This window comes from Ochotona curzoniae, unplaced genomic scaffold, assembly GCF_017591425.1.
Source record: "Ochotona curzoniae isolate NIBS_2020 unplaced genomic scaffold, NIBS_Ocur_1.0 contig_2210, whole genome shotgun sequence".
Taxonomy (NCBI): domain Eukaryota; kingdom Metazoa; phylum Chordata; class Mammalia; order Lagomorpha; family Ochotonidae; genus Ochotona; species Ochotona curzoniae.
The window spans coordinates 45,492,285-45,636,463 of NW_024465369.1; the positions used below are offsets into that span (position 1 = coordinate 45,492,285).

Sequence of the window (144,179 nt, forward strand, 5' to 3'; positions counted from 1 at the left end):
TACAAAAACAAAATAATTTAAAAAACATGTTCTCACTGTGCATGCACTGTGATCCCGTGTATGCACTGGTTCATATCCCAGCTGCTTCACTTCCATCCTAGCTCCCAGCTTATGATCTGGGAAAGCAGTTTGAGGTACCCTGTACCCAAGTGGGAGACCCAGAAGAAGATCTGGGCTCGTGGCTTCAGATTGGCTCAGTTCCGGCCATTGCAGCCACTTCGGGAGTGAACCAGAAGATGGAAGATCTTTCTCTCTTCTTCTCTCCATAAATCTGCCTTTCCAGTAAAAATAAATAAGCCCCCCCCCTTTTTTTTAAAGAAATAGTATCAATTCTTCTTATACTATTCAAGTTCAATTGAAAGAGAAGAAACCTTTTCAAAACTCGTTCTATGAAGCCAACACTACCTTAAGTCCAAAGAAAAAGACACAATAAAAGAGAACTGTAGTAGCAATCCAATATCCCTAATGAGCACAGATGCAAAACTACTCCAGAAAATCTAAAGATCATCCACCCCGACTAGGTGGAACTTATGCTAGAGATGTAGGGATGGTTCATTTGTAAATTGCTAAAAATTATACACCATGAAAATGAAAGGCAAAAGCAGTATGATTATCTCAATCAATACAGACAAGACACTCACTAGTTCTACTGTTATTCAACATGTCTCTGAATGTTTTATCCAGAAACTTCAACGACTTCTTGGATAAGGTCCTGAAAACATAAAGGAAATAACAGTAAAAATAGAAAATGGAATTTCATCAAGTATAGATCTTCTGTCCAAAAAAGAGACAATTAAAGTGAAGAGGTAGCCAATACCTTGGGTAAAATATTTGCAAAGCATGCTTGCAATGATGAATTCATATCCAGAGTAGTAAGGATCTTAAGAAATTCAATAACAAAATTAAATTCAATTAGTAACTGGGCAAAGATATGAACAAGTAATTTTCAAAGAAGAAAGTACAAATGACCAAGAGACACATGAAGGCATTGTCAGGATCGCTAGCCATCAGGGAAATGCGAATAATGAGGTGTCACTTCACCCTTGTTAGAATAGCTGTTATTGAAAAATCAAAAAGCAACAAATCCTGTGAAGATATAAATGAAAAGGTTCCCTAATATACTGTCTTTGGGAATGTAACCTGGCACAATTATTATGGAAGATGATATACAATCTTCAAAAAGCTAAAAGAGCTATCATATGATCCAGCTGTCTCACTCTTGGGAATACAATGAAAGGAAATGCATTCATTATATAAGTTATCTGCACTCCCATATTTAGAGCAGTTTAATCTACAATAGCTAAACTGTAGAATCAACCTAGATGTCAAACAACAGATGAATGGATAAAGAAAATATGAGATATGTATACAAAGGGACATTATTTAGCCATAAAACCAAAAGAAATCCTGGCATTTGCAAAAAGATGGATATAACTGGTGCTCATTAATGCTAAATGAAATAAGCAAGACCCAAAAGAAATATATTACATATTTTCCTCCTATTTGGGATAGCTAATGAAATATTAAAAATGTTGGATATCATATCATTTTGTATATAGTTGAATTTTAGTTATTTGCATGATCAGAGGACCAAAGATACATTTATCTTTAATAAATAAAATAATTTTATTTTAATAAAATTTTAGTTTAAAATCCAAAACATTTCCTTATAAAATCAGATGGAAAAATAAAATAATTAAACTTCAATTCCCAAAGAGTACTGCTCCATATATTTAATTGAGAGATCAAAGTACTGAAATACTTCTAACAACATAGTAGCTATTCTTTATCCTTTGCTTTTCCACATTCAATTATCTTGTGGTTTTCCTTTTTAATGTCTCTATATATAATAAATCATATATATAATTTATACCATATATAATTTATAATATAATTTCAATAATGTAATGTATAAGTTATATGTAATTTATATATTATAAAATATAGATTTTAAATAATATATATAACATATATAAATATATATCTATAAAAAGTGACAGAGAGACAGGGAGTAGCAGAGAAGTGGAGAGAGTGAGAAGGAATGAAGAACAGAGAGAAAAAGACAATCTTCTATTTGCTGGTTCACTATCCAGATGGCCACATTGGCCGGTGTTGAGCCATGCTAAAGCCAGTCTTCGGAAGGTTCTTGTAAGTCTCGGAAGCGGATGCAGAAGCTTAAATACCTTGGGCACTCTTTGCTACTTTCCCCAGGCCATTAACAGGAAGCTAGGTCAGAAGAGGAGTAACTGGAGCATATGGGATGCCAGCATAGCAGGCTGTAACTTCCTGCTTATGTCACAATGCCAGCTCCTCTTATGGCTTTCTTGTATTCTTGTCTCTGATATGTACAGTACTTTGTTTATAAGGAAAAGTGAGTGAGATAGTTATCGACCATTCACTGATTTATTCTAAAATACCTATGAAACCTAGGTTTGGCCAGGTAGAAACCCTAGAGCCAGAAACTCCATGCAGGGCTGCTTCATTGATTGTCTAATTTTCTCATCTTTTATGTACTGGTTTATTTCTCTGTGACTTTTCTTTTGATAGTTTAGGACTTTCCTTTCTATTACTCGAATTTGAAAGCAATCATTTCTTGAACTTTATATATACTATATTTGTTTCTTCATAAGCCTTTATTAGCTTATTTCTCTGTAAATACTAATATTAAATGCTACAATAAATTTAAATATATTTATCTTTTTAAAAATGATTTTTTGAAAAGCAGAGCAACAGAGAGAGATGGAAGAAAAGGTGCTGGGGAGAGGTTTGAGCCTTGCTAATACCAAGAATCAAGAGCTCCATCTAGCTTTTCCCCATGGGTGGCAGGACCCCAGAAGTTCAATTCTCTGCTGCTTTTTCGGACCTGTTAACAGGAAGCTAGATGGAAAGCAAAGGAGCCAGTCTTGACCTGGGCCTTTCAGATGGGATGCCAAGGTCACAAGTGGAGCTTAATCTGATGTATCATAATGCCAGCCTTATATATTTTTAATGTTCCTCAATAATATATTTGAATTTTTGTATAAAATTTTCCCCCGAAAGTTTAAAAAATAGTTTTTGTGGTATTTGCTGTTAGTTACACTAAGGATTTTCAAATTGTGGCTCTAATTCATACATTTTAGATGCTTTTGTTTTCAATCCAGTGCATAGAAATGTTTTAGTTTCCTGTGTTAACCTGCATGTGGAAATTTTGGGTTGCTTCTCCTTCTTGGTAGCCATGGCTTTGATTATATTTTGTCTTAAGCATCAGATTGGTAAAGCCATGAAAGTATAGAATTATCCATTATAATTCTCCAGGAAATGCTTCTGGATCTTTATGCTACTTGTATAAAGATCCCACTGAAATCTATGCTCTGTTCTGCAGCTGATGTAGGCAGTTTTTGGAACTGATCATTCAAAAAATGTAATTTCTCAGTCAGAACTGTGTAAACTGAACCGATTCATGTGTCTGTGGAGTTGGCAATTGTTTCTTCTTAAAGATGTGTTTGTTTATTTGAAAGGCAGGTGGCACAAAGGAGACAGGGGGTGTTATCTCTGTTTCTATCTCTCTGTTGATCTGTCTTCCAAGAAAAAAAGAATGGGAAAAAATGATAGTAGCACATCTTTTCTTTCTGAATGTAGATGCCACTTTCTTTGAAACACAACAATAAATATATTGTCCTCTCTGAATTGTACCCTGTGTATAATATACCCTTTTCCCTCATTTATGATCTTTGCAGTGACTCCTACATCTGTGAGGTTAGCATCCCTGCTTTCAAGAAAAATAGTTATGTATATGCTATTTTATATAATATTAATATATTAACAGTACATATTATTAATATTATACATATAATGTTATATGTATTATATATTAATATTGACTTTTCAAAAGGGTGTGAACAAATGTGCCAAATATCTTTTTAATTTAATAATTTGTTACTAAAATAATAAAGAACTAGCAAAATTGTAGATATCCTGATATTTTATTTTTATATCAGATTATCATGAAGCAAGTGTTGAATTTTGTTAAATTATAATCTATTAGGAAGAACACAGTCTGTAATTCTGTTATTGTTTTAATACAACAAGGATACATTCTATAATGCCTTTTTTTTTTTTTTACAAATTTTGATACTTTATCTTAGAATTTGCTGTTATTTCTTGATAAAATTGTACTAATTATGTTGGTTACTGAGTTTTTAAGAGTCCTTTTAAATTCTGTGCCTGAAGTAATTACCCCACTTACTTCTATCTTGTCTCTCCTCTTCCGGCGGAATTACAAGTGTTAGGTTCTGCTCTTATCAACAAGAAAACGTGTGCATCAAGCCTTGCCAGTCAAAAGGCTATAATTCTCTCAATATGATATTCAGTTTAAGGGTGGCTCTAAGACATTAAGGTCAGTGGGCATGCCTTTAGCTAAATTCTGAGAGACAAGAGGAGCCAAATTTTTCTCTAAAAATATGCCTAGAGAAAAAGGATCTTAAATTCTGGTAGTCTAATAATTCTATGAGATTTGAACACAAAGGCAAAATAATTATGAGTGGCTAAATCAAAAGTTGGCATTGAGTTTTGAAGGCCAAATATGCTGCACTGACTTCATGCTGAATTAAACTGGATCTTTTTTCATTTGTGATTCAAATATATCCTTGTTTAAATTCAGATATGGCTAGAAATTTCATCATGTCTGAGCAATTTGATGAGGAAATCATATTTATTATGCTAATACTATATTTTATTTACTTTGTTAGAGGGTTAAAACATCTTTTCCATCTTCAGAATCAATTGCCACAAACTATAACTATCTAAATTTTCTTTTTAGGAGTGCTCTGAGTTAGGGCTGGCATTCAGTACAGTGTTGGTTGCTCTTTGGGATGCCTAAATTCCATTCCTAGACTCATATACTAGCTAAATAACTTTTAACCTAAGCTTCCTCCTAATGTGTATCGTGGAAAACAATGCTGATGGCACATGTAGTTGGGTGCTTGTCAGCCATATGAGAAACTTGGGTTAAGTTTCTGATTCCTAGCTTTGGCTTGGCCGTTGGCCCAGTATAGGTTAGAAAAGACATTTGGGGAGTAAATTTTTTTGTTTTTGCCTGCCAAACAAAATCAAATGGATAAGAAATTACAGAAAGTAAGTAAAAATAGCCATCATCAAAATAGCAGCTATATATTTGTAGTAGTTCAGACTGGGTCTGTGAAACTCACAAGGGAAAGGGGTCCCATTCTGTATATTTGAAAACAGGAAAAACAATTAAGTTAAGGAAGTCTCTGAGAAAGAATCAATAAACTAGATTTAAATGTGAATTTCATAAACTCTAGAGAAGAGCAAGTATAGCTTATAAAGGTAAACATAGTTGCTGAAAACTGGATAGTTTTGTATTATTTTCTTTCTACTTTGAGGTGTAGATGACAGGCTAACTATAATAGTCAAGGTTGGGAGTTTTCATATAATGCATAATTACATTTAAAATGCATCTGCCCATATCTATACAATTATATATAAGGACATTCATGGGAATATTTCTGTAATGTGTAGTGGTATAAACACAGAATGATTTTTTGTTGTTATACTTTTTATCTTTGTGATAACTTAAAAGTATTAAATCTTGAGTATTTAATACTGAAAGAGTGAGACTTTATTATTCAAGTTAATATATTTTACTCCTTACAACATAAAAATAAAATCATTTCAGTAGTTTACAGCATGAAAATTTAATTTTGAATACAGAGAATGAACAAAGTAAGTAAATACATGTATATGCTACATAATAAAATGTATAAAATTCACAGTTAGATGTATTGATTATGCAGAATAAAATGCAAAATTATCAGAGATCTTCTTACTTAGAAACATAGCACCAATGGCATTGACACCCAATCGACATTGCATACCATCTTATTGGTTGAGTGAATATTGCTGGGGAACAAGATAAACTGACATAGTATTATTTATATGTAAGTACCACTTGACCTAACGGAATTTTCCAGCTGTTGAAATATACAGCTTTCGAAGGATACATGCAAGTGAACATATTTCATCAGAGCTTTTTTTCACAACAGAGATTAAGTATTCACACACTGAATTTTTGAAATTAAGTTGTAAGACTTTCCTCAAGTTGGATATTTTGAAACCATATTTAATTACATAATTTCTAGGCCACAGGATGGAAATGTTTCATAATTTCATGCTTTGACTTTTAATATCCCAAGTTAAAATGGAGTGATGCTTTTAAAGTGGACATGAGTCGGATCTTAACTTCAGATAGCATAAAAGGAGTCAGATTCTCAAATTGGAAAGCAGCATGAGTAAATAATAGAGGTTAAAAACAGAATCCATGAAGAGGAAATACTTTTATGAAATGGAAGAAGTCATGAAAAAGTATTGTAGATAGATTCAAAACTATAGCCATAATCAAAATTCAATTGTGGCAATATGGAATTGGGCTTATGGACCAACTAGCCACACTTCTTGGAAGATTTTATGTGGTAGAGAAATACATGAAATTTTTGAGGATTTGACAGAGACTAAAAACCCCAGAGCCTGGATGAACAAGCAAGATTTGGTGCCTAATTAGAAAGAATATATGAAGTGAAACAAGAAATTCAATGTGAGCTCAAACTTTCAGGAGTGAAAAACAAAAAGAATCAAAGTGACATTTCTATGAGAAGGCATGAAGCTAGAGTATGGGTGAGGTGGTTTGTTGTTTCTGGATGTCAAGTTCAGGTTCGTATGTGAGACAATGTGAGCCTTACAGAAACTGGAATGCCTGAAGGCTGTTGGAATATCTGGCTGTGCCTGCTTAACAGAAAACATAGCTCTGGACACAGCAATGCAACTAAAGAGAAATGTTTGCTAAAGCTAACTGAGAGAATGCTGAGCAAATTTGTATCCTTATATTTAATGTTATTTTCTTCAGAAATTGCTTTACTTTTTGAGTGCAAATTACTAATTACATTGTAAGTAAAGCCTAATGAAAGATCCATACACTTCGCGAGATGTTAAAGCATTTTATCAAATAACGTAAGTTTCCTTTTGACTTCCATTAAATACCTTTCTTTACCATAAAGTTTCTTCTTTTTCATGAACTGTGTTTAATACATAGTGATTCAACTATAATTAAACAAAGAGAAAAGCTTAGCTAACAAAAATCAGTGATGCATGTGCTCAGAATTGATTTGTGTTTGTTAAAACGACAAATTGGATTGAAGGAGGTTATAAATTTTGTTACCAGTTCTTTCCAAAAGCACAAATGAATTATTTTTTTTATCAGAAACGGCTATTCACTAGATTTTAGATGTGAAAACCCAACATTGCTTGCTCTTTAAAGCTGTATCTCTTAATGCGATGACATACTATAAAGAAGACCATCATACATACAGACATAATAAATATATAAATACAGATAGTCAAATAGATGGTCACCAGAAGGACAGATATGAAAATCTAGATTTGATGTGGTCAGCAGGAGGATAATTTTATTGTTAAACAGAAAGTAGAAAGGGGTCAATGAAAAAGTAAAATTACAGTATCCATTTAATTATAATCCTAAAATAGGAAATATGGCCAGATTATATAAGGAACTCTGATGTAAATAATATCAGTGAAATAAACCTAAAAAATTATTTCAGAATCATACTAATTAAAATATAGCAGATGAAAACATAGAAATCAGAGTGAAACATTCTTAAGAAAAGTGTAAATAGAATTTTCCAGTAAAACGGATCTATGTCTTGTTAATAAAAACTTCTTCATGAACTGTTTTTCTTGACTGCTTCTTTCTCTTCCTTTTGGTCTTAATTAACCCCCCTTTTGATAATCTTCGGATGAAACCTGCAAGGTAGAGAACAGAAAATTGCATATGTGATGAAGTAACAATAAAACTTTTATTTACAATCTTCTCAAGTTATCATTTAGCACTTAACCTCAAAATATGTGATAGGTTTATGTGAAAGGTTTATAAACTTTTGATTTGTCCATGTTTCTCTGTAGGACAATTTATTTGTAAAAAAATTACCTTAAGCATACAAATTATTAAAAACAAGTGTGCTGATTTGTTATGATTTTATCTTCTGTTACAAACCTGGGCTCTTTTATTTAAAAAGTGGAAATATTGCTAAACATAGATGATTATAGATGATTATTAATACAAGATTTCATGCCTTTTTTTCCTATTAGAAATAGGCAGAATTTTTATATTTAGGAGAAATTAATGAAAGTGTTAAAATTTTGTGTATTAAAGCTTAAAAGGACTTTGGAAGAATCCTTAAAAACAAATGTCTAATATTTAACAGACTTGGGGAATCATATGCAGTAATAAAACTCATTCAAAATTTCAATATAATTATCATCAGTGCTAGAAAATTAATGGGAAGAATATCTTTATACCTTTTTTACAATTTGTAAAACATGCTTTTTTAGAAGTGAAATTATTTTCATTTCCCCCACATCCACTGTACTTAAATGGGCGGCATCTCCCAGTGTTTGCGTTGTAGTAGAATCTGATCTCATTGGCTTGACACTGGCCTGGGTCTGCTGGAGAGAGACACCATGAAGGGCCATGAAATTCTGAAAAGATCAAGAAAACATGATAAGACAGAGAATCTGAAGCTTTCATGTTGTACTGTTTATTAATTATTCTGTGCCATATACGTAACAGCAATATGAATAAACAAAAGTTATACTTAATAAAATTAATATATTTCTATGTTACAAAAGAGTTTAAAGAATTTCAAGTGTCTCCCATACTGAGATTTTTTCTAATAAATAGCAAAACGTTTGCTAAGGGGAAATATAATTACTATTCATGTGAGCCAACTAAATGTACATAGTAACAAAATAACCACTATTCAACAATTTAGCTTCTGAAAATTTATATATATATATATATATAATTTGTGTATATTTGTATGTTATTAACTTTTCCAGAATATTTATTCATAAATATTGAACTTGGGGAAGAAAACATCATGGTGACCACAGTCCTTATTTGTTATGGGACACAAACACCAAAACCACAGAAATTTCTTCTTTTGAAATAAAAGTTCTGAATCATAATGGAATCTAGGTGCAGCACATTTTAACTCAAAGTTTCAGGAAAGGAGCCTAAGAGATGCTGCACTTACTAAGAGCAATTTTCTCATTAGTTGAAGCATCAGTTCTGGATTAATGTTTTTGCAAAGGAAGCAATATTGCTAAAGTTCATAAAACATAATATTGGCTCATATCAGACAGCCTGCTATGTCAATAGGGATTTTCAATAACACAGCACATAAATTGTATCCAGGGTAATAAAAGAAACACTAATTTCCTTAAGGCAAGCAACAAGAATTAGTTTCAGCGTAATGGTAGTTTTGAGCACCGGTGGGAATTTCTGCCGGTAACGGAATGCGGGCGGGTGTGCTTCAGTAACACACAGCTGCTCGGTGCCAGTGGACCAAGGCTGGGGGTACATGGTGGATAGTGAGGAGTCAATGCAAAAGAAAGCTTAGTAGCTTTGTCAGTGATGAGATATGACATGATACACACAGAGGAAGAGATTTGCTAAGTGTTCAAAATTTGCAAAAATGGAACTTCAAGGAATCAATAGCCAAGAAAGCAAAAAGGCTCCGTGGAAAGCAAGAAATCTTACTATGACTGAGAACAAGATAAATAGATAACAAAATAAATGAAATGAGGGCCAGTGTGATGTCTCAAATTGCTAATCCTCTGCCTGCATGCACCAGCATCCTACTTGGGCACAGGTTTGGGTCCTGGACACTCCACTTCCATCCAGCTCCCACTTTATGGCTTGGGAAGTAATGGGGGACAGCACAACGCCTTGGGACCCCGTACCCACATAGGAAACCTAGAAAAAGCACCTGGCTTCTGACTCCCGATTGGCTCAGCTCCAGCCCTTACAGCCATTTGAGGAGTAAACGTATATGGAAGATCTTTGTTTGTTTTACCTTCTCTCTGTAAATCTGCCTTCCCAATAAAAGTAAATCTTTAAAAAACGAATTAAAGTGAAGGTAAAATGAAAAAAGTGTTAGTTGAGAAAAATATTCTTACTACCTTGTGTCTTCTAGAGACTTAAACAGAGATTAGGATTTCTTCACCAGACATTATAGTGAAAAAAATTGCAGAAGCTATGAGACATAATGGATACTATTGGAAGAATACAAACTTCATTAAGATAATTTTCAGTCAAATTTAATTACATAAAGAATTTTAAGTTTTTGTTGGGCCTTTGTTTTCATATGTAAACAATTATATTAAAAAGAAACTCCTAGGATGTATAAAACTAAGCGATTTTCAAATTCATGCAGACCTTATGCATTACTTTCTCCTAAGGAATTATAATGCACAATTTTATAAAAGTAAATTTATTGTGTATACAATAAATACATGTAATAAAATTCTTACTTTAGTGAAGCATATTAAGGCATCTATCATTTCAGGTAGTTGGTATTAAAAAGTATAATTAAAATCATTTATGTAATAAAAATTTTCAACTATAATGATTAACTAGTTCTGTTATACATGAGATTTCTAGATTGATTTGTTTATCCCACATACTCACTGTTTTGTATCACTTGATGTGATATTTTTCCCTATCATAAGTCAGTTAACTTCCGTTAACATGCCTTTTGTGAGTTTGTGCCAAATTTTCTAGAAAATGTTCACATATCTCATCACCAAGAATGGTTTCTGTAATAGGAGTTTTCAGCAGTTTAAAGGACATATGTTATAGCTGAGCTCTATTATTATAAGTCTTTTCCAATCTATAATGTGTTTTCTCTTTCCAGTGTGCTAAAATAAATGATTTATGCATGAATTTTACATTAGCATTTTGTACACATTCATACCAGTCTTCAATAAGGTGAATATACTTATGTGAATGTACTTGTAATTGTACCCATCTTTACCAATGTTAGTTATCTATCTAAAAGTCCCTTATTCCAGGAGAAAAAGACTTTTCTATTGATGGGTAGCAAAGACTTTTTTTCACAATACACAAACTATAATAATCCTTGCTGTATAATGTAATCAGGGCCTATTTCCAAGGAGGCCAACCCATCCTCGTACATCTAGGGCTTAAAATGGATGTACAAAGAAGGGGTCTGTTAACAAGGACCAAGATCACAGAGAAAACCGAAATCACAGCAGTTGTCTCCGGGAGGCCGTGGGGGATGGGCAGAAACCACCGGGAGTATACAACACATGATGAGAGGGTTTACACACTCTCCTTTCGACTTTCTGGTTATTGAACAATGTCTGCTGAGGACCTACTCAGAAGCTAGGAGGATGGGAGGAGGGTTGTGTTTGGGGTCAAATGACTGAGAACACAGATGCCATTTGAGAAAGTTTACCACTCAAATTATCCAAGGTATCTGGCAAACCCTGTGGCTTGGGAACTAGAGGTTGCCAGGAATACTGCTTCTGACAGCCTGAGATCAGATACCTGCTCCTATTCGGTGTCTGTCAATCACTAACTAAATGGCACCTTTTTGACTCATTTTATCTTCTCAGGTTTCAGGCATTGCTTATGTTGATCATTGAAACAACACAGTTTTGACCCAGATCAATAGTGAGGCCCTAACATTAGAAAGGAGAATATTTTGCTAGTGGATTAACATTTGACTTCCATCACTAAGATATTATCCTACACATATATAAATAATTTTAGATACTTAGATAATGAAAAAAAAAATTATCAATCTTCAGAAGGCAGTTGCATTCCAGGATGTAAACTGTGTAGGTATGTAAACTAATTCGTGTCTGTTAAGCTCATTCAGTTCTAAGCAGTAAAACTATATCCGTGGGGGTACCGCAGCGTAAACCAGAGTAGAATGCAAAGTAATGAAGCCGACTTTAACTACAGGATTTTTTTAAGCTCTTGATTTTCTTCTATCATTGTGATGAATCATCAAAACTGAAGAAACTGAAATCTTTGCATCTAATGGGGAAATAATTGGCTTCGGTTGACAAGATTACTTTGGATACTGATAGGTACTTACCTATTTAAAATCCAAACTATGAAACCTAGAATGAAAGAAAATACACTGGAGTGTTTGGATTGACTCCAGCTTCCTGCTACCGTGCACCCTCAGGGGCAGCAGGTGCTAGCTCAAGGAGTTGAGTTTTTGCCATCAGTATGGAGACCTGGATTGGTTTCTGGTTTCTGACTAAAGCCTGATTGATATCAGGCCATTGTGGGCATTTGTTATGTAAACCAGCAGATGGAAGCTCTTTGTGTCTCTTTCTGATTCTCAAGTAAACAAAAATTTAAGAAGTACAGATTTTGAAATAATTACATTAATTATTTTTGGATATCTACTTTGATTGCAGTAATTTATATTAAAAAAAGACAGTAACCTGAGTTTTGTTCATTTTCTAAAGAAAGCTTAATAATCTAATGCATTGCATCCTGATCCTGCTCTTAATGGTGAGTTGAGAGGCTTCCTTTTAGAGGATTTGACCTCAAGAAGTCAGGATTCCCCCTGTTATTTTCTCCATCTCTTTCTTTTCTCTCAGGAACTGCCATAATTTTGTGACTGCTGGAGTGTGAAGTGGTGCAACAAAGTCTATTTTTGAAGTAAACATTTTTTTTTTGCAAATTTTATCTGAAATTTATTCAGTAAACTTGGATTCTTGCAATCACTCTGAATCATTACTATGGCACTTATTCCATTTTACATAGCTCTCCTGGCCCCCTAACACTGCAGCTTCTGAACTGATTAAGTATATTATTTTCTTCTTTGAAGAGATTTAGAGGAATTGAGTAGCAAATCATTACTTTTGTTTTCTTTTGCTGTAAATTTATAGTGAACATAGATACGATTTTAAATATCTTATTACCAATTATCTTTGTAAATCTTGAAAATAATATGAAAACGCAACACATGTAGAAGTTCTCCATCATTTGACCCACACCCTTTCAGCATTATGCATGCTTAGCAAATCTCTTTCCCAAAATTGTTTTTATATGCAAACATATGTAACTATACTGTTGTTTATTTTGAACTTCATTTATTTGAGGGATAGGTCTCTAAATTTTTATATAGTTATACCTCATTCACTTTAGTGTATGTACAATATCCATCTATTAATTAGCTTCAGTATATTTAGTCATTGTGTTGCTTATGGATATATAGACTATTTCTGTTTGTATTTTTCAGTGCCAGGCAATGCTCATAAATATCTTTGTATATAAGTTCATATGCTTCTTGAGGAACTAACTTTAACCTTAGGAATGTGCAAAACCTATATTTATCATTTGATCCATGTGGTTGTATTGTCCCATAAAGATTTAAATAAACTTTCATATGTTCATTTGCCCACAGTAATGTTTAAAAGTGCGTGAACACAAAACAAACAACTAGACCCAGAAGTTATTTTCTAGCCATTGCTATTTTCCCCTCCCACACCTCCAGATGAGAGTGCTATGAGGAATAAGGAATCGCTTATACCTTCGCAAATGTTCTGTAAAGGCATACTTATGAAGAATATAAGATGCCATGATTTTAACATACAAATGTTTTACTCATAAAGAAGAGCAACTAATTACACTTTAACAAACTATCAGTTACAAGCTTCAAAAAACTAAGTTAAAATTAGAAAAATGCATCTTAAATTCTATGAGAAGTTTTTCCCAACATACCAAATTGATATGCACACATAGCACTTCATACAAATAAGAATGAAAATAATATACACTATCACCCAAAAAAGCTGAAAAAATGTTCAACCAATGGAAAGAGAATTACTATGGAAAATGTAAGCAGATAGAAGGCTCAGAGGCTTTCAAAGTTACAATTCCACAAAATATACCAATTTCTGCTAACCTTATGTTTCTGTGTGGGTCTCCTCCAATAATGACTTGTACAGTATTTACTTGAGGATATATTGATAAGCAATGATTCAATGAGATGAAGTATTTCATAACATGAACAGTAATTATCTTTTGCAATGTAAATGGGGTAATTTTTTTCTCTCTTTGGTTTTGTTTTTTTTCAAATTGTCTACAATTATAATTCTGAATTTTACATGTCAAATTATTTTACAATGAATCTAGTGATTTATGCTTATAAATAAATTAGTGGAGAATAAATGCTTCTAATTAGGAATGGGTAGTAAACTTGTCACGTTCTCTGCATGACAGAAAATGTTTATCTGCAATTAGTTACGAGCGGGAGGCAGTCTTAAAAGGGCAGAAGTTACAATTTCAGACACAAGAGCAAAGAAGTGAAAAACAAAGCCACAAAAGTAATTTTTAAAATTCCATGTGCAGTAGGAACACTTAGCTGAGGGTGTGATGTAAAATAGGGGCTGTCAAAGGCTTTGAAACTGAAAGGTCACGGGAAGTGGACTGTCAGAGATCTTGCCAAGTCAGGAAAGCCTGCACAGATTTTAAAAAAGGGTTACAGATATTTGTACGGTTGAGGATTTTTAGCCTACATATTGCCTAAGTCATGGAAAGAGTCAGAAATTTATCTTAACCTGGAGATTTTTTTCTTAAACAGATCTCAATGAAAATCATCATAAAATTACAAAATCATGAAATTTCAATGAGTATAATCTTTTAAAATAATCATGAGTTAAAATACATCAGAAAACGTTTGGTCATAGCATATGCACAAAAAATTAAAAAACAATCTAAAATCTTAGTAAAGGTAAAAGTTTGTCAATCATCTTTCAAAGAAAAAAATGGGATTCATTTATTTAAAATTTTTATTTATTCACATTTAGTTGAGAGGCAGAGCAAAACAAACAGAATATTCCTTCTGCTGGTACACTCCCCAAAGGACCACAACAGCCCATACTGGACCAGGAGAAAACCAAAGCCGGAAGCCAAGCATGGACTCTTGAGTCTCTCAGGTGCAAATACTTGAGGCATCAACTCCTGCTTCCCCAAGGTTTTCACTATCAGGAAATAGGAGTCAGAAATGAAGCAGGGATCAAACCCAGACATTTCCATAAAGGATTCCCTCATGAAATCCAAGAGGCGTCTTAACTATGGGGCCAAAATTCAGATCCTAGCAAGAGTCTGCATGTGCATGATGGGCAGCTAAGAATGTAAAAGTTGGAATATTTCTGGTACTTTGCCCACTCCAAGTTGTTTGAAAAGCAAGCTATGTAGAAGAGCACAGTGAAATAGGTGGCTGGAAAAGTTGATGTAGGCAAAATTCAGGTTTCTGGACACTAAGCTACTTGGACTTTTTAATATAGACATTTGTGCACCACTGGCAGCATTAAAATGTAAACTAAGCAATTCTGATTTTCCTTGACAGCTGGAACTAACAGTCAAACACATGTAGGCTGAATCCAATGACATTAGAGATGATAAAAAATGAATTTAGGACATTCTGTGAGAATGTTTAAAATTAGACTTATTGTGGGCAGAAGAATTTGAGAAAGAATAAGTCTAGTATTCCTAGAATGATTAGTCTAGGAGGTCGAATATATTTTCTGTATATTACGAAATATTATAGAATTAAGTACAATCGGAATAGTTCATGATTTGCCATTTTATTTCAATTTTGTTTTATTGTGCTCTTACATAGAAAAAATACCTAAATGAAGATGTAATTGTAAACTGTAACCACAGATTAATCAGTGGTTATATACGTAGATTCAGCAGAAGTCAGAAGATTGAACCTAGGTTTAAAGAAGACAGAGAATTTCATATTGCTCAATGACTGTATGTATTTTTGTGCAAAATGCTTGTGCAAATCTTTGTCTGAACATGTAGGTTACACAATGAAGTCACCTGGAAATCTAAATCCATACCTATTTATAGGCATATCTGAGAAGGGTATAACCACCATCATATTTATTATTCTAATGAGATGGATCCTTGATAGTTATCATTATTTAAGAATATCTTAATATTGGTTGAATTGAACTGAAATTAAGAAGTACACAGATGTTTATTTCTTAGATCGAAATAAAAAGTTTTAAATATGGCTTAACAAGTCCTCTGACTAAAAATAAGATCCAGAGATATAAAATTGGTTAGTGTATTACTTACATTTTAGCTGCATTCAAATTATAGATTATAATAAATATGTAAATAATACCCTCCAATGGTTTTCTATTATATAGCAGGGGTAAAACTGGATCATTACAGACATAATCATCATAAAATACCAAACATTAATACTATAGGACTTTTATTGTGTGTTGAATACTTGGTTAAGAATTATATTCACAAAAACTATGAGATTTTACTCTCCACATATAACAAATGATGAATTTAGCCAAGAGAAGTTGTGTGATTTTTTTTCAAATCAACAAAGTCAGAAAATACCAGAACCAAAATTTAAATTCCCCTCTGTTTATAAAACCAATATTTCTACTACGACATGTTGTTCTGCAAGCTAGATAGAAATCTAAAAAAAAAAGGGTATTTTAATAATTTTTATCACATGGAGAAAGGTGTCACAGTTTCTCCTTTATATCGGATTTCCAAATTTCTTTGTAAGTCAGATTCAGAATATACTTTATATTTTACTCACACTTCCTGGCACAGAGTTGGAATTTATCAAGTTTGAATAGGAGAAAGATTCAATCACAACAAATTACCTAACAAGAAAGCTGGAATTAAGTCGTTTCTGGTTGTGGAGACAGTAATACTGAGCTGAATAGTGTTCAGAGAGCTCGAACTTTTCAGGCAAGAATTGTTAGGTTTTTATCCTCAAACCGAACTGCCTAAAAATGGCAGATCAAATGTCCAAGCCTCTAGACTCTGTTATCATATTTGCACTAATCAGGTTAATTTAATCTCATTAAATGTCATATGGAACTATCAACCTTCTGGCTATGTCCCTATCAAAGTTAAAATATTCTTAATCCATATGTATTATATCTATGCTTCTTACACTCATTTCTGCAAATATTGCCCAGTATACAAACTATCAAAAGGAAAGTAAGAGAATTACATACAACGTAGAATAGCACAAACCTTTCTAAACTTTCCCTACCCCTTTCCATTGTTATTCAGACTAGTCAATACTACACTAGAAATAATTTTTTCTTATCTAAGGAAAAATGTTTTATTCAACTATAAATATTAACTTGTTAGTTTGTATTTGGAGTGTATTATTCTGTAAATAAGCTTTAGTTTATATTTTTTGATGTTTATTTCATAGGATGTTTATTTCTACTACTTGATAGGTACTGAAAATTTAACTTAAAATAATTTTTTGGTTTACAAATTGAAACCCCACAGTTATCCATTTAAGGTATCTGTATAATGTTCAAGTTTGAGATCACTTCTCTGGAAAGTTCTTATGACTGGGGCAGAAAGCAAGTATTTTTATAAGGCTCCAGGTTGTCCAAGGAGAAAGAGATTAGACAAGTAGCAGTAGTCACCCATGGTGACTGGATGGCATAAATTTGGCCAAGATGAAGTGCCACATTTTTTTCTTCTCACCAAGAAAACTACCAGGAAGTAGAAGATCTGAGGAGCGCTCTCCAAAAGTTGTTTATTTTTAAAAGTCAAAATGTCAACATCAGCATATGAGTCTTCAATTATACTCTGCAAGCATATTTAGATTATAAAGAACATTTCCATGCTTCTCAGTCTGAGAACACATTCTGGGAAGCCCGATATTTATTTGGAACTATGGGAGTGGTTTGCACGTGAAATGGATTTCTTCAGAATTTTCCTAAGCAGTGTGATTAACTAGGTATACAAGTGTATGTGCCTTTATTTAGGGAGAAAGAGAGATATTTTGTTTGCAGAAAGTTTCCACAGTTGCAACTCTCCTCTACATTTCCAACATGAGGTCCAGTAGGTAACAACATTCTCTTGTACATTTGTAAGTTGACCTTAGCAACGATAGATTTTAGCTGTTAATTTTGTTCTTTGTATGGATAACACCTCTTCTGGGGGATCAATGATAACCAAAAATCTTTTAAAAATATACAGCTTGCTTGTTGCCAGTTTCATCCATAATTGTATGGAATCTGGGTGTTAAGTCATAAAACTGCATGTAACTGAGACATACATAGAGCTTGAAGTAACTAAATGGTTTTCATGATGACATCCGATCATTTTCCCTGAACCTGGAGGCTGGCAGGAAGCAGTGTGGAACTAGATAATGTGGTGCTTCTTTCAGTCAGAGAGCAAACGCCAGATTAAATTGGAAGTAATTTTTGAAGTTTATCCAAATGTTTGCTTCTCAAAATATCATAATGTGAATATAATCTCAAGACATATTTTTAGAGTTGATGCATGGTGGAAGATGGGGTTCTGAGCAAGAATAATAATTCACTAATTTCCAAGAATGGTCAGTTCTACTGAAAATACCCCAAATCAATATGAACACTTGAGAATATTTTCTTTACTACTTGTACAATGAGAGGTAGTGCAAGGAGTATATTAATTATACATATAAACACTAAAGTTTATTAATGCTATGCTCTCAAAGACATCACACATTCAGGAAATAACTCAAACACAAATATTAACAAAATCATAAAATGCTATCCAATCCTAAAAATAGCATGGATGCATGAATGAAGAAGACGATCAGAAAGACTTGGTAATTATGGTCAGCATTCTTCCAACCACCATTTGTTGTTTTCTGTGTAACTGTGGATCACAAAATTAATAAATTAAAAAATGTGAGTCACATGTCATGCTCTTCAAGCAGCCTACATGCTAGGGAGGGGCTAGTCTATAAAACCGTAATACACTGTATCTTACTTTCAAAACCTTGCAATCAAGTCAGCAAGACAGAGAACTAATACAAAAAGTTCTAGTGTTAAATGAGTCATGATGGGAATTCAGGGGGGAAAAAGAGGAATGCAATTTTCTGAGGAAGTTCATGATAGTTGAGAGATGAGGAGGGAAGGAAACATCAAACATCTGCATGGGAATGAAGAATTCAGGCAGAGTGATAAGGTTAATTTTAATGGACAGGTACATTTCATATATAAAGAACACTGAGGAAATCCAGAAAAGGTATTGGGATAACGGTTAATTTATACACGTTTAAACTAAGTAGATGAGGCCAACTTAGCACAGAGAAAAATGAATGTTTTTGCTTATTTTTAATTTTTCTATAAATGAGAGATATGTCTGTTTGATTAAAAATAGCCTGGTCCAGACATATAAATGTGAAGAGCAGTGGTGCAAGAAGGACACATCCATGCTCTCTGTCACATTCTCTGTGTCTTTCTGCCCCATTTCTTTTTTGATATATGTAATCTCTTGTAATGGACCTAAAGGACAGATCAAGTTATATGTACTATACAAATATTCTGTATATCTGAATTACATCTGAGGTCTGTGTTAGCTCTCATCTGTATACCTAGTTTGCCTTAACTGATATTAATTTATGCTTAATGTTTGGAGATAGAATCGAAAGCTGAAATACTTTTAAAATAAATTTGTTATAATCCCACCAAAATCACAATTTTTACAATTCAAATTTTCTTTCTTTTTATTCTATCGCTCAGTTTTAACCTCCATTTTGCATTCCTATGACTGTCATGGTTTGAATGAAATATTACTATTTTGTCAACCTAAGTCTGAAGAATTTATGATCTAAACAAAACAGAACTGAAAACGGAAGAGACAGAACCAGATAATTTATTATATAAATCCTCAGTATTAAAATAATGACTACAAGAAGAAAATTGATTGGGGAAATTACCAAGGTGCAAAATGGAATAATTAAAACAATAATTCTAAAAGTTCTGGATTTAGAACTATTATAAGAATAAAAAAATCGTGTAAATAAACTTCCCTTAACATCAAAGAAACATGCTATCTCTGCATAAAAATAATCTCAAATTGTTTTGGATCAGTACACTGAACTATTTGAGTTTTCATACACGCATTTAGTTAGTTCTAGTGTGAGTTATTGCTAAATTCTCATTGTGATTTTGTTGACTATATACTTTAATTGCTAATGCATTCATATGCTCAGACAGCTCGTAAGTGTTCAGAATAACAACTTCTCCTGCAAACAGGATCTTATAACAAGTTGTTTTACAGGGAGAGAAACTAAGATCTGGGTAGTTATGGCTTGCTCTAGATCACAGGTGTTATAGCAACAGTAGTACTATGTAGCTCCAACCAAGGGTCTAACATTATCCTAGGAGATTTAACTACATTGACTGAATTAATCTCTTAAGGAAATCTGTCAGGTTAACACTACAGCATGACCAACCTCCTTTGATAGTGGGAAGATAATGTTCAAAGAAGTTAAGAAAGAAGTTAAGCTGGGATCACACAGCTAGGTAAAAAAAGCTGGGATCTAAACCTATGTCTGCAGTCTCAGGGATGCTTACCTAGTCTACTACATTGCCAGTCAGGGAAAAAGAAGGAGAACCAATTGTGATGTTTTCTTCTGAAGATTATCCACAATACTACACACATTTAGAAACAATGCCTTACCATTATTTCTCTCAGATATGTGGGGCGAACAATTATTGCAACTTTCATTCATCTATCCATCCTGAAAATAATACTCTTTCATTGTTGGGGTTGTTTAAAAATTGCTTTTTAAAATCTTATTAAGGAAAAAAACTAAATCCCTGAGGTGCTCTGTGTAACTTGTTAATCTTGATCTATGGATATAAAAATAAATAAGCCTCTGTTGTGCTTAATATGTGTCTAAGTAGCTGTAGTCAAGAAAACTCATTGGAAAAAATATATTCTTAAATTCATTTATAATATTCTAATAACTGAGAATAAATACCAAGTTAGAAAAATAATTTATCACACCAAGCCATTTTCTACTAGCTAATAAACATTGAACATGACTTTTAAAATGCTTTTCTAATATTACCATCAACAAATACTAGCATTTATTTTATAAATATTTCACTCAATGAATAATACCTAATTTTACAATATTTAAATACTCTACATGGGGATTGATTCCTAATATAAAGAATTTTAAGAGTACTATTTTATGTTGTGGGACACATTATTATTCCTGTACATTGAACTGAAACCTTAATTATGTCATTTTATAAGACACTGATAAATGCAGAGACTTACATAATTAATATAATTCTCAAATATGAAGCTTTTACACACAGTTTAATCTTCTAAAATTGAAATATAGTCATAAAATTGCTAGCAAATATATAGGTGCAAATAGTGTTGAGCTGGGCAATTAAAGAGGTTTTTACGGCTCTCCGCAGACCTTTTGGATGGCGTGAGTAAGGATTATACAGGTTTTAGGCAGTACTGAGGGACCGATATCCTGTTCAGGGTGTATCAATAACCATGCAAGTTAGAAGAATGAAGGCATAGCTTCATTCCCAACCCCTATGTGTCAGAAAGTTATAAAAAATGAATATATTATAAAGTTAAGGAAGAAAAACTGTTATAGCATTAAAGATTTGGGGCCAGATATATAAAATTAAAAATTAAGATGGTTTCATGGGAAATGAAATTTTGCTCTAATTTTCAATTACACTTCTATGTAACATAATCTCTTTACTGCCTATTATTTAAATAAACACCATTAATATTTCCTTTTAAACTTATGTTATTGCTATTTCGTCTCTCTTAGTTAATTATTATATTTTTCAATATTCCTCTACCTAAAAAGCTAGAAAATTAATACATCAGAAAGTATTCAAGCTTCATTAATTCTATTTTCTCACAATTTCGCCGTTTCCCTCTATGTTGGTAATACCTTGCCAAAACTCATGAAACTTATCCATCAAAAACTTAGAGACAAAGTCATCCCTTTCCCTATTCTACTTATTTTAGTGACAACTGACCAAAGATCTCCCGTGAACTAATAAAATATTTCAAATAAAAATATTTTTAAAAACAATTGAAATATTTAAAAAAATACCAGGCATTAATGTTTAATTATTGTATTATGTATATCTACAATTGATTGGTATTCTAAATGTTTACATATTTTGTAGTAGTTAAGATTTATCATGCTTTTGAACATGTGGCATTTAGATGGATAAAGCAAAATGTCTTTGAAAGACATGGAGCTATGAAGACATAAAGTAAGAATGCAATGAAAACATTTAGTGTAACACATAAAAATAGATACAAAAAGACAATTGTTATTACAAGTGGTGTTTGAAAATTAGAGTTAAATTCATCTAGTATGGAAAAGAAGTTTACATTCTTCATATGGCATTTTAAGTGTGATTAATTCACTGAATACTACATTTTAGGACATTTACTAATTCCTTAAAGAACCATTACATTTTGAAGATCTCATAAAAATTTTAACAGGCAAATACGTGTACTTTAGTTTTCACTCCTTAATATTTGATGCTTAGACTGGGTAAAAGTGTGTGCAAGGTCTGGAGTAGGCAGGACTGAAGGGTGAGGAATGAATACAAGTAGTTCTCTTTCATATGGTAGTATTCCAAATCTAGAGCATACACAGTGCTCGCTTTTAGACTCCAAGTGTCCTAACATTGTGAAATCCTTTCATAAATATGTTTCAAATTCTCTTTGTGACTTCTTAAGCGGTGCAGCTCAGGATTGCAGCAAATATCACTGATGACTATGTCGCTGAAATATTAAGCTTGGGCATTCAAAGTCCTCATTCTATGTAAGGCATAGCCAACATTTTCAGAATTTTAGATCCATATGGACAGAATATTTGCTTGCTTGATAAATTGTTGTGAATCGGCAATGCATAAAAATATCTTGATTCCAAATACCACCTGATTCTGATACAAAACCAGTATGAAGAATTCCTACACCAAGCACCATTCTTTTTTAATCTTCAAAATTGCTATTTTTATAGTCATAGAACTCCTTGAACTCGCACAAAGTTTGCATGTGAAGCAGTCACATGAATTACTTCTGCACAAATCTCTCATTTTTGATTGAACACAGGGCAGGCCTCTTACTTAAATTTTGAGTTTCCAAATTTTTAATTGTTTCTAACTGCTCACTTATGTGTGGTTTCTGTGTATGCATCGTCATCATCAGTTTATTCCCAGATAGGCATTTTTTTGTGGGAATATTTCCTGAATGTTTATTTAGATGTAATAAATATGTTGACAAGGTAGAACCCAGAAACCCAAAAGAAAATCCAGCCACTGGGATTTCTAATGTGCCATGGCGCTGATACCAGAGAACTTGTCCAGTGCCAAGCCAGGTTTAAATGCATTTTGGATTGGCTGTGACATGCTTCTGCCAGGAAGATGATTTATCATCACACACTAAGCTGATAATTCCTAGTACTATTTTGTAAGATAAATTCGGCATGGAGTTAAATATCAAATGAAATTTTTCATGTGATACGTAATCAAAAGCCTACTTCAAAGCATACTTTAGAAGAGATTAAGAAATAGACCACTTTTATGACAACAATATTAGAGACTGTGAGTCTCTGTATACCAACATACCCACTATCAAATAGTAAAATGGGTTTACGGTATTTTACATGTACATTAAAATATTCCACTTCTATTATTATCATGATAATATTTTTCTGGAAACATTAATGACAATGAGATCCTTACCCCAAAGTCTGGAAGCCTTGGTTGGCTGGGGGGCCAATGTGTCATTCACAGCACTGATTTCATTTCTTTGAGCTGTGTTATCTTTTTCCACCAGGAAATCATTCATTGAAAACATAGAAAAAATTAAAATATGAAAACATTATTGAGTTCACATATTTGCACACGTGGAGGTATTGCAAAGAGTGCTGTTAAGCAAAATAAACATCTACTGAAGTTTTTCACATTGCTTTGCTAAATGAAAAAACAGTGAATTTTAAACATGTATTTTGAAATGAGATTTCCATTTGTAATTTGTAGCTCTTTATAAAAAAAAGTGTTAGTGTATAAATCAACCCCTTAATTTTATAGGCAGTTTAAATTGATTTTACATGGTAGGATCCAAGTAATTGTTAGCACTCAAATATTTGTAAGAAAAAGAGATCTCAGCTGTCATATATTTCAAAATTATACAACAAAAAGAGATAATACATCATATACATAACGTTAGATTTTTAAAAATAATTCCCATTATGGCTAAATTTCTAAATTCTGTATCCTTTACCCTAACATGGGGACAAATGACTTTAGATCCAATGAATAAAATAACATCTTAATTTGCACGATGAAAGCAAAACACGAGTTTATTTGAAATCCTCTGACATGCCTTAATTTTCAGAAGTTTATAAATGGACAAAGAAAAGATGGAAATACACTTACCTGGATCCTCACAGGTGCTCTTGCATTCTTCCAATGACTCAAAGTTGTTCAGATTGCCAAGGCACCCACCGTACTTGAAACGTTCACACTGTTTGGACTGATTGTTGTAAAAATACCTGGTAATATAACCCCGACAGATACCAGGATCTTCTTCCAAAAAGCAGAAATCTGGCTTTCCTAAAAATCATAAAAATGTCAGAAATCCATGTTATTTTTTGTAAATAATTTATTTTGTAACTTTACATGTAGCTATATATTTAACAGGAAACATGAAAATTTAAGGTTAAGAAAAACATGACTTCAAAGATGCTTAAAGAGCCTATCTGTGGTACTATTTAGAACTGGCATTCAAGTTTTAAATTTCTCATAGCAAGTAGGGAATCAGCTATTAATTTCATATTGACTGAAAATATAAAAGATGTAGTGTTATTATATCATGCACCATCCTTGATTTGTAGGTACACAGTATGACAAAAACTTGCTTTAATTATTTCTATTAAGGTTATGCACATTAACATTTAGGAAAGGCTTTTGAATATTTAATGCGATTGAGACATGGGAGTGTATTATGGGCAGCAGAATAAGTTAAACTTTTAAATTGGAAATGAGAAGTTTCCATGGCTATTCTCAGAAAATCCTTAAATCTTACACCAAAATTAATAAATGTAGAGGTATGGCATCCTTCCATGCTGTGCCTTTATTGTTGTTGTTGTTGCTGCTGCTGTTGTTGTTGCTGTTGTTGGAGTGGCTCCAACAGTGCAGAGGGAGAAAGGAAATACACACTGAGGGATGGAAGAGGCTTCTGTAAAAGTGTCATATCCTTTTTTGATGATGTTCCAGGCAGGCTTAAGGCAGCTGTCACAAACATTGACCACTGCGATCTCCATTACAAGCTTGTCCCTCTGAATACTATGAGAGCAGAACTAAACTGATTTTTTAAAAAACTTTATGATTTAAAGGCAAATCAGGTTTGATGTTGTGGAAACAAAGCTCCCAATGTCTCCATTTGTTTCCCCTGCAGTTATATTATCACAGTGTCAAAAGATGAACTATGATATTCTTAAAGCTGTTTTGCTCCAATATGTCAGAGAAATAATACCCATAAATGCTTTAGTACAAAAACAACATATAGGGGTGGACATTTGTATTGGCAGTTAAGACATATAAACATTCTTAGGTGCAATAGCTGCCCCTGGGCTTTTGACTAGAGTTTCCTGCTAAGGACAACCATGGTAGGCAGCCATAATGGTTCAAATAACGTGGGTTTTTGCCATTCACATGGTGGGAATGAAATACAGTTCCCAGGGGAGTTAGCCAAAGAGCGGGAGTTCTATCTATGACTCAAATAAATTTTAAAAATGTATTTAATAATATGCAGTGATTTTTCCCCGTTCTGTTGTTTTTCTCTCTCCAGAATTTTTTTAAACTCATACATACATCTTTAACAAGTTCATGGCACATGAATGTTATGCCAAACTCTGAACTATAAAATTATTTGTACAAAAATGCACTTATTTTTAGTTTCATTTTTCATGGATCTTTTTCCTTTTTCCTTTTTTTTTTAATTTTCATGATACTTTTCATAGGCACAAGAATTTCTCCTTTCTATCCTGCCCCCGCTACCATTTCCACATGCTTTTTAAAGTTCTCTTATGATTACGGAATTGCAAAATCTAACTAACTGTAGTAATCATTTTTATAATAAGAGAGTCTAACATTATCTCCTAGAATTTCTCAGTAAGTAAATGACTAGTAATTACAGACACCACGTTATATAGTAGTAGATCTCTTCAACTGATTCCTTCTAATTGTTTCACAATCATCTCCCTGGCCAATCCTCCCATACAATCTGATTCTCTGACAATCACTATTCTACCATTATTTTTTAAATGAAATTGATTTTTTTAAAGCTTGCAGATCAGAGCATGTCGTATTTGTTCTTTCGTGATTGGCTTATTTTATTTAACCAAATACCCCCCAGGTTCATTTGCATTGTAGTTAAAAAAGATCTCAATAATACGATGCTAGCATTTTCTGCCTTTGCCTGTGCCTACACTGCCATGGTGTGTGTAGCGTGCATCATGTTGAACTTGTAATTGCTGCTGGAGGACTGCACTCTTACAATAATATGGCAGTGGAATTATGTGAGGGGAAGATGGGGAAGAAGGAGGAAGCAAAGGGGAAATCCCTACACCTACAAAACAGTATCATGGAAAATAGTAAAAGTAATTTTAAAAAGAGTTTTATATTGTGGCTGAATGGTACTCTATTATACATACATATGTTTTCTTAATTTATCCTCTGATAAACACTCTGGTTGATCCCATCTCTTGATGTTGTGAATGCTGCTTCAATAAACGTGGAGTGTGGATTTTTTTTCATATATTGACTTCAGCTCCTTAATGCAGATACTCCATTGTGGGATTGCTGGGCCACATGGTACTTCTGTTTTAATTTTTTGAGTACCATCCATATTGGTTTTCATAATGGCTGTTCAAATGACGCTTCCACCAACAATTCTCCAGTGCTCTCTTAATACCAATTCCTCACCAGCATGAGTTGTATCTTACTGTTTAGGCAGTAAGAAACCTCACTTTAGTAAGGTAATTTCTAATTATTGTTTTGATTCGCTTTTCCTGTTTTTTTTTTTTAAGTGAATGTTACCCCTGGTGTATAATATATGGGAGAATTAAAAGATATTTTTTACAGTTGAACATTTACAAAATGTCATTTTGATTTTAGTCTTAGAAGGAATTTTTATGAAATTTAAGATATCAGCTTAACACATAGCATGTGAATTTTATGCTTTAACAATGAAAGAATAAAAATATTGTGTTGAAACAACAGAATATAATGACATGTAAGTAAGATTCTACAACTGAACTGATTTATATGAAGTCTTATTATAGGACTGAATAAAAAAATATAAACTTGCAGCATAATTCTTCCCAGGATCGTAACTAAAAGTATAGTTACAAATAAAGAAATAAACTTTTAATAAAATGATATTCTTTTGAGCTTTTAGATATAACCTATGCTGTCAATGAGTACTAAGTGGAAATTGAATGGACAAGTCATTGAATTCTGAATTATCAAATATGTATTTTATAGTATTATTTTGCAACAGGATTTTTTCCTACTTTCTTATTTCTGTTAAAAATGTCTTATTTATATATACTTTTGTAAAACTATCTTTTATTTGGTACACAAAAATCCCCTTTTACATTATGGTTTGCTTTTCAGTTGTGAATTTCTTTAAAGGCAATTCTATATCGTTTTGTCAAGGTTAATTCAATATTTACAGGAAGATTTATTAAAAATATAAATTAATATCTATACAAATGTCCACTTATGTTGTAGTATAAAACTCATTAGTAAATTTGTTTTATTAACTTTGCTTCAAAAGTCACTGGCCAATGAATAAATATGAAGATCATAAAAATTTTTAAATATTCAAAAATTTCAAAAATTTTCAGGTATTTTATACACAACTTAACATAGAGAAAATTAAAATTTACTTTGAATTTTGAACTCTTTTATATCTTAAATAACTGCTTTTTTTGTTTATTTTTTCCATTCAAATATGTGTCATCATGATCACTGTATTAAATACGCATTTAGACCTTTATTGAAAGGGTGTTGGTTTTCTTGACCTGTTGCTAACATTTTTCTTTGAACTGATAAGATAAGCTCACTAAAAATTACTTGCTTTAGTTAAAATAATAAGTGAAAAAACTGTCGCAGAGTTAAACCAGTGTGGGCAAATACTAAGTAATACACACATGCAGCTGTTCACTATTAAACACCTCCACTTTCTCTGGCTTATGGAACTAATGAGAATTCTAAGGTATACATCCGTTCAGGGGGATTTTGGATGAAATTTGCAAATGCTGTGCAATGTTGAGAATAAAGGATTAGGAGAACCAAAGTTACATTAGCATCATCTTAATTACCACCTAGAAGATTTAAAATATGTATGACACTGGAATCTGCATGATCTAAAACAATATTTCCCTGGAATAGAATGTGAACAAGTATAATGTTTAAGACCTTCCCATCAAAGCACAAGCATATTGTTTCTAATTTGGAAGATTGTATGAAGGTATGATCAACCTTGCTCTACAGAACCCCAAGATTTGACTGTCTTATATAAATGCTAACAGTTTACAAGTAATGATCACCTTTTTGCAATGTCAGTTTTGTAGTCATCTTTGAATGATCTGCAATAAAAACAATACTTTTGTTAGTCTTAGCAGTTCATAAAGCAGAGCTCTAAATCTCAATTTAACAAGTGAACTAAGACAATGTATTCATTTACCGTTAAAATTATTCTTATAAAAATGAGTAAATGAACTTTCCATAAAATTCTTCTGATTGTAACCACATAATCATGTAATAATAATGTAATAATGCTTCAAATGGTTTAAACGTTTTCTAACATTCTTGCATAAATGATAATTCACAATAATTAAGCTTGTTCAGAATATCTGAAATTAAAAGGGTTATTTAAAATAATGTGGACGAGGACACTCATTCTAACAGCCTACTTGAGATATAAAAGCAGATAATTTCCAGAGAGGCTTGGGAGTCTAGCTTTAGCTTCCTTCTGATCTCTTCCCTGACCTCATGGTCTCCATGCAATGACAAGTAGGTGCAGAGGAGAGATGAAGCAGAAAGCATCTGGGATGCAGTATTTGGCTCAAAATTATAGAATTAATGAAATTACTCCCCTCAAAAACTAGAATGCTAGTCATCTTTGTCCTATTATATTTCAAGTTGGAGCCTAATTTCTAATTTAAATGGTAATTAGTCTAGTTAAAATTGATTTAATAAATATGTGAAATTTCGGCTTCATCACATAAAAATTAGCAAAGTTTAATTGAATTATATTGTTCTGTCATGTAATCATTTGTTCTACATTAAAAAATTAATCAAGGGAGATTCAATTAATTGTATGACCATCAGAAAGACAAAAAAGGAGAGAGAAAGAGCAGGATTAAGGCAATATGCTTTATCAGCCACTGGCTCATCATTTCTCCTTAAGAACATCATACTATTTTTCTTTAAAAAGAAAATATCTAGGAAATGGGAGTTGGGAGTTGGATGAATTTTCTTGAATTGGAATGTGTCTATTTAGTAGTTTTTAAAAAATATGTATATTTTTCTGTATGTACATACATTTACACATATGCATAAATTCATCTATATGTATTTTTAGTAATCTTATATTTCAAATATTGAGAAACATATCTGCTTTTTTTTACTGTAACTGGTCAATCCCACATTAAGATCCCCTAACTCGGTAGTAAGTTTTCGCTATACTATTCCATTAAATTATAAATTTTGATATATAAAATATAAAAGATTTTGTCTTCAAAAATATTCTTCTCAAGCACTTTATCCTCATGTATTAAACATTAATTACTGGGAATGATGGTATAAGAAATATACATTTACTAAGTTTTTGTAATTATCTTAGATAATAATTTAACATGGGTTGCATTTTAATGTTATTAAACATTAAAGCATGGGGCCCGGCGCGGTGGCGCAAGTGGTTAAGTCCTCGCCTTGCACGCCCGGGATCCCATATGGGCGCCGGTTCTAATCCCGGCAGCCCCGCTTCCCTTCCAGCTCCCTGCCTGTGGCCTGGGAAAGCAGTTGAGGACGGCCCAAAGCTTTGGGACCCTGCACCCGCGTGGGAGACCCGGAAGAGGCTCCTGGCTTCGGATCGGCATAGTATCGGCCCGTTGCGGCTCACTTGGGGAGTGAATCATCGGATGGAAGATCTTCCTCTCTGTCTCTCCTCTCTGTATATCCGCCTTTCCAATAAAAAATAATAATAAAAATAAATCTTTAAAAAAAAACATTAAAGCATGAACAAATAGAAATTTTCAAAGAATTACTAAATTGGAAATTGTGTAACACACTTTCATTACGCATTAAAATCGTTAACAAATTGTATAATGTAGGACATTTTAGTAGTTTGAAGTAGTTTTATTATTTCAGACTTACTGGACAAACTCAGCCTAACACATTTTACATGATTGTACATGGATGGCATACAGGAATCTTGAGCGATTTTCCATCAGCTTGGGAGCACACAGCAAAGCATGTTACAGAATCACAGGGAAAAGTTATTTTTTCACCACACTGGGAGTTTCCCCACAAGACAAAAACGTGAGGCCAAGGCTGTTTAGTACAGCTCTTGTGGAAATTGAAAAGAAGGAGGGAGGAGGAGGGAGGAGAGGTGAAGAGAGAGGAGGAGAGAGAAAAGGGGGACAGGAGGGGAGGGAAAAAGGGAGACAAAAGAAGGAAAGAAAAGGAAGAAAGTTTTAAGAAAAAAAAAACAAGCCTTTGCGTGTAATTAGCTAAAGGTATCATCTCTACAACAATGCAGTTCAATTCAGACAGCTCGGGATCACATTGTGGGGGAATACTGGACTAGAAATAGGAACTAATTACCTGAGATGGTTAATGTCCCTTTTATCACTGCCGTTGCTACTGTCCATAAATACCGAAGATCTAGTTCTCACTGTACCTACATTAGGGCCTTGGGATACAAGAATGGACTCCACAGAATGACTGACTGTCTCCTACATTGTTGGGAGACACTCCAGCAGCAGCAAAAAGGACTTGGGAAGTTTTATGAAAGACATCCATTGTGAAACTGGAGGGAAGACAGAGGGGAGGGGAGGGAACTTAGGGGGAGAGGAAAGGAGACACCATGCCAACTAAAAAACAATACATAACAATAGTTACATAAATAAGTAAACAAGCAAATTAACCACGGGAAAAAAAGGAATATTCTCTTCACTAAAATAGCTCGCAATTCAGCAGAATAAACTGAAATAAACACATTTAAATTTTTATTAGTAATTGGAACTTATCCAAATGAGATGAGGTAAAGCCACAAACACTGTTGTAATTTTTCATTATTAGTAAAAATATTAAATTTTACTAACATCAAGAAGAATGCTTCTGATAAATTTAATCGTTTGGAAGATGGTTAGGATGTGCTTTTAAACCTGTTAGCTATAAATGGGAAAAGTTGGCTTCAGTAAAGTTTGCTTGTATCGGCAAGTATATTTCCTTTACTTGGTATTACTCCAAGATACCAATTAGAACAACCAGAATTTCATATATGTATTTCTACTCTCTGATGCAATACTAGTTTTTAATTAGGAGCTGTAAAACCTCAAAATGAAATCTCACATTCATCATCTTGGGAGAGGACATCAATGAGATCATGACACTCTAAAGGAGCAACCGAGTCCACGTGACTGACAATTGTTTTGCTGCCAATCCATAGCAACCCAGGGAAGCTGAATTCCATTCACCTCGTTACCAGTACAAACCTCCTGTCTGAACTGGAAAAGATTGACAATGAAAGGCTTCACTTCATGCTAAATTACAAAACAAAACAAAACAAAACTGCTGAAAAACAATTCTCAAACATGAAAGCTCCAGGTATGGAATGAGGAAGATTCCTTGGAAATATTAAAATATTAGGACATTATGGGTTTTTTTTTTAGTACATTATTTATCCTAAAGTAGTCAAATGTAAGATTAGACCCAATAGCCCTGAGTTCTCCTGGGTGAAATAAATTTGTAGATATCTACCTCTTACACAGTTTTCTTCGCATTCTTCCAGACTGACAAATCGATTCTCATTCCCTTCACATCCTCCATATATAAATTCTTCACACTGGTGAGTGAGAATATTGAAAAAGTATCTCTTTATGAATGCTCTGCAGGGGCCATCATCAACCTTCATTGCACAAAATGTCTGCACTGGCTTCAGTGGTGGCAATTTCATATCTACAAGATAAAAATAAAAACAGTGTAATTTTCTACTAAGAGCATAATGATGTTCTTTATACCATTTTAATTCCCTTTTAAATATGTCCTAATCTTAAGAGCAGTCCAACAGTAATTCAGACTCATTAGAAAAGGTAAAAAGCTAACATCAATAAATGAGACACATCTTGCCAACTAAGAAACTTCAGTAGGAATAATTAACTGTTAAGGTCAGCATGGATTCACTTACACCTTACTAAGTGGGACACAAAGCTTAGCTACTTCTCGCTGGGGTATTGAAGATTTCTCTGCACACCCCTCTCAAAACTGCTCTGCACTTAAACTGTTGACACATGTCTTGTTAGAGCTATAAGCCCGTTTAGACTACCCGAAAAACAGCCAGGTTCAGCAAAATTATGCTTCAACGCTATAAAATGCTAAATACTATAATGAAAATGGACATGATACAGCTGAATAGTAACCCAGAGCCATTTGAGGGTGTATAGAACCTGGTTGTATATAAACTAAAATTGAAATGTCAATGAAGAAGTCACAGGATGTGGTTAAGAACTTGCATTTTTTTTAACATATTGGTTACTTAATACTATGTCAATTAATTCCATAACATAAATTGTTGCTGATGTTATGTTGGGGCTTTTAGTTGATTGCCATGATACTCTGCCGGCTCTACCTTCAGACCAGAGATGGTCTCCCCAAGAAGCCATTGAACTTATCTGGACAATAAGATGCTGGACTCTATGCTTTGTATATGCTTGCAATGAAAGAATCTCAAATGAACTTGAACTGTGGTAATGCAAAAAGGTGGAGGAATCCACCTTGGGGGGAGGGGGGGAGGGGGGAGGGGAATCCCAGTGCCTATAAAACTGTGTCACATAATGCAATGTAATTAATAAAAAAAATTTTTAAAAATAAAATTTGGAAGCTAAAAAAAAGTAATAATTAACCATTAAAACAGATATGTCATATACTTAACTAGACTCTTAATGATTATTTTTTCAATCCATACTAGCTGATTGATTTGGAATGAAATTTTAGTGATAAGATAAACTCACTCAATTGGATAGGTTCATGTTTTAAACAAATAGAGTCCTCTTCATTTAATTTAGCTGGACTTAGATACAGACACTAAGGCAAATTGAGTTCTTCCTAAATCAAGTACATGTCACCTTTTAAAAGCAAATATATGCTCAGATTTACATTTAAGATATATATTCTACAGTAGCTATTTCTATAATTATTAAAACATAATTGTTTGATATTACACAAATATAGTACATAGTGCATTCTTTTATTTTTCAAAATAGTCAAATCTAAGATTAGACCCAATAACCCTGAGTTCTGGGCGAAATAGATTTGTGGAAATCTACCTCTTACACAGTTTTCTTTGCATTCTTTGCATTTTCTTTCTATTGAGATTTTTCATAAAACAAAAGAATGCACTATTATAAAAAAAAGTGGAGAGAATGTCTTCAATAGAATGGGGTTATTATTTTTAAGCTGAGTTACAAATTTTTCTCTAAATATTCAGCTACTTATTTTGGTTGCAGGAATTTGTCCCCTTTGGGGATATGCTCTTAGAGGAAACAGAATTTGACTTTTAAAACTTGAACTTCTCAAGCCCTGCAGTGTTAACAGAGATCTGGTTTTATATGACTGGCATTTGTTTACATGTTCTACCAATAAACTGTGTTGTGGTTGCTTGGGTAGGAGACAGTTGAAGGCAAGTATGGGATTTCAATTAGGAGCAATAACTTCAAGAAATATTAGTGCACACACTGACAAGATTTAAGCTTATATTATTCAAAAATTACAAGAGTCAATTTAAGGTACTTTCACTACAAAACACATTACTGTATGCACATTAGTTATCTAGAGTTACTCATTCTTCAGTATATCTATGTATATACGTGGATATACAGAATATATACATACAGCGTGTATATATACATATATATATATATACTTTCGGATGTCATATTGTAACAGTGAACATATACAGTTTTGTCTACTAACAAAAACAAGAAAAGAAAAAATGTGATTGATATAATCAAAATAATAATGAGTACTGCATGGTGGTGCTGCAAGTTAATCTTCCACTTGCCGTACAACATCCCATATAGGTGCTGATTCATATCCCGCCACTCCACTTCCAATTCAGCTCTCTATTATGACCTATAAAACAAGAATGTCTCAAGTCTTTTGGCCTCTGTACCCACGTGGGAGAGCTTTGGATCAGCTCAGTTCCAGCCATTGCAGCCATTTGGTGGAGTGAATCAGCAGATAGAAGACTTTATTTCTACCCTTCTCTGTAAAATCTGCCTTTCAAAAAAAGAATAATGGTCAAAAATTCTACTTAGTATTCCTCAAGAATTTTCTTTTTATTGAGGTTATACATTTTCTACTTCTTTGAAAAGTGATTATGACTTACTTATGAGGAATATGACTTTTATTGTTTCTTAAGATATATTTATTTTTACTGGAAAGACAGATATAAAGGGAGAAAGATTCTCTGTCTGCTGATTTACTCCGTAAGTGGCCACAATGGCTGGAGCTGAGCCAATCTGAAGCCTGGAGCCAGGAGCCTCCTTCAGGTCTCCTATGTGGGTGCAGGGTCCCAAGGTCCTGGCCCGTGCAGAGCTGCCCTCCTAGGCTGGAATCAGGGAGCTGGATGGGAAGTAGGGACTCCAGAGTTAGAACCAATGCCCATGTGGGACTGCAGTGTGTACAAGGCGAGGACTTTAAAGATTTATTTTTTATTATTTTTTTATTGGAAAAGCGGATATACAGAGAGGAGAGACAGAGAGGAAGATCTTCCGTCCGATGATTCACTCCCCAAGTGAGCGTAACGGCCGATGCTATGCAAGGCGAGGACTTTAGCCACTAGGCTACTGCACCAGGCCTGAAAGTGACTTCTCAATAATCTAAATCAGTTTCTCCTCTAGGGAGCAGAATATTCTATTAAATGAATCCTAATTATTCTAAGTCTTCACAACAATGTCTTAACACACTGTAAAACAATTTACTTTGAAGAAATACAAATTGATGTTACTTTAGTATTTCACACAAAAAATTAAAAAAAAAACTTTTAAAACATAACACTAGGAAAAGTTGGGTTTTCTTTCTTTCTTTTTTTTTTTTTTTAATTGGAAAGGCGGATATACAGAGAGGAGGAGAGACAGAGAGGAAGATCTTCCATCTGATGATTTACTGCCCAAGTGACTGCAATGGCCTGACTTCAGCCCAGAGCCAGGAGCCGCTTCCAGGTCTCCCACATGGATGCAGGGTCTCAAGGCCTTGGGCCGTCCTCTACTGCTTTCCCAGGCCACAAGCAGGGAGGTGGATGGGAAGCGGGGCTGCCAGGATTAGAACTGATGCCCATATGGGATCCTGGAACATGCAAGGCGAGGACTTTAGCCACTAGGCTACAGCTCCCGGCCCTTCATTTTTATTTTTAAAGATTTATTTACTTATTTGAAAAGTCTGGACTGGCTTTGGTCACAGCAGGGAATCTTATGTGACATTTTTAGAAAAATACACACATTATGAAATTTGAATTCAGTAAGTTTGCCAAGTCTTTTCAACCATTAGTATTTTATTACAATTATTTATACGAATTAATATGAAGTATGGCCATATTTAAGGAACATTAGAACATTGTTAACAAAGTGATTTTAGCATAAGTGCTGATTTTTTATGAGCACATGATAACAAAATAACTCTTACGAGGGGACGCACCTCAGTGAAGCAGATTGAGATAGCCACAAGCCTTCTGCAAGCACCAGATCAAGTCCTGGCAGCTCCGCTTCAGCCTAGATCACTGCCTAGGTTAGAAAGCGGCCTCCTGCTGCAAGCTGGAGAAGCCCACGTGGGGCTTCTGTCTTCTGACTTCTGTGAAGCCATTTGGGTGGTTGATTTTCTCTTTCTCTCTCTCTCTCTTACAGGGTCTTTAAATAGAAAACCTATTTTTAAAGAGTGGTACTTGCAATCTTAGAAGGCTTAAAATCTAACTTTCTATACCTAAGTTCACATAATGTATTTTATACCTCAGATACTAACACCCCTTCAATTTTAATTTGTATTACCTTATAATATATAATTTGCTTTTTAAAAATCTATTTGGTAATAAAATTTACTTTTTTTTTTCAATTTAAATAAATTGACCTGATGAAAATGACAAAATGGTGAGTTTCGCAAACCCCGAACTTGGTAATGTAGGATTAAAATGCAACAGAGATATTATGTTACAGAGCAAACTGCAGCACCAAATACATTTGTCCATAACTGGTTAATCAGCAAGTTATAATAATCAAAGCCTTTAAAGTAGGATTTTATAGACTTCTGTTTTTGCATTTTCAGCTTCCTCTGAGGTTATATTGAATTGACACGTGCATTTTTTATTTATAAATAGCTTTTATAAATCATTTTATAAATATAGTTTTATGAATAATTGTTGTCAAAACTATAGGACCTGTAACTCCTATCAATATTTAAATATATGCACCTGTCTTTACCGATGTGTTAAGAAATATTAGTTAATATGCAAAGATTTACTATTTCCATTTTGCTCATTCAAGATTTGCTTACTTTTATTTCAAAAGAATGACACAGAAAGAGACAAAGACAAATCAATGTTTGATGTTCAGGTTCATTTCCCGAATGCCAATAACATGTGAGATTAGCCAGGCTAAAGCTGAGAGCCTGGAATCACATTGTGTCTGCCAAGTGAGTGGCATGGCCCAGCTAACCAAGCCAACATCTGCTGCTGCTGAACGTACACGAGACTGGGAAGCAGTGTTGGAGGTAATGTAACCAGGAGCAGAGTCAAGCAGTCCAATCCCAAACAGCTGTCCTTCATATTCCTCTCTAAGTCGTCACTTTTTATGCAAACTGATCTGAATTTTGAGAATTGGCCTTTAAAAGGCTCTCAAGCATATCAACTATTTCTTTACCAACAGAGATGTTACAGAATAGAGTTCTAATGCTCACTTTCCATAAGTATTTATTAGATTTCCTTGAAATTCTCTATTTTTAAATATGTAGTGCCTTCTTTTCAGAGGATTGCTGAAAACAATATATATGTATAGGCATGTGTATTTTGAATATAGTCATCCAAACTGAGCCTGCTTAGCAGTCACACCACCAGATGGTGGCAGTGTATCACAAAATAAGAGCAAGCCAGTGTTGTAGTAACAAGAGCTGATTCAACAGTCCTTAGCTGGATATTTTGCAGTTGTATCATTGAATCATCATAATTTCTAAGTTAGGAGTGATTATCTTAATTTTACAATTAATAAAGTGACATTGTGTAAATTAAATCGCTCAATTGCATAACATGACTTGGAATTGATCTCCTCGTAGCTTTACGCCATGATCTCATACATTCTCTGTAACTGTGTGATACAGTTACACATCTGGCAAACCGGTATTTCTTAGCTTGCTTTTATATAAAGACATCAATTTAATTGTAAAATTTGTTCTTAGTGACATTTTTCTAAAATTTAACAAAATTTCAAATGGCTTCAGAGATGAAAGTGGGTTATCATTTTGAAAATTATCTACTTTTCTTTATATACTGCCTACTAATTATTTATTCCCACAGAAAATACATTTTAATCTTATCACTACTAGTTTTCACTATAATTTTGTCTTACAAGGAGGTTTTTTTCCTAAGTGAACTTCACTATTACTTACAAAGGAGCAATAGAATTTTGTATGGCTTCGATGAATAACGGTAACTTGTTTTTTTGAAAGATTCATTTCTTTTACTTTAAAGTTAGAATTAGAGAGAAAGAGAGATCTTCTATCCTCTGATATCTCCCCAAATGCCTTCAAGAGCCGGATCTGAGCCGCCCCAATGCTTGGGCCCAGGAGCTTCTCCTGCGAATCCCATGTCTGCACAGGGCCCAAGGCCTCAGGCCATATTCTGCTGCTGTCTCAGGCTACCAGTGCAAGCGGATTCAGAAGTGAGACATCCAGGGCATGAATGGGTGCCCATATGGGATGCTGATGCTGCAGGAAGAGGATTAGCCTGCCACACCAATATGCCAGCCCCAAGAATAACATTTTTAAATGAATGTTATATTGGTATAGAAAATGGTTCAGCTTTGGAGCCACATAATGAATTGCGCCTCCAAAAGGGACTCGATTGAGATGCAGGATACTGTTACAGCATGATTAATTCAAAACAATACAAATATGAAGCTTGAGTGAGATTGTGTAGCCAATTAGTCAAGAGGACTTCAGATCTTGAGTAACAAAGTTCTTCCTCATCTAGGTTTAGAAACTACCTGGCTACGATTTGAAGTGCTGATTTATCATTTAGAAGTTTAACTGGTTTTTTTCATCATCAGCGCTGACAGGAGCATCCTCATGAGCTGGGTTGTGTTTTCTCAGTGCAGTTGGGGGAGATTGAATTGGCATCATTTCTGGGCCACTTCTTGGACCCATTCTCTTCCTACATCCACGATCACCTGATTTTCCTTGTTCCACCCTTATCCTCAGTATCCCTTTTGTCTGTCACCCACAGAACCAGGACTTTAGCGCACTTCCCTTTGAAGAAAAAAATTGAGTAAAGAACAAAAAATATCCCTCATAATGCTAATATTTCTATTTTTAAAAGACACACTAAAAGTTTATATTATAAAGAAATGTTCCCACTGCAGGAAATTTTTATAACATTGCATCCCTGTACCTGGCACTTAGATAATGACTGTAGATGAATTCCATTCCTCTTTTCATTAACAGCTGTAAAGGTGATTCCGTCATTGCATTTGCTACATTAAAGTGAAATAACCATTCTCTCAGTTAACATTCCCTATAATACTGTGAGGATCTTATAAACCCAGTCTCAACCATCACTGTTTACCTAGGACCAGTCACCAGTTTAGGCATAAAATATATATTCAAATTTTATTAAAAGAAAATATACTGGGACCAACACAGTGGTTCTAAAGGCTGATCCTTCGTTTGCTAGTGTCAGTATCTCATATGGGTGCAGGTTCTAGTGCCCGATACTTCTGATCCAACTACTTACATGTATGTAATACTTCTGATCCAACTCCTTTTCCATGCCTGGGAAAGCAATGGCAGATTGCCCAAGTGTTTGGACCACTGCATCCACGTGGGAGACCCAGAAATGGCTCCGGGTTCCCGTTTTGGACCAGTCTAGCTCCTGCTGTTGAGGCCTTTTGCGGAGTGAACTGGTGAATGGAAGACCTTTCTCTTATTTTTCCTTTTTTTTGCAAATCTGCCTTTTAAAACCTGGCATCTTGGCTTAGTGGTTAAAGGCCTCGCCTTGCATGCACCAGGATCCCATATGGATGCCGGTTCACATCCCAGCTGCTCTACTTCCCTTCCAGATCCCTGCTTTTGGCCTGGGAAAGCAGTAGAGAATGGCTCAAAGCCTTGGGAACCTGTACCAATGTGGGAGACCTGGAAGAAGCTCCTGGCTCCTGGCTCCTATCTTTAGATTAGCTTAGCTCTGTCCATTGTGGTCAACTGGGGAGTGAATTAGTGAATGGCAGATCTTTCTCTCTGTCCCTCCTTTTCTCCATAAATCTGTCTTTCCAATAAAATAAATAAATCTTTTTTTTAAATTAAATCTTCCTTTGAAATAAAAAAAAGCAGTGAACCTAGAAAAAGGGAAATGCACTGAACATAGTGTATTTTCAAAGCTATGAGATTGGAAATAAGAATGTTTATGGAAATATTTGGCACATAACAAACTGCGATCCAAAAGAAATGGTCACAGTGTTAATGTTCTCTCACTATTATGGAAACATTGAGATTTGTATCAAAAGTTTACTTATTTGCCACAAAAGCCTTACTTTTAAGAAAATATGTCACCTAATTGTAACCAATCTACAACAAAATGTTGCTGATATTGTTGATGTTTTGGAATTTTATGAGACTGTAACCAACTTCTGTTACTAGATACTTTGGTTTATTTTGTCTAGATTCTTGCACTTGGCCCCATGGGAGGTTATTGCTTCAGAGACTTGGGTGAAAGACTGTGGCCATACTCTTAGATCTCCAGAGTTCCCTGGCCTTCTCACACATTTCCCAGCCAGACAGTGGCATCAAGTTTCACAGAGCTCTCTCCTTGCACTATGTTCCAAGAAATATTACAGAATCACAAGTGTTTTGTTTTGGGATTTAAAAAGATAAAAACAGTAGCACTACATTGCATTCTAAGAAGTAGCTTAAGAAAAATGCCCCTTATTTGAAAATTCAGTTTCTGACACATTGCAAAATATATCAACTTTTGGGGCTAAGACAAAGTTTTGACACGCTGAGAAAGATAAACACTTGTAACGTTTTACCTGTAGTATTTGTAAATTCTTTATCTTCCTCAACTGCTGAGTCAACACGGGCAGGGACAACAGCAAGTAGCAGACATATAGAAGTCCAAAGAATGTGTTCTTTCTTCATGTTGTAAGTCAATTCTGAAATAGAGATCCCATAGACATCAGTAAGGCATTAACGCAGACTCATAGTATACTGTCAGAACTCCATACTTCTAAATGCAAGTTTCTATGACATTTAATTTGCATTCACATACAGCTCTCTATCCTGACTAGTTTTACAAGCATGTAGTTTTCAAATGAGTAGGCAAACACTAAGTGCATATGCTTAGTACTATTCTAATACACATCATATTTTGACTTTGCAAATACAAATTAAAAGGGTAGTTATTGAGAAGCATAGGTGAATACTGATCGCTGTGGCCAAGGATACAGTCAAATCCATTTCAGATGCAGTTCTACATTTCATGACTTTCTCGTGGCTGTTCTTTCCTAGTCAGGGATGCTTTTCCCTGCATTTTTCTACATCTTTAATTCAACTTGCATTTCCTCATTTCTGTTTCCCTTTTCACCCTTTCCACTTTTAAAAAGGAAACACATATGCAGCATTTTCATATTTGTCTATTTTAAGGTATATTTGACCTATAAATAACTTCCTGGTCAGATTTTCTATGTATAGCAAACAAACAGAACTGCCGATGAAATATGACATCCAGTCAAATCCAGTTTATACTTCCCCAATATACAGAGTTATGTGGTTCAAAGGAATTTCACAGTAAAATAGACTTTGCATGATAAGTCAGCATTTACCCTGTACAGGAAATATTTTAGCAGGAATGTGACACTTTTCCTGCTTCAATATGATTTAAAGATCCATAGGGGGAAAAAAAGAAGTAAAAGCACAAGTCTCTCTTAAAAACAGTTCTGATTCAAAGGTGGAAGGAAACACCCAATGTTTATACAGGATGAGAAAAAGAATGGAGATTTAGCCTGCATCTGTCTCTGAGTGACCTGAAAGTCAGGAAGGAAAGTGAGGTCATTATCAGGGAGGATTCACAGATGCAGAGGCCTATATTCTGTAGTCCATCAAAAACAATGGAAAGATTTCTAAATTTTGCCTGTAGTCACAGATGAAACAAAAGCTGTTACATAGATGCAACACATACCACTCTAGTATGAGGAGCTTTGTAATACTCATGCATAATTAAATAATAAATGCCATTTTTGCTTTAAATGCCATTGAAATAACTAATGAATGCATAATCTGTTTTTAACAGCACTTCAGAAATGTTAACACATGATTTATTTTCAAACAGTAGCATTGCTATGTGCCATGTAGATCATATGGGGAACTATTTGAATCTACAAATATATAGGTATGCATGCATGTATATAACCTACGTGATTCTGAAAAATCTTTCAAGTAAACATGAATCCTGTTCATATATTTGAACATCTTTTTTTCAAGGATGCTTTGATATCTATTTGATTATTTCAGATTTACAAATCTGTTAAACTGTGCATGTAAAGCACAGCTTTTATTTTATAGCAAGGCTTCAGGACAGGCTGAGACTCAGTAACCACAAAAGAATGTGAGAGTTAAGAATGTAAATCAGCAAGTTCCCTTCTCTGAACAATGACAATTCTTGTATACACTTAATAGTTTATACTTTCCTTACTTGCAAGAATCATATCAATTCACATCAAAATTAGTTGCAAGAATCATATCAATTCACATCAAGGGGATATCTGATCATTTCTCCTAGAAAGACTGGAACAACCTAGGGTGCAGAAGGACAGGCTCGTGTTGATGGTCAGGAATAACTAGAGCCAAGGAGTTAACCCTCATCTAATGTCTTCCATTGCTGTTGTACTCCTTCAGCAAGCTTATTCTCTTTCAGAGCTGCCTTACTTCCTCAGCATAATGCATGGTCACTGAACTTTGCTGGATTTTAAGCCTCAAGGATATTCCACAAAAATGATGTGACTGTTTCTTACTGTGGACCAAACAGCTTGAGAATTGCACTGATAATTTTAATTTGAAAAAAAAGTAACATTCTTTGAACCAACACATTTTAAGTTAGTTGAAAGACCATGACTCACATAGATTTTTGGGGTCCTAAGTTAGTCAAAGATCTAGCATAACACATGTTGTAATATTTCAAATATTGATAGAATCTGATGGTCTCATTGGTGGAGACAAGTGTAGCTTCCAGAAATAGGGAGTGATTGTTCTGAGAATAAGGAGCATGTGTTGGGCAAGTGTGTGACTACAAGCCACACTGCTAAGTGATCACTGATCCAGGATTTTATATGTTGTGACACATTTATACAATAAGTGAACACATTAACAAAACATATTTGTTTAAGAAAGAAAATTCAGGTATATAATTGTTTTAAAATTAGAAAAATGAGCAAAATATAGACTATACATATTACAAGATGAATAAAACATCCACGTTTTTACCTCCAAATCCTGTTATGGCATGTAAGAACAGATGTAATGTGGGATAAATTCTTGTACCAAATGATATATCAAAAAAATCCCTTTTCTGGATTTTTTTCCCATCTTATTATCCTACACTTGGAAAATATAGGCAGGCAAACTCTCTCCCATGAGTTCTTCCATAACTGAATAACTAAATAAATAGCACAATGATACACAGATTTCTTACATATCTCATCACACTTTCCCTATGTTTGCCAGCTTAGCTTAGGATGACACATTTGTTTCCATTAGTATACTTAGCACTGATACATTATTGTTAGAATTCTCATCTTACTGCTTTTCTTGACTTTAACCCAGTTGTTTTCTGAACCACCCAGGATACACCCTGAATTTCAGTTGCCTTTTTTTTTTTCTTTTTGTCTTTCTTAGCTATTCCGCTTTTCAAGACTGTTTTTGAAGACCTCAAGAGTTTTCATAAACTGAGCTAGTGTTTTGTTAGGATGTCCCACATACTAGGATTTGTGTGTGATATGGTTCTCATACTGCTCTCTTTGGAAGGAAGTCTTGACAGGCAACCCATAGTTAAAACAAGGGAGAACAGTATCCCATCATGTTGAGGTCAGTGAGAGTAGCTGCATAAGTCATTTAGAGTTGTTCTACATCAGACAATTAACTTCTCTCCTTCATTTCCTAAATGATCCAAATCTTTTTATATCAGTGTAAATTTAGATTTATTGATTTTATGTTTTGTGTTATAATCCCATACTACTTCCTTTTATTGCTGCTCTAATTATCTCCCAGAAATAGGAACCTGTACACATTGTTGATGGAAGGTGAAATTAGTGCTGCAATTATGAAATAATTTCCTCTAACAATGAAAAATGTAATTGCCATCTGATCCAAAGGTCCCGTTACTGGGTTTGTTGCTAAAGGAACTGAAATAAGTTTGTTGTAGAGTTATCTGCACTCCCATGTTTTTTGCAGTATTACTTGCAATCGCTAAGATATGGAAGCAATTTGGTATTCTTCAAGAAATAGATGGATAAAGAAAATGTGATATATATCCAAATTTGCATACTATTCAGAAAAAAAGGAGAAAAAGCCCTCCCATTTTCAACAACACTTATGAACCCAGGTTACATTGTAGTTGGTAAAACAGGCCAAAGGCAGAAACCCAATCATTTCTCTCATATGTGGAATCTAAAAATATTGATCTCAACAAAACTAAAGAGAATCAGTTACCAAACACTAGATGATAGGAAGAAATTCATCAATGGGTATGCAATTGTCATTGGATAGAAGAAATGAGTTCTGGTGTTTCATTATAGTTAGCAATAATGTACTGTGTATTTTAAAATATTATGGATTTTGAAGATTGTCACTACAAAGAGATGATAAATGCTAAAGGTGATAGGCATGCTAACTATACAGATTTTATTTCCCAAAGAATATATGTGTCAAAACTTCACATGTGCAACATCACGAAAGCAAAAAAATGCATTTTATAGAAACACCTGTTTTATAGAAACACCTGGAATAGCAAAAATAATTTTTAAAAAGAGCATTGGAACTTCAGTTTCCATTTTCAGATTTACTGCAAAACTCCATGTGGATCTCCCACCTGGCTTGCAGAAATTCATTACAGGGGCCATCATCTCTCCTGCATCACACATGCAGGTAGGACCTGGTCCTAGACGTCCTGATTTGAGATGCTGGCGTCCCGATTGGCCGCTTAGCCCTCTGCTCCACAAGGCTTGCTTCTATAGTATCATTTTAAAGGGAACATTTTTCAATGTGCATTCCTTCTAAATTGTCAGTAATCTAAATTTTGTAACTTGCTGATAATCTTTGCAGCTTAATGGAGTTTATGTTTAACACATGACTGGTGATGAATAAGGCAGCTGGTTATAGTTACAATATTAATGTTATGAATTAGTTAAACCTCTTTTGACACACTTAAGTACCTGCTTTCTTCCAAACATCTTACTAACATATCATTTGCCATATGTAATCTATCAAGATGTATTGTGACAGATTAAGTAAAAAATACTTGCTTTAGTCATTTATTTCAATTTATTACCTGCAGTTAAACAGTCTTTATGGGAACCTGTAACAGGTGAAGGCTGACTTACTTGTCTTTAAGAATTAAAGTAAAATTGAATTTATTTTTCCATAATACTACTTAAAAATCAAGTACAGAGAGCTGCCAGTTAAATTATAAAGAAAGGGGCAGTTTTTGAGTTAAACCTTGATGACATTGATTGAGTAGAAAGATAACATAAGGGAGAGAAGATTCATGGATTCCCCAAATTAATAATGTTACTCACATAATTATACAAACACAGGTAATATTGGCTTTTATGCCTCTCCAGGTTAATTTCAGATCTGTAGACTGTGTGCTTGTATGCTTTCAAAATGGAATTGTATTAAAGACATGGCACAGGAACTGTATCTTTGTCATCATTTCACCAAGAGAGGGCTCAGCATTTTACTCAGTGGTTAAAATGCTGCTTGAGACAAACACATCTCAGAGTGTGTGAGTTCTACTCCCTGTTGTACTTGCAATTCCAGCTTCATAAAAATGTACACTCTGGGAGGTAATGTATACCTACTAAGGTGCACCCTCATGACTCAGGTGCTCGGATTCCCGCCACCCTTGTGAGTTCTGGACTTCTACCTTCAGTACGGCCAGCCCTGGCTTAGGCAGGTGTTTTGGTGAGTGAACCAACTGATTTCTTCTTTCTTTCTCTGTCTGTGTCTCTCTGCCTTTCAGTCAAAAAATAAAAAATAAAATTGGCCTGACATGATGGCTAAATCCTCACCTTGGAAGCCCTCGGATCCCATATGGGTACCAGTTCATGTCTAGGATGCTCTGCTTTCCATACAGCTCCCTGCTTATGACCTGGGAAAGCAGTGGAGAATAGCTCAAAGTTTTGGGACCCTGCACCCATGTGCAAGACCCAAAAGAAGTTCCTGACTCCTGAGATCACATCGGCTCAGCTCTGGTCATGCTGCCATTTGGGAAGTGAACCAGTGCATAGAAAATTTTTTTTGTCTCTCCTTCTTTCTTTAAATTTGATCTTTCTTTTCAATAAAAATGAAATAAATCTTAAAAAATAAAAATGAAATAATGTATGAAGGACAAAAAGAGGAAAGAAAAGGGAAGAATTTCAGGATGTTTACTTTTTCATATAACATCTATTGATTTTGCATCAATGATAGGCCCCTTAATAAAACCCATCCTATAAGAAGTATGATGCACATCTTAAGAAAACGGAGGCTTGGAAAGAGAGTGTAATTTCCTCAGGCTGAATGACACTTAGTTTCATTTCCTTTCATTTTTGTGACTATAGGATTTAAGATCACCCGATGATACAAAACTGGTTCTAAGGAATTAGACGATTTTTCTCCAGCACTACTTAGAAAATATCTTCTTCTAATTGTCCACGGGATTTTAGTTTGCCTCGTCAGTCATTGGACAATTGTAGCTGAAAAAAACCATTCTTATGTAGAACCATTAAGCCAATATAAGCAATGCCACACACCATGACTCCAAGTGTTTTGTTCCTCCTTTCTTCCCTTCTCCTCTTTCTCTGCCCTTTACCTACTACTTGCCCCTGTCCTCCCTCATGCCCCCTCCATCTCTTACACTCTTGCTTCCCACTATTGCTTTATGTTTGCTTCCTCATGTTTCTGTTTCTAATAATTGCTTATCAGTTAAGATGAGGATTGAAATTAAAGCTACATTGTGCCCCCTCAAAATCCACCCACACTGAAGTCCTAATTCTAGGAACTCCACATGTTACAGTAAATAATGCTTTTTAATAGACAAGTTAAAAGAAATGAGATCCTTAGGAGTGAATTTCGTGACCACTGTCCTTTTAACAAGAGGAAAGACCAACCCTCCTCTAATAACATGACCTCAGAGGAAATTAATCCTATTGATCATTTTATGTCAATCTTCCAGCTTCTAGAATGTAAGAAATACTTCTGTGTTGTTTAAGCCAAGCCATCTTATGGTACTTTATTATTGTGGCCCTACAAAATTTATGCAAAGTAACATTGTAATACTTTAAATATGAGTTCTGTAACTTACTTGCTGTATTAGTTTGACAGTGTACATACCCTGGATGTATTGCCTCATCTATGAAATGGATATTGTACTAGAACATATTCAATATTATCATATGAACATTAAATGACAGGGCATTAGAATGGTGACTAGTTTAAAATGTTAGTTACTATTAATTCCACAAGTAATGCTGAGCATTGTTTTAGATGTACTATGGATATTTAAATGCTTAACATTATGCTAGTTTTGTAAAAGCCAAGACTCATATTGCTCATCCCATGTTGAAAGTGTAATCTCAGGTGCTTTAACAAGTATTAAAAATATAATAGAAAAATAGCACTAACTTGGAAAGGGTTTAGGACCTGAGAAATTATTTTATTCTGATTTGGTTAGGTATGGAGACTGAGTTGCTAGACTACCCCATGCAATGTGTATCAGTGTAGATTTCACTGTCAAACAAATCTTGTGGAGCCAAATACATTGCAATTGAAATATTTTGGCAATTTGGTATTAATGATAGGAGGAGAATAAGTCACTGGAGATTGACAGTGGATATGATGTGGGTAAGAATTTATGGTGTGATCCAATGAGTCAGAAAACACAGGTAGGGTGGGAGATACCAAGAACAGGATGATATCATTGATACTAGATTTTGGGAGAAGCATGATACAACTGATGAGCAGTGACCGATTTATTCTATCATAAATTTCGGAGTATATGCAGATTTTACCATCTAGAAAAATCACATGTTGTATTCATGCATGTTTTACAAGGTATTTATGTAAATCAAACTTCCAATTTCCGATTGTCTTTATCACATACTAGTGAATGTTTCTGTTCTTAAAGTTTTACAAGTAATACCTATGGACTTTGAGTACTCTGCCAAGTCTGAAAGAGAAAATTGTATTTTGGCTACTTCTTTATTTATAGGGTACCAACGAAAGGCATGCAAGACAAAACTTGACAAATAGAAAATAAAAACGAACTTGAAGAAAACCTTCAAAAATCATTCAATTTTCTGCCCAGCAGTGGCTAATGTTGTTACAGCCCCGGTGTTTATTACCTCTATGCACTCGATTTAGCTGATCCACGGGGGATGTCATCCTGCTGCCCACAGAATGAAGAAGTCTTTTATTTTTAACCCGTGTTCTTCTTCTTCTGTTTTCCATTTTGAATGAATTTAAAGCAGACAAGTATCAAGTAAAATGAACGACATAAAAGAAAATATCAGAATGCAACTAGAATTGGGGGAGGGAGACACACTGCAGAGGCTGTAACAGAGGTCTCCTCTTCGGGCTTTAAGTTCACTGTTGATTAGTAGTGTTCACTCGAAATTCAAGAATGTCCACAACAACTTTGGATTTTGAAGTAGGCTTTAGTTAAAACAAAACTTCTTGACAGATTTTCAATTCTTGCCCCACGATGGAGAATTTCCCTAATCTCAGGGAGTTATCTGAGAGCCAGATTTTTCTCAGGAGAAGAATATTTTCTTAGTAAATACATTGTGGAGATGCAAATATTTGGGCAGCTTCCCAGAGGAGCTCTACAGGCTGGATAACTGCATATTTGCTGCATACCAGATTCTAACAAGTTAACACAGAGCCTTATTTATCACTTTATTAACGTTCTCTCTGGATCCCTCATTCTTGGAATATTAAACCATCACCACAGACATTATTTTGACATCAAGATTACTTATCTACAACATAAAATTAAGTTAAAATATCATGAATTCCTGGCTATAAGGCATTTGGACCACATTTAATTTAAGAACTGATCTTAGAAGTACAGATAGAAAATATTTTTCATGGTAACTTGCTATTTTCTAAAGTGGTTTCTTGTCTCTTACTAGATCTTGACAATAATGTGGAACAGCCAGCTGAACATGTATATTGCATTTATGTTAGAAGCACATGCTTGATTTCCCAACATCAATATCCTACATGGCTAGTAAGCAGCAAACCAAAAACCAGATCCTATTCCAGTTTATTCCAGAGCATTTTTGACATTAGCAAGGTTCATGGAATAGAGACCAAAATCAAATGCAGGAAATTTAATTTACATTATTTTAGTATGTATCTCTCCCTATGTTTATTTCTCATGAGATATTTTATTTTCTTATTTCTTATTTGTTTGAGCTACAGAGCTTATATTCACTGGTGCATTTTCCCAATATTTGTAATTACTAGGGCTAATCCAGGAACCCAATTTAGATCTCTCCTGTGAGTGGTAGGGAGCTGAGAACTTGAGCCACCATCTGCAGTTTCCCAGGATTTCCATCAACAGAAACTGAAACAGGAAGGGAGCCCTGGTTCAAACTCATTCTTTGAAATGGGATGTGATCATCTTAACCACTTAGTCAAATCCGCATTCTGGATTCTCTTGAAATACTGTTTTAATTTTGACGTGAAGACAATGGTAGGGTAATATCAACAAAGCATGTTCATAATAACAACTTTCTCTGAGTTCCTGATTAGAATTTATTAATCAATGTAAGCTTTTACTATGATTATTTTTATAATTTTAGACCAAGATGCCTAGGTACGTTGCCTTTCCAGTTTTGAAACTACTTCATCACTTACTACCTTTGTTACTATGAAAATATTCCTACATCAGTCTGGCACATGTGTCTAGAAACTGGAATGCTGTCCAGACCTGAATAACTACATTTGAGAGTGACATAGGCTGTAAACCTTAGAAAACCTGGAGTTTACCGCTTACACCTTGAAAGAGTTCACAGAAGTTTAATAAAATGAGCTCGCTTGAATGAAGAGATTAGAATAAAGCTTAGCAAAGGAATGTCTTTAAGAAGGAATTGAATGTTTCCCCAGAATCATGTTTTCTTTTTTCTCCAAACTTTACAAGAAATAGAAGCAATACATTCACACACATAAAAAATAATCTCAGTTAAAAGTAACTGTTAAGATGAGGCAATTCTCCTTTGATCAAATGTTGCATTGAGATTGATTTTCTTACTATAGGTGTATTGTTTGCTTAGATCCTTCCTTAAATGTCATTTTGTTAACATTGGGTGGTTAAATTGCAATATGTCAACACTAATAGTGCCAAAGGAAGTTTCCATTATTGAATCTGTTTTATATTGTTTTCATCATTTATATTTTATACTTGCTAAAGAGGAAGAAATACCCAAAACGATAAATTGTCCCCAAAAAGAGCTATTAAAAGACAGAGTAATTATATTTGATCCTGAAGCTTTATTGTCTTTGAACGATATTCTATACTGTGATTTTTTTAATAAATAATGATAGTGAAAGAAAATTTAAGTATTGGTTTAAGAAGCATACTTATACATGGATGTATAGATTGGTTAGTATGCTTTGTTTTAATTAAAAATATAAGTGAGAATTTGAAAAACACACTTTTTGTTACCATGGTATTATATTCTGAATAATGTTGATAGGGTCAGTTTTTGTAATTCTGAATGTGGCGTGAGCAAAGAAATAAAACAAAACAACTCGTAAATACGTAAGGTAGAAATCTTTCCATGAACTAGTCCAGATTTGGGTTCTAGCAAGGATGATGAATCAGATGCCTTTCAAGGTGTCTTCCTTTGCTTCCACTCTAAAGCAGCCAACAACACTCGAAATGCATCGTGTATATTAAACATGTGAGTGACTAAGAGATACTGTGCTTAAAGCTTATAGGAGTTAAGTCTAATAGTGTTTTAACAAAATAACACAGACTGGGTGGCTTAATAGGAATTTATTTTCCAAGCTAAGAATTCCAAGGTGAAGATTGGCTCACTACTTCCTGGTGAGGGCTCTCTGCCTGACTGGAAGACGGTGAATATCTTCTTTAAGCCTTTCCTCCTTGTGTACAGATTCACAAAGAGAAAAAGTCTCCCTCTCTCTCCCTCTCTCTCTCCCTCCTTCTCTACTTCTACCTCTCTATTCTTACAAGGTTGCCAATGTACTAGGCTAAATATTTATGATCTCATTTCATCTTAATCTTAATGACTTCTCATTGTATTACACATATAGTCACTTGGGCAGTTAAGGCTTCAACACATGAAATTTTCTGGAGTCACAGTTCACAGATCAGAGCAGAAAGCCTCTCATCTTCCAAAGAAGGGCCTTTAGTTTGGTTAGTAATTTATTCCAGAAGTGACGGTGACTTGCCCTTTATCAGAAGGCAGAAGCAAATTTATCAGCCTGAGCCTCTACGCTCTAATTTGAATGCCAACTCCAAGCTATAGACTCCCTCAGTCTGTTCCTGTGATGCATATAAACTAAGCCTGAATAGAACTGGTCATAGTCTATCATGTTCCTGGAGAAAAGCTAGAAATTGCGAGTATACAGCTTGCCCAATTTATGTTTTTGTTTATTTAACATTTTGTGCTTGTTTCTTAAGTAGGCACAATTGTTTTGGGAAAACAACTATTCTTAATCTTCTAATAAAAAATGTCTGTTGTAGTTCAAATACGAAAGGAACAATTTGGCAGGGAAAAGAGCTCCTCTTGCCAAATCTCTTCTCTAACCTCATTCCTCCATTGTGATTTCAAGCCACATGTTACACAGAAGAAAGCCCTGGGAGTCAAATCTTATAGCCAGCAATTAGAGAATCATTTTAATGCCAGTCAGTTTGTTATGTAAGCTATCTATAAAAATACTCAGATGTTTTATTTTGAAATTGAATTTTCCTAACAATTTTACCTAATAAACGTATATGATAAATATCCTAAGTGCTGAAACATGTAATATTTTTCATAAGATTGAAGAAAATGAGCTGTCATAATTGCTAATAAGGAAATAGGTAGACAGACAAAATAGGCAGACATTTCCTGTTGTAGTAGCAAAGAAATTCTGTGTTAAAACCCACTCACATCCTGCCGGCACCATGGTGTCACAGCTTATGCCTTCGCTTGTGGTCCTAGCATCCATATGGGTGCCAGTCTGAGTCAGGCTGCTCCAATTACAATCCACCTTCCTGCCTATGGGCTGCGAAGGCAGTGGAGGATGGCTCAAGTCCTTGAGTCCATGACCTTAATGGGTAACTCAGATCCTGGCTTTCAATCAGCCCAGCTCTAGTCTTAGGGACCATCTGGGGAGTGAAGACTTTCCCCTTTTCTCTCATATCTCTGCAACTCTGCCTTTCAGGTAAAAACAAACAAACAACAACAACAAGGAAAAGAAATGAAGCAGGAAAAACACACCTCTCAGAGTCGTCCTTTCCCCTTCACTTCTGGAATCATGCCCTGAATTAAACCTATGAAGGATAGGGCAAAATATGAAATCTGTATCAAATCTGTGCTCTAGTGGTGCCATCTCAGCTGCTAATGTTGTGAGGCTGCAGCTTAATCCACTAGCTGCAAAGCCCACATACCGTATCAGAGTACAGTCTCAGCATCTGCTGCGCTGCTCTGTGTCCTGCTGCCTGCTGATGTGCCTAGGTAAGCAATGTATTACCCAAGTGCTTGATCCCTGTCACCCACATGGGAGACACAGATGGTCTTCCAAGCTGCTGCTTGTCCCAACCTTGGCCTCTGGGGTCATTTGGGGAATAAAACAGCTTTCTCTGACCCTCTATCCTTCAGACAAATAAATAAATCTTATTTTAAAACATGGTATTTTTTTGAGAAAATCCATTTTTGAGGAAGTAAAACAAAATCACATGGTTTTATTTTATCCTCTTTGGCCATTTTAAAACATTGTATTTGTTTCACTATTATCCATTATATTTCTTTTTGTTTACTGTCTGTCTTTTTTGTAAAAAGGTAGCTCTATAAATGCAAGAATTATGTCTGTTCTTTCTGGTAGCTAATGGAAACTCAATAAATATGTACAAAACAAATGGACAAATTAAAACCAGTAAAAGAAAAAAAGTTCGATTTCAAAAATTAAAAACAGAAGACAGAGTTGTGATAAAGCATATTACGCCACCGCTTGCAATGCTAACATCTCATATTAGAGTGCTGGTTGAAATTCCACCTTCTGTTTCCATTCAAGCTCTGTGCTTATGTGCTGGGAAAACCAGTGGAGGACAGTCTGAGTACTGGGGCCCGGGGGAGTACTTGACACCCATATGAGTGACTCGCTGGAGCTCTGGGCTCCTGCCTTCTGTGTGACTCAGTCCTGACCATTGTGGTCATTTAGGGAGTGAACCAGTAGCTAGAAGATCTCTTTGTCTCTGTCACGCTATCTTTTCAATAGATATTTTTAAAAAATAAAAAGATCCTGGAGAACTTTAAAACAAGCATAAGCAAAAATTATTTGAAACTTTATGGCTCTATAATAGACATCAGTTGTGTTGATATTGTATTAGAGAAGATTATAATTGTTTACTAATTATTTATTCCTTCCTCTTCTCTCCAACCCCAAATCTTGCTCATGTTCTGTACTTTAAATCCACTCCACAAATGCTACTGAATGGACAATAATGGAGTCAGACCAGCATTTGCTTTGCAAACGGGTGGGGAGAAGTGTACAGACTTAGGTCAATTACTGAGCTGCAGGAAGAGGCGCGGTGTGGAGTCGGACATGAAGTCAAACCATGAGAGTTCACCACTGCAGCTGCCTAGCAATGATCTCAGTGGTTTACATGTTAAGAGTCTTAGCTCACATTGACTGTGGAACCTCTAAAACACTATACAGTTTTTCAAGGAATTCCAATGGTCCTTCCAAAATTCATTCTATGAGTGTTTTAATGTATCTGATTGAATTATACGTTATCACAAATCATGGACTGAGATGTGTTTTACAGGTACCTGTCTTGATACAATGTCCAGTTTGTTTCAAACTGTCAATAACAGAGTAATACCTGCACTCACAAATTATTTCCTTGTGTATTTTTAATGATTTGATTATAAATAATTTTCACAATTATCAGTTTAATTATTCATTCAAAAGTATCTATGGCATCGTGAACTCTTAATATAATTTCTAGAATTATAATAACTTTAAATTAAATAGATTTAGTTTATTCCTACCTCTGCTATGTGGCCTGATTTATGAAAAACTAAAATGAAAATGGAAGAGAATTTTGTGATTAAATGTTGATAGGTTAGGGAACACAAGGGATCAAGGACAAGTATAAACTGCCTTAGACAAAGGGATCCACGTGCCATTCCAAGCTCTGAGGTGAGGAGACCAAGAGAAGGACATGCCTCAGAGAGGTGATGAATTCAAGGTGAGGATGATGGAACATCTGGGAATATTTGTGAACTTTCCAGAGGAGCCCTGAAATTGGAGGCTCAGTATAGCAATTTGTACTAGAGATAAAAATGTAAGTATCCACAATGGATTATCACTGTTTCAGTGGAATAGATGCAGTTTCTCTATTCGGCCAATGTTGTGGCACAGCACATTAAGCTGCTGTTTTTGTTGCTTACATTCTATACTGAAGCACCAATTTCCTGCTAATGCATTGGAGAAGGCAATGGAAAACGGCCCAAGCCACCCATGTAGGAAGACCATGACGGAGTTCCTGGCTCTAGGCTTCAGGCTGCTTTCAGGCCTGGCTGTTGTGAGCTCTTGGGGAGGGAACCAATGTATGAAGGATCTCTGGCTTATCCCCTCCCCTCTCCTTTACCTCTCCCCCCCCATCTCTCTCCTACCTCCTCTTCTCCATTCCTTGTGTTACTCTGCTTTTCTGAAAAAAATAGATAATTATTTAGCATGCAATTCTAAAACATCTCATAGGGAGCATGCTCCCAAGTGCTTTTGGAAATATAAATAAACATAATTCACCTAGTGACTCTGTGAGCTGAGCATGAAGATTGTGGCAGATATCTGGGAAGGGACCTCTAAAGAGCAAGAATGGGGAAACGACAGAGGAAATGTCCATCAAATGAGAAGAAATCTGACAAGCACCAGTAAAAAAAAGGAATAAAGAAATGGCTTATTGCTTAATAAACAGCTAATATTTTGTTATACATGAGAACATCTTTGTTCAAATATGTGCATAAGGGTGCCAGTAAGCTCAGAAAGGAAGAGATGGCGCCCCCAGGCGGCCGGAGCAGCTCCCTTCGCTGTGACCAGTGGGAACCAGCCTGACCTCAGCTGCAGGAAGCAAAGCAACGTGACTCTGAGACCCTGCAGCAAAAGCAGAACTGAAAAGCAGATGGGACCCAGGCGGTCAGGCCTCTTTCCCATTGCCTGTGTGCCTGCAGAAGTGAGAAGCAGGTGAGACCCAGGCGGTCAGGCCTCTTTCCCATTGCCTGTGTGCCTGGAGCCTTTCCCCATGTTCCCACTCCCTCCAGTCCTGCTCTCACGTCCCGGGCCTTTGCCCTGAGCCTGTGTGCCTTTCTTCAGGTAGCCTGTCTCCTCCTGGGTCACTCATGGGCAGGGGGAGTTTACCTCTTCCTGCTGATTTTATGTTCCAATGGGATACACCCCAAAGTGTTCAAAGTTGCTTTGTAAAACAGTAATAGTGATAATAACCACAAACGTAGATGGCTAAATGCACATCCATGTTTCATTTAACAGAAAGAGAAAATGAAAGTTGTAACTAATTTTGGGTTTCCAACATTATACAATTATTTGATATAGAAGCACTTCTGTGTTCCAGATGTTCTATTACAGAAGGTTAAATTGGCAGTGGTGATGACTGGAAGGTTATGTGAGAAAAGTCAGAGGATCATAAATTTAAAAAACTGTACACAAAAATATATATGTATTATTTTAAATCAACAGAAACTCATATTTATGGAGAAAATTGGGAAAGACAAGCACTTGTATTTTTGTCATTTACTTAATTTTTGTGCTGTTACTTTGGTCAGCTTGTTTGTTAATGAAACAACCGTTTTCTGACCCTTGGCATAATTGGCAGACTCCTTAACTCATTCATAAATCCAGATCTCAGTAATAAATCTTTATTAGTCTACACAAATCAGAATGATTTAATTTCTTTTCCAGTGATTGATTTAGCTATTTCTACATAATAAGCCTTTGTCCAACATGAGAATAGGGAAAGCATGTTGTCTTCCAAGGGTAAGACATGAAAATGAAAGTGATTTTTGTTTTCAACACAGTTACAAGGTAGAATCACGATATTCCCATTCATGTGTCCCACTTGCATGCAATGCCTGGGGCTGAAGCAGCCATCTTGCAAGACTGAAAATAACTTTGAAATAAAATTACTGTGTGGTGAATGATGACAATAAGAATATCTAAGGAACTCAGAGGCTCCAATCACCAGTCTCAAGGCTTCCTACTTTGTTCTTGAATGATGTGGGATCATAAATCACCTCATTATTTAAGCCACTTCTGCTATTTCCCCCCTTTTTTTAGTGGCCAAAGATAAACTGTGTCTTCTGTTTTTCTTCACCTAACAAGCTATTCATCATTTTAAAATACTTTTAGCTTGAAGGGTGCTTAAGGAATAAGAATATTAAATTAATTATCCAAAGCCCAAGCCAAAACTTTGTTATTAAAACTGTTTTTACATTTAAACAATGCCTAAATGATCTTTCTTTTAGCTACAGGAGAATGAAATCTTTACAGTGTACTTCGAAAGTATGCATAGATGAAACTGGCAGACTGAACCAAATTATTTGGTGCTTGATGAACTCATTAATATGAAAATAGTGACTTACAAATAACAATAAAAGTCAAACTCTCCTCTTTCCTCTCTACTGCAGACTGAACTGACTGTAAACTTGATTACTAAAAGATTGGCTGTTTTAGTGGGAAGCTTCTTTAAGATTTGACCCTTGTTACAGGAAGTCATAATTTTCTGGAGGATTACTTATTATGAGCTCATGAGTCAAACACAAGGCTTATCTGTATTTTACAGTGTAACAATTTCACTGCTTAAAAAAAAAGAAAAAGAAAAAAAATGTGTTTCTCTCTCACACATGGGGCTGTGATGTATGGTTTTAAAACAGGAGCATTTCCTTCAAGAATAAATACATTAATGAGTTCATTGTGTAGACCAGAGTTCCTACTATTCAAAGTGTAAGTAAATGAAAGCTTTAAAAAGAAAGTCCCCCCGGGATCAGACTTGGTTCAAGGTTGGAACTGCAGCTTGGTGGTGACTATGTCCATCTGCTTGGATGACACCTTGAGTTCAACCTCTCTGAATCATTCTATGAAGCAAGGAACACGAGGCAGCTGAGTCATGTTCCTTCAGGGACCATTAGTAGGTTGCTGTTGGGCCACTTCCATGAAGCAGTGAAATGTCTGGACAATTAAAAGCATGAGAACCATGGTCCGGAAAGGACAGACAATTGTTGCCACTCACTTTGTTTTATCCACAGCGTCCAATCAGTAATTCTTTTTTACCCATTTTCCTCCTAGTAAATGCTCAATATTTTGCATTTTTACACAGAGCAGTTAAATTGTCATTCTTTTTTTCCCACCTTATAAAAATGTTATCTAACACATAAGCATATAATCAAAGAACAGATAATATTTTTTCAACGTTCACTTTCATTGTAATATGTGAGAATGTAGATCAGATCTGATTTTTTACTAGCTACTAGAAATCTTTTTAGATTGGCTTACAAATGTTTAAGATGTATCACATTGTATATTTTTGTGTCTTACAAAGAATTTGATATGCAAAAAGAGGATATAGTTACTTCTAGCTTTGAATATTACTTATTTAAATTTTTTGATATAACTGAAAAGGATTTTGGTGTGTAAAATGATAGCCTGTTCTTCTCAAGACATGTATTTATCCATAGAATATCTTATCTCCTACACCTATCTTGTCTTCTTGGGGAACAAAAGTGCTCAACACTCCTTTGAACATAACTACTACCCTTTTTCCATAGATAAGTTAAGCATTTCTCAGATGCATCTTTTATGTTGATATGTAAGCTCCTGGGAGATCTGAAGAAAGCTGTCAGCTCCCTCTGGCTTGCTAATCCATATGTAGGGATATCTCTTCCATATACATTCTTGAAGACCATCTCTGGACAGCCAGCCATGGTATCTTTAACCATTTACTTTTTACCAATAAAGCAACCCTGAAGCAGCCCTCCAGCAGTTTCTGTTTTCTGAATGGGGAAATGATAATATCTAAGGAAAGAATTTAAAGCCATATAATACTGAGACTCAAGAGAAGTCACTAGCCCAGAGAAAAAATGGGATGTCAGACACCGGTCAAGAAAGGCTATAAAGTGTTTGGTAATCTTTGTTGACTAGTTTAAAACATTGAGCCATAAAGTAGAGCATGGAAAATGTACTTTTCCTTTAAATAAGCAGTGGATGGCAGATTTTTCTGTCTATCCCCCTCTCTGTCTGTAACTCTGATTTTCAAAGTAAATAAATCTTAAGTAATAAAACTGCACATAAAAATAAAATTTACTACACACCAGTTTGAAAAATAAATTAACTTTGTTGTTTCAAGTTTTCTTACAAAAATACTACAAAAATGGCTTGATATCACTTGAATATAAATGAGGATAAATCACAGATGACTAATCTAAACTCCAAAGCAATCACTAAAATAAACTATAGGATTACAGCAAATAAGCAAATAAAGGAGATAAAATGATAATTTGTATAATACTCAGTCCAAAATAAAACAAAAAAGTTATGAGATGATAGAGCCAATATATAAAAATGTGGTAATAATTAAAACCTGAGCATATTAAATATCACATGAGATGCAGTATGATGGTTCAGTGGCTAAATCCCCTCAAAGGAGGTGACGGCATCACATATTGATGCCAGTTTTGTCCCAGTTGCTCCACTCCCTATCGAGCTCCCTGCTTGTGGCCTGGGGAAGCAGTGGAGGACGACACAAGACCTTGGGCCCCTGTACCTGTGTGGGAGACCTGGCTCCTGACCTTTCTGTCTCTCCTCTCTTAAAACCTGATCTGTCTTTCCAATAAAAATAATCTTTTTTAAATATTAAAAAATAAATATAACACAAATGGTAAATGAAAACACTGCCAAACTGGAAAGTAAGGTCATCAATCACAGAGATATTAACAACAAATTGCCAATGCTAAATAAAAAAGGATGCAAACACATTTGATAAAAGTATAAAGATTTGATCTGAATGAACTTGATATAATTGATATTTATCTATTTCATTTTCACAAAAGTGTCATATACATACTCAAAGTACATGCAGGGTATTTTCTAATTTAGAAAATATTCAGGGCCACAAAGCATGTCTCAATAATATTCAAACCATATAAAATATGCATTGTGATTCTGATGTAATTAAATTAGAATACCATGAAGTTCAGCATTTTAATTATTTCAAAATGTACAACCTAGTGGCCATAATTGCATTCATTAAAAAATATATTGACAGTAATTATTTTCACTGTTCAAACAGAAACTTGGTGCTGGTAAAGCAAATATTCATCATTTATCCAAAAACATTACTATCATTTTGGAGACATCAGATTTCTTAGATTTGTTCTACTTTAAAGTCTTGTGAAATGAGGAGTAAGATAACTCTTATATAGTGTCATTAGTATAAGATTTAGGGCATGGGTAGAAATAGTCACAGAACAGTAATGAAAATTCTATTCATGTTTTTATAAAGTTTTTTATTGGTAGATATTTTCACATTCCCAATGTTGAAACAGTTCACTGCAAGTAGATAGAATATGGTATTTATTCAATCATTGTAGAATGGAGGAATTCCTTATAATAATTCTAAGTGTTTCGGGAGCTGTGTTGTCTACTAGATGGAACAACGGGGCCAGAACTGTTGCAGCATTAGGATTGCTTTATTGATCATGGTACCCTTTTGTTTGTTTTTGAAATTTATTTTTTCCATTTAAGAGAGAACAAAGGATTCCAAAGGGAGGTGTGAACAGTGTTGAAAACAGTAGATTTGATAAGGACCTGGTGTTTCTGGCTACTTGTAGGATATGAAAAGAAGGAAGGAAGGCCAAGTGATAAATTGCCCTCAGCCATTAGGTAGTGGAATCTTGGGCTCTGGTACAATGCAGCACACACTCCTCGGAAAATGTAGATAGGAGAGCTGGATACAGAAAGCTGCATCCCCGGAGTTTATTGGCAATAACAAGAAAGCAGTCACTGAGGATCAAAGAGTAATGAGATAGAGGCTAGGATGAAAAGAACTTGTTAGAAAAACATGAACTTTTCCCTTATTTTGGTGAGATCTGACTTCTGAAACAAGGAATACAACAGCCACCTAGTTTGTCGAAATTAGATTGCTCTAAATCTGCATGGTAACACAAAGAATGATATTTTGGTTTTATATTTCCATAAAAGATAGCAGAATCTACTTTTGATACTTCTGCATTGAAAGACATACTTTCTATTTTGAAGAACTAATCCCTGAAAACTGTAATTCCTCAAATGAGTTAATGAAACACAAAAAGGGCAGCTAACTGGAAAAGCCTTTTTTCTGTAATGGATGAATGAGATTGCAATAAAATTATTAGGTCATCTCTACATAACTAATTATATTGGTGATGGGATTAATTCGTTTGATCTACATTGCCATTCAACTTGTTTCATTTAACCTAGTAAGTGAGACTTTCGGGGAAAATCCTATTGTGAATCATTTTTTCACCTTCTGTATTGTCTCTCCCTTTCTGATTTTATTGGGGGAGTTGTGGGCAAGGATGATTATTTTATATTTCTCTTATTATTTGGTAGAAATATCAGCTGAAATTTGTCTTAAAGCTTGTGACACTTAAGTTAATCAGCCAGGATTACAGCTAATTAGTAATCGTTGGGATTTTTTTGGATATTCTGGAAATATATTGAGCTTTTGAGTTTGCTCTGATTTCTTTAATAGTATGTCATTCTGTCAATAGACCTTTAACGTTTAAATTATAGTAATTAATTAAATTATCATTATATAATTATATAATTATTATATTAATTCTTTAAGAATTCTTAAAGAAGAGGTAAATTATGAAAACAAATTTATAGCATTTTCTCATTCCTTTTGTTATCATTTTAATATTTAACATTAATGCTTATAGTAGAAAAGTCTTGCCAAAACACTTACGAAATTAACATGAAGCGTAGGTTTAAGGACAATCAGATCATCTAGCACAAGTTGATGGCGTAATTAATTTGAGTGACAGCCACAATTCTAATACTTTGGAACTAATCATAGGAAACCACACAAATCCTACAAGATGTTAGACTATACCTTCAAGAAAAATAAAACAAATTAAAACAGAAACTTGTCCAGTACATGCACAATAGAGGGAAAAACCAAACAGTGGCATATACACATCATTAAAATTGCCAGTTAGATTCCATGGCCATCTATGACAAATTTGATTTCATGAAAGACCAACTGGAGGCAATTAAAGAGTTTATTTTGGTTTTAAGGTATTATTTTGTTATATTAATTATCTCTATTTCTGTTCATACCTTCAGTTTCAATTTATCCCTACTATTTCATGTTAATTTATTGCCATATTTTCTAGTAAAATAAGTTTCAGAAACTTTCTATGCATTAAAAAGTAGAAAACATACTTATTAAACACCATGAAATAATCATGCACCAAAGCAATGAATTCAAAATAATCTTTCCTTTTTTCAATAAAAGATTAGGTTCAAACATTTTCAAATATCTCAGTATTTCATAACTTTGTCCTTCCGATGTAAACACCATGCCTTTTATACAGACCCTTCCTGCTTGGGTTCTGCCTCTAAATTCATGTTATCTTCTGTTACACAAAGTCATTTTGTGACTAATTTCCAGAGCTCTGAGTCACAGTGTGGCTGTGGCTTATCTGTTCTGTTCTGTTCTTCCACATGGCACGCCTCTTAGCTCTCATTTTTTGCTAGTTATTTTACACAAATGAACTTTTTCTATGAAAAAAAAATAGGTGTCTCCGAGTTTTGTGGGTGAGTATTGCTATATTATGTACTTTCCTTCATTGTAGAAGCAAAGTTTAGTCATTTCAGAACCAGTAAGGACATGCCATTTTGTTATCTGGGTATGTAATCCATTGCTTTTTTTTTTTTATGTCATTGAACATATATAGACTGGATCACAAATATTCTTATTTAAGTATCTTATATTATGTCCTTTTTGGAGACTTAGAATATATCCTAGAGAGATTTTGTAAATGCTGGCATGAAATATGAAGATTAAAAGAATTATAGTATTTTTACTTCATTTTAAAAATCATCAACTAAAGGCAGTGCAGCAAGTTTCTTCACAATGAAGCTGACAGTCTCACTGTATGTTACTAAATGCAATTTTAAGATAAACTGAACCTTAAAGAAATTTCAATTAAGCAGGTATAATTAGTAAAAAAAAAAAATCAACTACAGTGTTAAAATGATAAAAGTCTACATTTCATCAACAACTTGAAAAATCTTCATGGTCTTAAAAGCACACACATGTCCTGCATACACATATGTTTGAGGAGTTCATGCAAAATGCTGAAATCAATTTGGCATTGAAATGTGAGCTTGCATATTCACAGGGAAGGGCTGATTTTCATTTTAGGAAAACAGTGATCCTGCTCTTCTCAGCTTTGCCTGCCTTTCCCTAAAGAGAAAGAACTTACAACTCATTTCCCAAGCACCAGCCAGCAGGTTCCAAGTACTCACAGGAAAATCTCTGAAGAAAGTTCTTGGAAAGATTTTATTCAAAGCGGAGTTGAAGCCGTTTTGTCTTCCTTTTCAGGTGATGAAGAGTACATTTATCTTCTCTACTTCCTCTTTTAAAGAGATCAGGGAGGCGGGGAGTGGAGGAAACTCGAAAGAAATGCGATCTGATCTTATTTGCAGTGAAGGGGAAAGGTAAGAATTTGCCAATGATCCAGCCCCGGTGGCTCTTGTCATTTGGGTCAAAAGGGAGTCTCAGCCCGTGTCAGAGCCCTGGGCAGCCGGGAGTAACTGGGCTTCCTGTGAGGTCACTGCAGCTCTGACTTCACTTTGTCTAATTTCGCCAAACTTTCCCAAGGGCTTTTTTTTTTTTTTTTAAGTAGGGGAAAGAGACAAAGGAAATAGCTTATTCTAGAATTATTTTTAATACCTGCATTTTTTTTACTTTTGGAATTCTTTTTGTAACCAACTCATCAAAAGCCCTTTTCTTCCTTAGTTTTCTTAAAAATTACGTATGTCATAAGATTGTCAATAAATGAATTCATTTTCAGTTGATTTCTTCAAATGATTTCATCTACATCTTCAGTTTATTAGGGTAAAAAAAAGTTGAGGGCTACCTGGAGTGTCTCTTATTAGAGAAAAATACACCGTATTATAAATTTCAGAATGTCAGTCTGTGATCCCCACGTCTATTATTTGCCAGCTTTGCATATTTACCTGTTATTTAAATCCTTTTTGCCTCAGTTTCTTTATCCTTAAATGATATATTCAAATACCCTTGTTTTGGAATAAGTACCAATGTGTCTATAAAAAACATTCAAGCAATCTCCAACGTGGAGCACACCTACATAAATGACGGAGGAGCGGTGGTACTGTGGCTCAATGGGCTAATTCACCAACTGCAAGTGCCGGCATCCCATATTTTCTCCAGTTCATGTTCCAGTTGTGCCACTTTTGACCCAGATCCCTACTTGTGGAGGCAATGGATGACGACTCAGTCCTTGGAACCTTGCGCTGACATGGGAGACCCGGAGGAAGCTCTTGGCTCAGCTTTGGCCCTAGTGGCCCCCCTGGGGAGTGAAACAACACATGAAAGATATTTCCCTGTCTCTCTGCTCTGTAAATCTGCCTTTCCAATAAAAAGAAATAGATCTTGAAAAAAAGGCTGACTACTACTCAGGCTGCTTGTATTACTACTTCCATCATCATCATTATTATATGAACTACATAAATATTTAAAGAGATCACTTAGCCTTACTTTGATGTGGGTCCCTATATTTAAATTCAGCTCAGTGGAACTATGAAGATATCAGACTAAAATCACTTGGAATTTCACAAGATGCTACAATTTACTGAAAACTGAGTCATGTGATTAGAAAACCTACCAGTTTGTTTTCTCTGTCAGGCTGTGTGTCTTCGACTTTTCCTTCTCCTCCCTTTGACATGTATCTGTGAAAGGGATAAACGTTCCTCTTAGTGCTTTGTAATTTCTGTTAAATAATTAGTGAGTGACGCAAAAGTTGTGTAATTTCTCACACCTGGCTGATGCTGTGGGTTCTCCACGTGTGATAATGTCACACATCCAGGAAAAGGGAGTACCACGTGTGTTCAATCCGAATTCAGAGCAGAGACACTTACTTCCTCTTGCCTCCTTCTCTCTCATCCCCTTGCACTTTTCTTTCTCACCCACGTGCTGCATTTCACAACACACTGTGTTGTTCTGCCACCATTGACACTCTTGAATTGCTGAGGAAATACTTGTTCTTGATGCTGCAGGGGACATTGACCAATCTTTTGGCCAACATATCAACTCTGTTAAGTAAAGATAAGCTCAGCCAACCAGATTACTTTCCTTGGAAGTGGGTATTAACAGAAAAAAGTAGTTAGGACATGGCAGAATCTGAACTAAAATATCAAGCCAAGAAAGTCTTGAGGCCTACTGGCTGTGTGCAAGGTTTATGTGAAGACAGGTAGTTGAGAGGGAAAGTTGAGAAGAAGACGAAAAGGTCAATTGTTAACCTCTGAGCTCGAATTAGGGAGAGTGAGGGCGAGAGTAGGAATGAGAAGCAGGTGAGAAGTAGATGATACCTTCCTTCCTCGAGGAGAGGACCGCTGAGGCCTGCTTCCAATTTCCCTAAGTGCTAAGAATCTATGTCCTTGTCATAACCAATTTTGTCCTAAGTTAGTACAGTAATATATTTCTTTTTGTATAAACAAAGATGAAAAGCCACAGCTGTGCTGACAATCTTTGTAGAGATCATCAGTTTTATGGAGTGGCACTTTTCGTCATTTCATTGTCACATATGGGGTATGTGTGTGCTCACGAGACTGTAGGAACTTGATGTGAATGCCTAATGCTGCAACTCACAGAATCTGTTGACCCACCTCTTTCCTCCATTATATCTGTCTGCAGTTCTTTTGGGGTTTACTGCTTAGCTGCCATTTCACATTGCATAAGTCTATGTAATTGGCTTAAAATAAATTCAGTAATGTGTTTAATAGAAATCATTGCATCTTATACAACTCTGTATTTAGTCAACAGCTAAATGCTCCAATTAATCACTTTGCCATAAGTAAAATTTAAAAAATTAAGGATGTATTTTATTTTAAAAATTTTTATTTATTTATTTATTTGAAATTTTTATTTTATTTTTATTGTAAAGCCACAGAGAGGAGGAGAGACAAAGGAAGATGTCTTTTCATTCACTCCCCAAGCAGCAGAAACAGCCAGAGCTGAGCCAATCTGAAGCCAAGAGCCTGGATCCCTGAGCCTCTTCTGGGCCTCCCATGCAGTGGCAAAGTCTGAAGGCTTTGGGCTGTCCGGACCACTGATTTCCTAGACTACAAACAGGGAGCTGGATGGGAAGTGAGGCTGCTGGGATTAGAACCGGCGCCCACCTAGGTTCTCAGAGAGTGCAAGGCGAGTGCTTTAGCTACTAGGCTACTGCTCCAGGTCTATGTATTTTATTTTTATTTGAAAGACAATTACAGAAAGAAGGATGGAGGGAGAAAGTGAGAGAGAGAGAGAGCAAGAGCAGAGAGAGAAAAAGAGAGAGCAAGAGCAAGAGAGAGAGAGCGAGGGAGAGAGAAAGAGATCTGCTGGGTCACTCCCCAAATGGATACAATAGCTGGAGCCGAACAAGTCTGAAGTCAGGAGCCTGCAGCTTCCTATGGGTCTCCCACGTGGGTGCAGGAACATGTGCCATTCCCACTTCTTTCCCAGTCTATGAGCAGGGAGCCTGACTGGAAGTGGAGCAGCTGAAACAGGAACCAGGGCCCGTATGGAATGCTGGCACTGCAGTGAGAAGCTCAGCCTGTTACACCGCAGCAGTGGTCCCTATATTGTTATTTTCTTTCTGAATCATAGAATTTGAAAAATGTTCTAAGCTATTAATATGAACTTTTATTTATTGATCAACATATAAATATAGGAATTGACATTGTGGCACTAGGTGAAGCTCCTGCTTGCAGTACCAGCATCAGAGAATGAAGTCCTTGCTCCCTACCATGGCAGCTGGGAATTCAGTAGATGGTGGTCCAAGTATTTTGGCCATTGTTTTCTCTCTCTCTCTGTGCCTTTCATATAAATAAATGTTTTATCAAATATATAAAATAGTTTTTATTTTTACTTGTCCCATATATCAGGAGATTTTCCTTAATTTTATACATTAAAATCCTTGCTTCCTACATGTCAACAGGTTTAGGAAATTATGATTAAAACAGAATTTGGAAAAAGTTGGCTCTTTCTCATTATCAGTAAGAACACTGAAATTACAGAGAATGTTAATATTTCTAATGAGACACAAATTTTGAAAAATATAACAAAATTAGTGGGCCTCAGGACAGGGCGTCTCATGCTTGGATCCCACATGCCAGCCACCATGTGCACGTGGTGAGCTGTACCCGGGTGGCCAGTGCGCCATTTTGCACCAGGCTCCGCCTGCTGGCCACCCGGACGGGAAGCTCTGGGGTTTTGTTTCTTTGAATCGCTGCTTAGGTAGCTCCAGGCTGAACCCACTGTGCTTCTGGGATGTGAGTCAATCCTAAAGATTCCCAATGACAGTAACTCTTCCTTTGAAGTACTTGTAATCACTTAACAATGCTGAGCACCGAACACCAGTCCATGCAAAAGCTAAGGCTCGGGGCTTGTCCAGCAAGATGTCCTATTACCTGACATGATGATGGATCAGCAGATGGGTTACATTTGGCAGGGCCATGACATTATCTAGCACTCAAGAACCATATCCGGGGGTAGATTCTGTGGGGGTGTGTGGGCCACATCCTGTGGAAATTCTACCCCCACTGATTAGCTCAAGAGTTGGGGTGGTGATGGACTAAGCTAGGTGTGACCAAAGAGCCTGCCATCAATCACAGGTAAAGGAACCCCCAATAGTCTGGACTGGTCAGGGCAGCAGCACCCGAATGTGCATCCTGAATAGGGTGTGGGGTGGGCCGGGCTGCAACGTTCACCAGCTCATACATGGCCAAATGGAAGGCCAGACTGCACCGGGCACTGGCCTAAAACCCAATGGCATGTATGAGAACTGGGTCGGGGAGTGCATCAAGTGGAGAAACTTGGGAAACTCCCCTGGCGAGTCATAGCTCCCGCTGGTGAACATGTGGTCCAGACCTGGGGGTCAGACAAGCTGGGCAAAGTAGCTCCAAAGGCTGGCTAATGTGTGAATTGGTAATGGAACAGGATGTACCGGTAAGGACTGAGCAAACCTTAGCCCACTAGCAAAACTAATAACCAGGATGGCGCACAGGTCGTGCTGAGCTAGGCTTTTGTACCTACTGGTCTGCGTAACTCAAAGATGCTAAGCCACAGTGTCTAAGGCAGAGGCTGGGACAGGTGAGAGGCTGAGCTAAGCTGAGTCAGAGCAACCACTGGCATGCATGTGATCTATGGCTAGGAACAGGCCTGGTTGGGGAGCAAAGGGAACACCCTAACTGGGTTGAGGTTCTCACCAAATGGGTGCGTGGGCTGGAATGGGGGCTGGGTCCTGATCAGGAAATTGTTGTAGTCTCCCTTGGCACAAGTGTGGACGAGGACTGGATGCATCAGGCCGGGCCAGACCCCAACACAGTCTGGTGTCCTGGAGGATCAGGGTAGATGTGGAATGAACTAGGCTAGATCTCAACCCCTACTGAGCCATATGTGAGCCATATGTGGGTATGGACGAGCCTTGGCTGGGCCGAAACATCCAACAGCAAGAACTAGAATGGGTTGAAGGCCATTCAATAAAAGCAATTGTTCCTGCTAGGATAGGAGGTGGACTGAGTAGGTCTGGCTCATGGACCCCCTGGTAGGCGCAAAATCTGGCATTGGGAAAGGTTCTGATGGAGGAGCCTGGGCAAATCCTCTGGCAGGACACAGTCCCTTCAGGTAAGCACAAGAAGCATGGAAGGAAACAGCCCAGAATAGGTCATGGAAAGTTTCCCACTGGCATACATTTGGCATGGGTCGAGAGCAGACCAGGCTGAATCAGTTCACGTCATCCATTGACAAATCTGAGTACCAGAACAGAGTGTGGGTCAAGCCAGGTTCAGTCACGACGAAAACCAGTGCACAATAGGGAATGCCAAGGTGAGGTTGCCTGTACCGGATGTGACCGCAGCACCCAACCAGTAAGCGTGAAAACCAGGAAGGGAGGGGGCTGAGCCTGCAGGGGAAATATGGAGTGGTCCCCTTGCCAGACAGCTACTCCCATTGGAGAGTGTGTACTGGGATGGGGGCAGACCAGACTAAGCAGGGCTGCAACATCTGTATGCCTCATGTGGACTAGATTAGGGAAAAGCCAGACTGGGCTGATTATTCCTGCTGGTGCAATCTACAATTGGAATGGGTGAGGGTTGTTTGGGCTTAGCCAAGCATCAGCTGGCAGAAGCTAGCAGTGGGGGCTAATTCTGTCAAGTTAAACCACAGAACCACCTGGAGAGTGCATAATCCAGGAGTGAGAGAGACCTGGGAGGGAAATAGTGGGCTTCTCCCTCTTGGGTTACCACTCCCACAGAAGGGCATGAAAACTAGGACAGCAGCTGGGGTGGCTAGACAGAGAGGCACTCAACAACATCCCTGAGGGCTGCATAGTGGAGCTGGTTAGATGGATCTTAGCTTCAATACCCATCGACATGTACAATAGCCAAATGGGATGTGGGACAGACTGGACTAGCCTGCTGCTACACATACTGGCAAACCAGGGTAGGGGATGGGCCTGGTGGGGGTTATTGTGAATCGCTCTGACTAGGCTGTAGCTCCCATTGGTTTATGAGAGGGTTGAGTTTGTGCTGGGCTGAACCAGGCTGGACTGCAACACCCATTGTTTCCAGTGGAAGTCAGGGCTGAAAACAGAATCAACCCAGCAATTGCAACCACCAGTTGATTGGGGCAATGGATTGTGCCGGGCCCTGTGCTTGCTAGTACATACAAGAATCTGGTTTGGGAATACCTGAAAGTTTCTTTGGAGATCTCCCCAATTGAAATGCTGGACTCAGAAAAGAAAAGAAAAGACAGAAGGCAGAACAAGTCAATCAACCACCTCAGCTGTCTGTTGGCAGCGAAATACTGGGTAAACAGAGACTCTATGATGGACTATGTCAGTCAGTGGATTCTTCAAAGACCTCATCGTGTTTGGAGTGGCGAGATTGGCAGCGATTCACAACTGGTGAACTATCAAAACCACTTGAGCAAATATCTCAGAGCATGCCCCACGTGCAGGACTTGGGGTGGATGGGGAACTGGGTGGGGCTTCTCCCTGAATGTCTCCCTTAACCTCAGGAAGGAAACAATATGGAAATAATAGTCTTACCCACTTTCCTATAACCCTTGAACCTTTTTTCCCTAATTAACTATGTAAAGATTGTCAAAAATATAATAAAAAAATAACAAAATCAAAGTTTATCATGTTGAACACCCTAAGCATTTCTTTCTAAAGTCTGAAGATTGGATATTTCATTACTTCATATTTTAACCAACTACTTTTTAAAAATTTGTGTTTTTCTTAAAGGTAGAGTAACAGAGAGATAAATGTGAGGTTAAGGATAGATAGATAGATGGATAGATATCTCCTACCTGCTTAGTCAGTCCCCAAGTGACTGTGAAGACCAGGGCTGGACCAAGCCAATACCATTAACCAGCATTTTCCTTTGCATCTCCCCTACGGAAGGCAGGAGTACAAGCACTTGGGCCATGTTTTGGTGATTTTCTCAGGCCATTTGCAAGGAGATAGATCAGAACTGGAGCAGCCAGGACATAAACTGCTGACATCATTGGTTGCAGCTTAATCCATTATGCCGCAACATCAGCCCCATAGGCCAACTACCTTTCACACATAGAATGACACCTAAGGCATTTCACTGAATTTAGAGTATGCTTTGTGCTTCAGTCTCTCTTAGTTTTTATCCTCATATCCAGATCCTAACTAAATATATATCCTTTGTGGTTTACTTTTTGACAATGACATTTTAAAAATCTCTGCAGTTTCTGTTTTTGCTGACGTGGAAAATGCAATCTCTTCTAACAGTTGCTTTGTTGGCCAAATATTATTTTAAATTTGGGCACATTTGGTTAAATCTGGGCATTTGTGTCTCTATTGCTCTTAATCCTTTCCTTTTTTTCTAGAGCACCTGACCTTTTACCAGTATTTGGGGAAGACCTCTAATCCATTCAGTAGCTACTGTTTTGCCTCTGCTTAGAGAAAAAACATGCAGCATCTTTTACAGTTTTACCAAGATTTGGAAATAAAATTGCATTCTCATTTCAAATCATTGCTCTTTCAGTTTAAAGCCTCAGCTCGAGGGCCAGACACGGTGGCCTAGTAGTTAAATCTTCGCCTTGCAGCTGTCAGGATTCCTGGCACTGGTTCACGTCCCAGCAGCTCCATTTCCCTTCCAGCTATCTGCTTGTAGCAGTAAAAGATGGCCCGAAGTCAAGGGACCATGCACCCATGTGGGAGACCCAGAGGAGACTCCTGACTCCTGGCTTCAGATCAGCTCCACTCCAGTCATTGCGGCCACTTGGTGAGTGAACCAATGGTGGAAGATCTTTGTGTATCTCGTCTCTTAAATCTTGCTTCCCAATAAAAAAAATAAAGAAATTTGAAAAAAGAAATGCTTGAGCTTGTAAAGATATAATGGCTGTTGTTTCTGGAAGTCACACAAAGACTGTGTTCCCTGTTCTTGCCTTTAGCTCCCTGGGTAAAGGGCAAGAAGAAAAAGAAATAAAAAAACTTACCAGGTAAGTGTAAATCAAACATTTACTTGTAATAATCCAGTCAGTTCACTCTTAATTTTTTTTTTTTTGAGTCAACTAAGTTCTCAGTTGTCTTAATTTCCAAGTGAAGGTTTACCAAAATAAATCTTCTTTCAGGGAGAAGAAACATACGTGTATTCTCTCCATTTCCTGTGATGTAATGACACGATTTGTTCAAATGCATTTGCTGCTCTCCCCTCTGGGTCTCTCTGACAAACAGCAAGAAAAGGACAGTCCTCTTTCTGCTAACATCAGGGTTTGCTGCTCTACTGGCTTTGGTACCTACAACAAGGTGAACAAGCATATATGTAAGTGGCAAGTGACAGCTGAGTAAAATTTGTATGAGCCTTGCCCCAAGTTTACCGTTTTTACCCTAAAACGTCCATTTTCTCTCCCAGATGATTTTTATGCCTGGGATAAAGTCAATTCCTTGAAAATAATCACAGTAAACAGGAAATAGAACAGAATAGAAGAGGCCTTTGAAGGTGATTAACAGCAAATACTTTATTGCTGAAAGCTTTGTAGATTTCAGATTGTAGATATTTTTAGGTTTGATGCCAAGCATAACATAGAAATGAACAATATCCCTCTTACTTCATTTACTCGTTCTTTGTTCTCTTGGTGTTATCTTGATCATGCCCTTATTAAGATGTTAGGAAACTCTTGAAAACAGGACCAGATTGGACCACTGTGCCACATCTTCTGCAACTTGTTTTCTTTCTTTGTTTTATACACTGCATTGCAGGATATGTAGTAATTTGAGAGAAATGCTTTCTGGAAATGACTTTATAGTAAGCAGCAGACATAATTAAACAACAATCAGTACGAAGTATATTGCAGATTTGAGTAAATTATTTTAAGCAATATACTAATAATGAAAGTATTTCCAGAAGTTTTATGGTTATATGAAGTTGATTTCATCTGTAGGAAAATTCCATCTTTTTAAATTATATTGATTTTTCACATAAGCACCAAAATACGATGCAAAATTTAATACTGATATCATTTTTATATATAGTTTGTATTGTTCATCAACAAGATATCCCTTGCTAATTTTAAAATTAGAGTGTTCCCTAAGCAGTGGTTACAATTTATGGGACCACAGGCTTTGGTCATGGTTAGAAAAGATTTTCCAAGAAGAGTTAATCACAAATTGCATACTTAAAAGATAAGCATCTTGTGTAAGCAGTCCTTCATTAGACAAAACATGTTGACTAGCAAAACAAAGAAATTAGCTCTTTATCTGCCTTTGTCTTGCCATTGCATTTCACAATATTATGTTGTTGCATACACTTTTAGAAATGCTTTGTCTTACACAAAGGAAAAATAAGACAAGTTTATTTTTTTTTCTGACTTCCTAGAATCATATAGGCTATTAAATAAGATGGTGACATTACATAAGAAGTTCATTTTTATTCATGTGGTTTCCCGTCCCCTTCATTTTATTTAGGTTTTTCTGATTCATGATAGGTACATATGTGTCACTAAAGTGTGAATCAAGTGGTACCCTATAAATCTACTTGGTTTTTATTACTGGACAATGAGAGTTCAGTCTGTATCTACTTTATGTGTAAGTTACATGTCTGTAGGAGTACAATCTAGGTCACCATCATTGATTTAAATTGACTAGCATAAAAACAGTCATGTTCCCATGTAACTTTACAATCTTTTGTTCCTATCTTTGGGCAAAGTCTGAAAAATTCAAAACATTCATAGAAAGTGGAACTTAAAAGATTTTTTTGGTCAAAGACAATCTGAAACATATGCATGTAAGTTCACTGTAATACATTTTCTTCATGAAGTTTTTGAAGACCCTTTATGTTAGGAGAGCAATTGTCAAAGCAATGTGTCCAGAGAGGTGAGACAAAACTACACCATTTAACGCATATTTGACACTTTAACTATGCTTGTCACAAAAAGGTAGAACAAGCTGGGATATTCGAGGAAGAAGACGCTTAAGAAATTGGTAGAACATGCATGTGACATAATGTTTATAAACACTGTTTTGTGGAAAAGAGGGTAAGTATGATCCATTTTGTTCCTGATAGAGATTTAAATGGATGAAAATATTTGAGACACACAGGTTTTTAGTTTAAAATTAGGGTACTGTCCCTACTCACTGCAGTTTGCAAAAATGGGTCAAACTGCTGGAAGATCTGAATGTAAGTAATGATTGGGAGAGATGCACTGGGACTCTGTTCAGAAGACATCCTGACCCTGGGGCGCAGAAGCAGGCTGGGAGCAGTAGGGAATGACATATGCCATTCAAAATCCTGCCAGGCCTCTTATCGCTGCCTCTAAAAGTTATTACTGCAAGCGTCATGTAAAGCTGTGTAAAAGTTATCATTTAAACCACAAATGTGACAAAATAATTTTTGTTGAAGCTTTACTGTCAGACAAGTAATGCTTTATGTTTTTTTAAATAGACATTCAACCTTTACTACCTCATAGGTAAATGACTAAGTAACTTGGATAATTTACACAAGTTATAAGCAGTAGAGTGGGATTTGATTTTAAATAGTGAAGATGCTGAAGGTACAATTGAAGTTTTTGAGACATACATATTTTAAGGACCATCAATTCTGTCTGTAATTTTCTAAAAAAAAAAAAATTATCACTCTGCATTTATTTTATTAATATGCCTGAACAAAGTCAAAGTTAAACTCAATCTTAAAATAAAAAATAAGTCCACTGCAATTTAACTGCTTTTAGAAATAAACATAAAACAATACTATATATATATGTAAAGAGGAATCATTTATGTTAGTTTATTATTCTGGAAATGATGGAGAAGGAATAGAACTGGAAAGGCTTATAAAAATACTGCATTTGTCCATTTTGTGTGTAATATATATATATATAATCTTTCATATAAAACACTACACTGTATTTTATGTAAGTACTACTTAGGAAAATTAAATTATTTTATGCGAAATATGTATCGTGCTTAATGAAAAGGTTAATATTTATTAATTGTGGATGCTCATGACTCAGATTTTTGGAGTTTGAAGGTTCTATACAATGTTCTCAAAAAAGCACATGTCTTGAAAAGCTATGTATGGTTTCAAAATGCTGTGCAACAAAACAAACTTATCTTTTAAAGTTTTTATTTATTCATTTATTTGTGAGGCAGAGTTAGAAAGAGATGGGAAGTCAGAAGTACTACCCATCTGATGGCTCTCTTCCCAGGTGCACTCAGAGACTGGGGCTGGGCTGGGCAGAAGCCAGGGACTGCATATTCAAACTGAACCCTGCCACAGGGTAGCGGTATGACCAGCAAATACCATTGCCTCCCAGGGCCTTCAGTAGCAACTGAATGGAGCTGGGGATTGAACTCCAAGGTGGGACGAGGGTATTTTGGTCGGCACCTTAATATTCAGGCCAAACACCCGCACTTACCTTTTAATTCCATTTTCTTATTAACTTTTGAAATACAGTTGCATCAATCTTTGTACTTTTTCCTGATGGTAAATATTTAAATTAAAAAGAACTTAGATTACATAATAACAACAGATTAAAAAAAGAGAATAGTTTCATTCTTCACTCTCTCCAAATATTTTCATTAAAATTCCAATATTTCTAAATGTAAAGAAGATAACATCAAGGTGATGTTTCATACACACACAAAAGAAAGTGTTTGGTGTGTTATTTTTTAACTTATCTGGACAACATAAAAAAACAGCTATTTTTTTAATACAATGACATTGTTCTCTTTTATAATGAAGTTTCCCAAGTCAATGTGCATGATAGTTGACAAATGTCTGTCCTGTGTGGACAAGCAGAAGCAGACACAAACTGCTAATGTAATGACCAAGTGGGGCTCTAACACTCCCTTTGTAAATGGACTAAATCTCCTCTCCAGTTGCCTTTCCCACGCAGAGGCTGATCTTTCGGCAAGACGTGTAAATTTTAACACACAGCTTTCTCTGCTTGCTTGTGGCAGAGGTGCATGCCAACACGTGTCTTCAGATTTCCGCTCTCACAGGAAGCTTCAAGTCTGTTTATTCCTCTTAAAGAAAGCAAATAAACATTGTGGTGGAGTTAAAGTAAAACTGCAGAAGTAAATGGGGGAAAATGACAGCTCTTGCCTTATGGCATCTGGCGTTCCCTTTTATGGCTTGCAGCATCAGGTTCATTCTTGGAACAGATATTTTGTGGTACAGGAGAAGCGCACAAGAATAATTTAGCATTTCCCCTTTTTTCATGTGCTTTCCCCCCCCTTTTGTGTAGCATCGGTGTGGGTTAAAGGAGTCGAACAGACAAAAATCTCTTGTATTTTTCCTCTCTCCCCAACTCTGTGGAAACAAGCTTCCTAGTAGACTTCGGTAAGTTATGGAGAATGTATTCAACCTTTTGCTCAATCTCTCTGCTCAAGCATGTGCTCTGAAAGTTCAGGTTTTATCTAATACAGATCAAATTGCCATTATTTGTCAAACATTTTAAAAAATTTTAACTAAATTAACTCATTTATTTTCATAACTGTTCTTTCAGACCGCATATAGCTATTAAATACAGTTCTAGAATCCCCATGCCAAAATATTTTACTGTATGTTTTGGTAGTAAGAGAAGTAAAAAATGCTAAGAATAAATTCATAGCTCTGTTCCTAAAAATTAGTCATGGTGGTGCTCATCAGAATGTCAGTCTCCACGCTCCTTATTTAAGCTGTCTGTGGAGAGGTCCCCTTCACAGGAGGTGAGGCTTCAGGGAATGGTGGAAATGAATCATCTTCACGTTTTCGGTTTCCATATCTCTCAGTGCCTTTCTCACTTCTGCATCGGGATATGAAGCTCACAGTTGATGCTTTCATGATCTTGTGCCTTATTCTTCCATCTTTTAGACGCTAATTCTTTTACTTCAATTTATTTTGTTTAAACTCGTTTTAGTCTTCGTTTTTCTGGACCTCTTAATTATTTTATAAAGATTTGCTTCTTTTTAAAATTTTATTTGAGAGATAGAAAAACAGAAGGAAATAGCAAAGATGCAAAAGTGAGTGAGAGGGCCCAGTGCAATCGCCTAGCAGCAAAAGTCCTCACCTTGACTGTGCTGGGATACCATATGGATGCTAGTTCTAATACCTGCAACTCCACTTCCCATCCAGCTCCCTGCTTGTGGCCTGGGAAAGCAGACAAGATGGCCTAAAGCCTTGGGACCCTGCACCCAAGTGGGAGACCCTGAAGAAGCTCCTGGCTTCTGGCTGCAGATGGGTGCAGCTCCGGCTTTTGTGGCCACTTGGAGAGTGAATCAGCAGACAGGAGATCTTCCTCTCTGCCTCTCCTCCTCTCTGCATATTTGGCTTTCAAATAAAAAAAAAAATTTAAAAATAAACCTTAAAAAAAAAAAGAGTGAGTGAGAGACAGAGATATCTTCCATCTGATAATACATTCAGGGATAGGACATTCCTGGTGCATTCCTGAAGTGCCTGCAGGAAAGGTGATAGGTCAGGTTGAAGCAAGAGCCAAGTCGCTGGTCATGAATTCATTTCTTGCTATAAAATGCATTAGTAGCAAGCTGGAATGAGCAGCAAAGACAGGACATGAGCCCAGACACTGAGATGTGACATGGACATGAGCTAAGCAGTGTCCAGCCTTTGTGTCAACCCCCCCCCCCCATTTGTAGCACTCATTCTTAACAACTTATTCCACTAAAAACCATTTATATTATCTGCAGTGTTCTTATTGCTTTTATTATTTTCAAGCTTGTTTATGAAAGTAGCAAAGTATGCAAAAAGACCAGGAAATTTGCATCTTTATTTCCTTCTAGTTGATATAAGAGCAAGCATACTATCCCAAAAGAATAGGCTGTCTTTCCTTTGGCTCAGTGGTTCTCTCTGATTCTTCCATTACCGGATTGAGTAATTTGGTGGGTTATTAAACAAAAATTACTTTCTACCCAAAGCTTACCTTTTTTGGCAAGACAGACACTGAGAAATCACATGAAAAGTCTAACTGTTCACACCAGAAACTATTTTATTATTAAAAACCTGAAAATTACACATGAGGATAGATTAAGTTTTCTTATAATTTCCATTAATAGCATACACTTTTATTGATACAGCTCTTTATGGGTTGTATTTAGAAATAATTCCATTGACTAGGAATACTAAGGAAAATTTGTCTTCAGAGAGACTTGCCCTTGCATCCCTGTTCTTGTTGTCTTAGATCTTAAGCAACAGATTAATGGATGGATGAATACCTAGCTCAGATAGCCTGACTGATTAGATAACATGACCCTGCCGAGGAGTTCAGAGAACAGGGAACTAGCCATCCAAACCTCATTCTTTCTTGATGATAGCTTCAGTGCTTTACAAGAGGATCAGCTGAGCTGAGTGAGAGCCAGTTTGTGGATTCCTTGTACATTTGGGGAAGTTAAAAACAGGCAACAGCGTCACTTCCTCCACTCTATTGACCTCCATTTTATGTAAATGAAGACAAGACAGTGTTATACCTGACTTGTATGCAGACATGTTACGATGTTTCTGAATTGTATTTCAATCTAAAAATGATGCTCATGAACGTATATTTCAAATGGTCTTAAATGTGCTTTATCTTTCTATTTACCCTCGTCATTTAAATTTCAGGTGTATTTTATAAAATACATAAAATTGGATAATAATTTTTCGTGAAAAGCGTTCCTCTTGTTCGTTAGGAAATGCAACGTGCGTGCTTGTCTTTTCTCGTCTTTTCTAGGGGAACAGGAAGAGCTCACAATGGCCAGGGCTGTTTGGAATTCTGAAGAAAGGTGAGCCACGAGGAGTGATGGTGTTCCGATGCCTCCCCTGTCTCAGGAGACTAACAACCCACAGACGCAGAATGGTTGGCTGAGTTGGCAGGAATAATAACAGCCCAACTATTGAGTTATTATTTTTAGACATGTAGTCATTTCAGTAATTTTGTAACTTAATTATGTAGACCATTATAAAAGTCTTAAAATGTGCAAAAATATACATACTAGCATAACATATGAGCATCTTCAAAGGTACATGGAAAATGCAGACTGTGAAAAAAACTATGCGAAGATTCTTTTAAAAAAATTATTTCATATCGAGTACTAACTAATGAGCCCAGCTCTTATTCACTGAGTGAGGATTATATCCATCTGAATTTAGATCATCTCACCTTTTTAACACATGCCTTTTAAAAACTATTTATAAATAACTTATTCCTTTGCTCATTTTTCCAATTTAGGGTATGCATTTCTTATTGATCTACGTGTTCTCATTTAGTGTCATATTCTTATGTTTTGAGATACTTTAAAATAAAATGAATGATAAGCTAATATTTGTTTTTATTTATGCAAAAATGGTTCCAAATTCCTTATATCTGGTTCAAGTAAATAAAATAGATAATTTAATTTAAGAGAGATGTATGCATTATGTATAATACAAATACATACTTTAAAGATGAAATGTAAAATTTATTCTTATTAGACTCAATAATAACAAAGAAATCTATATAAATTATGACTTTTATTAAATAATAAAACATTAGTGACCATCTATAATATGCTTAGGATACTGTTACAGCATTTACTAATAGTGATTTTTTTTTTAAGATTTATTTTGATTGGAAAAGGAGATACACAGAGAAAAGGAGAGACAGAGAGAATCTTCCACCAGCTGGTTCACTCTCCAAGTAGCTGCAAACGCTGGAGCTGAGTTGATTTGAAACCAGGAGCCAGGAGTTTCTTCCAGGTCTCCAAAACCTTTGAGCCATTCTTACTGCTTTCTCAGGCCATAAGCAGGGAGCTGGGTGGGAAATTGAGCAGCTGGGGCATGCACTGGTGCCCCCATGTAGGATCCAGGCACTTGAAGGGGGAGGATTACCAGGTTGAGCCATTGTGCCACGCCCCTCTAGTGTTGATTTTAACCTAAAATGTTTAAATAAAAGAATTAAAGATTTTTCGGTTACAGTGAGTAGCCAGTCATAGGTGAAATGACCCCTTGTCGCTCACAGGTACACAAACGCCCACAATGTAAGAGACCAGAAGGCAGAGAACAGACATTCTGATTTCCACTGACAAGGACTTTTCATCATTCTGAAAATTTTTTAAAAGATTTATTGACTTTTTTTATTGGAAAGTCAGATTTACAGAGAGAAGGAGATACAGGGAAAAAGATCTGTCTGCTGTTTCATGCCCCAAGAGCTGAGCAGATCTGAAGTCAGGAGCTGAGCTTCTTCTGGGTCTCCCACATGGGTGCAGGGTCTCAGGGCTTTGGCCTTTCCCAGGCCACAAGCAGGGAACTGGAGCAGCTGGGGTATGAACTGGTGCTGATATGGGATCCTGGTGTGTTCAAAGTGAGGACTTTGGCCACTAGGCTATGACACTGGGCCCATTATGAAATAATTTTTGTATTCTTTTTTGTGTGCTTTTCTCTTAACTCAAAGGGTTGAAGTTATTCAAGAAAGACATTTGATTGCTCAAAGTCTTTCCATGAGAGAAACAGCAATAAACATTACTTTGAATGCTGTACTTAAATGTCTGTAGAACTGATTCATTCTTGTGGCTAGAGAACATGGTTAATTACTGCCCTCTGTTGACAACATGTTATATCAACCTTAATTTATACTTTAAGAATGTTTAGGATAAGAATTACAAGAAACCTACTCTATGAAGATGAGAAGATGAACTGAAAGCAATGAAGTGCCTTATCCGAACATCACAGTTGGTCGATGACAGGGGCAGGGCGGGACTCTGGATATTTGCATACAACAGAAAAAATGGATCATAAATATCTTTCACTGTTCACCTGTTCTCAGAAGTAGAAACTATGGACTATCATTGTTGTCTTGTTGATTTAATTATTTAATTTTAAAAATTAACTCCTATTGATATAAACAGAATAGATTTTTTTATATAGTTTACAGCTGTAGTTTATGATAAAAAAAATAAAGGGCTGGACTGAGCCGTTGCCTGAGACCGTATCCCATGTGAGAGCCAGCTGGATGTTTGGCTGTCCCAATTCTGATCCAAATCTCTGCTAATGCGCTTAGAAAAGCAGCAGAAGATGACTCAAGTGCTTGGCCCTCTGCACCCCGATGGGACATATCAAAGAAGCTCTGGCTTAGGCTCAGCCCAGCTCTTGGGGGCCAAAAGCAGCAGAAGGAAAATCTGTGCCTCTGTCTCTGCCTCTCTGTTTCTGTAACTTTGCCTTCCTAATAAGTAACATCTATCTTAAAATCATTAGTAAAAGAATACTTCTCCCCTTTCTGCTCTCCTCTTTCAATTCATATTTGCATGTCTTTCTTTTTTTAAAAATTAAAATGCAATTTTCCAGTATTTTAAAAATATGAAATACTTTTCTTAGAGTTTATTCCAAGTCACCGCACTCAGATGTGCTTATTTTTTAATGTTGCTGTCTTATCATGACACTTTTTAGGATTATGGGAAATTAGAATGCCTTTATTTGTGTTTGCTTGAAATTTCCACATTATCACTTACAAGTTGTGTGTTTCTTTTAGGACTATTACAGATGTGAGGTTGTCTATCTTTATTTTTACTTTATTCCACTGAGGAGGGGGATGCTTGATTTTGGCTTTTCTGCATTGATGAATCCTCATTTCTCTAAATAAGTTTGATTGTATATTAATTTAAAGACAGAGGAACAGAGAGAGGGCATGAGAAAAATCTTCCATCCACTGGGTCACTCCTCAATGGCCACAGTGTACTGCTGCGGGGCCTAGGTTGGTAACCTGGTAACTACGTTGATAGATCCAGCTGCGTCTCCCACTAGGATGGTTATCGCCCTAATACTTGGGCTTTTATCTGCTGTCTTCCCAGATACATCCGCAGGGAGCTGATCAGAAGCAGATGGTCAGGACTCAAACAAGCACTAGGACAGGGTGCTAGCCTGACAGTGGTAGCTAAACCCATCGTCAGCCCTCTGAATGTTCAATGTGAAGACTTGATTAAGGTGCTGTCTGCTTGTGTTTCCATTAAAAATTACATCATTTTCCTATTTCTTTATGGAATATGATTTTAAATGGCAGAAATAATTAGCCAAGATTTAAAAAATTCTAAAATAATTACTTTGTCAAATATTTTTTCCCAAATTAAAAATGATGATGTTGATGATAATAGTAACATAGGCTAGCTGTGTGGTATTGTGCTTTAAGCTTCTGTTTGCAGTGCCTTCACAAGTCCAAGCTGCTCAACTTCCAATCCAGCTCCATGCTAAGAAGGCTGAAAAAGAAATGGAGGATGACCTAAGTCGTTGGGCTCCTGTACTCACCTGGGAAACCCAGACAAATCTCCAGGTTCCTGACTGAGGTCTGACACAGCACTGGCCACTGAGGTCACTTCAGACTAACCAGTGGATGGAAGATTTCTTCCTCTGTCTCTCCTTGTCTTACTCTGTAACTCTGCCTTTCAAATGCATAAATAAAAGTTCAAAAAAAAAAAAAAAGGAATAATAAATCTGGTTTCAGTGCCATGGGTTGGTAAGGCTCCACCTACAACACCGATGTCCCAGAAGGACACCAGTTCATGTCCCAGCTGTTCACTTCTGATCTAACTCCCTGTTTATGGCCTGGGAAAACAACAAAGTCCTTGTGCCCCTGCACACATGGGATATCTGGAGAAAGTTCCTGGCTGCTGGCTTCACAGAGCTGAGCTCCTGCCATTGCGACCATTTGGGTACTGAACCAGCAGATGGAGGATCTCTCTGTTTTTCCTTCTCTCTGTAACTCTGCCTTTCAAATAAAAATGAAATAAAGCTTAAAAAAAGTAACATATCTAAGAAGAGTATGTATTATTATCCTCAATGGGATGAAGGAACTAATTTTATTCCAATTTTTCTTGCAACAGGAAGTATTTGCAATAGTTGCTACTAGAGAATAAGCACCATCTTTCTCTATTACAAATTCATGCAACTTTGCATTTTATTACTATGTGGGCACATAGAGGAATAATGGACACCTGAACTTCTGATAGTTTTTCTTAAAAACATTTTCTAAAACTCAGATTTTTTAAAATTATATTAAAATTTTAGGATGATTCTTTCTTTAAAATGTTTATATTGATTAAAATGTGTACTTTTTGAATTTTCACAAATATTACAGAATATTATTAAAAACTTCTTGAACATATATATAAAGCTGTAAAATGGTTTGATTTAAATCATTTATATTTTTGATAAAAACATTTCAAGTTATATACAGTTGAAAAAAGGGTAGAAAATGTAACATTCTTAAGCATAATGTTACTATCATGTTAAAATGAAGACAAGAGAGATGAATGCTATGAAATAAATATGTAAGTACTTATGATGAATGTGTGTATTTATTTTATTATTCATCCAGGTTTCACAGACCAGTTAACTGAACATCGGAATGTGCAACAAAAATTCAATGGCACTGCCTTGCTTGTTAGTCAACTATCAGGCATACAAAAATTTAGCTTTCAGCATATTCTTCAATTTTATTCTTATGAAGTTATTCCAAGAAGGATGTAAGTATTAATATACTATTTGCTAGTTTTATTCATAGCATTTACTTATATTTATTTATAGCATTTATTTATTTATTTGTAGCACTTATTTATTTATAGCATTTTCATTTACAATGAAATCACTTGCTGAATCAAATATTCTCTACCTGCTTGTTGATCATCTGCTTCGTGATACTATCAGGAATATTGCAGTAAACCAAACACTCTTATTGTCTTGGAACATTTTTTAGTTTCTTTCTTTCTTGAAATCAAAAGAGTCTGAGGATATATACTATATAGAATGTAACAGCTTTAAATCACATAATAATAAACAGAAACCGTCTCTACAACAAATTTTGCGCTAACATGTAATCTTAGTAGTGTGTAATTGTAAAACAGATGGTTCTACCGGAAGTGAAGAGAACACCTGGCCACGAGGAAAATGCTTAGAGAACAAATCAGAGCAGACTAACTGTATGAAGATGTCATTGTACTCAACAAGGTCCGTGGTATCTACTAAGTAGAGTATATAATGGAAAGAAAGAACAAATTTGGACTGAGTTATTTTGGGGAAGAGGTTAGTGGTATATTAGAAAGAGTAAACAAAATATGTTGATTAATGCATATCATAACTGGTAACAAACAATCACAAGCTTATTTCTCTGTGTACTGATGGAAATGTATTAACAAACAGCCGCTGTCCTTTTTACAGGGTCAGAAAATGAAGTTAACGAGAAGTACTGCATAGCAAATTTATTTCCATTTACAGGAAAATCGATTCAGCAAAGAACATTTTCATGGTATGATTTATTTTTTTGTGAGTTCCGTTAGTATTATATCAGAAATAGAAGTTAATGGCACATTAGTTAGCTAAGAAAGAGAAGTACCTGCTAACACACAGTGGGACTGGGAACAATGTCATATTTATTCTGTGGCAACTGTCATTTTTCTTTGTTTAGATTGCACGTCAGAATCCAGGTGACATTCATCAAAGCAGAAAGTCTTTGCAATGGATGCAGTAAGACAGTATTCAGTCTTAATTTCCTCATGAAAATTAAGCAATGAAATTGCTAGGCAATTGGATTAATCCGTTTTTAATGCTTATCCTAAAGTTTGGAAGTGTCTACTTTTCCCTTCACAAATATCACTGACAGCTGAATAATGCATTAACGTTATTAGAATCAGGTTTCAAATTCATTTAACCATATGCCTTTAAGCATGAAAATAACCTTCAGCAAATGTTAATATCTCTTTGTAGCATGTGGGCATAAATCCATCTTCATGTGTTACTTCTGACATTTGTTTTATTCATGAATTTTGGCTAGCATATACCACTCATGATGACAAATTTCAGTTCATTCCATGGTCTCTCACCATCCTTATAAGTTGCCATTATCCAAATATATCAAGTGAATTTTTCTTGATGCATGAATGTTATACTTTTCCTAGAAATAATAAGTAAATATTCAAAGGATTTCTTACTTGTTTTAATTTTATTTGAACTGCTGAGAGACAGATTTTCTTTGGTTTCTCTGTAACTCATTCAGATGAGTAAATCTTCTTAAAAAAGAAAGCTCTGTTTATTATTAAAGAGTATCTGGCAAAATTAGAATAATTTGCAATTTATTATTCTAGTTATTAAGTAAAAGATAATTTTGCATTAATATTGCAAATGTACAATTGAGTAGGCTCAGTGAAATAACTGGTTTTTATTTATGTTTCTTAAAGAAACAAAGAAAGGGAGAGGGAGAGAAAGAGACAGACCACAAACACACACATTTAGCGGGAGAAAGAGAGAGGGAGAAAGAAATAGAAAGCTCTTTCATCTGCTGCTTCACTTTCTTTTTCTTTTTTTTTTTTTAAGATTTATTTATTTTTATTACAAAGTCAGATATACAGAGAGGAGGAGAGACAGAGAGGAAGATCTTCCGTCCATTGATTCACTCCCCAAATGAGCGATACTGTGCCAATCCGAAGCCAGGAACCAGGAACTTCCTCCAGGTCGCCCATATGGGTGCAGGGTCCCAAGGCTTTGGCCGTCCTCGACTGCTTTCCCAGGACACAAGCAGGGAGCTGGATGGGAAGTGGAGCTACCCGGATTAGAACCGGTGCCCATATGGGATCCTGGCGTGTTCAAGGCGAGGAATTTAGCCGATAGGCCACGCTGCTGGGCCCTGCTGGTTCACTTTCAAAATGATTGCAACAGTTAGGGCTGGGCCAAGCCAAAGCCAGGAGGCAAGAGTTTCATCTGGGTCTTTGACATTGGTGGCAGGAGTCCAAACACAGACTATGCTTGCCATTTTCTCCAGATCCATTAGCGGGAAGAAGAATGCAAAGTTAGCTCTCAAACCTACACTCCGACAGGATGCCCCTGTCATGCACACTGGCTGAATCCACTGTTCTATGCTGCAGCTTTAGTTGGAATCTGATTCAAGAAAGGAAATTGTCTAAGGTTTTATCAAACTGAAGGGGATATGAAGGTTGTCTTGGTTGAGTGTGACCGGAAACGTGACACGTGACCTCTGTAAATAACTGCTTGCCTTCCTCAGCGGAAGCATGCCTCATGATCAGGGTGTATGAGTTCCAAAAGAAAGCATTACAAAAAGTAGGGTTACTAATGATTTAACCTTGAACATGAAGTACAACATTACGTCTGCATTCTACTGCTTGAAGCTGTCAGACATGCCCATGCAAGGACAAACACAGGGAAAAGGAGATCCCATCACTTGATGAGGCAGTAACAAAATTCTGTGAGAGCATATGGAGCTAGAAAAATTGCAGCTGTTTGGGGAAACACCATCTGCCTCACTAAAATGTATTTTATTAAAATGTAGCAATATCAGCAGACATTGTTTATAATTAGAGCAACAATATTTTTTTTCTGACAGGAGCATTTTAATACAACATTATTTAAAGCTGTTAGTATTTAATTTTGGGGGGAGGTAGAAAATTTTTCACTTTAATTTTTTTTTCTTTTGTTTACATGGGATGAAGGGGAGGGAGCCACTCCTTGTTATCAAACTACATCAGGACCCAGATGGGATACAGCCGTTTGATGATACCTTAGGCTTCTGTATGGGGAAGAGTGTTCTGAGGGTATTACTTGAGTAGATTTGAGATTCTGAGTTGCTTGCTTCATTGTTCCAGGGATGAAAAAATCTTACCTAGATCTTCTGGTTGACAAAATCCACCTTAATGCCTCCACAGACCCAGGAACGTGGCCAGTTTAATCCCAGCTCCATATCTCCTGTTAACTGAGAGGTTCTGTGCCCCAACCTAGCCAGCCCTTCATAGATTTGGTCCTCATGCATCATTGCAGTGAGTGCTGTGGCTTAGTCTGGAATAACTCCCACCAGGCCAATCTCCAGCTCTGGTTTTTGTGTGCCCTGCCTGGCCCAGCCCATATCCTATCTGGCTCTCATACATAGCAGCCCGGTTTGCTCTCAGACCTGGCCTTCACATATGCTGACAAATGCCATGGCCTTGTCCAGCCTGGCCTGCTGTAGTTCCCATGCTCATTAGCAGTAGGTACAAAGAAGCGGGGGTGTGCCCACAGTCTCCTGTGGTTTTGCTCCCACCTCTGGATCTTGTACCTGCCAAGGAATACAATGGTCCAGCCAGACGTGACTCACAGCCCTGGCCCCTGCCAGCTGCTGTTATGCCCTAGCCCCGCTGGGCTGTACATATTGTGGTTCTGGTATGCACCAGCAGATGAGGCAGACTAGCCCAACCTAGATAACCTCCATTCCAAGCTCTCATGCCAACCCATGGGAGCAGCAGCCCAGAAAGGGAGATCCCCAAATTCCCCTACCAGGCTTGCATCCAGCCCTGGGTCTTGGCACGAGCTGGTGGGTGCTTCAACCCAGATTGGCATGGTCTACCTGCAATCTCAGCTCTTGCTGGCAGGTGTTGTAGTCTAACATAGCACAGCTGGGCACAACACAACCCTGGCTTTCATGAATGCCAGTGGGTGTTGCATTCTGACCCAGCTGAGCTTCTCCTTAGATCCAGCTTACACAAACACTGAATGCTGCAGCCTTGTTTGGCCTGCCCCTCAGCCCCAGCTCTTGTGCTTCACAGTGGTAGCTGTGGCCTAACAAAGGATTTCCACAATTTCTCCTAGCAGGCCTGCTTCCAGCCCAGATCTCATGTGTTCCACCTGCTGCTTGTCCTGATCTGCCTTCAGTTCAGGCTCTGCATGTCCTGATGAGTTCTGCAACCTGGCCCCACCCAGTGGAGCCTCGTCTCAGTCCCAGCTTCCACTAGTGCCAGGTGGGTTCCTGTCAAATGAGTTCTATGGTCTAGCCTAGATGGCCTCTCACCACCCACAATGTGGTGGGTGTTGCAGCCCATCCTGACATCCATCCCCTGCTCTGACACACTTAGCTCAGCTAGATATGCATCCTAGCCCCAGTTTTGTGAGTGCCAGTCAGCGGTTGGTGATGCTATTTAGCCCACCACAGGTCTCCCACCACAGGTCTCCCATTTGGGCGGTTGCCTTGACCTGACTCAGATGCCAAGGAAGAGAAGGCAAAGAGCAGAGACACAGAAGAGAGAGAGGTCTCCAGACATAGTGAGAGGAGAGGGATCCAAGGCAGGAAGAGAGAAAGAGCAGAGAGCTGAGAGCCAGGAGAGCCAAGAGCCAAGACAGCTGAAAGCTAAGAGTAGACATGAGTGGAAGTGTGCCTCTATGTCCAGCAGGCGGGCAGTAGGAACAAGGGGCCGTGAGAGGTTGGTGGATAATGCTGTCATGTGCAGTGCCATGAGTTTATAGTGGATTGACAGGAACTGGGTTGCAAGTTTACAGCAGATTGGGATGAACCTTAAGGAGAACAAGACCTAGGGGAGGCAGATATTTAAAATGGCACGAAGTCTAAAATGATGGGGGTCAATCGTCAGAGCTGATGTTCGAGTTACTCAGTCCTCACAAGGTTTTTCTTTTCTTCTTCTTCTTTTTTTTTAAACATTTATTTATTTTTATTGGAAAAATAGAATTTGCAGAGAGAAGGACAGATGAAGAGAAATATTGAAACATGAAGATACAATGCAATATGCATCTCCACTTCCAAATCAAAGATGGACTCCTAATGAAACTTGTATCTTGAAAATAGGGTGTTGGACTCTTTACCAATGTCCATAGCTACAATGTCAGGATACACTTAAATTGCAGAATGATGGATTTATGACTGTTTGTGAAGGACTGTACTATCATAACAATATAGGGGAAATTAGTGGGGAGAGGAATCTAGGGAGGAGGAGGAAAAATTCCATAGCATATGAAGCTATGTGTTTTTTAATGGGATTATATTCCATCTCTTTTTTCATCCCCAAATGGCTGCAACAGCCAGAGCTGAGCTGATCTGACAGCAGGAGCCAGAAGCTTCTTTTGTGTCTCTCACACAGGTGCAGGATCCCAAGGCATTGTGCCATCCTCCACTGCTTTCCCAGGCTACAAGCAGGGAGCTGGATGGGAAGTGGAACAACCAGAAGGTGAACCAGAGCGGGATGCCAGCACTTGGAGGGGGAGGATTAGCTAGCTGAGTTCAGTGCCCTGGCTCCATATCAATGTTTCTCTTGAATGCAATCATTAACACACAAACTGAATATAAATTCTTTACCCTTTGTTCTCTATTCTTTTTAGAAGTAAATCACTCACTATTCTTTCTGAATAAAGATTTCATGCATTATAAACCATTATCCAATGTCTCTCAGGCACTTATATTTAGAGAAAAAAATATCCAGATTAATTTAATCTTCCCTTAAGAGATAAAATTTCTAGTATTTTATACTGTTTCTTTTTAATAAATTTGCTTTATGGAAATTTCAATTAATTACCTTTTTTTTTAGTATTTTCTACATCACGTGCATTTCTATACCACATGGATTTAGTATAATATAATTTTGTTTGTTCCTCCACTTGATCAATCTGGATATTTGTACTTGTTTTTGAATTTCTTGTGAAACATCACTGACTGAGGCAATGTTTTTTATTCGCTCTCATCTTTATCCAGCTGAGTTGGACAGAACAAGGCTTTTTTTCCATTTGTAACTTGCAGTTTCTTTTCCATGTTGTTACTAAATGTCCTCCTTTGTTCCTTATTTCTTAATCAGTGAATCAGGGTTGACTTCTTTCCAAGATAAGAGACTCTTTTTTTCCAGCGATCTGACTCCGTATGTTCTTAATAATATCATTAAGTAAAAATAATACATAGAAGTCATAAGTCTACACATCAAGGAACAAATACTTCAACAACATAATTCAGAATATTGATATCTAACTTGAAATTTATGTTAATCAGTTATTTTAGAAGAATAGAATCTGTGTGTGTGTGTGTGTGTGTGTGTGTGTGTTTAGGAAATGAAGGTTACCTCACACATTTCTGGAGGCTGAGGAATCCCACAGCATGGTGTTTGTACGTTGGAGAACCAGAAAGGCCTGCTAGGAAGTCTGGGAATCGTGAGAGCTTACTGTCACTCCCATGTGGAGCCAAAGGCCTAAATGCCCCACGTCTTGAATTCGGAAGGCCTGAGGAGCAGCAGCTCTGCTGTCTGAAGGTGGGAAGGATGAGTGTCCTGGATCAGCAAGAGAAAAGTTGAAATCATCCTTCCTTTGTCCTTTACAGATTTGACGATGCCATCCTCTTTCAGTGAAGGGCGGATTTGCTGCAGCAAAAATTTAAAGGAAATGGATATTGTGAAGACACAGAGGTAGAAATAAAACTGCCTTTTATTCTCTTTCATAATGTGCAAGAATCTTTTCACAAAGTTGTTTGTAACATGTATGGAAACACACAAAATATACATAATTCCACCATTTCTACTTTTAAAACTGGTAACATAGCAAGGTGGAGAAATCCACCATGGGGAGAGGGTTCGGGGAGGGGTGGGGGGAATCCCAGTGCCCATAACACTGTGTCACATAATGCAATGCAATTAATAAAATAAATTAATTAATTTTAAAGATTTATTTTTATTATTTTCTTTTTACTGGAAAGGCGGATATACAGAGAGGAGAAACAGAGAGGAAGATCTTCCATCTGATGATTCACTCCCCAAGTGAGTGCAACAGCTGATGCTATGCCGGTCCGAAGCCAGGAGCCTTTTCCGGGTCTCCCATGTGGGTGCAGGGTCCCAAAGCTTTGGGCCGTCCTTGACTGCTTTCCCGGACCACAGGCAGGGAGCTGGAAGGGAAGTGGGGCTGCCGGGATAGAACCGGTGCCCATATGGGATCCCGGGCGTGCAAGGTGAGGACCTTAACCACTTGCGCCACCGCGCCGGGCCCAAATTAATTAATTTTAAAAAAAAGTATTCTTAAAGCATATTCATAGAAGTATTAATGACATATATGGACACACAAATAGGCAGCGTGATTGCAATGTGAAACCAAAACCTGTGATACTGTGGAGATCCACCAGCAGTAGAAAGGCTGGAAAACATTCTGAGAGTGGGGAATGGCTAAGTGTTTTTCAAGAGATTTTAAAAAATATATATTGTTGGGCCCGGCACGATACCTAGTGGCTAAATCCTTGCCTACTGATTGTACCAGGATCTCATGTGGGCAATGGTTTGTATCCCGGCTTCCAGTCCAGCTCCTGCTTGCAGCCTGGGAAGGTAGTGGATGACGGCCCAAAGCTTCGGAACCCTGCACCTGCGAGGGAGACCCAGAGGAGGCTCCTGGTTCCTGGCTCCTGGCTCCTGGCTTCAAATCAGCACAGCTCCCAGAGTTTAGGCCACTTGAGGAGTGAACCAATTGATAGAGAATCCATTTTGTTGGTCTCTCCTTCTCTCTGTAGATTTACCTTTCCAATAAAATAAATAAATCTTAGAAAAAAAAGTCTAACTGTAATTCACATCTTAATCAGAAGAATGAACTATTCTTGTATATGCATATATTTAATATATCTACATGAATATAGAGAAAGTATGGAAAAAGAGTTTTGAAATTAATTCAGAGTTGTGAAAGGATTTCATGCGTGAAGCTTCTGAAAGTTTTCTTAACATTTGTGCACGTGAAGTTGAGGCAATATACACATACTAATTTGTGGTAAGAGAAGAAAACCAGCCAATTTTAAATGCTACAAAAACAAGAAAGAGTTCTATGCACCCCTGAGTCTCTGTTATAGAGAAATATTGGCATAATGTATTTATAGTTTTCATAATTGATAACTAGCAGCAAAAGCCTGTTTCTCTCACTGTATTTAGAACATTTGCCCTAACATATGTTGCATAAAAATAGTGATTAAGTCTAAAATAAAATGTATCTCTATGTTATTATGAAAGTTTTATTAAAGATTTTGTTAATACTATTACGTTCTGCACGAGAAATTTATGTTATCTTGAGTGAAAATGATGGGAATCAAATCTTCTTGCCCATAAATTTTGCCAACTGCTGGTACCTTCCCTGAAAGTCTAAAGGATTTTTTTCCCCACTATGAAGATAAAGTTTTTTAATTGTCGTCAAATTTCTTTAACCTTTACATGACATATTTAATTACCTTTAAGATATGTTTAGCCTCTCTTGAAGATGCTTTAACTTGTCAATGACCTTCCTGAAAATAGGCAGTAAAAGCAACATGAAACACCAGATGGAGACTAGCCAGCTGAAAGTAGTAGCTTACTTATTTCTCCTAAATAAATAGAACTTCTGTTATGAATGTGATATTTATTGAATAATGTCACAGACTAAAAATATTTCAAACACTTACTTTTTGGAGTGAATTATTATTGAATATTCCAAATAGTCTATTTGTGTGATTGAGTAGCTTTTTATATTTCTTTTTGTTGGCTGAACTGAGGGTCAGTCTTTTTTAAGTCGGTCATGATGGAACTAATTTATTATGTCCACTGGATTTTATAATTTGCAAGTTACAAGCCAAAAGATCATAATCTCGGTTGCATTAGTAAACATCAAGTAGTTCAGTAATAGAAAAGATGACTTGATTTTGTAATTCTTCCCACTCTGAAAACTTAAGAGAATCCATAAATTTACTCAAGTTTTACAAATTAAAAATCACACAGGTTCATATTCATCAGTTTCTCACTGTTTTTCATAAATCAAAAATTTGCCATAAAATATCTTGATGATCCATCACTAGTCCTGTGACAGAAATCTAATAAATGACAATGTTTGTCTTTTTAAAAAAATTAATAGATTGCATTTTAGAAGATTTTATATTTACAGAAAAAAGAATATAGAATTCTTGCATTATCATTTCATTCTCTTTTCCCTGTGTACAAATAGTTACTAGTGTGGATAAAATGTTGTAATCATACTAATGTTAATACATGGCTGTTGGCCAAAGTCTGTTGTTTATATTACAAATGTACTGTCATGTATTTATCATGTAAGTATTCTCTCTTGGCTTTAGAAACTCTCTGTCCACCAGTTATCGCTCTCCCACCAGCCCGTGGTGGCCCCTGAGCATCACACTATCTATAGTGTTATTCTTTTCTGAGTACCATTTCATTGTTACTTAAAGTTCATTTTTACCAGACTTACTTTCCTCTTAGAAACACATATTTAAATTTCTTTCACATTTTATTGTTGCTTCAGAGCTGAATCTGTAATAGCTGCAAAATATGCTATTATGTGACTATATTCTGATTTGTTTACTTGGCTCATATATTGAAGAACATTGTTGTTTCCAATTTGGAATGATTTTGAATAAAACTGATATTCAGATTTTCCTATAACTCTTTTTGTGTTTTACAAGTTCTCATTTTTTCGCTAGGTACTTAGAAGTGTCGTAGATGAATCATAAGTTACATCTTTGTAAGAAATTGCTCATTTTCCAAAATGGCTATGACATTTTATATTCCCAGCAACAATGCATGGGATTTCCTGTTGCTCTGAATCATTTCCAGTATTAGGAATTATGAAATTTTTGTATTATAGCCATTGAAATTGTATATAGCATTTTACTGTTGTTTTAATCTACATTGCTCTGGTGATGCATAGCACTTTTAAAGAATTCCTTGTATATTTTTGGCACATGTCCACTAGCAGATACATGCTTTGTAAATAGTCTCCAAATCTGTGGTTATGTTTTCATTCCCTTAATGATTAATAGGATTTTGAGGTGGTGATTTCTTTGATGGATATAGTTTAAGTACATTTAAGACAAGCTGAAAACTGTGCAATTTCTTATTTGCTAACGTATTTTTCTTTGATTTAATCAAATCAGTCACTGGGTGTCACTATTGCTTTATCAAATATGACTGTTTTGTTTATAAAGATGATGCTTTACAATATTTTCAAAACAACATCTTTATTAAAAAGCAAGTCCACATCTTAAGTACCTATATTAAGATTCAAATCACAGCTACAAAGCATATAAAGAATTAGAAAAGTATTTTCAGTTTAATTTTAATGCTAATTTATTCCTGATGTTGTATTTTTCTCAGAAAACACTTTAAATCATATGTGTATATAAGACATATAGAGTCAAATGCTTTAACCTCAAAGCTTAATATAAAATTGCAGTAAGTTCATCCTACACACATATTTCCTTTGTAAGCAATATATCTATTACAACTCTGTTTGAAATTTCTTCCCTTATGAAGAAAAGTGAAACTAAGAAGTTTGTCACACTTATCAAAGAAGCCTTAACTCTCACCACTACCAGAATAAGCTGCATATCTTCAGGCACATTAAAAAATTTGTGAGAAAATATAATTCAAAATTTTGTTTTGTTGTAATACAGCTCAAAATCCATGCATAATTTTTCATGAAACATCTTTTTCTATGTTTTTGAAAGTCTCTCACAGAAATGGATTAGATTTTTTTTGCAGCAAAATAAACTGATATTTTAATTCCATTTTCCAAAAATTTTGAAGTATCTTCATGCAAGTCAGCTTATTTTACAAAGCTTGACTAGAACTCTTCTGTACTTATTGTACCATTTAAAAAAGCCAGTAGCTCGTGAATCTGGCTAAGCATTTCTTAGCTTACCTTAATCATCTTCCTCAAGGAGTCCTATACTGGTACAGAACCTCCTAGACTACATCTATCTTGCAATTGTGTATGCAAGTTATGTTTTATTCCACCTAGCTTGATATAGTGTAAATGAATCTTCCCATTGTCTCTGTGCTGGATAAAAACACAAGAGGAAAAAATTTGCAGTGCAGGCTGCAGGTACATCAGATTACATATTCATGCCAAGGCTCCACAGATCATTCCAAAGAATATAGAAATTAGAACATTGTATCTCTGTACTGATTCAGAATCTGACATGATAACACACCCTAGAGCGTTCTAAGCAATATTAAGCACCTTACCTTCTTCAACAAATGTTGTTGGGACAATTGGATAGTAGCCTGTGAAAGTAAAAGATAAGACCCCTACTTCCCACCTTACACAAAAATCAGCTCTCACCTCTTGTTCTAAACAGAACCCAGAACCATCAAACTATTACAGGAAAACAGGAAGCATTCTGCAGGATATAGGCATTGGTAAAGACTTCTTAGAAAAGTCAACAAAAGCACAGATAGTCAAAACCAAAATAAATAAATGTAACTACATCAAACTAAGAAGCTTCTGTAGAAGAAAGGAAATGATCAACAAACAGGCCACCAACAGAGTGGGGGAACATCTTTGCACACTGCACAACTGATAGGGGATTACCAACCAGGATTTCCAAAAGCTTCAGAAACTCAAGGACAGCAAAAGAAAAGTCCTGTGAAGAAACTGGCAAAGGAAATGAGCAATGTTTTTCAAAACAACCAACTCCAATGACTAATAGACATGAAAACATACTCAAAGGATTACTTTTTACTCCAAGATTCCCATTGGAGATATATAAATAATGAGGCAAAATAATCCTAAGTGCTTATCAGAAAAACACTTTTTAAGAAAAAGTTATTAATATGGTTCTACTCAGTGAAATTGGTTAATTAGAGCAGAACAATATTGATTACTTAGAAGAATAAACCCCTCTCCAGTTTATCTGTTGGCAATGTAGATCAAATGCTGACAACACTGGCAATGATCCCTAACAAACCAATTTTTCAATAAGCTATTAGTATCAGAAAATTTTTAAATTAAAATTCTAGCAAAACTACAGCATATAAAGCACACATATTTGTATAAAAAATATATTCATTAGGGTTTTGTAACAAATGTTTCAATATTTGCTGATCGCTGAGAAATTGACTCTCCTAATTGCTTACTATTCATGACATTCATGACATTCACTCTTCACAACAAAACCCATTGAGTTAGTCATTAGCATAAATTCACACACACACACACACACACGCGCGCGTGGATTTGATGTAGTAAATGGCATGCTTACAGAACTACGTAAAGGGCTAGAAAAGCAGTGATTAATTTGGGTCTGTAACAATGACTTTCAGTGAAACACAGACGGTTCCTTTCTGTGACGGTAACCACGCTGGGGAATCTGGTAACTGATGCAGCAACCCATCACATGACTCACAGTCTTGGAGTGGTACCAACTCTCAGGTCCGAGGGCCCTTGGAATACACGACCTTCGCTGGAAGCCGAGAATGAGCAAGCTGCTGCTCATCAGCTGGAAAGGTCAAAAGATGTTCTACAGAAGATTATACTTACAAAACAAACAACTTCTAGAATTCCAAGTTAGAGCAAAATGTTAGAAGCAAAAAGTAGGTAATTTCCTTTAATCATGGATTTAAAAAAAACAATAGGGATCTTTTAATTTTGAAATTTTAAATGCTCTATAATATGATAGTTGGGAAAATCAGTAGGTATGAAACTATGCTGCAAATCAAGATGACTCGTTTAAAAAAATACCAGCATAACCTGTGCATTCTGAAACTAATAAACTCAATTTTGAAATTCATCTTACTTCCTTTAGAGTCTAGGCTAACTCTTATGCTTTTGATTCTTTGATCAAAGCAAGAAAAATATGTAAGATAGTCAATATCCAGAGTGGATATTGTAGTGCACTGGAATGATACTCTGCTTGTGACTTTGGCATCCCATATGGCTGTGCCAGCTTGCCTCCTGAGCCAAGCTTCCTGCTAGTGCAGCTAGGAAGGCAGTGGGCAGCCCAAGTGTTTGGTCCTCTGTCACCCACATGGGAGACCATGGAGGCTCATTCCCACTTTTTTCTATTTTTTACCTAACAAAATGAAAGTAATTACATAAATGAATAAAATTTGAAATCTACCTTCAATGATTGAAGCATGATTTTTTTTTCTTACCAAAAAATTATGAAATTGAGTCCTAGTTAAAACATGGCATCTTCTACTGAAATGAAGGCTATCTTCAACGATGTCACAGTTCACTAAACTGGGCCAACTCCAGTGCTCCTTGGTTTCTTTCAGGTGGTCACATTTTTAAGATAGCATCCAACCCTAAAACTGTTCAATAATCTCCACCTATAACTCAATTTATGGTAAACAATCATAATAAAAAAGTAAGCCAAAAATTCTTGTCATGCCAAGCTGCTGTTACTGAACAATGAAAGTATTTTAAATTAAAGTGTATGATATGTGAGCTTGATAATTGCTGTTCAAACTCTTTAAATCCCTGCAATATTCCTAGAGGAAGAGCCAAATGCCTTTGATTGAAGCAGCTATGCTTCAGCAAATCTTTGCAGGGCACCCAGCTGTGTGGTAAGCCCTAATCACTCATGGGTTAAATTTCTGTACATGGTATGAGAGATTTAGACAGGGATTTCATTACAAAGGGGAATTTCATGCTGCAGCAAACAGGACCAGCTTTTGGAGAGCCATTATTAGTTTTAACCTTTTTTTTGTTGTTGTTGTTGCTGTTTTCCATAATATGAATTTATGCCATAGCTCTATATAGAGTATACTGAGTTCAGTAATTATTTTCCCTATGTACAATGACCTGATTTTCCTCTACATCATATTTACTTCTTTTTAGTGACCTACAGAATTCTGAGAGGGGACCAGCAAGTGTATTGCTGTGGTATCCTCTCTGATGACTAGTATGTCTGGCGGAAGAACTCTAACAGCAGAAATATCCTAAAAAAAATTCTTCTGGGGCATAAAACATTGTCCTGTGCTTTTGGAAAATGGCTTTGGAAAGATGCGGCATATAGGCTAAATAAAAAAATCAAATGCAAAGCACAGAAAATTAATTATTTGTCCAAACATAACCTGAACCTCCTGCTTGTCTTTTATTTGCAGTATTGCTCTGTATTGTAGAAGTGTTTGAGCTATATCTAGTGAACATGCAAGTCGAGTTTGTGTAGTAAAGTAATGGATCAAATTTTCAGATTATATGTGACAATGCAATCTTGAACATGGTGAGGGTGTGAGAACTTCAGTGCCTAAAGGAAATGTTTGTGTTTCTCTATGCCAGCACATGAGTTAAAATTAATGCCAACATTAGTATCAACATTATATAAATATTTTCTAATACACTTAGGCAGAAAATAATAAAAAATTCTGATTTAGGGATAATATTTTGATTTGAATTTCTTGTTCAAGCTTTTGTTCTGTGAGTTTAATATATGCTAAAAAGAATTATTCAAGACACAACGTCTTGTATTTATCCCTTATAATCTTGTATCTCCAGTTAGCTCTCATGTCCTACATAAAAGCTAGAACTTAGAGTTTGGCTGTGTATCACATCTGTTTTTTAAGAAGTCTTTGAAGAATTCTCCTCCTTATAGATATAATGTCAATGTTAAGCCTTCTAAGATAGTAAATGTTCTAAAAGGAAAAACAAAGCAAACCTTGTAACTCCTCTGAGAGGATAAATGTAGCCTGAATGCATTACTATGAAAAAGAAGAGATTATCATTCTTTCCAGAAACTGCAGGTATAAGCCTAGAGGACTAAGTTATAAGGCTGTTTTAAAGATTTACTTTCTATTTAGTTAGTATATCCTCATCAAATTGTCACTCCAAGTTACACAATTTAAATTCTTTAATAGTGTGGACACATACAAGGTTACAAAAGAGATTAGAACAACAATAATTTACACAACTGGTGTGACAACCAATTCATTTTTCTAATGGTAATTTGTCTAAAGGGAACTTTTCTGTATGTGTGCTTTGTAGAAGAACACAGGAAGAACAAAGAGTAGCTACAGGATAGGAGTTAATATTTTATAAACTGTGGAATTGAAATGTTTGAGTATTATGAGAAGGAATAGTAGTCGAAGTTTTTCAGCACTATATCTGCACACAACATGCATAGTAAAAATTAATCTAGGAATCATAATTCTGTCTGTAAGACATCTATAGCTTTCCTCAAACAACTTTTTCTGAGTAGGTGAATAATCTTCTGGTTTTCAGTTGTGGTAAACATAAAGGCAATGTCACAGCAGTAAGAAATAACGACTGGTGGTAAGGTGGTGTAATGTTTATAATAATGGGAGTCAAGAACAGATCTTAAGGGGACATTCCATAACTACAACTTTTCTTTTTCTTTTTCATTGTCAGATATTCCTAATTTAGGACTTTTATTTTTCTGTTATAAATAGAATTTTAAAAATACAAGTTTGCAGGCATATTATATGATACCTTAAATTAGAATAGAAAAATTCCTGTTTAAAAAAAATTAGTTGACATTTTACAAACATTAAAAACTATTTAGGGGAGAATATGTACATTATTGAAACTATGCAGATAAATTGGGAAATTACTTCGTTCTTGAAATATTTACTTCTGTGATTATCTAATAAGAGTGCTTCAGGGATTTATAAGGATATGGCACCATGGAGTCCAGAGGATGTCTGCTTTTGTCATAATGTATGTCTTTGCATTTTACCTAGCAGACAGTAAGCACTGTGCTACCATGGTTGACACTCGGTGGATGTTTATTGCTGTTGTCCTCACTCTCCACATATACTAAAGGGAAAAGTTTTATCCCACAGTGGTTTCTTTCAACCTCTCCAATGTCCTAAACTTTCTACTATCCTTCTAAGTATACTCTGAATGGATGTTATATTATGCTTGTATTTAGTTAATTTTTTCCTTGAAGCGCTATGCAAATTAAATAGGATATTGTAGCCAACTCAATGGTTGCAAAGTATTTGCAATATGATTAACACAAGCCTTAATTTTTACTGTACATAAGGGTAGGCCATTAGGCTACTAGGATTTGTGGTATTTCATTTCTGAATTTATGCAAGAGGGAAAATGTGTTTGTAAAAGCTACAGTCTTTTAACAGTGAAATTATTAATTGGGAGGCCCAGTTGAAAGTACAATTGTGAGTAATATAGGCCTGTTGTGATCACTTCTGGCAATGTCACACTTTACTAACACTGCTGTGGCAAAATGAAACTTCCTAAACATTGATATTTGTGATTTTGGAATCCTGATAACACACTGTGATGTGTTGATGGGAACATAACACAGGACATTTAGTTAAGAGCAATAGTATTAACTAGTTGGAAATGTCCTCAACAGTTATTTTTCTTTTGTTGTTAGTTTGGGTTTTTATAACTTATGCCTTAATCAACATCTAATATTTTCTCATACTTATCTAATGAAAAGTGTACTTTGACATTGAAAGTGAGGAGCCCTACATTGTTCTCATGTGTTTAAGATAATAGTCACAAACTATGGGGACCAAGTTTTGATGTCTATATGGGTTCTTTTCTTTCTGCTTCTCCTTATTACATTTTATTGGATTAAGTGGAGTAGAATACATTGACTAAATCAGGAAGAAAAGCTGCTTGGAGTAAATATTGCCTTACCAAATTAAAGATAGCAAAAATAACCGTGATGAGAACAGCAAAAATAAAGGTAATAAAGTGTGAAATTAAAAGTTAAATCAGGTAGCTAAGATGGATAAAATGATACTCTTTTGAAATCACAGAGTAAAAACAATCAGGCTGCTCCATTTGTTAACAAAAACACGGTTAACATACCTGTGACAAGGTATCTCAGACTGTACCCTCAAACTTGAAGGTATAACTATGGCCAATTTGCATCTGTTCTTAACACTCAAGATAATGCACAATTTAAACAAAATGCCAACATTCTTTATCTAGTGTTTTGTAATTTGGGAGGCTTGTGAAAATACCCCTGTGCTTTGAATCCACATGATCTATTATAGATGGCCTATTCATATGTGTTTTAGAGAAGTCATTGGTAACTTTTGCTTTATTTTAAAGATTTAACTGTTAATTTAAAGTCAGAGTTACAGAGATCTTCCATCCACTGGTTTACTCCCCAAATGGCTGCAATGGCTAAAACTTGACCAATTTACTTCTGAGTCTCCCATGTGGGTGCAAAGATCTCAAGCACTTGGACCATCCTCCACTGCTTTCCCAGGAACATCACCAGGAAGCTGGCTGGGAAGTGGAGCAGCTAAATTTTGAACTGTGTCCATATGGGACCCCAGCCTGTTACCCAAGGAATCATCCCCTTGAGATGTTTTGTGAACTAATACCTAGCAAAGGAAAACATAAAAGTGAAGGGGTCATTAAGATAAACATGTTTCACTCTTATTTGCCAAAGGAAAATGCTGATTTTAGTCACTAAGTGTTTTTATTTCAGATCATTTCATTTCTTTATATGCTTCTGTGGACAGCAGTGCCTTTGGCGTTTTAGCAGTATTATGTAATACTGTCAATAAACAGCCATCTATCAGTGTGATGATTATTAGTTTATAACAAATGACAATTTGGCAACTCCCTAATTCTATTATTGGTGCCAATTCCTTCTTTCTCCATTGGTAATTGTCCAGTAGAAGAATGAATTCCTTAATATCTCACTACACATTAGTGAATTATGTGATTTCAAGTTATTGGATTGACACCAATTCCCAGACTGGCAAAGAATTCTTATTGTAAGACACATTTAGGCCCAGGGCGATAGCCTAGCAGCTGAAGTCCTTGTCTGGCGTACACCAGGGTCCCATATGAGCACCAGTTCTGAACTCAGCAGCCATATTTCCCATCCAACTCCCTGCTTGTGGCCTGGAAGAGCAGTCGAAGATGGCCCAAAACCTTCAGACCCTGCACTCATGTGGGATACCTGGATGAAGCTCCAGGCTCCTGACTTTGGATTGACTCAGTTCGGGACATTGTAGCTGCTTGGGGAGTGAGTCAATGGACAGAAGATCTTCCTTTCTGTCTCTCCTCCTCTCTGTATGTCTGACTTTGCAATAAAAATTTAAAAAAATCTTAAAAAAGCATTCATGATGAATAAGTAAATAGCTTTTGTTATTAGATCTCAATATTTCTAAAGAGTTGATGAATCCATTATACATTAGATGTATTACTAATTATACATTGTACTTAAAATAATTTCAGAATAGGTTGATAGATGAATTTTGAAGACTGCAGTACATGCTGCAGTTTATATTTATGAGTCTGTGGTTTACTAATTAAAATTTGAAGAGATTCACTTTCCATTAGTGGTGCATAGATTTTTTTCTCAACATGTTAATATTTAAGTCATATTAAATAATATGAACTATAGACAGTTATAGTAAAGCATGCAGCACAAAGCTTGAGCACCCTAGTGATGAATATATTATAAAGATTATCCAAGGTTACCAGCATTGTGGAGTAGCAGGTTAGGCTGCAGCCAGCTACACTGACATTTGAGTAGTTGGGTCCTTGCCATCCATGTTGGGGACCTAGCAGAAGGTCCTGGCTACTGGCTTTGACCCAGCCTAATCTTGGCTATTGTAACCTTTTGTGGAGTCACCAACAGATGAAAGACGTCTCTCCATCTTTTCCTCTCTGTATGTAACTCTGTTTTTCAAGTAAATACTTTAAAAAATGTTATCCAAGGACAAATTTCAGAAAATATGTATGATTTCTACATTACCACATACAAAGGGAGATGTAGAAATGAAAAATACCTTAATAAATGGAAAATTAATCTCAGTGTTATTAAGACATCTATTTTCTCAAAAATTAGTCTATGGATTCAGCATAATCCCAATAATATTTCCAGAAGTTTTTCATTGTTGTTGAAATTAAGAAGCTAATCATACAATTTTATTTAAATGTCAATGATCTGGAAAAATAAAATTTAAAAAACCTTGACAAAAAATTGAGTTGGAGAATTTACCCTACCATACAAAAGATGTTTAAAATTCCAATACTAGACATTGACAAGTACTGGGAAATAGTGATCCACAGAATGAAGAAGACACTCCCGTGACTTAGACACACATGCATTCGTTATCTACATACAACAAAGGTGCTGGGGACGTTGATTTGGAAAACATCTCTGAACTTTCTTTCAGCACTGTTACCTCAAAATTTATTCAGAAACTCAGCAGCTAAAATAAAACAACGCACCATTTTACATAATTCCTGAGTTACTGTATCTAGGAGCTTCACTGGGTACTCTTGGCTCAGAATTGTTCACAAAGTTACAGTGTAGTCAACACAGTGTACAATTGTGTCATGACTCAATCATGGCTGGAGAACCAGTTTATAGTGCACATAATTGCTGGGAGGTCTCGTGTTCTTCAGTTATAGACTAAAGGCTTCAGTTCCTTCCCTAGTATGCTTCACCACCAGGGCTGTTCACACAATCCAACTCTCATTATGTTTCTGGTCTTCGTAGATAAAGATAGGAGATGAATAGGTGGTAGAATTATAGGTGGAGGACAGTTGACAGGGAGGTAAGTCAGTAGATAGATAGAGCAGAGAGACCAAGAGAGAAAGAAAGAGATCCAAAAGTGGAATCCTGAGACTTTAAAATGTTATCACAAATGTGAGATACCTTCATTTCCTTTATGCAACTCGTCAACCAGAATAACCTAATATAATGTGGGACAGTACTGCACAGCAAAGGCACCAGTAAACAAGTATCATTGATGGCTGTCTTAGCGACTGGCTACTACATACAAACAGTAAAGTTAAATGGACAAATTACTTAGAAGAATTACTGGTAAACCAGAAGCAATATACATGTATTACCTATCCCTATAATGACTATACCAAATTTGATATTTGGTGACAAAAATAACACCTAGATGTTTTATTGTGCTTGTGCTGTGCTTGTAATTAAAAGGTTCTTTTGGCTTATTGAGGCATGATTACAACTTAAATAGAAATTGAAGTTTCTGACACAGAAATTCTAGTTGTTATGCAAAGTTCTTAGATGTAATTTTGTGTAATTGCTGTGATTCTCATCCTTCATAAATTCAACCTTAGCCTGGTTGCACCATATTCTGCATTGAAACTTCATCCTTCAAGATTTAGATGGAGAATGCCGTATGGCAGCTTCCAGTTTTGTGTCAGCAAATAGAGCCAGTGTGCCAGATGCAAGCTGAGATGATGTTTCAAGGAACAGAACTCAGATGCCAATGTTAGCACTTGTTTCCTCTGAGTCAGTTCATCTTTTTGACATTGAGCTGTTACTGGCTCCATGCCCTGGTGATATGAGGTCAAAAGAAATGAGAGTCATTGTGGATGATTCTTGCAGGACACATATCTTTGTGCAGAAAGTTATTAATTTTATTGCTGCTTAGTATCTTCATCTTCAAAGTCAGAATCATAACCCTTGGGATGTTCATAGATTCAATGAGTAGATTTATTGTATCTCTGAATTTAATAGTCCTATATATAAAGTATAGAATCATAAAATTTTAGATCTGAAACAGACAATGAGTTCAGCAGGTGTTCCCTAGAATGATAGTTCTATGTGGGAAGTATTAATAGCTATTAAATCGAGTCATTGGTGCTTGCAATCTTTGATTATCCATAATCCATTTTACAGAATAACTGTATACAATCCATTTTTGCAAAAATACAAGTTCTTTTTAAATTTGTTTTGGAAAATCAGATACACAGAGAGAAAGAGAGACAGAGAGGAAGATTTTCCATCCATCGATTCACTCCCCAGGTTGCCGCATGGCCAGAGCTGAGCCAATGCAAAGCCAGGAGCTTCTTCTGGGTCTCCCTCATGGGTGCAAGGTGCCAAGGCTTTTGGACTGTCCTTGACTGCTTTCCCAGGCCACAGGTGGGGAGCTGGATGGGAAGCAAGGCTGCCAGAATTAGAATCAGCACCCATGTGGGATCCTGGCAGATGCAAGATGAGGACTTTAGTGGCTAGGATACTGCGCAGGGGACAAGTTCATTTTTATAAATCACTTTTTTTAAAAGTTGCATTGATCATCCATGTTGCTGAGTTGCCCTGACCAACACTTAGTATTGTCTAAGGAAACACAAAAGCTTCGTTGCATTGCCTCTCAAAAAAGGTGAGATAATTGAATTATGACTGTGACTTTAAGACTGGAGTGGTCAGACAAGGACTGTAAAAACGAAAATGAAATGCTGCTTCCTGGAAAACAGGATAATCATGAGAACCTGAAATGTTATTGGTCCTGTGCTGGACTGCAGAAGGCATAAATCCAGTTAATACATAGCTGATTTTGGTGGGTAGAGGACATATAGCCCAAAGTCAATTTCCCATATCATCCCATACTGTAATCTTTGCACAGCTAAGTAATAGTGAATTAAACGAAGTTCTCATCCACTTCTCAGCACTTACAATGAAAATTTCCAAAAGCTAGTGTTGCAACCTTTGGCTCTGCTAGCACTTGAGGATAAATACTTCCAAGTCAAGTAATAGATTTGCTGTTCAGGGATTGTAGTTTAAAATTATTTCATATATAGTTATGAAGATTTTAAAAAGACCCTGGAGAACTTGATACATTATTGTTGGAGTTTGAAAACTTGGAAACCAGATAGGTTAATGCTTTTGGGAAAATAAAATGCTGTGGATGGCAGCTCAGTTGATTTTGGTGGTAGTTTGTAGAACTCCAGATGGGTAGCTCAAAGTTTAGGTTTTATGTAGAATAGTAGATGAAGAAGGAGAGAAAATATGAAAGGAGTTTAAAGGGAGAGTCTGTTTGGACCAGAAGCTAGAGCTAGGCAAATATTGTATTACCTTTTCATTGGAGGTGCAAGTATAAGATTGTCATTGTAGAATTCATTTTCATTACCTCTCACATCACCCAGGTCCTGAAGTTGTTAGCTTTTGTATGAGGGGAAACTAGCCTAGTTAACTTCAAATTAATCCAGAAATTCTGATTATTAAACCTGTTTAGGTACATTAATTGCTGAGTGGGAGCTACATCAGCACTAATATGAGCAAGGGAGTGTTGCTAACTAAGCAGGAACAGGTGTGAGGCCTGCCTGGCTTTTATCCTGAACAGAAACAAGATGGTCTCAGAGGAGTGAATTTCCTGAGGCACTCAGAAGCAAAACATCAAGATTGTTTTATAGCTTTATGCCAGTGCCCTGATTAGGTAATGCTTGTTTTCTTCTTTCCTATTTTCAGAAATGAGGAAGGAACTCTCCTCTTTGTTATCCTTTAGTTACAAACCGTTAATCCCAACATGGCCCATCTCTTCATTCCCACTCACTGCCCCCCCCTCCTTTCTGCTCCACTTCTTCCGTTAAAGCCACCCTTGAAAAAAATATTTCTGAAAAGAATGATTTATTACTGATTGTAACAGAAGTTTAAAAAGATAAGAAATCATTATAAAAAGTAAATACAAGGTAGACTCAAAGTGCACTACATAGGAATAACATCTATTATTTTATTTTTTAATAGATGTTTTAGTACTATTATTGTGAATTGTATTTTTACACTGATTTGCGGTCACTTCTCACAGTTTTAGAAGCTCTGTTAAGTTTCATTTAATGGTCATGTCCATTTATATAATCTTTTCATGTTTTCAAATATTTTGATATCTCAATTAAAAACACTAATGTGAATTCTTTTGAAAAGACATTTTACTTTGATTTCTATAGTAATTCTCTTCTGAAATTCAAATTTCTTACTGCATTTAATATTCAAGTTTTTGTTTATCTTATAGGGTCTGTTCATGTCTTTGTGGGGTATTTTCTGAGAGGGTTTTATTTTTGTGTTTGCTCCCTCCTTGATCTTGGTTAAGAAAAATTCTATTTGGTGTCTATTTTGGGTAGAACTGTGCCAGGCCAACCCAAAATAGATTTTGGCTGAACATTTTGATTGAACACTTGGGCATTATCTCAGATTTTAAGGTTTAGATTCTGTTCCTTACTCCCGGTTGGAGTAGGCATCCAGGAAGAAGTTTCAGCTGGAACATTTGAGGAGGAAATCTTGGTTAATTTTGTATTACTAACTTGGTCTTGCCACTTTTCAAGGTTCAGCTTTATGTCCTCTCTAATCTTTTACTCTTAATCAGAGTAATAAAAAGGACTTGGTAAAATCCATGTTACACAGCTCTCTGTCATTGATTGAGTTGAGTTCTAAGATGGAAAAAGAGACAGAGAGGGAGGAAGGGACGGGGGGAAATGAGAGGAGAGATAAAGAGACAGACAGAGAGACTGATTCAGTCCTTCTTCATTCCTGCTGTTCTATAAACATTCTATTTAGAATATTAAATACCCTACTGTCTTTTATCTTAAACATATTGCTACAAATAGAACAAACAGAATGGCAGTTTTACATTGTTGCTATGAACATCTTTTATGACCTCTAGACATGAAACGAAAAGTACATATACTCAATTCAAACTCTATAATTACATGAAAGTCTTAAAATTAGCTGATCACTTTTCTTAGGGAGACTTTCATTTTTCTAAATATTATCTTTTCTGTGTATAAATAATCATCACATTCTTGTTAGTTCATGAGTTGTCTTATCAGAAGGCTCTGGAATAAACAAGACAGAGTCCTCTAAAAGATAAGGATTTAGCTTTCCAACTCAAAACCTGAATTCTAGGGTTTAGATTTCTATTTTGTTTCTCCTGAGCAGTTCCAAGACTGATTTCTTCACAGTTAAACTAGCAAAAACAAGGAGAGCCACTCACCTTTGCTATAAGCAGAATCTCGAATGGCAATAAAACAAGTTCTGATTTTCCCACCTACTCAGGTAAAGCAATTGGGTGAGAAGCAACTTTCACTTTCCTCATCCTCCTTCCTTCTGACTTCTGTGTTGTTATTATTATTACATATGATAGATTGCAATTGGATATTGCTTTTAATGTATTTGATATAGTGAATAAAACAAGTTTTGAGGGCCCGGCATGATGGTGCAGTGGTTAAGGTCCTCACCTTGCATGCCCGCGATCCCATATAGGCACCAGTTCTAATCCCTGCGGACCCGCTTCCCATCCAGCTTCCTGCCTGTGGCCCGGGAAAGCAGTCAAGGACGGTCCAAAGCTTTGGGACCCTGCACCCGCGTGGGAGACCCGGAAGAGGCTCCTGGCTTCGGATTGGCATAGCATCGGCCGTTGTGCTCACTTGGGGAGTGAATCATCGGACGGAAGATCTTCCTGTCTGTCTCTCCTCTCTGTATATCCGCCTTTCCAATAAAAATTAAAAATATAAATCTTTAAAACAAGTTTTGAGAAATGTGTATTAACCTAAAACTATGACTTAATTTCAAAATATTTTGCACTAAAGTAAGTTTAACCTATAATTCCATTTCCCACAGATTTTTAAAAATATTTCTTTATGTTCTGACCACTGAAGCCAAGTTATGGACAAATTGAACATGGCTAATTCATTTGGTATTAAATTCTGCACCTGACCAATCAAAATGACTGTTTACTTCCACAGGGGAAGATTACTTGACAACTAGTTGTTAAAAAAGTTAGAGTCATATATAAAAAAACAGCGCACACTGAGGCCATCACTATGTATATGATAAAGAATAGAACGTCTCATCCACTTCTGTGTATAAGCTTTAGACTGTAAGATTTCTCCCTCAGAGAGTCTTTTAAGTTGCATCATAACCCAATGCCTCTTGGACAAGAAGTCTTGGTGTGAATGAGAGGTACCCACATAGGACAAGGGGAATTTAGAAGAGAAGAAATGACAAACCTACTCTCAGTCTTGTCTATCATGTGAGTGTATATCATTTTAAAGCAATTTGATTCCAAATTATTTTGGGAAATTCTATTCCTGTGTTAAAAAGGAAACAAAACTCAAGAATATAAAGCAGTTCAAGGTATCAGCAAGATGCTTCAAATGGAATCACGTATCTACAATAAGCAAATTAAGTTCAAGAATACTGCCTAATGAAATGTAAAGATCCCAGATAATTAGATTAAAAAGAGTCAAATAAAAATGATAGACATTGAGTGTTAAATTGCTATACATATTTTAATTATCTAAGTTCAATATTTGTCTCATCAAAAACTATTTTGTCAGCATATTTCTTAATTAGCATAAATAAAAATAATTTTGTAACTGTCTAAATGGACAGTGGTGAATTTTCTACCATCAATTTCTATCGTTTATCTTCTCTGGCATTTAATTTTCTTGTATGAAAGACTTTTTGTAACATATATAAATTTCAGTATTCTTTCTATAACAGTAATTATATGTTCATTAAAATCTGAAGCATATTAACTTAGTAAATTTTCTTTTTTAAAATTTCTGTGATAGCATATTTTTAAATGTATGCTATAATCAATGGCTTAATTATCCTCTAGATAAAGAATTCAGTCAACAAACTGAAAATAGAATACAGCTGATTAAGTGGGTGATTTTTAATGTTAGAGATGTTAGGTGGAATAATTTCTATAAATGAGTTATTAAAATATAATATATAAACATAGAATTTATAAATTTTAGATTTTCTATGATAAAATGTATACATATGTTGTATCGTCATGAGGTTGAGAGGCAGCTGTTGCAAATAACCCAAAATATTCAAAACATCATTCTCTTGATTTTGAAAAAAGTGGTCATTGAGTTCCTCCTGAGGCATAATTGTGAAAGAAGGCATTTTTTAACACAGATGAGAAGTTGACTCATAGCCCAATCATATATCCTTAGCCATATGGTCATCAGTAGCTAATAGCTGACTACAGATTTCAAGTCACAATCAGTAAGAACGGAGTTTTAAAACCTTGTAAAGAAATTTTTGTTCATGATACATTATGTTTAATTGTGATCTATGTAAATCCATTTTAAGAAAGCAGTAGCTTTCATGATACTTCCAAATTTGTATTTAAATACAAATCTTTCATCATGTAAATTTGACATGTGGTAAGCTTCAAAATATATGACCACTCAAAGCATAGTATATTACTTAAATATCAGTGACTGGGAGGGCATCAAAATAAATGAAGTGCATTTTAATGTAATCGAAACATTGTAAACCATAGGGATAAAAGTAGATTTTATTTAAAATCTATATGCATGCATATTTAGAAATATTATTAAATATGTGTTTTTTTTTCAATAAAGTATTTCAACTACAGCTTGAAAAATAAATTATAGGTATTTTCCTATGGAAGGAATAGTGATTAATAAGTCTGTTGTAGTTATTTGTTTTCGTTGCAGTTTTCTAGGCCAGTTGTGGTGTAAAGAAATGTTTTAAATCAAGATTAGATATATACATATATTTATCTAGAGGATCTGTATAATAGTGGCAAGTATAGTATGAGTGGAGAAACATTGCCGTATGCATCTCTACTTCTGAATGAAAGCTGGACATCCAAAGAAACTGTTAAAAATATCTTGACAATAGAATTCTGGACTTTATGGCATTTTCTATACTTGTAACATCAGGATATGCTTAATTGTAGAGTTACGGACTTGTGACTGCTGTTATAGTGTAGGAGAAACAGTGCAGAAACAACTATGGGGCAGTGTGGAAGGGGAAATCCCTGAGCCTAAAGAACTGCATCATAAAAATAACTGAAGGAAACATTCACAGACAAAAAGACTGGATAGAAGAGGCAGAAATGGGGGAAAAAAGGAATTTGAAATACATTCTGTAAATGGAGTGAAAATATTCTAAAACGAATCCATACAAGACAGCATTATGTATATGAATATATGTGCACATCTATATGTATGTATATACATATGTAGATGCTAAATAGCATCTATTTCTGTAATACATGAAATCTGTTCACCTTATACACATAAAAGCATTAAGACTCTCTCTAAACTTACTTAAAACACTTTCACATTAAGTGTATACTCCAGTCATAACTACAGACCAGTGAGGAACACAGTAACATTGAGGATCCAACTTCGATGTCTTACTTCTGGCTCTCTAGGGGAAAGCTCTTTTTGGTTTTGATGATTTTGGTGGTACTTGTGTGGATGTGGTAAACTTCCAGATGGTAAGAGGAACACCGAAGCAAGTCAGCTTTGTCTTTGTTGCACATTCCATAGAAGCGCATATGGGGGAAGGCAATGGCAACATCTAGGATTCTGAGGTGGCAGAAACTGCTTCCTGTGCACTGCGCATGATCCAGATGGTCCAGATGGTTCCTCATTTCTCAACTAGCAAAGTGGGGAGCTTAGGGGTGTTTTTGAGAGTTGACTCTCAAAGATGCTGATAATATTTGTGGACTGGAATTTCAACAAGCTGCCACTATGTTCACGGCTTCCTAGCCGGAGTCAAATGAGATGTTTACAGCACAGGAATACCAATCACATGTCAGTAGATGCTCGGCCAGGAGCTCCTGAGGAAAAACAAACAACAAACAAGCAAACAATAAGCAAAACATTCTGCCACACAGTCTAGTGAGGTCTGGAAAGGCAATCGGAACAGATGCATACTGATCTTTCGCATAAGGGATCAGAAATCAATGAAGGGAAAATCCAAGCGTGAACATTCAATAGCAATTTTAAAAATGCTTTAAAATGAAACAGGGAAAGGACATTAATTGGTTAAATGGCAAGTTAAAATTCCTTCCTGTTCTCTTGCCTGCAGTGTAGAATATATCACATCCATACACAAAATTGACTTAACTTTCGATATAGTCATGTGTTTCTATCAGAATTCATTTGATTTAGATCATGCAATAGTTTCAAATTGTAAATCTACATGTGTCAAAAATACACTTAAGGTCCTTACAATTTCCTGTTAGATTATATATTCTAAAATTTTTCACAAGGCCACATCGCCCATACATATCATCCTGATCATCCTGTTTGCCATCCAATTTCATGTTTCACCATTCTCTGTTCACTTCCCTCAAGTCTGGCTTTTATTCTCATGATGTAGACACTGTTATTTATACTTGACAACAGGTCTTTGAAGAGAATCCTTGAAAAAAGGGACGGTATTCCTTCTTTGGCTACTCTTCCACAACATCTTAATCTTAATCAACTTAATTTTTCTGAGAATCAAATTCTATTTATTCTAGGCTCTTCATACTAGTGTTTGGCACGGCTACATACTTGTGCATAACACTTTCATGGGTTGTTTTGTAGTAGACTCTTCCAATATCCTATTGCATTTTTTTTGCCTAAAATCTTCCCCTTTTCATTGATTTTCTGACAAAACATTTATTTCAACAGGAAATGTTCAGTTATAATACAAAAGAAAAGTTGTAAAAATTCACTTTCTTGTTTTTAAAATAATTGATTAATTAGTTTGTTAATTGATTTAAACATTATCTTATGATCCAAGTCCATAGACTCTGGGGTTTCCCTTACCCCTCCTGAAGTCCCCTCCTCCCCACTGATTTCCTCATATTTTACAATAATATGGTCCTTCATAAGCAGTCATAAGTTCTGTGAAAAGATAATTTCAAAATCCTTCCAAAATATTAGTCATGAAATACTATACAGAAGTCATGAGACAAGCTGAAATTATGTGGCATGTTTTTATTTTCACAAATTATACATACAGTATTCAAATATGTTACCCTAGTCACCTGGACCAGAAACCTTTTCAAAGACATTTACTTTTATGATCTTGTCCTTCTCTGAAATTGAACCAATGGACTCATTCCACTTTATGGAAACATCCAGATGCACATCGTGCTATTATTTTCTGTTTCTTCTACTTTATCATATACTGAGTTTAGTGCTGCACATGCTTCAACTTTACAAAGATACAATGAAGGACTGTGGATAGTAAGCAACATATGTAATTACTTAGGATAAAATTAGTTTCTGGCCTGTAGGAAGAAAGAGATATTCTGTTTAGAATCGTAAGGAGTCATCAATATTTCTGCTTTCCTTAACAGCGTCTTTACATCACTCTGAACAATCCACATGCACTGTGGCTATAAATTCATATTTGTGTGATAAACATAACCTTAATGAATTAATGGTAATTAATTCTTCATTTAAATGGGCCATTTACAGAATCGTTCTAGTAATCTAAAACAGTTCATGATAATCATTTCATGCTATTCAGACTAAGAACTTTAAAAGAATAAATTTTATATTTTGTAGAATTATAATTGTGACAGTACTGATTTTCCTGGCCTCAAGTTCAGTTGTCTAAATGGTTTAATTTTAATATCCCTATTAATCTGGTAACTACTTAATATTCATATACTTTTAGTGATCAAGTAAGTTATTATTTTAATAAATCCACATTTATAATGCTACTTAGAAAGATATTTCCAGGAGATTGTGTTGTGAAACTTTAATAATCTCGAAGAATCTCATAAATATCACTACCTTTCCTCTATCAAAGAAAACCCTACAATGTTTTGATAATACACAGTACAGTTTACCTATTGTTTTCTCAACTTTAACAACAAAAATGTAAAATGAAATACACCCCTCATGAGTTAAAATATCAGACACACATCCTCAAAACATGCATAGTTATTAAAAGGAGGCACACCTCTATAGGAACAGCACGTGTTTTTTTTTTTTTTTTTTGAAAGCTTATTTCATTATTTTTGTGTACTTGATAGGCAGGGTGACAGAGATGTTGCAACCACTACTTTTGTAATGGCCACAAAAACCAGGCCTGGATCTGACCAAGGCTGGGAGCGTGGAGTCAGGATGCAGGAATTTAACCTGTGTTTCACATGTGGATGCCAAGGACCCAAGTGGTTGAGCCCTCATCTACTGCCTCCCACAGTGCACAAGGACAGAACACTAGCTCACATCGGGAGACAAAGCTTGATCCCAGGGACTGTGATACAGAAGGGAGACAACCCAAGGGCAGTGCCAACGCAATGAGTCATCTCACCCAGATTGCAACAGCGGTTATTAAAAACAAACGGTGACATTTTAACACATTGTTTAGATTCTTCTATTGTGTAGTATTTACTTACGCAGTATATCCATGCAGAATTTTTTTTTTTAAATTTATTTATTCTATTGGAAAGGCAGATGTACAGAGAGGAGGACAGAGAAGATCTTCCGTCTGCTGGTTCACTTCCCAAGTGGCCACAATGGCCTTAGCTGAGCCAATCTGAAGCCAGAATCCAGGAACATTTTTCCGGATCTACCATGCGGGTGTAGGGTCCTAATGCTTTGGGCCGTCCTGGACTGTTTTCCCAGACCACAAGCAGGGAGCTGGATGGGAAGCAGGGCTACTGGAATTAGAACCAGCGGCCATATGGGATCCCGACACGTTCAAGGCGAAGACCTTAACCATTATGCTATCGCGCCAGGGCCCATGCATACATTTGAATGTTGGCTGTTTCTAAACTATCAAACAAAAGAATAAATGAAATTATTTTAGGGCCCAGGCTGGTAGACTACCAGCTAAAGTGCCTGCTTTCAACCCCTTATGGATGCCAGTTCTAATCCTGTCTGCCCTGCTTCCCATCCAACTCCCTGCTTGTGGCCTGGGAAAACAGTTGATGATGGCCCAAGATTTTGGGACCCTGCACCTGCTTGGGAGACCTGGAAGAGGCTCTGGATTCCTGGATTGGATCGGCTCAGCTATAGCTGTTGCAGCTGCTTGGGGATGAATCAACAGACAAAAGATCTTTCTCTCTCTCCTCCTCTGTATATCTGAGCTTGCAATAAAAATAAATAAAAATCTTTAGGAAAGATTATTTTTTTTAAAGCCCACTGCTTTGACAGAGGTAAAGAATATAATTAAGAACAACATTCTGATTTTTTAAAAATTTATTTTAATGTATTACCTCAATAACTAAAAAGATGAAATCATCTCACTAATAAAATTTGGGGGCCCAGTGCAATAGCCTAACAGCTAAGGTCCTCAACGTGTATGCTCCAGGATCCCATATGGACACCGGTTCTAATCCCAGTGGCCCTGCTTCCCATATAGCTCCCTGCTTTTGACCTAGGACTCTACACCTACATGGGAGACAGAAAGAGGCTCCGGGCTCCTAGCCTCAGACCAGCACAGCTCTGGCCATTCTGGCCGCTTTGGGGAGTGAACCAACAGATGGAATATCTTTCTATCTCTCCTCCTCTCTGTATATCTGACTTTCCAATAGAAAAAAAATCTTAAAAAAAATATAAAAATCTCTGCATAGCCCCAGCTCCTGGCTCACCACTCTCCACCTCCGGGGATACCATGCCAAGGCTGCACCGTTGTCTGTACAAACCTTCTTCCAATTCTAGTTTGTGCAGTTCCTAGGATCAGGGAGATATCAGGGGTTCTATTATAGCTAGCTTGTTGGTGGTGCTGATCCTGCTGGAATCTGTTAGCCATTATCTCTGAGGGCCACATGGACCTATTTTGAGCTGTATGATGTCAAAGTCAGTATTTTTTTCTCCGTGGGACCAGTGCAATGCACTGAGTTCAGTGAGTTCACTTCCAGCTCAGTGCAGTGCAGCTCACTGTTGGCCTGCAATCTTAAAGCCTTTGCTACGCTGTACAAAATGGTACCTAATGTCCACTGCTAGAGTGCTTGTTCTTGATCTGGCCATCACGTGTGAGAACTACCCTGACCTACCTTGGGTGGAAACTGCAGGATGTCATGCCATTGCATTACACTGAGCCAGAAATGAGTTTGCTCCCAGCATAGTGCATGTGTAGTCCTGTCCTATAGCCTTTGCCTCCCTACACAAAATGGTGTGTGACGTGGCTCCAGTCCAGACTGGACTGTGAAATCCACCCTGTTCCCACACTGCCCATCTGGGACCTGCCGCTCTGTCTCTGCTCCTCATTAAATCAAACAGAATAACAGGATGAGCAGTTCTTTGTCTGGGTTCACCTCTTGGGCTCCCAGTGAATGCCCCTTCCTATCTTGTTGCTGCTGGAGTTGCAACTACTGGTGGAGTTCAGATCGCTGCTCACTGAATGCCGCTGGGGTATGTCACTGCAACACCACACCGTTGTGTCCACTGCTTTCCTGTGCCTGTCAGTCTCCAGGTACCCTCTGCTGCTGTTCTGTCCTCTCCTATTTCCCTCACACTGGCTAAAGTTTCTCTATCCATGTAAACACGGCCTTACCCTATTCCTCCATCAACGCTTTCTTTTGTCTTTGAAAATGAAATAAAGTTCTTCCATGGTAAAGAAAATTTAAAAGAGCATGCCTCTTTAAAACCAGTCCTACAAATAATACTTACAGGTGTTCTCTTGTCAGAGAAGAGGAATAGCACCCACCCAAACCAAAGGCAAATGTGAAAAACATCCCAGTAAAACAACAGAAGACTAAATCAATGAAAAACCCATCGCTAAAATGACAGCAACAAGTTAACATCCATTTGTATAAACCCTGAATGAAAATAGCTTAAACTCATCAATCAAATGTCATAGATTAGTAGACTGGATTAAAAAACAAACAAACAAACCCATCTTTCTGTTGCCTACAGGAGACATATCTCACCAATAAAGATCAACAAAAATTATGTCTCATGGATTTTTAGTTTTTTATTTTTTGATTTTATCTCTTCAAATCACTTTCTCATAGAAATCTTCATGACTCATAGATCATATAGTAGCATCATTTTCTTCAAAAATGTTCTTGATTTTCTTTTTCATTTCTTCAGGGACACATTTGTCACTCAGTAGCATATTGTTCAACATCATGACATTTTTAATTTCTTTTTTCTCCCTGTTGTTGATTTAGTTTTGTGGCTTTTCATCTAAGGGGAAGTGCAGTAACTGTATAATGACAACTGTCATATGTAGTACCATGTTATTTAACTTCATGTCACTGTAAATTTATCTTTTTCTTCTGGTTGTTAATTTTATATTGTGGCTTTTTATTTAAGGGGATGTATAGTAACTGTAATGGAGATGATCATATCCAGATGTGAGGATACAATGCAGTATGCGTCTTTACTTCCAAATCAAAGCTGGATTCCCAAGGAAACTGTTAATTATATCTTGACAATAGGATGCTGGACACTCTGCCATTGCCAATGCCTGCAATGATGGACACATTATTGTTTATGAAGAATGATAATGTATTAATAATATAGGGGCATTCAGTATGGGGGAGGGGACTTTGAATAGAGGGTAAGGGAAATCCTATGGCTTATGGAACTATATCATAAAATGATAATAATAATAATAAATAAGTGGAGCCCATGCAAATCTGAACAGCAGCACCACATGAGTGTCTGGGTCTCCCATCCTATGCCAGCCCAAACTTCCTGCCAGGGATCTTAGCTCCCCAGGCAGCACTGCTAGGTAGGGGGAGGGTGCTGTGCTTGTGGGCAGCCATTGAGCCAACTGGTGCTGAGCTCTGCCTACTGGCCACCTAGTGGCAAGCTCTTAGGAGTACGGAATTACTGCCTAGGAACATCCATGGATAAGGCCACAGTATGTGTAGAAGGAATGAGTCCTGAGAAACACTCAATGACAAGGCCAATATACTTACAGGTAGGCAGTGTGCTGCAACCTGGTAGTTTGGAGGGGAGAGACCTGAAGATATTTTGGGGTCAGAATGATGTACCAGCCCACATGGAAATCCTGGGTTGGGCTCATTAGGATGGAACATGGTTGACTACCACATGCCAGCGGACAGGTAAGCTATATCCGGGGGCCTGTCTGGCAGGGCTAGATCCCAGTACCTGACAGTAAGTGTCAGATCAGGTGATGGGCCACATTAGACTGGGCCATGGCACTATTCAGCATGCAAGAGAACCAGGGGTGGAGTCTATGAGGGTTTGTGGGCCCAACCTTGTGGAACTATAAGTCCCACTGGTTAGCTTGAGAGTTGTGATGATGATGGGCTGAGCTAGGCATGACCATGGAACTCACTGATGCTCATGCTATTGGGGCTGGAAACAAGCGGGCAGGTCCAGGCTATAGCACCTTAAGACAGGGTATGGGGCAGGCTGGGCTGTTCCATCTCCTACAAAAGCCAAGGCGGATGGGGCAGGCCATACCAGGTAAGGGCTAAGCAACCACCAGCATACATGAGATCTGGCTCTGTGAGATGCCCAAGCGGAGGAACTTGGGAAACTTCCCTAGTGGGGTTTAGCTCCCACTGATGAACATATAGTCCAGGTCTCAGTGATGAGCAGGATGGGCAGAATAGCTCCATCTGTTGGCAAGTGTGTGAGTTGGTTTAGGAAGGCAGCAGACTGAGTGGGGCCAAACAAATTAAAGCACACTGGCAAGTGCAAAAACTAAGATAGAATGCAGGCTATGCCGGGCTAGGCTGTCACGTCTACTGGTTTGCATGAGTCAGGAATGAGGGCAGACTGAGCAGGGCCAGATTGCAGTACCCACCATTGAGAGTTGGGACCGGGGACTAGCTAGCCAGGCCAAGACAGGGGCAGGGCTATGCCAAGCTGGGTCAAAGCAATGACTGGCACATGTGAGATCAGTGGCTTGGATCAACCGTGACTGGGGAGCTAAGGGGATGCCATAGCTGGGATGTGGGTCCCCCTGGTGAGTGCAAGGGCCAGAGTGGGGGATGCAGTACGGTCACAATATGGTTACAGTCTCTCTTAGTACAGGTTGGGCTGGAGTATGCCAGACTAGGCTAGACTCCAGCACTCATTGGAGCTCATGACAACCAGGATGGATGTAAATTGGTTTGGGCTAGCTAAGCCATGTGAGAGCTGTGTCTGGGTATGGACCAGGCTTGGCTGGGCTGTAGTACCCAACAATAAGAACTGGAATGGGTGAGGGTCAGTTAGGAAAGGCCACTATTCCTACTAGGACAATAAGTGGACTAAGTAGGGCTGGCCCATGGTTCTACTGGTGTGTGTGAGATGGGTATTGGGAGAGGTGTTGATGGAGGAGCTTGGCAACCCCTGTGTTGGGACACAGTCCCTGCAGGAGAGAGCAAGAAACAAGAAAGGGAGCAGCCCAGACCTGGCCAGGATATAAACCCATAGGCTTACCATTGGTTCAGATCTGGGGTGAACCTACCTGGACTAGTTCATATTATCTGCTTGCAAATTTGAGAGCCAGAATGTTGTGTGGGTCATGCCAGGTTGGGACACAATACCAGCCAGTTCACACTAGGGCCAGGACTAGGAGCTGGCTAGGCTGGGTAGGCTGTAGTACTCACCAGCATGAGCTGGAACTGGGGGCAGGCTGGGCCAGGCACAGCTAAAGCACCCAATAGCAAATGCCAAGGTGAGGCAGGCTGTCCACACTGGACAATAGCACCCAACCATCACACGTGAGACTTGAGGGGAGAGTATGCTAACCCTGTAGAGGGGCAGCAGGAAGATCCTATGCTGGGCCACTATTTCCACTAGTGAGTAATAGAGCTGGGATCAGGGGTAGACCAGGCTAGGAAGGGCTACAACATCTGTTTGCATGTAAGCTGGATTGGGGAAAGTCAGGCTGGGCAGACTATACCTATTGGTACATGCAGACGCCAGAGTGGGTGTAGATTGGCTGGGTTTTGCCGCAGATGCTGGCTCTGGGTCACGGGGGGTTGGGGAGAACTCTGTCAAGTTGTGCCACAGTGCCACTTGGAGAGTGAGGGATCCAGGAGTGGGAGTGGGTGCATTGGGGGAAACAGTGGGCACCTCCCACTTGGGTAGCCACTCTGACTGGTGAAAATGACTGGGACAGGCATGGCTAGACAGAGAGTGGTACCCACTAGCACATGAATGGGCTGGATAGTGGGGCTGGTTGGGTTGAGCTAAGCTTGAAAGCCCATTGATTCATGTGATAAAACTGAATGGGATGTGGAACAAACAGGACCAGCTGTCTGTACATACTGGCAAGCACAGGATCCAGGGCAGGAGGCAGACTGGTGGAGATTATTTTGGGTCGCTCTGACTAGGCTACAACTCCCACTGGTTTGTTTGGGGTTGAGTGTGCTGTGGATCGGATAGATCTGGACTGCAACACCCATTGGTTTGCATGGAAGACAGGGCTGAAGATAACTGATCCAATAATTGCAACCAACAGTGTGTGTATAGGCTGATTTGGGTGACAGACTATGCTGGAGCCTATATTGGCATGCACGCACAAGAATCAGGTCTGGGATCACCTCAGATGAAGTTTCTTTGGGAATCCCCCCAAAGATTGAACTGCTGGACTCAAAATTCCAACCGATCAGGAAATTACAGGTTCCATAATCTGACTGTGGAATGCATGCGTCAGAGCTAGGCCTCCTCAGTGGCTTAGATGGAGCAGTGGACAGCATTTCCAAATGCACATGGAGGATTTGACAGTACACTGGAGCCTGCAGAGGACATCTGGTACCATAATAGAGGACAGTGTGGCTTATCTCTCACCTTCCCCAGATACAGGAAGGAAAAAAAAATATCAAAAAATGGTCACACCAATCTTCCTCTAGTCCTTGACCCTTCACACCCTAATCAAATGTGTAAAAGTATCAAAAATAAAATGTATACAATAAAAAGTAAAACATAGATAAATAAATAAATTCTCCTATAAATTCCAAGATTTAAAAATAATCTCAAACTTACAGACAGTGTGCACATGTAGTACAAGTGAGTACTTCCAATTCTCTATCTTAATAAAATGTGGTAAACTTCCAGAGATAAAGAATTATTGGCTTAGATCATTTTCTTGCAAAAATCTGTTTTCATATACATATCACAAGCATCATAAGCAGGATACTAATATTGCTTTATGATGTAAAATCCTTACTTTTGTTTCTACCAAATGGCCCCAACATAGTTTGTATAGCAAGAGTTCCTACTCAGAATCACAAATGTGTCATTGATATGGTTATATTTCTTTAAGTTTTTCTCAATCTTGATTGATCTTTTCCCTTGAATATTTTGACATCAATATGTTTGAAGATTCAAAGGTTTTTCCACCATAGAAGACTCCTGAGATGCCACTTTTCTCTTTGCTAGTTTCAGATTGTTACGTATCTTGGAGAAAATATTACAGAAGCACTTGTGTACTTATTATATCCTATCAGCACATAATTTTAATTTCTCCCATTGTTAATGAATCTGGTTTTATGTGAGCGGGCAATCACTGCTATCCCATTCCCAGACAGAGAGATAATACTTTTGACCTTTCGTTATTATGTATGGCATTTGCTTTGGAATTTTTATACATATATAATTTGCTACTGTTGTAATATTATACAACATTATTTTATTTATAGCCTGCTAAGCATTTTAATCATGAAAGGATATTAAGTTTTTTTTTCAAGTAATTTGTATACATGTTTTAGGTTCATTGATTGATTTTTCTCCCTCCTTCTGTTGACATGATGAATAATAATGGTGGGATTTTCAAATGTTTAATTAACTACATAGCTGTTATGAAACAATCCTAAAAAGTTTGATAGCCATTGTCTTTTCTTTTAACCACTAATTCAATTTATTAACTTTTTATTTAGGATTTTCTTAGGCCTATTTTTCTAGTTATAAGCCTGAATTGTTCTTCAGTGTCTCTTTTGGGTTTTGATGCCAACTACTTGAGCTAACACCTGCTGCCTCCCAGGGTGCACACTAGCAGGCATCTGGAATTGGGATGTAGCTGAGAACTGAACCCGAGAATGCCAATATAGGATTTGTGGGTATCTGAAGTAGCATCTTAACCACCATACAAAACACTCACCTCAAAATCAAAGTTTCTTGGAAACATAATGAATTGTCTTCACCTGGGTTAAAAAAAAAGAGCATAGCTTGACACCCAAGTTAGGTGAAGGTAATTTGACTAGTAAGCTATTTCATCATTATAGAATGATGGAACTGAGAGTGGGAAAGATATATATGAAAGCTAAACAAAATTGCAAAATCAAACTACTAAATACCTGGTACTTTATTACCTGGAAACTGATTCATACAGTTGCCTGTGTTAGACCTGGACACAAGAAAGGTTGATTCACTAGCTTTCATGTATCATTGATCAGAGAGTTCTTCATGAAGTGTTTGGATCTTCATACTTGCATTTTCCTATTATACACACTTGAGAACTAAGCTGGTTTCCTGTTTAAGAGAAACACCCAGGTAGACTGCCAGACTTAGCAACTTAGTTGAATCAAATTGTGGTTATTGTAATTGTGGGCACAGATGACTATTAAAGCAAGGATTACTGAAAGGTCAACAAACTGGAGATGAGGCAAGAGATACAATTCAAATTAAAAAAAATAGATTTTTCTATTTTATGCTGTGCTAGTTTTGCTAAAATAAAATTAGAATCAATGAAATTTAGATAGAATGATGAAAACATAATTTGGATTGCCGGTTGACCCCTTTGTCATGATTATGTTTATCAATAATCTGCTTAAACTCTTCAATATTATTACATCTTATTTGCTCTTTTTACTCTTAATTTTAACCTAATTGCCAAAGTCAAAATGTCATTACATTAATAAAAATAAAAAACAGATTATTGGAATAAATGACTCTTTATAATCACTTTTATGTACATCATAGTTTAGACATTCAAATTCTTAAAATAAAGAATTTGAAACAACTCTAAATTGGATGCACATTATTTCTTGCAATGTAATTGTGCAAGCAAAATTGTTGGCTCTTTGAATGCTTTAATATATAAGCTCTGTCTACTTGATAAATATCTACAAGTAGACATTGGTATCTTCTTAAGAGCTAAGACTTGAGTGCATGTATCAGTAAGACAATAAACACACAAAAAAACCTGCTACGCTTGATTCCCTTTACATAGCGCACAGCTAGTGTGTAGTCAGTTAAGACAAAACTAAAATTATGCAAACAATAGGATAATGAAGAAGAAAATATTTCTCTAAATATTACTCTGATTGTAAAACTTCAAATGATAGGCTGCTACAAATTCTGGTGAAAATCCATATTTAGGACAAGTTTTACTTTAGGCAGTTAGTTATCCTCCAATAAAGATTTTTGTGCTGACAGTGAAGGGGAAATACCAATCAAACCAATTAGAAGGCAGTTTGGGATAATGAATTTTGTTTATGGAAAAACTGGTGAAGCTGCACTAGTCATAAAATAAATCACCACCAAGTAGAGAATTAGTCAAAAGTACAGTTTTTCTGTCAGTATCATGCAGCACATCTGGTAACTTCAGCGGATTTTACGCTTTTTGCCATCTGTTTAGAACAGACACAATGCTGATGTCTAACAAGCAAATGCACATTTTTCACATGTAAATTTTCCTGAGTCGTGCCTTTCGCCGACATTATAGTGCTTTATTAATGATGGGCAAACTTTGGGCTTCAGGGAATAGTTTTCAGAAGAGATTTTGCTTGCTTGTGGTTAACATAATTATTATTTGCCTGATATTCTTGTGTTTGCCTCCAACTTCCTCATCATTCAGACCCATAGTAGGATTATATTCCTTTCATTGAGTTTGGAAGTCTCATTTTTGTTAAAAAGTGTATGGCATTTAACTCCTAAATCAGAACTTAGTATATAATTGCTAGAACAGAAACTCATAGAGCCTTCTGCTTTCTGACATGGGAACAAGTGTGATGCTCAACAGTGGTCATTGCATCTCCTATGTCTCTGGGTGAATGCAATAAGCAAAGGCCCTGTGACAGACAATTCAGCATAAATAAGAAATGCATCTTTGTTTCTTTAAGTCTGTAGAATACCAAAGGTCACTTGTTACTGTAATAATCTGCAGCAAGGATCCATATCAACCTTGGTTTTCAAAGTGAGTTTCTATCCCAAAGCGTATAGCCCTTTGTTTATGTAGATTTGGTGCATTATTGTGCTGCAAAGATATTTTGTGTCAAGAACTCCAATTTTGGATGAATTTAGTAACCAAGAAAGGGCTATATATCTTTATTCACATACTCTAGCTTCATATTTGTTAGCATCAAGCAAAGGTTATATTGTTAAATGACAGGACTAGAAATGTCTTGCTTTATGTATGATCTGCCATGAATATCACAAATTAATGAACCTGGTTATTAAAAACTATAATTTCTCCCATATCTCAGTTTATACCTTTTGTGTTTGCATACCAGAAGTTTGCAATTGTATATAAAAAACAATATTTCAAAAACATTCTCCAGCCATTTATAGTATGTAAGAATATTTAATGATATACCTTATAGAATATGTTATAGGAGAACATAATCATATTTATTTAGAACATTGTAGTATCTACAAACTAGCGTAATTTCCAGTAGAAAAGGATTGGTCATTGACAAACCTATAACAATTTGACAGTAAACAGTACTTTAGATGCTAATTTGTCTTTAAAATGTTATTAGAAGCTTGCAAAAATGTTTGATTAAATTTTGTTTTTGTCAGCTGTTATTAAACTGCACTTCTCTGTGTTTCTGCATTAAAGGCAGCATTTCAGGCGGCATTAAAGACAGAGTTTCTCCAAAAATATGATCTCATCTGTTCTAGAATGATAGTTTTAGGTTTTCTTTGAGAGTTGCCAAAAACTCGACAATGTTGCCATATTCTTTGTGCATAAGAAATAATCATGTTGCACTTTGAATCCATCCTCAGAAACATTTTAAGGCATCATGAAACTTGCTATTGTGTTGTTTTTGTGGAGATTCATTGCTTTTGTGAAGAAGCATCTTATTTCCCAAGCAAATCAGGACAGAATTGATCAGAATTCTATCACATACACAGGCTCCACATTATTGGCATTCTTGACGGCATCATTTTCAAAGTATCATTAAGAAGAGACTGAATGGCCAGGGATGTTTTCTTAGTGAGAAAACAATTGTTTGTGTTGACATATTTTTGCAATTTTGTTAGATTGCCATAATAGACACAAATATAGTCTTCCTATATACACTGTACGTTGCCATTCTAGGGAATTTCGAAAGGAGTAATCAGTACTTTTTACTTGCATTGAATTAGAAAACTACTCCACATCAATGACAATGGTCAGATAAATATCCCAGAATAACTCTCCTGATGTTTATGTCACCTTCTGCTATAAGCACTTGATAGTCAACACATTTTTAATAACAAGTACTCTGCATAAATTGTGTTATTTATTACCTATAAAGATTCCTTGGGCATGCACTATCATCATTTCTATTTTATACACAAGAAAACAAGATTTGAGAAGCAAAGCAAATTTTTCAAGTTGTTTGTCCACTAATCAGCTTAATGGTTACTTTCCTGTTCTCAGATTGGACAAAAAGTGGAAAGGTACTGATGGTTTATGTTTCAGTTCCAATGTCACATTTTTACACATTTGTGTACAAATAAGCAAAAAAAAATCATGCAAGTATAAACATAATATGCATAAATATAATTTTGGTTGTATTTTTAAAGAACATTGACAATCCAACATTAATTAGCCTTGTGATGATTTCCTGATTGATTCTTCCTAACTTTTGTCCAATTCATGTCAACTGGCACAGTTTAGGGTCTTCATTTTCCTAAGAGTTAGTAATCAGTGAAAGAAGACATTACCACCAAACGTAATTAATAATATCTATTGAATGCACAGTGGTAACAACTACAGAAAACCATGAGCAATTCTGAATTATGAATATTAACAAAATGAAATTTAAGGGCCTGGCATGATAACTTAGTGATTATATCCTTAACTTTCATGCACCTGGATCCATTATGGGCACCAGTGCGTGTCCTGGCTGCTCCACTTCCTATTTAGCTCCCTGCATATGGCCAGGGGGAGAGTAGAAGATAGTACAAAGCCTTGGGACCCTGTCCCCACATGGGAGACCCAGAGGAAGTTGCTGGTTTCTGGCTTTGGATTGGCTTTGCTCTGGTTCTTGCAGACACTTGGGGAGTGAATGGCAGATGGAAGATTCTTCTTTTTGTAAACCTGCCTTCCAACAAAAATAAATAAATCTTTAAAAAAGAAAGAATGAAATTTAAATTATAGTAATCTAAAAGGTGCTATTGAGGGTAAACCAAATAGAACAAAGACTTAAAACAAATGAGGAAGAATTATTTCTAGAAAATCTTTACTTTCTGGATCATGTGTTGGTGGTTAACTTAATATTAAATATTGCTTAAGATGCCCATGTCCCATTTTGGAATGTTTAGATTCAAAACTTAGCTCTGGATCTTGACTGATGAACACCTCAGAAACAGTGGTAGTGATTGTTCAAGTAAGTGAGTTGTTGCCACCCATGTGGGGGACTTATATTGAATTCCTGGCTCCCAGCTTCCACTTGGGCCAGTCTTAGCTCTAGAGGGCATGTAGAGAAAATCCAACATATGGGACCTCTCGTTTTTGATCTTTCAACTGAAAAATAAAGCCATTTTCTAAAGGACAAATATCATATGTTCTCTCTGTTTTGGGCAACCTTCATGTAATATACAAGACCAATTGATACATAAGTAAACATTCATGTACATATATTCATCTGGAAAAGTTGTATAGTGGAGACTAACATATCAAGAAACTAAGTTGCATTGCAGTTTGCATTTCTACTCTTGATAACAATGGACTCCCAATAAAACTGTGAAATACATCCTGATAATAGGATGCTGGACTTTGCCATTGTCCATACCCACTATGTCAGGATACAGTTAGATAGTAGAATGATGGACTTGTGACTGTTGTTGAGGGCCTATACTTCTGTAATAATATTGTCTCTCACAAGTCTTAAAAACAGATTCTTGAATCTAGCAGATTAAAATTGTTTCTCTTAAGAGCATATTCATTTAAAATAAATCATCACTTCATATATTTGTTCTTGATTGTTTTAGTAGAATTCCGCAAGGTGTTTTTTTTTTCATTTCTGATTTAGGAATTTGCATAATATAATTTTTGGTGCATTTATTTCAAATTTTATGTTCATTTACTTTATCCAAAATTGATAGCTTCTTTTTTTTAAAGTTTTTTTTTTTAATTTGAAAGACAGATTACAGAGAGAAGAGAAGGAGGAAATCTTCCATCTGATGTTTCACTCCCCAAATAGCTGTTAGGACTGGAGCTGAGCCAGTCCAGTCACAGGAACCTGGACTTTCATGTGGATCTCTTACATGGCTACAGGGGTCCAAAGACCCGGGCCATCCTCCGCTGCTTTCCCTGTCTACAAGCAGGGGGCTGGAAGGGAAGCGGAGCAGCTGGGACTAAAATCAGTGCCCGTACTTGATGCCGGGCCCTGTAGCTGGGTGGGTTATTGTTTATAGCCACATGTTTTACTGGTAACTTTAAATATATACTGATTTCTGGAATAAAAAAAAAAGGAAGTTTAAGAAACCATGTATTTATTTTTCAAGAGAGAAACATGTAAAAAGACATAGTGGTGAGAAAAAGTCTGACATCTACAGGTTTACTTCCCAAATGCCTGCAGTACTTGGACACTCTAACATATTTCTTATCCACTAGACCAAATATTGGTTCCCAAGAATAGATATTTCAATCTTATGTTTTAGTATGATATATGTTTGGTCATGGATGAAAATATTGCTCTTGGATTGCTAACACTTAAAGCAAGAATTTCTGAGTCAGTGAATAAAAATAAAAGGCAGTGAGTCACAAAATCAACAGTGAGGGAAAAATGACTGTAATGCTTTCACTTGTCAAATGTTTTGGGAAGCAATATCCTCTCAACATGACTTGGTTACAAGAGGGTAGTTGTATTAGTGAATATTTGTTATATTGTTTCTTAAGTTAAAAGCTGATGTCTCTGACAGCTCATAAAATGCAAGTTCAATAGAGGGGAATTGTGACATTTGTACTAGTGTCCTTTACATTATTCTCCGAAAGTAAATAAAAGGAATGTTGGTTGCTCATGAGAAGTGCTATAAAGTACACTCATAAAATAGTGCCAGTGATGTCTGTATATTCAGTCTTCACTCTCCTGTGAGACTGATTTGTAAATAATTAACTTACAAGTTGATGTGTATGTGTGTTTCTGTGCTTAAAGGATGAAAGGTTATCTTTAGTGAAGGTTTTTTTTTTTTTAATTTTCAGCATTAAAATTAAAACACATTTTCCTATGGGGTCCTTTTGCTTATGAAGTGAATTTTAGTGATATCAATACAATACAAGACACTGTTCTAGGATTTAGCATTTCACAGCAGATGATTCCTTACTGTTCAGTGTATGGAGAAAAACAATGAACAAGAAAGCACCAATTTGCTTGTTGTATTGACCGCTGTCTTAAATTAGGTTATGGGATATTGGGTTAAAGATTCAATATTATGTTTAGAGTTGTATTAGCCATGACTATGTCTTTCTTGGCAACAAATACTTGGCTTAAAGTATAGATATTAGAAAGGATCCAGGAAATAAAAAAAAGGGGGGGAACAGTTAGGATTAGAGAAAAGACAACTAATATACTAAGGTGCAATGGAGGAATGAACTTGTTGCAATATTTTTTTAAGTGTTTCTGAGGTTTTTCCATTTAACACCAATCTTTAGAATGGTGTAAAAATTCTGCCAAAGGAGAAAATTTTCTAGTTGAAGAAGTTATTTGAAATGTAGCAAACTTTCTGGGACAGTGAGGGAAACGTAATGAAAAAGCAGACTTCTGCGGACAGCTTTTCCTACACTGTGTTATTCACTTGTAATACATTATTTATACTCCTCATTATCATAATTGTGACATCTCCATCTTCCAGATGGAACATTTAACAAGATGCAGCATAACGTTGTGGGGATCTTTTCAGTAGACCCAAATGTCAAACAATGTCTTTTCTGAGAAACACAATATAATGGATTAGTTAAATCAAATCAAGCTAAAAATTCAATAAAGAGATGCTACTTCTAATACTTCCTTTTTTCATTTCCATTAACATTTTCCTGCTTGTGTGATTTTCTATGTTCAGATAAATTATTTCAGACTTCCACCAAGATGTTGGCAAGGTCAGAAAGATGAAGTGCATTTCAAGCTGCCATTCATTAAGAAAATTAAACTTCCAAAGTCTCAACTAAAATGTTATATTGGGAAAGAGAATTATTTGCACAATGAAACATGAAGAACTTATTTTTGGGGGGTTGAAATAGATTATGCTATGTCTGACCCCAATTAGCATAACTAACCAAGGGTGGACTGTGTCCTTTTACATATCACATTATCCTGACGGTCACAGTAAATAACCACGAATATCTGTCATTGTCAGTCATGTTGATTTGGCCTTTAACAAGACTACTTTTCTATGTGATAATTGCCATAAATTTGTCGTACCTGATACAGGTAAATCTGCAATTGGAATAGAATTTAAGAGTCAAAATATACTGTTGCAAGACAGAGCTCTAATAGACTCAGGATAAGAGACTGTGAGTTTCACAAGTGGAATTTTAATTTTTCATATATGCACACATATAAATGTATTATTTCATGGGAAATTTAATTTTCAACTTGTAAGTAATTTGTGTGCTTGATACTTTTGTGAATTTAGTTAATTCCAGAGACTTAGGTAATTACATAAGCAGTGAAATGAGTATCTATCATAAATTTTAAGATAGTTTAACAAAGCCATCTTTACAAAAATACCATCATCAAATAAAAATATTGTCTTCCAGAGTAGTGTGAAATTGACTGTTCTGACTAATTACCCTTTGTACTGAAATCTTAGCAAGCGGCTTTGAAACCTCAAACCCAGGAGACAAAATCGATACAAGCTGGATCATTCCAGAATGTTTTTAGCCATCACTGATATGTTTGATAATTTTGCCATTCCATTCAATCATTTCTTCTTGAAGAAGCTTGTGACTGCTAATTTCAAGATCTTGCTGCTCTCTGGTATGTGTCTCTATGAAGCAGCACTAAACTGGCATTCAGCCGCACAAATCTATGCCCTGCTCCTCGTCTTTACTAGGCTATCTCAGCTTGTGTGGCTCATGGACACCACGTTTTTTAAAATTAATTAATGAACTTATTTTTCTATCTCCTGATTCTAAGAAGCATTTCAGTGGCATATTAAAATTGCACAATAAAAACAATATAAGACAATGTATCTATAGCTTTAAAAAATAAGATTTATTTATATATTTATTGGAAAGATTTATACGAGAGGAGAGACCAAGATCTTCTATTCACTGTTTCACTTCCCTAGTGGTTGCAACAGCTGGAGCTAAGTCGATCTGATCTGAAACGAGAAGCCAGGAGCTTCTTGGGATCTCTCATGTGGGTGTTGGCTCCCAAGGCACTGGGCCATTCTCCACTCTTTTCCCAGGACAGGCAGAGCTGAATGGAAAGTGGAGCAGCTGGACGCAAACAGGTGCTCACATGGGATTCTGGTTCTTGCAAGGGGAGGACTCAGCTACTGAGCTATTGTGCCGTTCCCAAGACAAAATATTTGTTTATAAAATCCAGTTAGATTGATTTTATTAGCTTACAAACAATGTAAAATGTAAAAAAAAAAATTGATTATACTGGTATCTATCTCATGCAGTTGTGGCAGGAATTAAATTAAAACTTTTAAACTTAATACAAGATACTCAGTAATCATTAACTACTATTGTAAATCTATAGGGAAAGTGTTTATCTCTTGGAAAATCTCTCTTTTCATTATGACCAATCCTGCCAACTCCCTTTATATCAAAGGTAAGACAAAATAAAGTGCAAGAACAATGGAAAAATAATTAAAAAGTTTAACAATACCATATTGTAATTTAAAATGTATAATTATATCATGGAATTTTTCTGATTTTTGTAAAGTACCACAGCTGGAAAGGTTTGTACTGTGAGTTTCTGTCAATATACTTTTAAATTCTCTGAATGTCCATATGTCCATCCATCGTGTCTCACACTGTCATTCTATTTCTTCTTTTCTCTCCTTCTGTCTTATGAAGAATGTTGCAGAAAGTGTTACATGAATAACAGACCATTATTCTTAACATTAACTTCAGAGGAGTTTGAACAGGAAAAGGACTCAAGTTTTCCACTAGAGGGGGAAAAAAAACCCCTCTTTTCTACTTTTGTTGTATTTATATAATTTTAATGTTATTGCACAAGAATAGATGAAGGATAAATGACTCATTTTGTTTGTAGTTGCTAGGAATTGAGCTCTGTCAGGGCTGGTACTCTGGCATAGAGGATAAAGTAACCACCTGCAAAACTAGTATCTCATATGGGCATTGGTAGGCATCTTGGCTGTTCCAGTTCCTATCCAGCTTCCTGCTAATAGCCTGAGGAAAGCAGCATGAGGTGGTTCAAGTGTGTAGATCCTTGCCACCCATGTAACAAACCTGCATGAAGCTTCTAACTTCAGCCTGGACAAGCCCTGCATGCTGGGGTAGGATAGGAGTGAACCAAAGGACCAATTCACAGAGCTCCTTTCCCCCTCTCTTTCTGTCTCTATCTCTGAAACTCTGACTTTGAAACAAGTAAAAGTTTAAATAAAAGAAATTCAATTCTTTCATTCAATGAAAATGAACTATAGTTCCTTCATAATTAGGGATAGCATGGATGAAAGCAGGAACCTAAGCTTTTATTCACCGCTGGGACTCATGTAATCTGCTCTTTGCTCCTCTGACTCTTTGGTTTTCTCTTTGGGAAAGTTGTCACAATTTTGCACTATCATCCTGAAAACTCATAGGATAGATACTAAGACAATGTGATATCATTTGTAATATGAAAAAATTCCCAAGTTGTACTCCAGTGTTCCAGAGGGTCTTTGTGTTCAATTATGTGTTACTTGAAGAAGATTGCTCTAATGGGCATTTAGAGTCTCTGGACTATCTCGCTTGTTACATGTTGTGATGGTGGAACTAAATGCCTTTAGGTACCAGCAAGGTAAAGGAGTAGCGCTTCCATGTACTTTAGTATTTGACCTGGAACACTATTAAGAATCAAATATTGCTATTTGAGTAGAAGTAAAATGCAGTGATAGGAAGTAGAGAAGAGAATTATTCCAAGTCAGTAGAGCTATGTTCACTCGATATATCATTGATAGAGGACAGTAATAATTACAGAAAAGCAGAAAAAAAGCATCTCGAGATCATTCACTTCAAACCAACAGCATGGGCTCCTGTTGTTAGATCTAATTTATCCAAAAGAAAAAGCTGGAAATGTAAAATTTTATGCAGATGTATAAGATTTATAATGGCTCTATCATTCTTAATTGCTTCCATTTATTTCAACATGACTTTTTTTGTAGCCAAACCTTCATTCCGCCCGTAATCAAGCAGTTTTCCACTCCAGTCTAATGAATCAAACAGAATTAGTGCTTCACTTCCTCGCTCATGAAACTATGTAGCACCTGAAGTTCTCCTGTCTTTACCTAAAATTCGATGTAAATCTCAAGTTGTGTATATACCTAATTCATAGCATCACTGTATATATATATGTAAATATATAAAACATATATTATGTGTGTCGTGTGTGTGTATATGTGCACTTCAAAAATTTTGTGGCAACTGAAATTCAATGATGTTTGCTTTGGTTGAAAAATTTGAAATTCATATGTAGAAAGGTGGTAAGATTCCTTTTTCATGAACTTTTTAACTATCTCCTTCATGCTTCAATATTACAGGTGGTTCCAGAAACATAGATGCATGTTGCAGAACAATGAATGAGTGGGGACTAAAGGGAAAAGAAGTGACCCTTTTTGGCCCAAAGGATGTAATATCATACTGTGATCTCATCATGTCTGATGACACAGTAGAAGAAATATATGAACAGAATATTTCATAAAAGAGAAGTGGCTAAAAAATGTCCTCATGAAGAATTATTTTAACTTGGCAATTCTTTAAATAATAAAGCCTTGGAAAAAAGCTCTTTTAAAAAACATGAATCTAAGAACAGAGCATTTCACATTTCACTTAGTAATCATAGTTTATCGCTCTCATATAATATGAAATATATTATAATATATTATAATTTATATATAATATAAAATATTTTTGTAAGCAAAGAGCTAAAGGTTGCAGATAGATGAAGGCAGTAGAAGCTGGGTAAAACACAAACATGAGTATTTCATGTATATAATTGCTATTATTTTGAAACTAGTTACTCAAGATGGAAGAATGAGAGTTGAGATGAAGTAATAAAACTGAAAAATCTGAGTGGGGAGTGACAAATTTATTCATTATACAGAGTGTATCATCACTCATATTTTTTTAAATTTTTCTTTCTATATTTTAGTGTATTTTCCAAAAAAATAATTGTTGCCAACTACAAAAACTGTTGGTAGTCATTTATATTTTGTTCATAGTTCACCTGCTGGAAGTATGGCTCATACTGCCAATATAATATAAAAACATTAAAACCATGACAACTGTTATTATTGTACAAGTAAAAGAATTAAAAAAAATTATACATCTTACGTACATAACACGCTCCTTCAAGATTGGCGTTATGAGTGCTTATATATTAATTGTAGTGATTATTAAATATTTGTTATTAGATATTATATGTTATACTATTGTATTTATCATTTGTTATATTTGATCTTCATGCCTTTAATAGTATGCTACATTCATGGGAAATACAAATATTTCAAATTTATTTTCTGTTGATTTTTCCATAGACTTCTGCTTTGCATTGTTTCAGGTGTTTAATCTTCTGTGTAGTATTTAAATATCAAACAAGTTTACATCCCTTGACATATGCTAGGGATGGACATGGGGTTGCACCATTTCTACTTGTGATTCAGATTCCGGCTAACATGAATCCTGGGGTCACAAGGATGATGCAAGCATTTGGTTTCCTATCAAACATGTGAGAAACCAGCATAGGGATCCTGGTTCCTAGCTTTGGTCTGATTCCTGTGCCTCAACAATTATAGATATTCACAGAGTCAATCAGTTGATGGAAACTTATGCTCCTTTCAAACATCGAAAAAATGAATTAGATGTTAATTAACCAACAAGTAGAAATTTTAAAATGCTAGTGTTGGAATTACAAAGTTTCAAAAATGGCCTCTTACCAATGTCAGAATTGGAGAAAAAGCATGTTTGTATGTGTTTGAAGCTTTGTATTGTGGAACTATTTTACTGTATTATCTAGCAAAGGAAGAAGAGTGATAGCTCGCATACATGGAGTTGCTAGACACCTACCTCTGAGTTTTGGGTCTCAGTAAAGATTCTGGTTCCAAAGTGGATGCAGAAGCAAATGGGCATTTGAGCCTCAAATATGATCGGGAACTGAACAAAGAGCATTTTAGAAAGCTGTAGCTGGCGAACACACTGAGGACCTTTCTGATGTTTCATTTGTGTTATGAGCTCCAAAGACCTTTTTACCATTTTGGCTGTAGATGCTGAAGACCATACGAAGGGTTTTCAAATATTTATAGAAATATTTATTATGTGAAAACTAAACAGATATCATTTTTTGGTATAAATTAAACATTTAATTTAATTTTTCAACAAGAATTTCGAAAGAGCTAATAAATGGAATTGATTACACATCTTTTAGGTAAGAGTATCATGGCAGTAGTTATCCATCCAAGTTTGTAATCATACTGCCTGTTACAATATCAGGAACACCAGATATGTCGTTAACTACGGTATCTAGTTATAGATGTTGGGGCAGCGTTGTGACATAACGAGTTAAGCTGTCGCCTGCAATGCCAGTATTCTTAGGGCTCTGGTTTGAGCAGTTCATGAACAACACATTTAGAAGAAAACTTAAATATTTGAAACAACTTTTTTTTTTATCTCTATGCTTTATTTTCAGTTACCATTTCTGTACCATTTCAGTTATCAGCTCTCTGCTAATGGCCTGAGAAAAACAGTGGAAGATGGTCCAAATACTTGGGTACCTGCTATCTCCATGAAAAACCTGGATGAGGCTCCTGGCTCCTGGCTCCTGGTTTCAGACTGGCACAACCCTAGGTTCTCCAGGGAGTGAACCAGTGGGTAGACAATCACTTTTGTTTCTCTGACTCTATTATTCTTTCTCTTTCTGTAGACCTTTTGCATAAACAGATGTGAAAAATAAAAGCTTAATAACGTACTGAAAAAAATTCTGCAACATTATATATTTATTTATAAAAATGTTTGATAGATTTTTATAACATGATGTTGAGTACCTGTGACTTAACAAGTTTAGTGTAACAGATGCAATTTAATATTCCTTTAAAAAATTGTGGAGCCCATTAGGCACAAGGTGTGTAGGTATACACAGTTTGTCTGTCAACATTCTACAAAATCTCACTAATCTGGGGGAGGAGTGAGACTGATGAATCAGGATCCTCAGTGAGCAAGGGCCAGAAGCAGCTGTTCCTGATCCCGGTGGTGCCCTTCAACTTCCCTGCTTCAGAAGGCCCACAGACGCAGTAAGATGAATGTGGTGGGGACCTCGAGTCTCTTATTTTTACTGAGTCAGTATAAAAATTGTCTTTGCAGTGCACTTGCAAGCTGTGATAAATGTGCTGGCAATTAATACTGCAGCATAATCAACTATATTTTAGCTGAGTGCTAAACTCCAGTGTATCTCTCCTTGAGTTTTCTGGGTGCCACATTTGAAAATGATAGTCATCCTCTATGTTACCCTTCTCTTCAATTTTGTATTGCCTCATTTTGAAATAAGAAAATTGAGAACAAACCTGATATTTATTTTCCTAAGCAGACTACATTGCTTTGATATGTACTTCAGTTTGTAATGATCTATGAGTAGCCTAAAAGCTTTTTTTTTTTTTTTTAATTTATTTAATTTTCACAGGAAAGGCAGGTATACAGAGAGGGAGATCTTCTGTCCATTGATTCACTCCGAGCCAAGGCCACAATGGCCAGAACTGCACCAATCTGAAGCCAGGAGTCTGGAGCTTCCTCCAGATCTCCCACGTGTGGGTGTAGGGTCCCAAGGCTTTGGGCCATCCTCCACTGCTTTCCCAGGTTGCAGTCAGGGAGCTGGATGAGAAATGGAGCTGCTGGGACTAGAACCGGTACCCATATGGGATCCTGGCACGTGCAAGGTGAGGACTTCAGCCGCTAGGCCACAGCGCCAGGCCCAAAGCTTTCTTTTTTATTTTTGTTGATATTTTAAGCATTAATTTTGAAATGTCAACTGACACTACGTATTTTTTCCTGATGAAGATTATGTTAAAATGTTTTCGTACAGTATTGAAAGGACTAGTGATACTTTATACTGCATGAAGTTTGCCTTACATTAGAGAAAACATATGGTATTTGTCCTTTTGGGATTGACTTATTTCAGTGAGCATAATGATCCTAGTTGGGACCATTTGGTTGCAAATGGTAGAAATTTCTTTTTACAATGTCTAAGTAGTATTGTTTTTGTAGCAACTTATGGCTTTGATATTTTTGTTTCATACATTTTTATTTCTTCAGAAGAGTTTCTTTTCTGTTGTTAAATTCTTCAATGACTCTTAGATTATACAGTGGCATCATTTTCTCCAGGAAGGTTTTTTGTTTTCTTTCTTCATTTTTCATTGATACATTGTTCATTCAGTAGCATGTTATTTAATTGGATGGTATTGTAAATTTTTAAACTTAGTTCCTATTGCTGATTTTGCTGTGTGGCTTTTCATTTAAGGAAATGTATAGTAAGTGTAATAGAGACTATCATATCCAGAAACAAAAATACAATGCAGTATGCGTTTCTGCTTCCAAACCAAAGATGGACTACCAATGAAACTGTTAAATAGATCTTGACAATAGGATGCTGGACTCTCTGCCATTGTCCATATCTGCAACATCAGGATACACTTAGATAGCAGAATTATGGAACTGTGAATTCTCTTGAAGGAATTTACTATTGCTAATATATGGGGGAAATCAGATGGGGGGTACCGAGTTTGGAGAGGAGGCAAGAGAAATTCCAGAGCCTATGGAATTGTACCATAAATTAAAAATAAAATTAAAAATGTTTTCATACAAAATTAAAACAACCGTAAATTCTATGCTAAAATGATATCTATTATTTCAAGTATGTATGCCAAAAACTTTGCATGTTACGATGAATTAAGGAAAATCTTGAGCAATTTTCCAGCAAGAGAGAAAGAAATGAAAAGAAATGCATGCAAAGTTGGTTAATTGGGAGACATGGTAGGAGGGAATAACAAGCATTGGGTAAAATTGGTCCCAAGTACTGGAACTGCTTGCCTTTGGACATATTGAATACTATTCTTTGTGTATTCATAATTTTTCATCTGAGAAAATGTGTCTCCAAGAGCAGTAGCGAACTGAAATGAGATTGTGTTCATTAAGTGGTATCTCAGCGCTTTGATTCTACACAAATTTATTTCCATGTTTCCCATTTATCTAAATACATCTACTAAGAATGTATTTAATTTTTTGTACCTTTGTGACAAGGACAGGTGTATTTACCTATGAGAAGAACAAAAAAATGTGTTGAGACATGGAAGATAAATATGAAATGGTACCTTATTTATGTATCTGTATTGTAAATCAATTTTAAAATTTAGTTCTAACATTGAAGCAACATTGCATCTTTAAAATCCAAGTAAAACATAGTAGTATCTAAAAAATGTAGTAGTATCTACTTTGTAGAGTCATTGAGAGTATCAAAAATACAAAGTTACCATAAAAATGGATGGAATGTTAGAATTAACAGGTAAATTTATTTTGTTGTAAAGTATTTTGAAATCCACAGAAATGTCACCACAAAGTTCATAGAAAAGTGCATCTTATGTAAAACTATGCTTACAGTTGGAGGAATGTTACTCCAAAAGAAACTTCTCTGTTTGTTCCACTTTCCACAAACTTTCAGATTGTACATAGAAAAGATTCTGTAAAGGGTCCTTTCAAATCAGCTGGTAGTGTTGTGCATAAGGATGAAAACATCGTCTCTCACTGACACTGAATGGAACACACTGTTCCTTATTTTATATGTGATTACTTTAGGAAGAGAGAAGTGTATTTCTTTGTGTAGGAACATTTTATGTTTATTAAAGCATCTCACTACTTTCTGTCCCGATTTTATCTTCCTTTTTATTTTCACGTGAAGGTAAGCAATGATTGTTTTACCAAGTAGATCAGAGTTTACATTTGGTAGAGTTAGTGCGAGTTCTTAAACTTATAGGCAAACATTTGTCTTGTAACATTAAACTGAGCAAAATAAAGTGGGTGTATTCAGCTTCAGTTTTATGCTGTTAGCAAAACTGCTGATGCTTACTTGACTGCTGAGGGGAATGTTGTTTGTATAATTGCACTAATAACGATTTCAGTGAAACCCATCAGTCTTCATGTCATATTAACCCCGTCGAAAGAAACCCTCCATCACTTAGTGTCTCTCTCTTTTTTTCCTCGACATTTAATCATAATATATAATATGTACCTCCATGGAAACGAAAACCATTTTGCTTAGAAGACAAGAGGTGAGCCCTGCCTAGTCCTAGCATTATTCTGTGGAGGCTGCTGTACTTTATACAAGTGAAAAAGCTACAACAGCAACCTGTACTCTGCAATTGAGAACAGGGCAGTTTAATTTTTGCAATAATAACAGCAACTCAGAACTGTGTTATATACTTCCAAGAAGATGTGTGGCTGTACAACATTTAAAAGTGTCTTACAGTAAACCAAGCTCCTGTGGGAAGAACAGTATTCTCACTTGTGTGTGATGGGACCATCCTCAGAGTGATCCCATAGTATACCTGCTTGGGCTGCAGGCTGAGTAGAGCAGTTCCTATTTGTTTAAGATTGATTTTTAAGAATTATAAAAGATTTCCTGTGATGTTTTATGGTTTCTGATTGCTCTGTTCATGAACTTTGCAACATTGTGTATTGGGATCCACAGTCTCGCCAATAAAAATGCAACTGTTACACATTTATTATGTTGCTATTGTTTTTGTATATTACATCTTGTAATATACAAAATGTATATTAGTAAGGTTTTTTAATGATTTAATAAGCAAAATAGTAAGATATTCTGTCTGTGATCTTTTATAATTATCGCACAAAAATAATTTCTAACCCATTTGTCTGAAGATTTCTATTTCTATAACTAACTGCCTATTTTTTCCATTATAGAAATGTGTGGAGGAGGGGTGCATGGCATTGCTCTTGCTGCAGAAATGAAAAAGCTAAAATAGTCTACCAAAATGAAAAGCAGAACAATACGAGCAATTTTTGTAGACAGTTGTCAAAAACTTCACAAATTGGAATGTTAGATAATTGGAGTTTTGAGAGCACAGTTATCTTTAATAGAAACAACATGGGTACTTTCATGTTTGGATCGTGTGTGTGTATGTTTACATGCATATGTATATTGAAATGGTAGTATGTAATTAATTAATCCTTAGTCCTACTACCAGACCCAACTCTTTACAGTTAATCTTAATCATTCACAAATAAATAAATATGAGTATGTTTTTGTTAACAGAGCCTGGTTAATTTAATCAAGTCAGAAAGGAAACCATTAACAATTTCATCTTCACACATTGGCTAAGTCAGTTAATTGTGTTGCAAATGTCAATTTTATTCAAATAGGAGGCAGTGTTTTTAAGTATACCCAAAAAATCAAGAAGGTGAAAAAAATGAGTATTAGGGAAAAAAAAGGAAGTTTCTACAGTCTCGTCTTCCTGCTTTAGTAAGGATCCCTTATGCTTTATTAGCAGAACATTGGGCTACCTACAATAAAGACTAGAATCTTGGATGTCATTGCATCAGGTTGACTAACCTTAACTAGCGCAGAATAACATTAAGCAAAGTTGTGAATGCATAACTTTGAAATGAATGTGCCTGTACTCTTCTTACTTGTTAGAACACAGCTTTGACTGGGAACCATTGGAGAACAGGTAGGTTTGAGTAAGTCACTAAAAATTACCCAGGAGTAAATTTAAAGTGGATTGAATGTTCAACATTATTGATGACCAATCTGTCTTAGGTCACTTATTCTAATTCTCTACTGCAGCTGACTTTGTGTTCTCATTGCTGCAGAACACAGTGTTATATATATGAATGTTCATTCATTCACTCATGAATACTTAAGAGGCAACTATATGACAAAATTTTTCTTTCACAATAATCACATTTTCATAAGATATAACAAATTCAAATAACTATGAATTTTAAAAAAATTAGACTGAATAAAATAGGCCCTTCATGCAGAGAATATCTCAAAGTATATCATAAATGACAGTTTAGCGAAGGCACAAAAGTCTTGAGTAACAGAAATAAATGTAAATGGAAGTCTGTAATTTAGATATTAACATACCACTTAAAAGGAATTAAGCAAAGCAGCAGAAATTGTAGTTCTACAAGTGTGTTGGCCCACATATCCCGCACAGAATCTGCCCCCTGACCTGGTTCTCCCATGTGCTGGTTAGCATCATGGTACAGCCTAATATTACTTGTCCGCTGTTCTGTCTCTCACTGGTGGGTATTGTGATCTAGCCCTGCCAGGTATGCCCCCATACCTAGTATTAGTGTGCAATGGTGAGTGGTGGTCAGCAGTGATACATGCTAGCTAGTCCCAGCTCAGGTCTCCCACATGGACTGGTGCACTGGTTTGACCCAGAGAGGTCTTCCAACTCCACCTTGCAAACCACTTGGTCTCAGCCCCTTCTCTTACCTACAAGTACAGTGGCCTTGTCAATTAAATCCCTTAAAAGCAATTCCCCACCTGTAACATACTCCCTCAGTGGTCCTCCTTTCGACAAGTCCCATTACCCTCTTCCTTGATCAATCCATAATCCCTGCACCTGGGAATGCATGGGCTCCCAAGGTCAGCCTTCCTGAAGCCCAGTCTTCCAGTGGAGTGGAGCACTGGCCTAGAGCTCTGCCCTCCCACTAGAGATCCCAAGCTCCCAGCACACATATTGGCTTGGGAAATTACCCATACACACATCCAAGATGCATTCAAAGTTTCCCAGTCCCAGTCCATGAGCACACTTGGCCAGCACACTAAACCTAGGGCTCACTTCTCCTCTCCTCCACCTTGTCCAGGACCAAGCCCACTGGAAATCTCCAAGGTTACTCCATCTGCCTGGAGGCAAGCTCCAAGTTCCCAATACACCCAGACCAGTACCATTCCTCCAGGTTCCCTGCAAGCCTGCTTTCCAGGCCCCCATCAGCCTGCCGCTAAAGCAAGTGGTGGCAGCTGCCCAGGCGTGCTGGCACAAATGGTGGTGGTGGCGCAGGCATACCAGCACAAATGGCCTTTTCAAGTATCTTGGTTCTATAATTTTCATCTTTTTCAGTGAAAAATCTCCCTCTTTATACTAGATCATTCTTACTAACTCATAAAAACAAGAGGTGGTATTTTGGCCAGGCTTGAAAAACACCTGTTTTGTTTTATTTTTAATTGCTTTTCTTTGCCACACAGCTCCACAGAATTCTCCATGCTTGCAACTTCTTTTTTTCTTATTCATCAGAATAAGGATATTGCCAACACTTGATTATTCACTTTGCTGCCTTTTTTTTTTTTCTTCTAAGAAATCATATTTCCCCCACTTCACTTTCTCCTTTGCTGTGGCTCTCTCTCTCTCTCTCTCTCTCCCTTTCTCTCTCTCTGTGCTATCTCTATGCTAACTACTTTTGTACCTTCAATACAGATGTTTTTCTGTAACTACGTTCTCCTATTCCAATTGCTTCTTTATAAAACTGATAGACATACGATATACAATGAAATTCATACCAAGCATTCCACGTATCTCCATGCATTAAGCCTGATCTCATCTTTCTTTGCTTGTTCCATCTTGGTAATGATAACTCCATTGGAGGTCAGCCAAAACAAAATCTTACCATCATTCTTGGCTTCTCCTTTTCTCTGACATCTCACATACAATACATCAGGAAATCACGTTTCTCCCTTAGTATTACCAAAAGTTATACTATTTTTGCAAATTATGTCTTCCTAACTGATACAGATGCTTCCTTAATCACTTTTTCACTTTTCATTAGTAGTTCTTCTTTCATTTGGGAATAGTGATTCAAACTGCAGTGTATCTTAATCTCCATTAAACAGTTCATCTATAGGAGCGTGTGTGTGTGTATGTCTATATTTACACACATATATATTTGTTGAAGGGACATTATGGGGCTGGCATCTTGGCATATTAGTTTACACCTCTACCTGTGCTGAGATCATTGCATATGTGCACCAGTTTGAGTTCTGGCTACTGCACTTCCTATCCAGCTCTGATTAATATGCCCAAGGAAAGCAGCAAAAGATGGCTGAAGCCCTTCGGCCCCTCCACCTAATGTGGAGGGCTCTGGGCATCTTGGTTTGAAATTGGCCCAGTTCTGGCTACTGTGTCCATTTAGGGTCTGAATCAGTGGATAAAAAATCTGTGTGTGTGTGTCCTTCTCTCTATAAATCTTCCTTTCAAATAAAAATATTTTTTTTAAAAAAACAAAGTATTACTGTATTTGAAAATGTGTTGAATAAGTTCCAAAGTATATTATATTTTACCTTTTAAAATATTATAATTCAAAGAAAGAAATAAACTCACAAACACACACACACGCTGAGAGAGAGATTTTGTCTCTGGTTAACTTCATAAATCTCCAAAATCAAAGTCAGGAGTCAGAAATTCAGTGCGGATCTTCTATCTTAGTGAAACAGATCCAAGTACTAGACTGTGACCTGCTGCATCCCAAGTAGGACCAGTTGAGACTGATACACATATTTTGTGTGCATGTAACACATATATTGAGGTTTGTCAGCTAGACATTTTCTTTTGATAGTTTATTACACATTGTCCAGGATGGCCTGTTATACATTATCTAATAACCCATTTACTGATTATTCTAAGTCAGTGAAGTGACTAAATAAAATAAAGATTCTACCGTTTGGAATTGTAAGGGATTGCAGCTGGCTCTTTACAATGATTCATGTTTCAAATTCAAAGTCTTTTGAAGTCTTGTTTACTACCATTTATTTCATGCAGAAAGTTTAAAAAAGGAGCTAATTTCTAATGATAAGTCTACTTCTTCCTACCAGCATTCATTTCTGACATTTAAAGGACCTTAGTATCCTTACAATGCTTCCTTCTCACATCTAGCTAGTTAACATTATGATTCTGGCATGCGTACTCCAGGAAGAGTACAGCTATATTGTGGAATTTCAGGTTTGAGTGTGTTGGGGAGCTTAAACACATAAAAATATATGTGATCAGATTGTGATATTTATTGGGAAGTATTTAAAAAACAGACTAGATCATAAGGAAGATAAGAAACAGTCCCAACATTTCAGGGTTTATAAATAAGTGGTGCGTCATTCATTCACATTCAGGCCGTGATTCAGATAGCTTTGATGATTGCTTTGTGTGATCATTGAGTTCATGTACTTTGTATTTCCTTCCTAACTGATATCTTGGGTAACCCACATTAACATAAAACAATGGCTTCTAAGTGTTTCAATTGCTATGACTACAAATTAAAATCAAATGGAATATACCACAGAATTCTGTTGGAATGAAACCACAGATACAGGGCTGTATGCACACTAGGAGTTTCATGTAGCTAGAAGTGGATTGGAAGATGGGGAAGAGGTGGTAAAATTGGTAGATGTGTGATAGAACCATTAAAAATTCTCATTTTTGAGTCTTCTTTAGTCAGTAACTCCTTGAATTTTAACATGCTCTTGATTTATATTGTTTATCTCATCAATATAACCATGTGCTTGGGTAATCACAATTTCAAGGCTTGTAATACTATCTCTATCATCATAACAATCCTGAAGTACAAACTATTGAACTATGAAACTTCCTCTTTTTTAAACCAAATATTAATGGTTGATTATTTCTGCCTTTTAATATAACGCATGTCATCTTAAACTTTTTCATAGCCAAACCTTTCCTGTTTTTGTATTCTCACTAATTGGACAAATATAGAATAAAGTCTGAGAACTTCTGAGAAGTATCTCTTCTTTTCATTTGAAATTCACCATTAAATCCTGCGATTTAAAGTATTATTTCCATCTCACCATTTTCATAGTTGAGAATCAGGAACGTGAGGTTTGGTACTTGCTGATGGGTTTTATTTTCAGTTGTTCTAGTTTTTAACCTTCATGTTTTTATAGAAAGGTCCCTAGACTATAAACAGAAAAAAATTACATTGCTTATCTCACCTGTTCAAGCTTGGAGAATAAATATGAAAGCATGTGCTCAGGAATATTTTCTGAAAGTTGAGTAGTGCTCATCATCTTTGATTCTACTTTGCATTCCTCTTTCTGATTAAATCTTTAACTTCTCCACTCCTTAGTTAAGATTGGACTCTCGATACAAAAATACGAACTTCATCTTCTAATTTGATCTCTAACTTCTCCAATGCTTCCTTTGGATTGATGATTGAACTCTCAAAACAAAAATACAAACTCCGGCTTCTCAAACATCTTTAATTGATGTTCAAGACTTGCGAATAACACTCAAACCTACTATATTGCACGCAGTGTCCTTCATGATGGTTTGACTCAAGGCTTGTATTCCAGCATCATCTGTACAGGACTGGCATTCAAACCAACAGCCTAACAAGTTTATCGTGTATGTATTTTGCATCATCTTATCTGATTCTTTACTTTGCATGTGTGCTCAATGTGATTCCCTCATCTTCTCCTCTTATTTTAATAAATTATATTGATTTATGCATTATCCTGTCAATCATTATTTGCAGTTTATGTATTATTCTCTACATTATCATTTGTTCACTTCAGCTATCATATCTTTCCTGAATGCTTATCTTAAAAGAACCCATATTTAAAGACTTCCTAAACTAATTGATTTTTGAATCATCCCTTGAATTATGATGTTCTGTTAGGGGTCCATAAAACATGCAGCTTGGGTTTTTCTTTGACTTTTTAAATTTTTTCATTTTCCTTCAATCAGCAGAAAGTTACTGAGGGATTTGCAGCAATAAGGAATCATACTAAAGTACAATTTTAGGAAACTGTATCCATCAAGAAAAGATTTAATATAGATTATAGCAGGAAAGATGATAGCAGAAATTCCCAAACTATTTCAGCTGAAGGTCCCCTTCACATTTCGGTAGTTTTTATGACCCTCTGAGGTCAAAACACAGTTAATGATTCTACTTATTCGGTATATATGTCCAAGCAGCAAAATAGTAATAGCTGATGCAGTCTCTAACTTATATCCCCATGTTTCCCTTGAAAATAGAAAGTAACTGGCAGGCATATCCAAGTAGTACAGTGTGATATTCCTTTGCAATTTGTGCATAGTTCTTAATAACAAAACTGAAAGAAAGTATGTAAAAAAGAACAGGCTGAGGAAGAGCATCTGGAATAGGAATTGATACACTATGACTCACAAGTCCAATCTGCCCTAATGGTTGCTTTTGTAAAAATGCTTTACTGAAACACAGCCACACTCAATTTCTTACTATGACTACTGTTTTTAAGTTAGAATAACCGAACCCAGTAGTCGAGATACAGATCATATAGGTAATAATTTACTACCTCATCCTTTTCTTGAAATGCTTTGTAGTCTCTAATTTGGGTTAGTTCAAGTCCAATTGTGTTATGATGAGGGTCTACACAAGAGAAGTAGTCGTAGAAATTCAACTTTGTTGAATTTAAAACATTTTGTTATCTTTATGCCAATCCAGAGAGCTGTCACCAATTTGTCATGCAATTAAAATATTCAGTATTAAAAATTAAAATTATTGCAATTTCAGGTGTTTATTTTTTTACTTTAAGCTCTCATTTAAAATTTATTTTTATTACCAAGTCAGGTAGACAGAGAGGAGGAGAGACAGAGAGGAAGATCTTCTGTCCAATGCAACTCCCCATGCAACTGCAATGGCCAGAGCTGAATCAGTCTGAAGCCAGGAGCCCGGAGCTTTTTACAGGTCTCCCATGCAGGTTCAGGGTTTTAAGGCTTTGGGCCATCCTCGACTGCTTTTCCAGACCACAAGCTGGGTGGGAATGAGCCGCTGTGATTAGAAACAATGCCCATATGGGATTCTGGCACTTGCAAGATGAGGATTTAAACTGCTGAGCTACCACACTGCACCCACCATTTCTTATGTTTTAATACTGAAAATAACTATCAGATCATTTCCTCAGTTCTTATCCTCCAAGCTTATTTCACTTTTTGTTGGTGACCATTCACCCTCATTTTTAGTTTGAAATTTTGCAAACATATCATGATCACACTATAAAGCATCTGAATTCAAAAGGAGAACCGGAAGAAGCTACTGGCTCCTGGCTTCGGATCGGTACAGCTCCGACCATTGTGGTCACTTGTGGAGTGAATCATCAGATGGAAGATTTTCTTCTCTGTCTCTCCTCCTCTCTGTCTATCTGACTTTGAAATAAAAAATGAATAAATCTTTAAAAAATATATGAGACGGTTTAATTATAAAACAAAGACAACACGTTTCCTAGTGCAGAAAAGAGAAATTCTGCTAAGAGATTATATGTAACAAATTGCTCAGGAAAGAACTCCAGGAGATTGAATTTTCAGCTGATTTTCCTTTTTGTTGTTAATGAATTATTTTGTTTTTATTTGAAAGACAGAATTATGGAAGCAGGACGACACAGAAGACATAGAGAAATCTATCAGCTAGCTCACGTCAGAAACGG

The 144,179-nt window shown here is 36.2% G+C and overlaps 1 protein-coding gene and 1 long non-coding RNA gene across 3 annotated transcripts; one reads left to right on the forward strand and one right to left on the reverse strand.

Moving 5' to 3' along the window:
- Positions 1–5,622: 5,622 nt before the first annotated feature.
- Positions 5,623–62,549, reverse strand: TFPI (tissue factor pathway inhibitor). Of its 2 annotated transcripts, XM_040971836.1 has the most exons (8): positions 62,260–62,549; positions 40,275–40,397; positions 31,756–31,953; positions 28,317–28,355; positions 24,136–24,312; positions 23,440–23,520; positions 8,368–8,547; positions 5,623–7,812 (listed from the first exon to the last, which is right to left on the reverse strand). In XM_040971836.1, exons 2-8 carry the CDS (start codon positions 40,381–40,383, stop codon positions 7,706–7,708), a joined length of 891 nt encoding a protein of 296 aa, XP_040827770.1. In that variant the 5' UTR covers positions 40,384–40,397; positions 62,260–62,549; the 3' UTR covers positions 5,623–7,705. The 2 variants fall into 2 exon arrangements, with proteins under 2 accessions (XP_040827770.1, XP_040827771.1); XM_040971837.1 differs by lacking the exons at positions 5,623–7,812; positions 8,368–8,547 and adding an exon at positions 18,297–18,559.
- An 8,081-nt stretch (positions 62,550–70,630) lies between these two features.
- On the forward strand, positions 70,631–82,729 carry LOC121150936. The gene is made up of 4 exons (XR_005883047.1): positions 70,631–70,815; positions 77,195–77,246; positions 81,806–81,953; positions 82,645–82,729. It is a non-coding gene; the product is annotated as an uncharacterized LOC121150936 (long non-coding RNA).
- Positions 82,730–144,179: the final 61,450 nt, after the last annotated feature.

What these genes read in the sequence shown, in the direction of transcription:
- TFPI (XM_040971836.1), bottom strand. Translation starts at nt 40,383, where the DNA reads ATGAAGAAAGAACACATTCTTTGGACTTCTATATGTCTGCTACTTGCT. An exon ending in AGAATTTACAAATACTACAG is followed by an intron (nt 31,954 to 40,274) that starts GTAAAACGTTAC and finishes TTTATCTTGTAG; the next exon opens with ATATGAAATTGCCACCACTG. An exon ending in AAAACTGACATTGCAAAAAG is followed by an intron (nt 24,313 to 28,316) that starts GTGATCATTACT and finishes TATGATTTTTAG; the next exon opens with GAAAGCCAGATTTCTGCTTT.